General features: G+C 44.2%; 3 protein-coding genes across 8 annotated transcripts; 1 reads left to right on the top strand and 2 right to left on the bottom strand.

Annotated features, from left to right (window-relative positions):
• Positions 1–28,356: 28,356 nt before the first annotated feature.
• Positions 28,357–109,621, top strand: EYA3 (EYA transcriptional coactivator and phosphatase 3; the record flags this gene model as incomplete). 6 transcript variants are annotated; one of them, XM_080690611.1, is made up of 17 exons in its annotated part: positions 28,357–28,401; positions 37,800–37,843; positions 42,327–42,406; positions 48,588–48,654; positions 51,508–51,644; positions 60,185–60,322; positions 69,357–69,442; positions 70,168–70,351; positions 74,453–74,592; positions 76,572–76,655; positions 81,313–81,402; positions 84,974–85,032; positions 89,648–89,811; positions 94,502–94,616; positions 95,610–95,731; positions 105,162–105,262; positions 109,541–109,621. In XM_080690611.1, 17 exons carry the CDS (start codon positions 28,369–28,371, stop codon positions 109,619–109,621), a joined length of 1,725 nt encoding a protein of 574 aa, XP_080546737.1. The 6 variants fall into 6 exon arrangements, with proteins under 6 accessions (XP_080546737.1, XP_080546733.1, XP_080546732.1 ...); XM_080690607.1 differs by having other exon boundaries at positions 28,369–28,401; positions 74,456–74,592; positions 89,648–89,808; XM_080690606.1 differs by having other exon boundaries at positions 28,369–28,401; positions 74,456–74,592.
• Positions 109,622–114,839: 5,218 nt separating this feature from the next.
• XKR8 (XK related 8) lies at positions 114,840–122,967 on the bottom strand (the record flags this gene model as incomplete). Its single annotated transcript, XM_080693456.1, has 3 exons — positions 114,840–115,552; positions 119,955–120,151; positions 122,675–122,967. 3 exons carry the CDS (start codon positions 122,965–122,967, stop codon positions 114,840–114,842), a joined length of 1,203 nt encoding a protein of 400 aa, XP_080549582.1.
• A 1,051-nt stretch (positions 122,968–124,018) lies between these two features.
• SMPDL3B (sphingomyelin phosphodiesterase acid like 3B) lies at positions 124,019–127,155 on the bottom strand (the record flags this gene model as incomplete). Its single annotated transcript, XM_080692347.1, has 4 exons — positions 124,019–124,399; positions 125,311–125,444; positions 125,525–125,705; positions 127,084–127,155. 4 exons carry the CDS (start codon positions 127,153–127,155, stop codon positions 124,034–124,036), a joined length of 753 nt encoding a protein of 250 aa, XP_080548473.1. The 3' UTR covers positions 124,019–124,033.
• Positions 127,156–134,520: the final 7,365 nt, after the last annotated feature.

Below are 134,520 nucleotides of genomic sequence, written 5' to 3'. Positions count from 1 at the left end.
GTGTGTGTGTCTGGCTCAAAGGTAGAAATCCACTGAGTTCCACCCCCATAACACACAAACACAATACACACACACACACACACACACACACACACACACACACGACCTTCTTTGAATGAGTGCTGTAATATCTCCCCCCCCTCTCCCCCTTTGGTACTGGGGATGGATCCCAGGAGCATTCTACCTCCGAGCTGCACCCTCAGCCCCATTTTTTTATTCTTTTATTTTGAAACCGGGCCTCACTGAGTTGCAAAGGGCCTAAGTAGCTGAGGCTGTCCGCGAACCGCGACACGGCCTCCCGAATGCTGGGATTACAAGCGTGCGCCACCACGCTCGGCTGTAGGACTCTTTATTCAGGCTGTCGGGGCTCAGCCTCAAAGCGAGGAGCCCTTCACCTGTTCTCCGCACGACCCAGAAAGTCCAGCAGGACCAGGGGTCAGGGCACGGGGTGGGCGGGGCCTGGGCACTTCCCCGCCCCGAGCAGCTTGACGCATGCGCCCAGAGGCTTCGGGGGGGGGGACGAGGCGTGGTTGCGAGGTGACCCTGGTCGCTTACTTCCGGTTCCTAGGGATGCGCTTCCGGGTCACGCTAACGCCGCGGTTTCCTCCACTCTTGTTGGTTCTACTGTGGGTCTGGACCGGTCCCCATGTCTTGCTGTGGGGCTTTTGCAGCCTTTGAGTGAGTCTCTGCCGCCGACAGGGTCTGGGTTCGGCCTGGCGAGCGCAGCTGGTGGGAGGAGTAGTCAAAAGTCGTGCCTCGGTCCTTGTGGGTGCGGGTCTCTAGGTCTGTCCCTTGTCCCTGCAGTGCTTCCCTCACTCACCTCAGCCCTTTCTCTCACCTGGCCTCGCCTCTTTTACCCCAGCTAGGTTGTCTCTGCCCAGTCTCATCGGCCTCTTTCTAACTCGGGTTTCTCGCCACTACCCAGCGTTTCCTTCTGGTCGCGTGTTAGCACCTCTTTCCCCCGACCCCTGAGTCGGGATCGCACTGTTCTTCCACCCAGCCGGACGGCCCACCTCCTTATTGTGCTCACCCTCCTCCACTGCAAAACTGAGCTTTCTTAAGATCTTATATCCTCGTCCTCTGCTTTCCTCACCTCTGACCCTTCCCCCCTCCTGGGACTAGTAGATGACATTAGTTCTAAGCCTGAAGTTCTCTTGCCTTAGCCAGAGGAGGGTTTTGCCAAAGTCCCAATCTGGGAGGACTTCCCCAGCCTGGGGGAAGTTTTGCTTAAAACCGCGGGGTTAGACAGAACTCTGGTGGCTTCCGTAGTTAGAGAACAACAAAGGCGTTTCTAGTTCCTTACTGAAGCTCAGTTTTGGGGCTCTCTGAAGAGCAGCGAACAGGTGGCAAGGCAGTCGGTACTGCGAGCGGTTGGGCTTGTGCGATCTTGTTAATTGACAGGTCATGAGGACGTTCCGTCAGTTTTTTCTCTATCCCTTGAGAGTGGATGTGCACAGCTGAGGCCAAAATGCGGGTGTCCCGAGATGGTCTGCTCTGTTCTGCATGGTCTTTTCTTAGAAGACAGTTACGATGACAGGACGGAGTTTCTTGGGAGATTATTAGCTCCCAATTTATGAGCTTATTGTCAACAATTTTAGTGTGTTATTGAAATATTTTCTGCTAGTGTTCACTATCAGAATTTCAAAGTAATTTCCTTTAGTTGAATGCATTATACAGATATGTATTCCAGTCTTTGTCTTGCATATATTTCGTGTGTGTGTGTGTGTGTGTGTGTGTGTGTGTGTGTGTGTGAAGAATACTGGAAATTGAACACAGAGACATTCTTTTATTTATTTATGTATTAATTTATTCATTTATTGTCGTGGCACTAGGGATTGAACTCAAGGGCATTCTACCTCCAAGCTAAACTCTCAGCCCCATTTTATTCTTTATTTTGAAACAGGGTCTCACTAAGTTGCGGTGAGCTTTTTTAAGTAGCTGAGGCTGGCCATGAACCCACGATCCTCCTGTCTCAGCCTCCCAAGTACTGGGATTACAAGCTTGCACCACCACACCCAGCTAACACAGAGGCATTCTGTCTCCGAGGTACTCCCCAGCCCTATTTTCTTTCTTTCTTTCTTTCTTTCTTTCTTTCTTTCTTTCTTTCTTTCTTTCTTTCTTGTACTCCCCAGCCCTATTTTCTTTCTTTCTTTCTTTCGTTCGTTCGTTCGTTCTTTATTTTTGCGGTACTAGGAATGGAATATGGGGGCATTCTACCTCCGAGCTACAACCCCCAGCCATATTTTTTATTCTTTATTTGGAAGCAGGGTCTCATTAAATTGTGGAAGGCCTCACTAAGTAGCTGAGGCTGTCTTTGAACCTATGATCTTCCTGTGTCAGTCTTCTAAGTATAGGGATTACAAGGATGTGCCACCATACCCGACTTATTTTTTTTTCGGGTCTGGGGATGGAACCCAGGAGCATTCAACCTCCAAGCCCCACCCCCTGCCCTATTTTTTTATTCTTTGTTTTGAAACTGGGTCTCACTGAATTGCAGAGGGCCTCACTAAGTAGCTGAGGTTGTCCGCGAACTGCGATCTTCTGGTCTCAGCCTCCCCAGTGCTGGGATTACAAGCGCGCGCCACCACCCTGGTTCTGGCTTTATTTTTATTTTGAAGCATGGTCTCTCTAGGTTGATGAGCAGCATCTCAGTACTGCTGAGGCTCTCCTTGGACCTATGATCCTCTTGTCTCAGACTTCCTTGTCTTAATACTGGCTTTACCAGCCTGCGCCACCATACCTGGCTCCTTCACCTATTTTTAGCAAAGGACTTTGGAGCTTGGCCAAGTTAGTCCTAGATGCCACAGAGAAAGACCCTTCTGGTTGGCTTTTAGGAAATAACTGCCAAGAGAAGCCCCTCTGAAAATTTCTTAGCTGTACCTCCTGTCCAGCACCCACATGGGAAACTAGCCTCGTTTCAACCTGGTCTCAACATTTCCCATCCTTAAAAACTAACCCCAAGCTGGGCGTGGTAGTGCTATAATCTCAATACTTGGTAGGCTGAGACTGGAGGATCACAGATTCGAGGACAGCCTCAGCAAGTAGTAAGACTCATTAACCTAGTGAGACCCTGTTTCAAAATTAAATAGGAGATTCTGGAGGTGAGACAGGAGGATCACGATTCACGGGCTGCCTCAGCTACTTAGGCCCTCCACAACTCAGTGAGACCCTGTTTCAAAATAAAGAAAAAAATATAGGGCTGGGGGTGTAGCTCAGAGGTAGAATATCCCTGGGTTCCATCCTCAGTAAAGCAAAAAAATAAAATAAAATAAATAAATAAAATAGGCCGGGCGTGGTGGCGCACGCTTGTAATCCCCACGCTTGGGAGGCAGAGACAGGAGAATTGCGCAGGTTCGAAGCCAGCCGCGTGCGCTGGCTTAGGAGACCCTGTTTCCCGCCCACCCCCCCCCCAAAAAAAAAAACATGTAAAAATAGGTCTGGGAGTGTAGCCCGGAGGTAGAAGGGCTTCCAGGAACCCCAGTACCACCAAAAATACATACATACATACATACATAAAAATAAAATAGGGCTGGAGGTATAGCTCAGAGGTAGAATGCCTCTGGATTCCATCCCTGGTATCACACACACAGAAAAAATTTAAAATTAAAAAATATAATAAAAACTAGCCCCAATGCATATGGTTGACTTTAGTTGCTTCCTCTTCCCTAGGTTTGAGGAATATTTATAAAGCCATGGGAAATTCATACATTCATATTGTTGATGCTGGACCATCTTTCAACCTTTTTTATATCTGAACTTTGTATGTCTTAAGTATATCCAAATCTAAACCTATATAGATTTCTACAGAGTCCAGCTGAAAGGAAACAGTTTGAATAGACCCTTTCATTTTAAACATAAGTAAATCGGGCCCTAAAACAATGTCTTTTCCAGGGTCATTTATTTATTATTTATTTATTTATTTGCAGTACTGGGGATGGAACCAAGGGACATTCTACCTTTAAACTATACCCCAGCCCTATTTTTAACTCTTTATTTTGAAACAAGGTCTTACTAAATTGTGAAGGGCCTCACTAAGTAGCTGAGGTTGGATTCGAACTTGGATCCTCCTATCTCAGACTCCCAAATGCTGGGATTATAAGCGTGCGCCACCATGCCCAGCTCTAGGTCATTTTTTAAAATGAAGTTCCGCACACACACTTGTTAGAGTATTGAGGGTTTTTTTTTTGTTGTTGTTTTTTGTTTTTTGTGGTACTGGGGATAAAACCCAGGGACTTTTTACCTTTGAGCTACAATCCAGCCCTATTTTTTTATTCTTAGTTTGAAACAGAATGTCACTAAGTTGCAGAAGGCCTCACTAAGTAACTGAGGCTGGCCTTGAACCTGGGATCCTCCTGATCAGCCTCCTAAGTACTGGGAATACAAGCATGTGCCATCATGCCTGGTTAGTATTGAGTTTAATTCTATCAAAGCTATAAATTGAGCAGACAGCCTCAGCTACTTATTAGATCTTGTTTCAAAATAAAGAATAAAAAATAGATCTGGGGTTATAGTTCAGAGGTAGAATGCCCTTGGGTTCCATCCCCAGTAACATACACAGAGACACACACACACACACACAGGTACCGACTGAGCTGGGGGTAGAACACACTTGTAATCCCAGTACTTGGGATAGAAGGTTCAAGAACAGCCTCAGCTACTTAGTGAGGCCCTCTGCAATTTAGTGAGACCCTGTTTTGAAATAAAGAATAAAACAATAGGGTTGGGGGTGTAGCTCAGAGGTAAAATGTCCCTGGGTTCAGTCCCAACTCATGAGACAGATTTATTATTTATTTATTCTTGCGGTACTAGGATTGAACCCAGCGGCATTCTACCTCTGAGCTATACTCCCAGCCTTATTTTATTTAATTAATTAATTTATTTTTTTGGTGGTACTGGGGTTCCTGGAAACCCTTCTACCTCCGGGCTACACTCCCAGACCTATTTTTATATGTTTTTAAATTTGGAAACAAGGTCTCCTAAGCCAGCGAGGCTAACTTCGAACCTGCGTGATCCTCCTGTCTCCGCCTCCCAAGCACGGGGATTACGTGCGCCACCACGCCCGGCTAGCCTTATTTTATTTTGAAACAGGGTCTCACTAAGTTGCAGAGGACCTCACTAAGTAGCTGAGGCTGGCTGTGAACCTGTGATCCTTCTGTCTCAGCCTCACAAGAACTGGAATTACAAGTCTATGCCACTATGCCTGGCCGTAACACTTTTTTTTTTTATGGTATTGAGGATGGAACCCAGGGGCATTCTCCCTCTGAGCTACACCCCCAGCCCTATTTTTTATTCTTTATTTTTTGAAACAGGGTCTCACTGAGTTTCAAAGGGCCTCACTAAGTAGCTGAGGCTGTCCAGGAACCTCTCTCCTCCTGTCTCAGCCTCCCAAATGCTGGGATTACAAGCGTGCGCCACCACACCCGACTCATAACACATATTTTTAAATCCATGCTGAAATCCTTTTACCTTCAAAGACAGACCACAGGAAGAAACTGTTTTGCTTAGAAGAGGAAATGTTTTAGGAGCCTCTCTCTTTTTTCTTCTGAAATGATTTTGACATATTATAATTTCTGTGTAGAAACCTCTAAGTGAAATGAGCATCTTGTATTCTCATTTGAGTAGCAGTGTTCGTGCTGGTCTTCTACAGAACACTGAGACTTTCTGATTACTGAAAAGCCTGTTCTTTTTGCCTAGCTGCCAAACACCTCCACCCTACCTCACAAGGCAAAAGATTGACTAGACAGCTTAGTGTGTGTTTGTTCCTAAAAGCTCAGGAGAGGTTTCCTTCCCTCCCTCCCCTCCCCCCCTCCCCCTCTTCCCTCCCTCCCTCCTATCTTTCTTTTCTTCTTTCTTTCTTTCTTTCTTTCTTTCTTTCTTTCTTTCTTTCTTTCTTTCTTTCGTACTGGGATGGAACCCAGGGGCATTCTATCTTGGAATTACACCCCCAGCCCTATTTTTGATTCTTTATTTTCAAACAAGGTCTCACTGATTTGCAAAGGGCCTAAGTAGCTGAGGCTGCCTGCAAACTGTGATCTTCCTGTCTTAGCCTCCCAAATGCTGGGATTACAAGCATGTGCTACCATGTCTGGCTACACTGTTGATTTTCTATAAAAAATCTCTACCTTAATTTGGCAGTTTTAGTTTTGTAAAACCAAATACTAAATTTTTTAATTTTTTATGGTACTGGGGATGGAACCCAGGGGCTTTCTACCTCTGGGCTATGTTAACAGACCTAGTTTATATTTTATATAAAATATTTGGAAACAGGGTCTCACTAAGTTTCTGAGAGCCTCACTAAGTAACTGAGGCTGTCTTCGAACCTCTGTGATCCTCCTGTTTCAGCCTCCAAAGTACTGGGATTACAAGTGTGTGCCACTACATCCAGCTTTAAATTTATTTTTTAATTACTTAATTAATTTTTTGTGGGGATGGAACCCAGGGGCATTCTACCTTGAGCTACACCCCTAGCCCTATTTTATTCATTTTTTTAAAACAGGATCTCACTAAGTTATGGAGGGTCTCACTTGGCCATCCTCGATGGCCAAGAACCTGTGGTCCTTCTTTCTCAGCCTCCTGAGTACACTGGGATTACAAGTGTGCGCCACCATACCCAGCTTCCAAATGCTCAGTTTTAAACAGATTTCTGCATATTATTTTATGCCTAGCAGCTTTTCTTTTTTTCTCCTTCTTCTTCTTCTTCTTCTTCTTCTTCTTCTTCTTCTTCTTCTTCTTCTTCTTCTTCTTCTTCTTCTTCTTTTGGTGCTAGGGATTAAACTCAGGGGCATTCTACCTCTGAGCTATACCCCTAGCTCAGTTTTATTTTTTTACTTAGAAGCAGGGTCTCACTAAATTGCTGAGGGCCTCACTAGGTTGCTGAGGCTGGCTTCAAACCTGTGATCCTCCTGTCTCATACTTTCAATTAGTGGGATTACAAATGTTTACCCCATACCTAGTTGCCTAGCGAGTTTTCTTCTTTTGTTTTGGCTTGATTAATTTTTATTTTTTTGCTTTTTACTACTGTATTTTGTAATAGCTTTTTTTTCTTTTGGGTACTAGGGATAAAACCTAGGGCATTCTACCTCTGAGCTATACCACTAGTCCTATTTTTTCCTCTTTCTTTCTTTCTTTTTTTTTTTTTTTGGTGGTACTGGGGGTGGAACCTAGGGGCTTTTCTACCTCCGGGGCTATACTCCCAGACCTATTTTATACTTTATGTGGGAATAGGGTCTCACTTAGTTGCTGAGAGCCTCACTAAGCTGCTGAGGCTGGCTTTGATCCTGCGCAATTCTCCTGTCTCAGCCTCCCAAGCACTGGGATTACAAGCATGCACCACTATGCCTGGCTCTCTTCATTTTGAAACAGGGCCTCACTGAGTTGCAAAGGGCCTCACTAAGTAGTTGAGGTTGGCCGCAAACCGCGATCATCCTGTCTCAGCCTCCAAAATGCTGGGATTTCAAGTGTGTGCCATTACGCACAGCTGTCTTATATCTTTTAAAATTATTGTTCTTGGACCCTATTTAGGTTTTTTAAGGAATATATAGCGCTAAATATTTATTTATTTATTTATTTATTTATTTATTTATTTATTTATTGCGGTACCAGGGATGGCACCCAGGGGCATTCTACCTCCGAGCCCCATTTTTTAATTCTTTATTTTGATACTAGAGATTGTTTTGTTTTGTTTTTTGTTGTTTTTGGTGGTACTGGGGTTCCTGGAAGCCCTTCTACCTCTGGGCTATACTCCCAGACCTATTTTGTATACTTTTTTATTTGGAAACAGGGTCTCTTAAGCCAGTGTGGCTGGTTTCGAACCTGCGCGATCCTCCTGTCTCCACCTCCCAAGCACAGGGATTACAAGCGTGCACCACCACGCCCAGCTTATTCTTTATTTTGAAACAGGGTTTCACAGATTTGTATAGGGCCTCGCTAAGTAGTAGTTGAGGCTGTCCGGGAACCTCAATCTTCCTGTCTCAGCCTCCTGAATGCTGGGATTACAATCATGCGCTACCACGCCTGGCTCGAACTTTAAATATTTAAAAAACAAAATATACCTCCAACATGTCCTTGTCATTTGTACCTTGCCATATCATGGTTTTTGTTATCTGCCTAAGCTGCTTCATGACATCTTCCTCTTTTATAAACAGAAAACTGGTAGGGAGACTCCCATTAATCTAGTGAGACCCTGTTTCACATTTGTACATTTAGTTAGCACTGGATATGGCAAAAGCAAAGTTATAAAATTCCGGTAAAACACACACATGCACACACACACACACATACCCAGAGAGCCGATAAAGCACACACACACATACACAGAAAGCCGATAAAGCTGCTTTTTAGTAGTAATAGTTTTTGTTTTATTTTTTGTGGTATTGAGTTGAACTCAATTCTACCTCTGAGCTACATCCCCAGCCCTTTTGTTGTTGTTGTTCTGAAATAGGGTCTTGCTAGATTGCTAAATTGCTGAGGCTGGCCTCCAACCAACAATCTTCCTGTCTCTGCTTCTCAAATACTGCGATTACAGGTGTGTACCACTAAACCTGGCTTCATAATTGCTTGAAAGATTTTTGTGTGTTGCATATAACTAGAGGATATTTTTAACGCATGTATTATTTATTTATTTTTTATTTATTTTTTATTTATTTATTTATTTATGTATTTATTTATTTTTTGCAGGTCTGGGGATGGAACCCAGGGGCATTTGACCTCCAAACTATACCCCCTGCCCTATTTTTTATTCTTTATTTTTGAAACAGGGTCTCGCTAAGTTGCAGAGGGCCTCACTAAGTAGCTGAGACTGTCCCTGAACCGCAATCCTCTGGTCTCAGTCTCCCAAATACTGGGATTACAAGCGTGTGCCACCATGCCTGGTCTCCAGTCCTATTTGAAATAGGGTCTCACTAAGTTGCAGAGGGCTTTACTAAGTAACTGAGGCTGGCTATGAATCTTGGTCCTCCTGTCTCAGCTTCCCAAGTACTGGGATTATAAGCATGTGCCACCACATCTGGCTCCCCATTTTCCTTCCTTCCTTCCTTCCTTTCTTTCTTTCCTTCTTTCTTTCTTTCTTCTTTTCTTTCTTTTTTATTTTTGTGGTGGTACTAGGGATGGAATCCATGGACATTCTACCTTCGAGCTACGCTCCCAGTCCTATTTTTTATTCTTTTTTTTTTTTTTTTTTTTTGGTGGTACTTGGGGTGGAACCCAGGGGCTTTTTTACCTCCAGGCTATACTCCCAGACCTATTTTATACTTTATTTGGAAACAGGGTCTCACTAAGTTGCTGAGAGCCTCACTAAATTCCTGAGGCTGGCTTTGAACCCCTGCAATCCTGATGTCTCAGCCTCTCAAGCTCTGAGATTACAAGCATGCCTCACAACACCCGGCTTTTATTGTTTATTTTGTTATTATTTTTTTGCTTTTGTTTTTGGTTTTGTTTTTTGGTGGTACTGGGGTTCCTGGAAACCCTTCTACCTCCGGGCTACACTCCCAGACTTATTTTTATACTTTTTATTTGGAAACAGGGTCTCTTAAGCCAGCGCTGCTGGCTTCGAACCTGCGCGATCCTCCTGTCTCCGCCTCCCAAGTGCGTGGATTACAAGCGTGCGCCACCACGCCCGGCTTTTTATTGTTTATTTTGAAACAGGGTCTCACTGAGTTGCAGAAGGCATCACTAAGTAGGCTGTCATGGAACCGCGATCCTCCTATCTCAGCCTCCCAAATGCTAGGATTACAAATGTGCACCACCACTCCTGGCTCCCCATTTTATTTCTTATTTGGAAATAGTCTTGCTAGGTTGATGAGAGTCTAACTACTTGCTGAGGCTGTCCTTGAACCTGTGATCCTCCTTTCTCAGCCTTTCAAGTACTAGGATTACAAGCATGTGCCACCACGCCTGGCTCTGAAATATATATTTTAAAATATTAGGAGTAGTTTATTCTTATTTTTTCTTTTTTCTTTCTTTCTTTCTTTTTTTTTTTTTTTGGTGGTACTGGGGATGGAACCCAGGGGCCTTCTACCTCTGGGCTATACTCCCAGATCTATTTTTTTATTTTTTATTTTTATTTGGAAACAGGGTCTCAACCCAGTGGAGGAGGCTGGCTTCGAACCTGCATGATCCTCCTATCTCAGCCTCCCAAGCACAGGGATTAGAAGCGTGCACCACCACACCCGGCTTTATTTTTTATTTCTTATCTTTTTTATTTCTTATTTTTCCATCTGATTAAATTGGTTTATAGCTACTGTATTGCTAGTGGTATGCTTTACTGTCAGAGAATATAGGAAATACAGGAACACATCTTGGTTTGTTTAGCCCATGAACTAAGTCTTAGGGTAGCTAATTAAAGTAGATGTAGCCACTCATTGGTACGTGTCTAATCCCTGTTCTTAGGAGGCTGGGACAGAAGGATTGCAGGTTCACAGATAGCCTCAGCAACCTTGTGAGGTCCTCCTCAACTTAGACCCTGTTTCAAAAAAAAGTAAATTAGGGCTGAGGCTTCTAGCTCAAAGATAGAATGTCCCTGAGTTCAGTCCCCAGTACCATAAAATGAGTGAATGAATAAAATTAAAAGCAAACTTTATGTAGTACTTACTTGTCAGGAATATTTTAACGTGGTTTTCTGTATTAACTGAGTGTGTGTGTGTGTGTGTGTGTGTGTGTGTGTGTGTGTGTGTGTTGCTAGGGATGGACCCAGGGTCCAACTGTAGGAAGCAAGTGCTCTCCCACTGCGCTGCATCCCCAGCCCTGTGTATTGATTCTTTTGTTTTTAGAACCAGTGAAGTCAGTGCTACTCTAATTATTCTCATTTTATATATGAGGAAACTGAGGCACAGGAGTTATATAACCCGCTCAAAGCAACATAGTAAATTACCAGGAGATTCGAATTGGAATTTAGTCTCTTTAGCTCTGGACTTCCTGACTTTTTTTGTATAAGGGCTTAATATTTTATTTGTTTCTTTCTTTGGAGGTTAAGGATGAAAAAAATCGATTTCTTTGAAACAAATGTGTGTGTGTATGTGGTATGTGTGTATGTGGTGTGGGTGTGTGTGTTGTGTGTGTGTGTGTTTTTGTTTTTGGTTGAGAACCTTACTAAAAGGTTTTAGCTGGTTATTAATGTTGGTTTAAGGCAATTGCAAACCCTCTACTGCCTGTGTTTATTAGATTCCAAAAGCCATATATTAAAAAAACAGTGGATCAAATTATTCAAATTTTTGTATAATTACCTTATGGAAATTAATTACTTTGGAATCATTGGATAATAAAGTGCCCCCTTGATTTAAAATATACACATTTTTACTTCCTTTGGCTTGCAAAGTATTAAATAAATGTACATAGTTGTCCTTTTTTGGTGACGGGTACTGGTGGTTGATCCCAGGAATGTTCTATCTCTAAACTACACTCTGACCCTGTTTATTTATTTTTATTTTTGGTACTGGGATTTGAACCCAGGGGCATTCTACCTCCTGGCTAGACCCCTATCCCTTTTTTTTGTTTTTTATTTTGAAATAGGGTCTCACTAAGTTGCAGAGGGCAGAGGGCCTCACTAAGTAGCTGATACTGTCCTCAAACCTTCTATCCTTCTGTCTCAGCCTCCCTAGTATTGGGATTACAAGCGTGAGCCAACACGCCTGGCTACCCCCAGCCCATTTTGAAACAGACTCTCACTAAGTTGCTGAGGCTGGCCTCAATTTGTGATTTTCCTGTCTAAACCTCCGAAGTATTGAGATTTCAGGCTTGTGCTGCCATGCTGGGTTGCACTGTTTTTGTTTTTTGTTTTTTGTTTTTGTGCGGTACTGGGGACAGAACCTAGGGGCATTCTACTTCCGAGCTACACCTCCAGCCCTATTTTTTGTTCTTTATTTTGAAACAGGGTCTCATTGAGTTGCAAAGGGCCTCACTAAGTAGCTGAGGATGTCCGGGATCTGAGATCCTCCTGTCTCAGCCTCCTGAATGCTGGAATTACAAGTGTGTACCACCATGCCCAGATACCTGTGTTGCACTTTGTGTGTGTGTGTTGGGGGGGGGGGGTACTGGGGATAAAACCCAGGGACATTCTATTTCTGAGCTAAACCTCCAGCCCTATTTCTTCTTCTGTATTTTGAAACAAGGTCTCACTGAGTTGGAAAGGGCATCACTAAGTAGTAGCTGAGGCTGTTCGGGAACTGCAGTCCTCCTGTCTCAGCCTCCCAAATGCTGGGATTACGAGTGTGCGCCACCACACCTGGCTCCTTGCACTGTTTTTATTATTTATTTATTTATTTATTTATTTATTTATTTATTTATTTATTGCAGGTCTGGGGATAGAACCCAGAGGCACTGGACCTCCAAGCTATACCCCCTGCCCAATTTTTTTTTCTTTATTTTGAAACAGGGTCTCACTGAGTTGCGGAGGGCCTCACTAAGTAGCTGAGGCTGTCTGAAAACCGCGATCCTCCAGTCTCAGCCTCCCAAATGCTGGGATTACAAGCCTGAGCCACCACGCCGGCTTATTTTTTATTTTTTTATTTTTATTTTTGCGGGTGTGGGGATGGAACCCAAGAGCATTCAACCTCTGAGTTACATCCCCTGCCCTATTTTTTAATTTTATTTATTTATTTATTTATTTATTTATTTATTTATTGTGGTACTAGGGGTTCCTGGAAGCCCTTCTACCTCCGGGCTACACTCCCAGACCTATTTTATATTATTTTTATTTGGAAACAGGGTCTCTTAAGCCAACGTGGCTGGCTTCGAACCTGCACGATCATCCTGTCTCCGCCTCCCAAGCGCAGGGATTACAAGCGTGGGCCACCACGCCCGGCTATTTTTTTATTTTTCATTTTGAAATTTGCAGAGGGCCTCAAAGTAGTTGAGGCTGTCCACGAACTTTAATCCTCCACCACACCCGGCTGCATTGTTTTTTTTTTTTTTTTTTTTTTTTTTTTGGTGGTACTGGGGTTCCTGGAAGCCCTTCTACCTCCGGGCTACACTCCCAGACCTATTTTTACATTTTTATTTTGGAAACAGGGTCTCCTAAGCCAGCGCGCGCGACTGGCTTCGAACCTACGCGATCCTTCTGTCTCTGCCTCCCAAGCCCGGGGATTACAAGCGTGCGCCACCATGCCCGGTTTGCATTGTTTTTTAAATAGTAGCATTGGTCTTGATTTTTTTTTTTTTTTTTTACTTTTGTAATTGTTGGTTCAAAGCAGTTTCGTGTGTGTGTGTGTGTGTGTGTGTGTGTGTGTGTGTGTTTTACAGGGGATAGAGCCTATGAGCCATTCTACCTCTGAGCTACACCCAGCCTTTTTTTTTTTTTTTTTTGAGGATATTGAGGATGGAACACAAGGGCATTCTATCTCTGAGCTACACTCTAGCCCTATTTTTTATTCTTTGTTTTGAAACAAGGTCTCACTAAGTTGTGAAGGGCCTCACTGAAGAGCTGAGGCTGTCCTCGTACTTCAGTCCTCCTGTCTCAGCCTGCAAGTACCACCACTCCAGGCACCAGACATTTTTGCTTTTGTTTGGAAACAGGGACTCACGAGGTCGCTGAAAGCTTCACTGAGTTGCTAAGGTTGGTTGTACTAGAACTTGCAGTCCTTCTGTCTCAGCCACCCACATACTGGGATTATAGGCATGTGCCACCACGCTCGGCACAATTCTCATTTATATGTAGGTTTGGTGATCACTGTTTTTTTTTTCTGTTAAAATTTCAAAGCCAGAGATTCAGGCATGGTGGCGCACCATGTAATTCCGGTACTTGGGAGGCGAGACAGAAGCATCACAGGTTCACAGCCAGCCTCAGCTACTTAGGCCCTGTGCAACTTAGTGAGATCCTGTTTTGAAATAAAGAATAAAATGGTGCTAGAGGTGCAGCTCAGAGGTAGAATGCTTCTAGTTCTATCCCTAGTACTACAGTACCACACACACACTCCAAAAAATTCAGTGGTTTTTTTTCACTGAAATTAATAATGTAGAGCTGGGTGTGGTGGCACACACTTGTAATACCAGTACCTGGGAGGCTCACACAGGAGGATCATAGGTTCATTGCCAGCCTCATTACTTAGTGAGGCCCTCTGCAATTTGGTGAGACTCTGTTTCAAAATAAAGAATAAGGGGCTGGATGCTGGGCGTAGTGGAGCACGCTTGTAATCCCCGCGCTTGGGAGACGGAGGCAGGAGGATCGCGCAGTTTCGAAGCCAGCTGCGCTGGCTTAAAAGACCCTGTTTCCAAATAAAAATATAAAAAAATAGGTCTGGGAGTGTAGCTCGGAGGTAGAAGGGCTTCCAGGAACCCCAGTACAACCAAAAAAACAAAACAAAACAAAACAAAACAAAAAAAAAACAAAACAAAAACCCCAAAGAATAAAAAATAGGGCTGTGAGTATGGCTTGAAGGTAGAATGCCTCTATTTTCAGTCCCCAGTAACACACACACACACACACACACACACACTCTCTCTCTCTCTCTCTCTCTCTCTCTCTCTCTCTAATAATGATGATAATAATAATGTAACAATTACTGAATATAGGAAAATTGGTAGTATGTTGCTATCAGCACTGTTACCACAGCAATAATTTAGCTCAAAGATGGAATTGAACTTTATTCTTTAGTTTTCATAGTACCTGAAAAAGTTTTGGGTCAACTTCATCTTTTACTTATCTCTCTTTCAAAATAAAATTTTACTGAGCGTGGTGGTGCATGCTTGTAATCCTGCGCTTGGGAGGCTGAGACAGGAGGATGGCACAGGTTCGAAGCCAGCCTCAGCTGGCTTAAGAGACCCTGTTTCCAAAAAAATATAAAATAGGTCTGGGAGTGTAGCCCGGAGGTAGAGGGCCCCTGGGTTCCATCCCCAGTAACACACACACACACACACACACACACACACACACACACACAATGTAGCCACTTATGTCTATTTTTTCTGACTAAATTGATGATATGTAATAATCTCACTCTGTACTGACAGCATATTCTAAAATACGTGCTTATGAATTTTTTATTGGAAGATTTCTGACTTTAGAGAACATTTAGGCTAAAACAAGAATACACAAATGTCTTATAAAAATACACTAATGCCAGATGTGGTGGTGCATCTTGTAACATCAGTATTGGGAGTCTGAGTCAGGAGGATCACAGGATTGCAGCCAGCCTTAGCTACTTTATGAGGCCCTCCAAACTTAGTGAGATCCTGATTCAAAATAAACAAATAAACAAAAATAGGGCTGAATGCCGGGCGTGGTGGCGCACGCTTGTAATCCCTGCGCTTGGGAGGCTGAGACAGGAGGATTGCATAGGTTCGAAGCCAGCCTCAGCTACTTAGTGAGGCTCTCAGCAATTTAGTGAGACCCTGTTTCCAAATAAAATAGAAAATAGGTCTAGGAGTATAGCCCAGAGGTAGAAAGCCCCTGGGTTCCACTCCCAGTACTATTAAAAAAAAAATAGGGCTGGGGGTACAGCTCAGAGGTAGAATGCCCCTGGGTTTAATCCACAGCAACATACACACACACACACACACACACACACACTCACATGCACGCACGTGTGCACACAATCAGTGTGTTTTACTTCATTGAATTTTTTTTTCTTTCTTTTTTTTTTTGTGCTACTGGAGACTGAACCCAGGGGCATTCTACCTCTGAGCTACACCCCCCGGCCCTATTTTTTATTCTTTATTTTGAAACAGGGTCTCACTGAGTTGCAAAGGGCCTCACTAAGTAGCTGAGGTTGTCCGCAAATCACGATCCTCCTGTCTCAGCCTCCCAAATGCTGGGATTACAAGCATGCGCCACCACACCCGGCTTATTCTTTACTTTAAAACAGGGTCTCACTAAGTTGGGGAGAGCCTCACTACGTAGCTGAGGTTGGCTGCGAACCTGCGTTCCTCTTGTCTCAGCTTCCCAAGTACTGGATTACAAGTGTTCACTACCATGTCCAGCTTTATTTTTTATTTTGAACCAGGGTGTCACTAAGTTGCTGAGGTTCTGGCTAAGTTGCTGGACTTTGTCTCCAATCTGTGACCCTCCTCTCTTAGCCTCCCAAGTACTGGAATTATAGGAGTGTACCACCACGCCTTACTGATTGTGTTCTTGAGGGAACTAAAGCTTGGAAAGAGAAGAGCTATTTCTCAGATTTGGTGGACATTTTATAGTGAGATGGATTGAAATGAAAAGGTTTGGGTATGTACCTGGGAGCTAGAATGCCTGCAGATTCAATCCTAGTGCCATACAAAAAGAAGGAAAGGAACGGGAAGAAATGAATTTCTGTACAGCCTGTATTTGTAATCTTTTCAGTAAGTTCTGATGTATTCTGTTAAGTGTAAATTACTATAAATATTCCTACAGCTGACAATACCATGATATGTTAGTCAGTCATGCCTTCCAAATAAAGTAGCCAGAAGAATTCACCAACCTCACCACAGTCAGTTGGCTAAAGGCTGTTTATTTATAGAAGGAGCTGATCGGTATGGTGATAGCTGTCATCTGTTTGCAGAAAGTAAGTGCATCAGGGCATATGTAGTGTAGGTGGTTGCAGATATTTTGGCCATAGAAATGTGATTTGTGTAGTTGCCCAAGTTGTGAGAGCTGGAGGCCTCTCTTAGATGCTTCTAAAAGAAGCCTTAGGGGAGGCCCGCTGAATATTTGTGTCTACGTCTGCAGGATTCTGAGTAGAAAGGATTCCGAGTGGATATATTAGCAGGTATGTCAGATGTTTTTAAAAGATTGCCTTTAGCTGATGAGACTTTATTTGATTAAAAAAAACAACAGTGAAATTGGGTTGGTGGGGAAACTAGGCAAGGAAATCACAGCTGGAAGTATATAGAGAAGTTTTTGTTTGTTTTGTTTTGTTTTTAACAGTACTGGGGATGGAACCCAGGGGCATTCTACCTCCAAGCTACACCCCCAGGCCTATTTTTTTATTCTTTATTTTGAAACAGGGTCTCACTGAGTTGCAAAGAGCCTCACTAAGTAGCTGAGGCTGGCTGTGAACTGTGATCCTCCTGTTTCAGCCTCCCAAATGCTGGGATTATATGCATGAGCCATCACGCCCGGCTATGTAGAACTTTTGAAAATGCATCCGACTCCAAGCAGAAAATCTGAAGACTGGGAGGGTGTCTGGAGCATTCATTTTTTTGCTCTGTATTGGATATTGGTTAGTTAGTCCTCTGTTTAAAGCCCAGGGAAGTGCTTTTCAAACACTGGACAATCTGCCCAGGGACGGCATGCATTTTCTTAGTCTCTGTCACATAGCATTTAGTGTATGTAAATCAAATCATGTCATCCTCTTGCTTCATCCCCATTTACCTGACAAACTTCATGTCGTGTGTTACAAGCAGTGGGCCTGGCCCTTGTCCTTCGCAGGCCTCTGCCTACCACCCGTTCACTTGCTAACACAGACCCTTTGGCTGTTTCTCAAACCTGCTTGATCCCTCCCAGAAGCCCTTCTTCATATCTCATCTCTCTCTTTTTCATTATTTAGATTTATGCTGGTAAATTACCACCTTAGGGAAATTATCATTCCATCTGAAACAGCTTCTCTGATGTTCCTCTGTTGACTTTGTGTCTTTAGTACTCATCACTTTGTGAAATCATTTTATCTTATGTATTTCTTTTATCTTCCCATTAGAATAAAAGTTCCTCTAGGCTATCTACTCTGTGTTTATGACTAATTTTCCAATATCTAGACTCGTGCCAGACACATAGTAGACATTAAATATTTTAAAAATTAACAGATGAATTTTAAGGCTAGAGAAAGAAGCAAGCACAACGTGGAGTAATCATAGACCTGTACAGTAAAACGGAGGAAGCAAAAAGCAAAGTGAGTAAGTATTTTCCCTCAGGTTAGAACTATAATAGCTGGTCTCTAAAGTGAAGTTGGTGACCACAATATCCAACCTAACAGATGGTGACGTTTAGAAGAGACAGGGATTTATGTCCATAAATCAAACTACCTGTAGACACTGCCTAACTGTGTATTTCACCTTTCTTCTGCAGTCAGTAGATAACTGAAACCTGCAAATACCAATAGGTGAACAAAGGTCCTTACACACTCAAGGAAAACTGTTTAGATTTATCAGTCATTTGAGAAAAATTAATACTATGAGAGTTACCAAATGCAATCAACTCTAAAGTAAGTAGTGCCAGGCATGGTGGCGCACGCTTGTAATCCCAGCGCTTGGGAGGCTGAGACAGGAGGATTGCACAGGTTCAAAGCCCATCTCAGCTACTTAGTGAGGCTCTCAGCAACTTAGTGAGACCCTGTTTCCAAATAAAGTATAAAATAGGTCTGGGAGTATAGCCTGGAGGTAGAAAAGCCCCTGGATTCCACCCTTAGTACCAAAAAAAAAAAAAAAAAAAAAAAAACTATGTATGAGGATTCAGCTGAAGGACATTTTTAAAATTCACTTCAAGCCAGGCGTCGTGCTGTACGTTTGTAATCCCAGCATTTGGGAGGCTGAGACTGGAGGATCGCGGTTCACGGACAGCCTCAGTTACTTAGTTCGGCCCTCTGCAACTTAGACCCTGTTTCAAAATAAAGAATAAAAAACAGGGCAGGGGGTGTAGCTTGGAGGTCAAATGCCCCTGAGTTCCATCCCTGGACCTGCAAGCAAATAAATAAATAAATATAAAAATTCAGTGCAGAGGATATCAGCAAAAATGGTAGAATACAAACAACTGGAAATTCTGTACTTCATAAAAACAGTGACAACACTGGTGAGCCTTGTCAGAATCAACTTTTTCAGAACTCTGGAAATTAACCACAAGCATACAGCAATCTGGGCTGCATTTATTCAAGAAAAATGGCTGAATCTTGGTAAAACCAGCAAACTTTGTGATGTCTTAACTTGCCCTTTTCCCACCTCTCTCTCTCCAACTCCACAGTAGCCTTGAAAACCAAATCTTCATATTTGGTAAAAACTAGCCACTGGAAGGGCAGGATGAGTTTGGAGTTCCTTCAAACCCCTTTCCCAAGAATCGTCATTATTTTTCTATCTGGTGGTTCCTTGAAAGACCTCATTCATAAGACATCTGTGTTTGACCTAACTTGGAGTTCACCCAGTATAAACAGCAGCCTTTCTCCTCCGGAATGTTCCCTGAAAACAATTATAAGCAATTGTTGAATGTCTCCAGTGCCTGTGATGGTAACCCAGTTACAGTTGGGGCAAACAGCAGGCGAATTCACAAGCTTACTAGGAAAAGCTGGGGAATGGAATGACCATAAGTGAATTTGTAACACTGGTAGATTTGGGGAATCTAGAAGACTGCACATGTGTGGGTCTGTGTATATTTTTATGAAAGACCATGGGAAGTCCCAGGCGCTCTGTCTTGTGCAAGAAGGAAGCGAGGGCTAATACAGTTAGAAGCTCCTTGGCCGAGTTGTTCCGGGTGTGCCTAATGAGTGCACAGAGCCTTTCAGTACAGACTAGGACACTCATTTGTTCAGGCGTCTAAGGAAATCTGTCTAGTCATTACTGGCTACTAATAGTGGAGGCTCCGGTGGCCACAAATGACAAAGAATTCAATATTTATTTATTCATTCATTCATTTATTTATTTATTTTGAGATACTGGGGATGGAACCCAGGGGCATTCTACCTCTGAGCTACACCCCCAGCTCTATTTTACTCTTTTATTTTGAAACAGGGTCTCACTAAGTAGCTGAGGCTGGCTGAGAAGCTGCGATCTTCCTGTCTCAGCCTCCCAAGTACTGAGATTACAAATGGGCACCACCATGCCCAGTTTAAGAAGCTAAATTTTGCATAATTAGTTCAGACAAGTTACTAAAAGACACAAACAACAATTAAACTCTTAACAACAACAAATACTGGATAGAAGGAAAATTTGATTTACAGAATGGTTACAGTACATTACTTATAACATTTGGTTTTTAATAGAACTCTATAAGACCTGTAAAGAATTAATAAAATATGGCGTAGCCAGGCGTGTTGGCACACGCTTGTAATCCCAGCATTTGGGAGTCTGAGACGGGAGGATAGAGGTTCACGGACAGCTTCAGCTACTTAGTGAGGCCCTTTGCAACTCAGTGAGACCCTATTTGTGTGTGTGTGTGTGTGTGTGTGTGTGTGTGTGTGTGTGTGGCACTGGGGTTCCTGGAAGCCCTTCTATCTCTGGGCTACACTCCCAGACCTATTTTTTAAAATATTTTTATTTGGAAACAGGGTCTCTGAACCTGCGCGATCCTCCTGTCTCTGCCTCCCAAGCGCGGGGATTACAAGCGTGCGCCACCACGCCCGGCCTCAGTGAGACCCTAAAAAAATGAGTTAAAAATAGGGCTGGAGATACAGCTAGGAGATAGAATGCCCCTGGGTTTCATCCCCATTACCAAAATAAAATAAAATAAATAAAAGATGGCACATACACAAGAAGGAAAGCAGTGATATACAGATTGTCCCTGAGGAAGCCCAGAGATTGGATTTATATAAAGGCCTTAAATCAGCAATTTTAGTTATGTTCAATGAACTACAGAAAACCTGAAGAACTGAAGGAAGACATGAGAACTATATTAGTTTGCCATAATAGATTATCAGAGACTGGAGGGCTTAAATAACAAATTAATTTTCTCATAGTTCTGGACTTGGAAATCTAAGCTTTTTTTTTTTTTAAAAGAGTATCAACTTCCATTTTAGGTATAATTGCTTCTGGGGTTTTTTTTGTTGTTGTTTTGTTTTTGTGGTACAAGATTAAACCCAGGGGCATTCTACCTCTGAGCTATACCTACAGCCCTATTTTTTATTTTGAAACAGGGTTTCACTGAGTTGCAAAGCCTCACTAGTTAGCTGAGGCTGGTGGAGAACCCACGTGGTCCTCCTGTCTCAGCCTCCCAAATGCTGGGATTACAGGCGTCCCACCACGCCCAACTGTATAGTTGCTTCTGAGTAAGCATATTTTGTAGAGCTGTACCTTTAGTGTTTTAGTGGCTTAAGGTTTAAGTAGGAGTGACCTACCACTATAGGATAGGTGGGGGAAGGATATCTGCTGGAAGACAGTCGCATTTAAAATAAAAAATAAAATTTATAAAATTTGACCTTATTTAAGTCATCTATTTAATGGAACACTGTCCTGTTACGATGATATCAGGTAATATAGGCTACATTTCAAATCTCTGTACTCATAAATAACCTGTTGCTCTAACTATGTTTATAATTTTATTAGCCAACATTTCAAATCTCTCTACTTATAAATAAACTATTGGTCCAGCTGTGTTTATACTTTTACTTATATACCTGTTTGTAACAAACCACTATATATTTTTTTTCTTTTTTTTTTTTTTTTTTGTGGGTCAGGGGATGGAACCCAGGGACATTTGACCTCCAAGCTACATCCCCTACCCTATTTTTTATTCTCTATTTTGAAACAGGGTCTCACTAAGTTGCAGAGAGCCTCACTAAGTAGCTGAGGCTGTCCAGGAATCGCGATCCTCCTGTCTCAGCCTCCCAAATGCTGGGATTACAAGTGTGTGCCACCATGCCTGGCCACCCCATTACATTTTTTGAGGATATATATATATATATATATATATATATATATATATAGTAAATCCTCTTTTAATTTTTTATTTTTATTTTTATTTTTGTACAGGGGGATTGAACCCAGGGTCATTCTACCTCCAAGCTTACAACCCCAGCCCATTTTATTCTTTATTTTGAAACATAGTCTCACCTAAGTTGCTGAGGTTCTGGATAAACTTTTGGTACTGGTGATTGAACCCAGGAGTGTTCTACCTCTAGCTGTACCTTGAGTCTTTTTTTTTTTTTTTTTTTTTTTTTTGTAGTCCTGGGGATTGAACCTAAAGCAGATATTGATTATAAGTGTGTTCCACCATGCCCGGTTTATTTTCTAGATTTTTTTTTTTTTTTTTTTGGTGGTACTAGAGATGGAACGTAGGGACATTCCACCTCTGAGTGATACCCCCAGCGCGCGCGCGCGCGCGCGCTCTCTCTCTCTCTCTCTCTCTCTCTCTCTCTCTCTCTCTCTCTTTATTTTGAAATGGTCTCACTGAGTTGCATAGGGCCTCACTAAGTAGCTGAGGCTGTCTGTGAATCATGATCCTCCTGTTTCAGCCTCCCAAATGCTGGGATTACAAGCGTGTGCCATCACATCTGGCTCCCAGCTCTATTTTTTATTCTTTAATTTGAAACAGGATCTCACTGAGTTGCTAAGGGCCTCACTAAGTAGCTGTGGCTGTCTGCAAACCGCAATCCTCCTGTCTCAGCCTCCCGAATGCTGGAATTATCAGTATGTATTTGTTATTTTTGGTCTAATTTTCAGTAGGAAATCTGTAGGTATTGAAATAAACCTTTGTTTACTTTTTATTTGAAAACCAATGTATATTTTTATAGATTATTAAACCAAATTCCTACTATGATTGAACACTTAGGTAATAAGTACTATTCCACAGGTGACCACAAAAATACTGTTTTGAAATTTCTTGACATCTTTTCTGCCTTTGGCTTAGAAGACCGTGTACCTTAGAATTTAGAATTTATTTTGAACTCCCTTTAGGCTTTAGGTTTGGTATTTTCGGTATCAGGACACTTGTTTAATTAACCCATTCCCCTTAGAATAGATGAGTAATTGTTGAATTGTTACTCATCAATTTGAAGTTGCCATGGTAGTCATTTGCTAATCACCTGTTCTTTTAAGGCCTAAGATAATTTACATTTTTTGGTTTTATTTATTTATTTATTTTTAGTACTTGAATTTGTACTCAGGGGCCCTTCTGCACCCAGCAATAAACCCCCATTTCTTTTTATTTTGAAACGGTCTCACTAAGTTGCTAAGAGTCTTGGAGAGTGACTGTGGCTGGCCTTGAACGTGTGACCCTCCTCTCAGCCTCCCAAGTGCTGGGCTTATAGTCGTGTGCCACTACCTGGCTAATTGCAGTAGCATTTCAAATTGTGTTGCTTGAGTACAGTGGCATATGCCTGTAGTCCCGGCTAGAGTACAGGCTGAGGCAGGAGAACCAAGCAGACAGCCAGAGCAACACGGGGAGACCCCCTCTCAAAATAAACTCAAATCGCATGGCTTCTTTAAATCAAACCAAGCTTTCTTATTTTTTCATTGTCAACATTTGCAAGTAGGACAATGTGAAGTCTTAGGAAACACTATTTCTCTACTCAATTATATATTTTTCCTAAATTCTGTTTGTGAAAGCATATGGGTACTGACAAACTATCTCCAAAAAAGTTGATAATACAAGTGTATTTGGAACTGAAATTTAAATATTGTGCAAAGACTTTATTGACCAAATGCCCTAAAGGTACATAAACTAAAAAATTAATTCAGGACATGTTTTGTAATTTCATCAGCTTCCTGACTAAAGTTCTGATTACATTCATTTTAATTACATTAACAATCCACTTCTATCCAGGCATGGTGGTGCATACTTGTAATCCCAGTACTTGGGAGGCTGAGACAGGAGGATCGCAGATGTGAGACCAGCCTCAGCAATTTCGTGATATCCTCTTTCAACATGAAAAAATAAAATCAGTGTTGGGGGGATGGCTCAGAGATAGAATGCCCTTGAATTCAATCCCCAGTACAACAATATACTACACAAATGTGAATCCACTTTTGTCATAGCCACTCTATGTTTTGGCTCTGTATGTTTTGTGTTACTGGGGATTGAATTCAGGGACATTGTACCTCCAAGATACATCCTCAGTACTATTTTTTAATTTAATTTTATTTTTGTGACACTGAGGATTGAACTACACACCACACACAAGGATAAGTGTGTAGTTTTATTTCCGAGCTACACACCTGTCCTTTTTTATCCTTAAGTTTGAAGCAGGGTCTCACTAAGTTATGGAGGGCCTCACTAACTACCTGAAGCTTGCCTTGAACCAGTAATCCTCCTGTCTCCGCTTCCCAAGTACTGAGATTACAAGCGTGCACCCCCATACCTGGCTGTTATTTTGATACATGACGAGAGTCTCACTACTTGCTGAGTCTGTCCTTGAACCTGCTATCCTCCTGTCTCAGCCTCCTACATACTAGAATTAGAGCTAGTGCCACCGTGCCTGCTTTATTTGGTATTTTAACTGTGTGTGTGTGTTACTAGGGATGGAGCCCAGGGGCTTTCTATCTCTGGGCTATACTCCCAGACCCATTTTATATTTTATTTGGAAACAGGGTCTTACTAAGTTGCCGAGAGCCTCACTAAGTAGCTGAGCTGGCTTTGAACCTGGGCGATCCTCTTGTCTCAGCCTCCCAAGTACTGGGATTACAAGCGTGCGCCACCACAACCGGCAAATATTTGTTCTTTTAAAATACCAGATAGAGCCGGGCGTGGTGGCGCACGCTTGTAATCCCCGCGCTTGGGAGGCTGAGACAGGAGGATCGCGCAGGTTCGAAGCCAGCCTCAGCTACTTAGTGAGGCTCTCAGCAACTTAGTGAGACCCTGTTTCCAAAAATAGGTCTGAGAGTATAGCCCGGAGGTAGAAAGCCTCTGGGTTCCACCCCTCAGTACCACCAAAAACAAACAAAAAAAACCAAATAGAGCTAGGTTGGTGGCACATGCTTTTAATCCTAGTACTTGGGAGGCTGAAACAGGGGGATTGCAGGTTCCTATTCTGCCTCAGCTACTTAATGAGGCCCTCTGCAATCTAGTGAGACCATATTTCAAAATAAATAATAAAAATAGGGCTAGGAGTATAGCACGGAGGTAAAATGCCCTTGGGTTCCATCCGCAAGTACTGCAATTAAAAAAAACTAACCCACAAATCTCATTGAAAATGGAATGTCTGGTTTCACTAACGGTAAAAACTCTAGAACTAATGTATGTATGGAAATGAGAATACTAAGGTTTTTTTGTGTAACTCTACTTCTTTTATTATCTTTTTATTAAAAGAGGTAGCTCTACTTCTTTTACTCTCCAGTACTAGCATTTTGTGTATATATTGTACAGCACTTTCACCTCGTTGTTAGTGATGAGGCATTTGGTTGTGTGGTATGTGCTACTTGCAGATATTAGAATTTTAGGGCTGGGGATGTAGCTCTGCAGTCTAGTGAAGCTTAGCGTGTGTGAGGCCTGAGGTTCCGCCTCCAGAACCACAAAGTGAAATAGTTAAATTCTTTACTTTGAAATATAGTAATTATACTCTTTATCCCCCTAAATTGAAAATCTGAAAGTTATGATAATTTTAAGATGGAAACAACAAAAAGTGCTTTTATTTATTTATTTATTTATTTATTTATTTATTTATTGGTGGTACTTGGGGTTGCTGGAAACCCTTCTACCTCCGGGCTACACTCCCAGATCTGTTTTATATTTTTATTTGGAAACAGGGTCTCTCAAGCCAGCGCGGCTGGCTTCGAACCTGTGCGATCCTCCTGTCTCCGCCTCCCAAGCGCGGGGAATACAAGCCTGCGCCATCACGCCTGGCACACGAGTGCTTATTTTTAAATAAAAAATGTGAGAGATCGAAAAGAATGTTTTTTAATTTTTTAAAACAAGGTTGTTTTGCAACTTACCATAGACTTCATCTCAAGAAAAAGAACAAAGTCCTCTTTCTATAAAATCATTGTTATTTTCTTTCTAAAAAATAGGCTATACAGTTTGGCCATTTCCCCATAATTCGGGTAGCATTTCTTCCTTTGTAAAACCCATGACCCCTTTCCACCAATTAAAAAGTCTTATGTTCTCTTTAATGTTGTTCAGATTTATTAATTAGTTTTTGTGTTTAGATTAACATGAAAGCATGTTCTTGAGGAGCCTTATTTTTAATTCTCCTTACCTTTCTCTTACCCAGAGATGAATTTTACATCATTTCCTTTGCCAAAAAATATCTGAATTAGACATTGCAGCTTTTATATTCATGTCCCTCGATTGGGGAAAACATGGAGCATTATTTTTTGTGTAGTTTTTTTAGTGATTCTACTCTTATTATCTGGAACATTGTGTATATGTTATACTTTCCTTGTTGCTAGTGATGTGACTTTTGATTGTGTAGCACACGTGCCACTTGAAAAAATTGTTCTGGAGTCTTTTTTTTCTTCTCCCTTTCCTTTCCAAATAAACCGAAATCTCAATATTTGAATGTTAGGTCTGGGGGCTGTAGTTGGTCACACAAAAATTCAACAAAGGAGGCATTAAAAGCATTACATTTCACCAAGGATTTGGTCCTATTTTGCTCTTATGGGTTGAAATATATGTACATACTATATATCTGGATAGTACTATAATCTCATAAGATAAATACATTTCAGCTTAAAATTAAGATAGATATAAACTGGTAACACGAACATACATTTCACGTCTCAGAGTTGTGATTCTCCTTTGTGGTCACATTGATTTTGCTCTTCTGACTTAAGCAAAACAAGTACAGGAGAAATCCTCCTGCGTTTCAGTTCTCGCCCCTGTCACTCTGCAGCACTAGGGATCTGCGTCACTTCGCCTTTGAGCTCTGCGTATGAGCTACACGTGAGCGCACTGTGCAGCCAGGACTTCTGACCTTTAAACCTTTTTCTTTTGACATTCAAGACCTGGGCCGAGAGTAAAGCCGTGTCATGTTATTGTTGGTGCTTGCATCTAATTGTATTCTGTACACATGCTTTCTGCCCCTGTCCTGTTCTGGAGTGTGGCTGTAAAATAAAGTATACTGTGTTGCACTGAAACAGAGTGATGGAATGGTGTTACTGGTACAATGGAAGTTTTGTTTTTCTCTTCATGTTATTTTATCTAATTTTATTTTTTCCAGTTTGGGGGATTGAACCCTGGAACACTTTATCTGCTGAGCTATATTCCCAACCCTTCTTATTTTTTTTAAATTTTGAAGTAAGGTCTCACTAAGTGGTCAAGGCTGGCTTCAGACTTATGATCCTCCTTGTCTCAACCCCCCAAATTGGTGAGACTACGGGCATGCTACACCATACCTGACTCTTTTTTTTCTTTTTTTCTTTTTCCGGTACTGGGGATGGAACCCAGGGGCATTCTACCTCCAAGTTACACCTCCAGGCTTATTTTTTATTCTTTATTTTGAAACAGGGTCTCACTGAGATGCCAAGGGCCTCACTAAGTAGCTGAGGCTGTCCCCGAACCGAGATCCTCCTGTTTTAGCCTCCCAAATGCTGAGAATACATATGTGTGCCATCACACTTGGTTTTTCATTTTTTTTTATAAGATTCTATACATAACTTTTTAGTTTTCTCTGTTTAGGTTGGGTACAGTGGTTGGTAGAAGAAATGAAAACAGCTGTGACTTTAGGAGCATAAGTAGCCAGGCGTGGTGGCGCACACTTGTAATCCCAGCATTCGGGAGGCTGAGACCTGAGGATCGCAGTTCGCGGACAGCCTCAGCTACTTAGTGAGGCCCTCCGCAACTTAGTGAGACCCTGTTTCAAAATAAAAAGAATAAAAAAATAGAGCAGGGTGTATAGCTCAGCGGTCGAATGCTGCCCCTGGGTTCCATCTCCAGACCCTCAAAAAAAAAAAAAAAAAAAAGAGCATAAGTAATTATGTGTCTTGGGAGAAGAGTTAATAATGGAAATATTACCTAGAAATGGAATATTTCATTTTTATGATGTATATATAGTTTTTAAATTTTTGTCTCCTGTCAGTAAAGCACAGAGAAGTGCATTTAGCAGCAAATGTGAGGCTTAGAATCTTATTTTTCTTCCTCTCAATTTGAAAATTAGTCTGCGAAGGTAAAGATTTTACTCAAATTATTGAGTAGGCAGTATATTTAGTGGAAGCTTATTTTCCAGCATTAAATTGGGTCTTAGCTTTACATGATTATCCTTAATTCTAATATTTAAGGTTTCACTTACTTTCATTACTATGATCCAGAAGAATTAACTTTTCCTTTAAATTGATTACATATAGACAGACGGTTATGAATTTATTTGCTATTCCAGTTTGTCCTATTTAAAGTAATTCTGTGTCTATGTTAACAGTTATGTAAATGTTCCACATTAAAGCAGGTTAGATGCTATCATAACTTACTGACTTGCTAGGCCAGTCTCTATCATTTTAAATGTAATTCTAATCCTTAAAAAAAATTTTGTTTTATTATCTGCACATGGCTGTCATTGTAAAATGTTTAATGCATTAGGCACTATAGTAACCAGCAGAAGTGGCTCCACGTGTTGGCTTTTGCGAGGTATTATAAAAGTTATTGCGTACACCTCTTCTGACTTGGTGCAGCATGTCAATTTTGAAAAGCCACGTGCAAGTTTGAGATTTTGAGATTGGAACTAACGTAGAACACTTGGGATGGCAAAATATTAAAAAAATATTCTCTGATGGCCTCAATGATAATACTTTTAAGAGTATATAAAGCTTTGACTCCCCTTCTTTTGTAAAGCAGATTGTGAAGACTGCAGAAAGAGACCTGTAATCCAGCCACATAGGTATAGTAAAGAAACACTGGTCCTCATGGAAGAAGAGCAAGATTTGCCAGAGCAACCAGTAAGTCTTTCCTTTAACAATTTAAAGTTGATTACAGAAAATCTAATATCAAAAGATTTTAAGTGTTGTTTGTTATAGATTCCTAATTGGAAAAGGAAATAAGGAAGAGACTCCTTAATAATTAGTTTCCTTCTATGAAAACAGTGCTGTATGCTCTTACAATCATATGTGGCTAACTTAATGCCAAAAGCTGCTTAGAAAATTCAGCATTGTATTTGGAACATTACATTTGAACAAATGAACATTGTATTTGGAAATGTCATTTTTAAGAAACAGTGACTACAGTTAGTTTTTACAAAGTAAAAGGTGTCTGTTTACTACTTATACACTGTGTATCTATTTCTACCAGAAAACTTTCTTTTGTTTTTATCCAAATTTTCCTAATCAACTTAATTTTTAAAAAAGTAATAGGGAAGCCAGGCATGGTGGCACACACTTGTAATCCCAGTACTTGGGAAGCTTATACAGGAGGATCGAAGGTTTGTGGGCAGACTCAACTACTAAGTGAGGCCCTCTGCAACTTAGACCCTGTTTCAAAATAAAGAATAAAAAATAGGGCTGGGAGTGTAGCTCAGAGATAAAATGCCCCTGCGTTCAGTCTCTAGTAAAACACACAAAGTAATATAGGAAAGTATAATTTGATCACTATCCAATTCTTAAAAATAGATGAGATCCTAAAGACTAGACTGAATTCTTAAATTTTTAAATGTTTAAGATAAATTTCTGGGATGATGTAAAAGTTGTGAAGATAGACATAATGGTGTTCACACAATATGAATATATTTAATGCCACTAAACTGTACACTTAAAATGATTAAAATAGTAAATTTCATTTTATGTATATTTTTACTACAATTTAAAAAAGATGGCTATAGATTTCTTAAAAAAAAAAACTGATAAATTTCTGGGGGGAAGTTACTGGGGATCAAACCCAAGGGTGTAATACCGCTGAGCTATACCCTCAGCCCTTATTTATTTACAAATTTTTTGGTACTAGGGACTGAACTTAGGGATAATATGCCTCCATGGTATACCCCCATGCTCTTTTATTTTTAATTTGATATAGGGCCTTGCAACCTGGTATCGTGGTGCACACCTGTAATCCTAGTACTTGAGAGGCTGGGATAGGAGGATCATAGTTTCCCGGCCAGCCTCAGCATTAATGTGGTCCTCCGCGACTTAGACCCAGTTTCAAAATAAAAGAGCCCGGCGTGGTGGCACATGCTTGTAATCCCAGCATTTAGGAAGCTGAGTTGCGGAAAGCCTCAGCTACTTAATAAGGCCCTCTGCAACTACTGAGACCCTATTTCAAATTAAAGAATAAAAATTAGGGCAGTGGGGGTGTAGTTCAGAGGTCAAATGCCACTGGGTTCCATCCCCAGACCGGCAAAAAATAAATAAGATAAAAGATAAAATAGGGCTAGGGGTTTAGCTCAGAGATAGAATGTTTCTGGCTTCAATCCCTAGTGTCACCAAACAAACAAAAAAAAAAACAAAAAAAAATGGGTCTTGCTAAATTGCTTAGGACCTTGTTAAATTGCTGAGGCTGGCTTGGAACCTCCTCTCTCAGTCTCCCAATTATTGGGATTGCAGGCATACGCCACCACGCCCAGGCAATAGTGTCATTCTTTTAAGATAACTTTATGCTTACGGGGCTTTTCCTTTTGTCTTGAGGTTTTGTTTTTTTTTTTTTTTTTTTTTTTTTTATAAAGTTAGATAATACTGGTTCAATTTGCTAAGAGGGAAGTGTTGACGCGCTATTGAAGTGGGTGTTGTTGTTATTGTTATTATTTTGCGGTACTGGGGGTGGAACCCAGGGGCATTCTACCTTCGAAGCCCCAGACCTATATTTTATTCTTTGTTTTGCAACAGGGTCTCACTGAGTTGCAAAGGACCTCACTAAGTAGCTGAGGCTGTTCGCAAGCTGTGATCCTCCTTTCTTAGCCTCTCAAATGCTGGGATTACAAGCGTGTGCCACTATACCCGGCTGAAGTCAGTATTATTTTTAGTTACTCCTTTCCTATTCAAGGTAGTGAGAACTAGGAGGCTGAACTGCAAATCCTCTTTCCTTTTCTACTTCATTTCCTTGTCATTCTGTTCAGTGTCTACAACATGATAAACAGAACCTGATTGTTATTTCACAGGAAAGTAAGAAATTGAAGCACATTAAAACCAAATTTTCTAAAGCGTAGCATGGTGGCGCACACTTATAATCCCAGCATTTGGGAGGCTGAGACAGGAGGATTGCCATTTGAGGACAGCCTCAGCTACTTAGGCCCTTTGCAACTCAATGAGACCCTGTTTCAAAATAAAGAATAAAAAATAGGGCTGGAGAGTGTAGCTTGGAGGTAGAATGCCTCTGGGTTCCATCCCCATTACTGCAGAAACAAAACAAAAAACAAATTTTCTGCTAACTAAATGGTTTTTGTCATGGGGCATCGTTTCCTTATCAATTGGTGCCCAGATCTGAATTTACAAAGGTGACTGTGACGACATGAGAAGCTCACTCGGTGCCTTGAAAAGTTTAATATGACATAGTTCCCTTAGAAACGAGATGCACAGCACACTGTGCAGGGCCACAGGGGAAGCACCAGTGCCAGCCGGGGGCAGAAAGGAGCCAAGAAGGCAGGGTGACGGGCTGCACTGGGGTTCCCACAGGAGCAAGGTCGAACAAACTAGGATGGGCTAGTTTTAAATAATTTCAGCAGACTTTGTGGCCTGGGGGCAGTCCCTGGTTGTCCCTTAGCTGGCCCTGGGTTGATTTAGGAGAGGAGGAATATGCGTTTTTGTCTGAGAGTTAGGTAAAGGAAGTGGCTTAGAGTGTAGGCTCCAGGGAGCACAATTGGCCTGTAGTATGGTCCTGTATTTAATGGGTGCCAGATAAATATAAAACCCACAAAAATAGAGCACTTATTAACTGTTAAAAATATTTAGAATATGAAGAGTTAATGTCATACTGAGAAAAGAAAAAAAGCTTTTCCCAGGCTGTGGTAGAGATCCGGCTATGGTTTGAGTTTTTTAAATATCCGTGAGCCGGGCGTGGTGGCGCACATTTGTAATCCCCGCGCTTGGGAGGCTGAGACAGGAGGATTGCACAGGTTCAAAGCCAGAGACCCTGTTTTCTTTACTTTTTTTTTTTTTTTTTTTTTTTTTTTTTGCAGGTCTGGGGATGGAACCCAGAGGCATTGACCTCCAAGCTACACCCCCTGCCCAATTTTTTATTCTTTATTTTGAAACCGGGTCTCACTGAGTTGCAGAGGGCCTCACTAAGTAGCTGAGGCTGTCCGCGAACCGCGATCCTCCGATCTCAGCCTCCCGAATGCTGGGATTACAAGCGTGCGCCACCACGCCCGGCTCAGAGACCCTGTTTTCAAATAAAATATAAAATAGGTCTGGGAGTGTAGCCTGGAGGTAGAAGACCCCTGGGTTTCATCCCCAGTACCACCAAAAAAAAAAAAAAAAAAAAAAGCGTGCCTTTTGTATTTGTGTGTGTGTGTGTGTGTGTGTGGGTGTGTGTGGGTGGTACTGGGGATGGAACCCAGGAGGGTTCTACCTCCTAGCGACACCCCCAGCCCTACTTTTTATTCTTTATTTTCAAACAGGGTCTCTGAGTTGCAAAGGGCCTCACAAAGTAGCTGAGGCTAGCCATGAACCATGATCCTCCCATCTCAGCCTCCCAAATGCTGGGATTACAGGTGTGCGCCACCACGCCCGACTGTATTTAATTTTTTAAAAAAGAGAAATTAGTCATATTTACTGTAGACAAAATAAGAGGTATATAGTTATAGCCCAAGTGTAGTCTAAGCTAAAACACAAGTGAAATTTGGGGAACATTCTTGAAGACATAAAAGAGGACTTTAAGGCTAAGTGTGGGCCGGGTATGGTGGTACATGCTTATTATCCCAGTACTTGGGAGGCTGAGACAGGAGGATCACGGGTTTGAGGACAGCTTCAGCAAGTAGTGAGACTCATCAACCCAGTGAGACCCTGTTTCCAAATAAAAATAAAATAGAGCTGGAGGTGTAGCTTAGAAGTAGAATGCCTCTGAGTTCCATCCTGTGTAACACACACACACACACACCTGAGTGTGGGGCTTGGAGAGAGGGAATGAACACGTGGAACAGTGGCAAAGAGGACCAGCCTGACTCAACCCAAATTGCCTTGTCTTCTCTAGAAGGGGAAAAATGAGTGATCTGTAAAGGACAGCATACTTGAAAATTTAAAAAAAGATTTTAAATCGGGTGTGGTGGCACACGCTTTTAATCCCTGAACTTGGGAGGCTGAGGCAGGAGGCTCACACAGGTTCGAAGCCAGCCTCAGCTACTTAGTGAGGCTCTCAGCAACTTAGTGAGACCCTGTTTCCAAATAAAGTATAAAATAGGTCTGGGAGTATAGCCCAGAGGTAGAAAGCCCCTGGGTTCCACCCCCAGTACCACCAAAAAATATATATATATTTTTAATCTTACATTTATAAGCAAGCACTAAGTTATTTTAAATTAATTCTAACCCCCCAGACTAATGGAAGTTTTATCCCATAGATCTGAAACGTGATTGCCAAAGCAGTGTTAATCTCTCTGAAAAGTCACAGAGAATGAAAGAGGTACTTGAAACAGAATGTAAAGAAGTGTTGCACTGTTTAGTTGTTTGCTTTTTATTCAGAGGTGATAGCTAGGTGAATCAGGTACTGGAAACTGTAGACTAGTGCTAATTTAATGCTGACTAGTGACAGCTTTCAAAAATGCATTACTGAACAGACCTTTGCGAATACTTAGAAAATATTAAGACAGTCCCCAGGAGCTATTGATAGCTTAAAGTTTTAGTATATAAATAGATATCTATGTGATACTGGAAAGTTGGAAAACTGACATTTTAAAGTATCAAAGGGTAATAAGGTTACTTCTTCAAGGACTTTTCCTATGTAAATTGACATGTAAGGCTTTTTTCCCCCTTAGTGTTGGGGATTGGGCCCAGGGATTCACACATGCTAAGCAGGTGTTTTACCCCTGAGTGGTACCCCCAGCCTCCAGTTTTTTCTAAGAAATTCTGTTGTTTTGAGGGGGGGATACTGGGGATGCTCTCTCTATACTGTATCACTCAGTTTTATCACCAGCCCTCTTTATTTTTTATTTTGAGACAGTAGACAGGTTGGCTTTAAACTTGAGATCCTCCTGCCTCAACCTCTCAAATAGCTGGGATTTTAGGCTTGCACCACTGCACCTAGCCCCTTAGACTCTACTTTTCTTCCACACTCACTTTTCCCAGTTGTAGTGACTTTTTAGTAGATAATTTTATTTTCTTTCTTTGGTAAGTTTTTTTGTTCCCTTATCCATGTGTGCTAGGGAATGAACCCCTGAGCCTTCTACCTCCAGTGACACTCCCAGCCCCTCCCCCCTTTTTTTATTGTTTATTATTTACTGCTTTTGGGCACTGGGGATTGAACCCAGGGACATTCTACTTCCAAGCTACACCCTACACCCTATTTTATCCTTTATTTTGAAACAGGGTCTTACTAAGTTGCAGAGGGCCTCATAAGAGTCTGAGACTGGCTGTGAACCTGTGATCCTCCTGTCTCAGCCTCCCAAGTACTGGGATTGCAAGTGTGCACCACCACATCTGGCTTATTTATTTATTTATTTTTTCAGTATTGGGGATTGAACCCAGTAATAAAATAATTTTTTTTTGCGGTACTGGGATTGAACCCAGAGGCATTCTACTTCTGAGCTATACCCACAGTCCTATTTCATTCATCCATCCCTTCCTTCCTTCCTTCCTTCCTTCCTTCCTTCCTTCCTTCCTTCCTTCCTTCCTTCCTGTCTTTCTGTATTTTTTTAGTGGTACTGGGGGTGGAACCCAGGGGCTTTTCTACCTCCAGGCTATACTCCCAGACTATTTTATACTTTATTTGGAAACAGGATCTCACTAAGTTGCTGAGAGCCTCACTAAGTAAGTAGCTGAGGCTGGCTTCGAACCTGTGCAATCTTCCTGTCTCAGCCTCCCAAGTGCGGGGATTTCAAGCATGCACCACCTTGCCCAGCTTTTTCTTTATTTTGAAAGAGGCTCCAAGTTGTGGGGGGGGGGGCTCACTAAGTAGTTGAGGCTGGGCGGGAACCTGCAATCCTCCTGTCTCAGCCTCCTGAGTACTGGGATTATAAGTGTGGGCCACCTCACTAAATTTCTAAAGGCCTCACTAACTTGCTGAGGCTGTCCTCAAACCTGCTGTCCTGTTCCAGCCTCCTAAATCCTTGGATTTCAGGCATATGCTACCACACCCGGCCTTATTATTTATTTTGTTTTGTGGGTCTGGGGATGGAATCCAGGGTTATCGACCTCCGAACTACACCCCCTGTCCTATTTTTTTTTCTTTATTTTTGAAACAGGGTCTAAGTTGCAGAGGGCCTCACTAAGTAGCTGAGGCTGGCCATGAACCTGTGATCCTCCTGTCTTAGCCTCCCAAGTACTAGGATTACAAGTGCTTGCCACCATGCCTGGGTTTTTTTCTGCCTTTTCTAATAAAGCCAAGTGATCTTACCTAACAGTCTTTGCTAAGAAAGGAAAATAGACAGCTGAGGCTGTCCACAAACTGCAATCCTCGGATCTCAGCCTCCCCTTGTTTTGAAATAAGGTTCCTCTAGGTTGCTTAGAGGCTTGGCTGCTTTGTTGCTGAGGCTGTTTGAACCCGCAGTCCTCCAGTGCAGCTTCCCCAGAACCAGGATGCCAGGCATATGCCACTCACCTGACTCCCGTTTCAAATTTTCTAACAGTTTCTGCCTTCTTTTGTTAACTTGTTTTTTTTTTTTTTTGTACTGATGATTGAACTCAGGGACATTCTACATCCAAGCTACACCACCAAGCCTATTTCATTTTTATTTTGAAACAGGGTTTCAGTAGGTTGATGGGAGTCTGACCAATCGCTGAGGCTATCTTCAAACCTGCAATCCTCCTGTCTCAGGCTCCTAAATAATGGGATTACAAGCACGAGCCACCATGCCAGGCTGGAAATACTTTTAATTGTACCCAATTTGAATAAACATACTTTTTATAACCAGTTATTCTTATCAGAGAGCTCTGAAATCAGATTTTTTGTAGTATAAAAATATGGAAGCTGATTTTCCATTTGTGACTCTTTAACTGTACAGTGGAAATGCCTTTATCCCAGAAGGAAGTATAAATGTGGAATATGGGGGGGAAAACCCAAAATAATGTGAAAAACATTTTTAAATCAGTGGTAACTCAGTGGTGCAGGTTTATAAACCCAGTAGTTGAGAGGCTAGGACTAGAGGATTGATTGCAGATTCAGGGACAGCCTCGGCAAGTAATAAGTCTCTCATCCACCTAGTGAGACTCTGTTTCAAAATAAAAATTTAAAAATAAGGTGAGGGTCTTGAGCCGAGCGTGGTGGCGCAAGCTTGTAATCCCAGCATTTGGGAGGCTGAGACAGGAGGATCACGGTTCACAAACAGCCGCAGCTACTAAGTAGTGATGTCCTTTGCAACTCAGTGAGACCCCGTTTCAAAATAAAAAATAAAAAAATAGGTCTGGGGGTGTAGCTCGGAAGTAGAATGCCCCTATGTTCCATCCCCAGTACCCCCCCACACACACACAAAAGAGCTCAGGCCAGGCGTGGTAGGGCACACTTGTAATCTCAGTACTTGGGAGGCGAGACAGGAGGATCACGGGTTTGAGGCTAGCCTCAGCAATTTAGAGAGACCAAATAAAAAGGGGTTGGGAGTGTTGTTTAAAGGTAGAATGCAAGCCGGGTGTGGTGCCACACACTTGTAATTCCACACACACACACACACACACCCCGGGGGGGGGGGCGCGCTTGGGAGGCAGAGACAGGAGGATCGTGCAGTTTCGAAGCCAGCCTTGCTGGCTTAAGAGACTCTGTTTCCAAATTTAAAAAAATATGTAAAATAGGCCTGGGAGTGTAGCCCAGAGGTAGAAGGGTTTCCAGAAACCCCAGTACCTAATAATAATAATAATAATAATAATAATAATAATAATAATAATAATGGTATAATGCCCCTGAGTTCAATCCCAATACTAAGAGGGTGTAGGGTACTAGATGTAGGTTGGTAGTAGAGTGCTCCAGGGTCAATCCCTAGTGCTGCAAAACAGTCATTTCAGTATAAGAAAGAAGTCCATTTAAAATATAACAAAAATTAAGCCAGGTGTGGTGATGCACACTTGTAATACCCGCGCTTGGGAGGCTGAAACAGGAGGATTGCGCAGGTTCGAAGCCAGCCTCACTGGCTTAAGAGACCCTGTTTGCAATTAAAAAAAAAAAAAAAGAAATATATATATATATATATATATATATATATATAGAGAGAGAGAGAGAGAGAGAGAGAGAGAGAGTGTGTATGTATGTATATATATACATATATATAACAAAAATTAAATCTGAACAAGACAAAGTAAAACACTTACCCTGTAATAAGTTAATTAACATACGGTTAGCCCTCTATCTCTAGGCTCCATATCTGCAGATTCAACCCCATTATCAAAGTGTTGGAGAAGCCAGGCATGGCGGCGCACGCTTATAATCCCAGCATTTGGGAGGTTGATACAGGAAGATCACGGTTTGAGGACAGCCTCAGCTACTTAGTGAGGCTCTTTGCAACTCAGTGAGACCCTGTTTCAAAATAAAGAATAAAAAATAGGGCTGAGGGGTGTAGCACAGAGGTAGAATGCTCCTGGGTTCTATCCCTAGTACTGCAAAAAACAAAACAAAACAAATATAAGTAATCTAGCAATGATTTAAAGTATATGTGAAGTTGGGCGTGGTGGCTCAGGCTTGTAATCCCCGCACTTGGGAGGCTGAGACAGGACGATCGCGCAGGTTCGAAGGCAGCCTTAGCTGGCTTAAGAGACCCTGTTTCCAAATAAAATATAAAATAGGTCTGGGAGTGTAGCCCAGAAGTAGAAGGCCCCTAGGTTCCATCCCCAGTACCACCAAAAAAAAAAATAATAATAATAATAATAAAATACAGTATATGTGAGAGCCTGGTGTAGAGGCACATACCTGTAATACCAGTACTTGGGAGGATAAAATAGGATTATAGGTTTGAGGCCAGCTTTAGCATCTTAGTGAGATTCTTTTTCAAATTAAAAATTAAATGGATCTAGGTTATAGCTCGGAGATAGACTGCCCTGGGTTCAAGCCCAGTACCTCCCCACACACATATGGAAGGATGTTCATAGGCTATATGCAAATATTATACCATTTTATATAAGGGTCTTGAGCATATGTAAATTTTGGTATCTGTAAGGATTCCTAGAGCCAATTCATTGATGATACCAAGGAGAGATTTTATTTGGATAGCTAAACAATTCAGAAACAGATGACTGTATTGACTCCTTTTTATATCTTTTCTTTCTTTTTTTTTTTTTTTCAGGCGAAAAAAGCCAAGATGCAAGAATCAGGAGAGCAAACTTTAAGGTATATAAAGTTGAATTTCTTTTTAATGATGGTTAGAATATGGGCATACTTTGGGTTGACTGACCTATTTTAGGTTTTTACTAACATAGTTTTGTGTGTGTGTGCAGTACTGGGATGGAACCAGAGCCCTTCTACCTCTGAGCTACACACCCACCCCTATTTTTTACTGTTTATTTTGAAGCAGGGTCTCACTAAGTTGTGGAGGGCCTCACTAAGTAGCTGAGGCTGGCTTTGAACCTGCGATCCTCCATTGTCAGGCTCCCAGGTACTGGGATAACACGCATGCACCACCACACCTGACCAATGTTTTCAAATTATTTGGTTTAAGATTAAAATTTTTCTCCAAAATAGGATCACTTGAGCCCACACGTTTGGGACCAGTCTGGGGAACTCCATCTCAAAAGAATTTTCCCTTCAAAATAACTTTCCCCAAACATACATGGGCTGATTTTTTTTCTTCCACATTCATTATTTTTCAATAATAAGTCATGTTATATGTAGCTACTAAGACTTGATAGTGAAAATGCACAGTGCCATATTCTTCAGTTTGTTTATGTACAATATACATAATAGGAAGCATAAGCCAAAGGAAATTTGGCATTAATTATCAAATATGTGTGGAATCTTGGTCATTACCTCCACTCTCGCTATAGAAAAGATGCAGCTTCTTTGTGCCCCGCACTCTGGTTTCCTTGTCAGTATGGTTTTCAGTTTTCTACCATTCTTATCTCTTGTCATTTGTCCACCAACTATATAGGCCAGTAACTGCATCATTTCTAATACATTGATTTCAAAATCCTACTCTTTTACCACCACACACGGAGTCCAGATCATTTATGCTAGAACTTTCACCCTAGCTGTATGATGTCTCACACTTCCAATTAAATGATTCATCATACTTTTATGATCATCCATTAACCCTTTCCTCAAAAAGCTTAAGTTTTTTGTTTTTGTTTTTTGATGGTACTGGGGGTGGGACCCAGGGGCCTTTCTACCTCTGGGTTATACTTCCAGACATATCTTATACTTTATTTGGAACCAGGGTCTCGCTAAGTTGCTGAGAGCCTCACTAAGTAGCTGAGGCTGGCTTCAAACCTGTGCGATACTCCTGTCTCAGCCTCCCAAGCGCGGGGATTACAAGCGTGCGCCACCACGCCTGGCTAAATGTAAACCATTTTAAAGTGTATAATTGAGTAACATCCAGTACGTTCACTTTATTTTTACATCCATCACCACCATTCATCTCTAGTCCTTTTTTCTTTTTCTTTTTTTTTTTTTTTTTTTTTTTTGGTGGTACTGGGGATGGAACCCAGGGGCCTTCTACCTCCAGGCTACACTCCCAGACTTATTTTATATTTTTATTTTGGAAACAGGGTCTCTTAAGCCTGCTGAGGCTGACTTCGAACCTGTGTGATCCTCCTGTCTCCGCCTCCCAAGCGTGGGGATTACAAGCGTGCACCACCACGCCCGGCCTCATCACTAGTCCTTTTTACATCTTCCCAATGAACCTTCATGCCTATTAAGCATTACCTGCCCACTCTCTTCCTCCCTCCTGGCAATCCTCACTTTACTTTGTCTTTGCAGGAATCATATGGTATGTTTTTGTTCCTTAGCAGGATGTCTCGGGGTGCATCAGTAATTGTATGCGTACCATGTGTTGTATACTACATTTTGTGTTTCCATCAATTCATCCATCATTCATGTTGATAATGGACACAAGTTCTGTTAAATGAGAAGGAATCATTTGTGATGCTCACTTTATGGAATTTGAGTGGCTTTGGTCTTTTTTATTGTTTTATTTCATTTATTCTTTTTTTTTTTGGTTTCTGCGGTACTGGGTATCAAACCCCATGGCATTCTACCTCCAACCTACACCCCCTAGCTCTCTCTCTTTTTTTTTTTTTTTTTTTCTTTGAAACAGGGCCTCACTAGGCTGATGGGAGTTTCACCACTTGCTGAAGTTCTCCTGCTATACTCCTGTCTCAGCTTCCCAAGTATTGGAATTAAAGATGTGTACCATCAGGCCTGGCTTGTTGTTTTATTTTAGAGTAGACTTTTTCATGGTACACACATTGTTAAGTAAAATTATGTTTCTTTTGGGAGGGGGTGCTGGGGATTGAACCCAGGGGCATTCTACCTCCAAACTACTATCCCAGCCTGATTTTTTATTTTTTATTTTATTTTTTTTCAGTACTGGGGACAGAACCCAGGTTTTTTTTAGTCTTTTTATTTTTGAAACAGGGTTTCACTGAGTTGTGAAGGGCCTTCCTAAGTAGCTGAGGTTGTCCGCAAACCATAATCCTCCAGTCTCAGCCTCCTGAGTGCTGGGATTACAAGCATGGGCCACCACATTTGGCTATTCTTTATTTTTTAATCAGAGGCTCACTAAGTTGCAGAAAGCCTTACTAAATTGCTGAGTCTGGCCATGAACCAGCGACCTCCTGTCTCAGCCTCTCAAGTACTGGGATTATAAGTGTGCACCACCATGCTGGTAGAAAATTGTGTTTTTATAACTGAAAGTAATATTTTGAGACAGTATACAATTTCTCTGAAGATAGTAATTTTTAAGTTTTTTTTGGTGCATTGTATTTATACATCATGATGGGGTAAAAAACTTGTGTAGACATAAATGCACACATCACCCAGCCAGCCCTGGCGTTGTGTTTCTGTTTTATCTGTAGATTTCAGTTGAATGTGTTAAATACATAGAGGATTTTGCTATAACATAAGATTCTAGGATCCAAGGTTTTTAGGAACTGGCACAGTGTATACTAAGCCATACAGATATAACTTGAGGTATAGGATCTAGAAGTAGCCTTCAACAGTGGGTATGACAGTGAAGCCTAGATTTACCCAGGCACACACAGAGGGCAAATCAGTCATTGCAGGTGGGAATATGGAACTCGGTTCATTTTATGCCCTTCCCCAAGGTAATTCTACTTAAGCAGGTATGAGATGGAGTTCAGAAGTCATTCTATTCCACGCCTGGCTTCCATAGCCACATTTTAATTAGCACATTAACTGCTATTACAAAAATATTAGCATGTGAGTGAAGAAATAAAAATAAACTTCACCTGAGATTTAGCTTTATTTTTTTAATTTTTTTGGTGATACTGGGGTTCCTGGAAGCCCTTCTACCTCCGGGCTACACTCCCAGACCTATTTTTATTTTTGGAAACAGGGTCTCTTAAGCCAGTGCAGCTGACTTCGAACCTGCGCGATCCTCCTGTCTCCGCCTCCCAAGCATGGGGATTACAAGCGTGCGCCACCACGCCCGGCCATTGGGATTTAGCTTTAAAAATTAAATACATTTAAAGCTGGGTGTGGTGGTGGTGCACTCTTGTAATCCCAGTACTTGAGAGGCTGGGACTGGAGGAGCTCAGGTTCAGTGCCAGCCTCAGCTACTTACAGAGGCCCTCGGCAACTTTATTTATTTATTTATTTATTTATTTTTGGTGGTGGTACTGGGGGTGGAACCCAGGGGCTTTTCTACCTCCAGGCTGTACTCCCAGACCTATTTTATACTTTATTTGGAAACAGGGTCTCACTAAGTAGCTGAGAGCCTCACTAAGTAGCTGAGGCTGGCTTTGAACCTGTGTGATCCTCCTGTCCCAGCCTCCTAAGCACTGGCATTACAAGCGTGCATCACCACACCCAGCTATTTATTTATTTATTTATTTATTGCAGTACTGGGGATGGAACCCAGGGGTATTCTACCTCCGAGCTATTTTTTTTATTCTTTATTTTGAAACAGGGTCTCACTGAATTGCAAAGGGCCTCACTAAGTAGCTGAGGCTGTCCGTGAACTGCGATCCTCCTGTGTTGGCCTCCTGAATGCTGGGATTACAAGCGTGGGCCACCACACCCGGCTGTAGTACTCTTTATTCAGGCTTTTGGGGCTCAGCCTCAAAGCGAGACCCACAGCAGCTTAGCAAAACCCAGTTTTCAAATAGAATAGGGAGCTGGGTGTGGTGGTGCACACTTGTAATCCCTGCATTTGGGAGGCTGAGACAGGATCGCGGTTTGCACACAGCCTCAGCTACTTAGTGAGGCCCTCTGCAACCCAGTGAGACCCTGTTTCAAAATAAAGAATAAAAAATAGGGCTGAGAGTGTAGCTAGGAGGTAGAATGACCTGGGTTCCATCCCCAGTATCACCACCAAAAAAAAAAATAATAATAATAATAGGGCTTGGGGTATAGCTCAGAGGTAGACCTCCCCTAGGTTTAATTCCCAGTACAGAAAGAAAAGAAGGAAGGAAAGGAGGGAGGAAGGGACTTAGGCATATGAGAAAGGCCAGTAGTATGTTGAAGGTCTCGTTCCTCACTCTTTTCATGTAGTTGCTGAAACCCAAGAATAAGGATATCATCAGATTACCTCACCTCTACTGTACAGCCTAGAAAGAAATGAGGTTGATGTCATCAGTTTCAGCAATGCAGATAGATAATCAACCAGCAGCTAATATATTCATTTTGGTTCTTCCAGTCAAGTAAGCAGCCCGGATGTCAGTGACCAGAAACCTGAAACATCAAGTCTTGCTTCAAACCTTACCATGTCAGAGGAAAGTAAGTACCATATTTTGTTTGTAAGGAAGAGGCATTTCTATACCCAGGTATCTCTTCTTGTATAATTGGTGTCACTGATTGCCTGAATTGCCCCAGAATATCCAGAAGGTTCTCCTATCTTTGTGTGTGTTCATAATTGTGCTCTCCTGTACACTTTATTGATGTACTAGGTGAGAAAAAATGTCACATTGCATCTGTTCACCTAAGCAGTCACACACTCAGTGGTGTTAGTTTTTCTTTGAGGTCAGATATTCTAAAGATAATAGTGTCTCTTCTCTCTCAAATCAGAAGAGTTTGTGGGGCAACCCCTGACCTCTCCGGATAATTTTTTTTTTTTCCAGTACTGGGGATTGAACCCAGGGGCATTCTACCTCCAAGATACACCTCCAGTCCTATTTTTTTTTCTTTATTTTGAATCAGGATCTCACTAAGTTGCGGAGAGCCTAAGTAGCTGAGGCTTGCTGTGAACCTGTGATCCTTCTGTCTTAGCCTCCTAAGTACTAGGATTACAAGCGTGTGCCACCATGCCCAGCTTTTTTTTTTTTTTTTTTTTTTTGCCTTTTCTAATAAAGCCAAGTGATCCCACCTAACAGTCTTTTCTAAGAAAGGAAAATAGACCCCTATCCCCTGAGGAAAATATAGCTCAGTGAAATTAAATCCTCCATGTACTAATTTTGAATTCACCTATAGGACAGTTCAGTTATATTTAGACATTACACACAAAAAATTTAGTGTTCTGGTTTTTCTTATAATGACAGGCTTAATTCCTTTTACAGGGCAAGTAATTCTTTCTGAAATGAAATAGCTATGCCCTTCCAAATTTTATTATTCCATATTTTAACAAAATAAATTTGTACAAGACACTTTTTAAAAAGGTACTCGTGCCGGGCGTGGTGGCACAGGCTTGAAATCCCAGCATTCGAGGATTGCGGTTTGTGGACAGCCTCAGCTACTTAGTGAGGCCCTCTGCAACTTAGTGAGACCCTATTTAAAAAATAAAGAATGGAAAAAAAAAAATAGGGCAGAGGGTGTAGCTCGGAGGTCAAATGCCCCTGGGTTCCATCCCCAAACCCGCCAAAAAAAAAAGGTACTCGTAATTGGGCATGGTGGTGCACGCTTGTAATTCCAGTACTTGGGAGGCTGAGACAGGAGGATCATGGGTTCAAGGCCAGTCTCAGCAACTTGTGAGGCCCTCTGCTACTTAAAGAGACCCTGTTTCAAAATAAAGAAAAAAAATAGGGCTCAGACATACAATCTGCCTCTGGGTTCAATTCCAGTATCACAAAAAAATAAGAATAAAAAGACACTTGTCTGGGGAATTCTCTTTAGACAATTATTCATAAGCTTATTTTATTTAAAAAAAAAAGAAAAGGAGCCGGGCGTGGTGGCACACGCTTGTAATCCCAGCATTTGGGAGGCTGAGACCGGAGGATCACGGTTCGCAGACAGCCTCAGCTACTTAGTGAGGCCCTCTGCAACTCAGTGAGACCCGGTTTCAAAATAAAAAAAAAATTGGGCAGGGGGTGTAGCTCGGAGGTTGAATGCCCCTGGGTTCCATCCCCAGACCCACAAAATAAATAAATAAATAAAAGAAAAAAAAGAAAAGGTATGACCTTAAGCCAGTTTTATATGCCTGTTATCACAGTACTTAGGAAGGTGAGACAGGGGGATAGCAGAGTTGAGGCCAGCCTCAGCAACCTAGCAAGACCCATTTCAAAACACAAAAACAAAAAATTAAAAAGGGCTGAGGGTGTAGTTCAGAGGTTGAAAGACCCTGGATTCAATCCCAAGTACCACATACACACTAAAGGTATGACTTTTAAAAAGTACGTCTTGAGTTCTATATATTATTTCCATGAAGGACTGAAACGCCCATTTTTAATATAGAATTCTAGCCTACCTCCAGAGACCATTACTTAGTAGCTCTGATATGGACAAGGAATCTGCATTTTCAGAGTTACTAGGTGACTCAGATACAGATGGGAAAGTGCTCTAAGCAGTGAAACATCTCCTCTGACTTTTTGAGTGTGCCACTCACCCCAGGAAAGGCCTGTTCTCTAAAATCTCATACTTTAGGGCTAAAAAGTATGTTGAATGGTCTCACTCCTTCCAAAGAACTTCTCTTCTTTTTTCCTTAAAAAACTGTAGTTCCTTTGAAGTATATGTCTATACCTTTCCTACCTTTCCTTTACCTTAGACTGAACTTCCAGGCATTTCGTTCTTTTATGACTGTTTTCTTCTTCATCCAAACTATTATCATCCTCCAGGATCTTAACAGTCATGTAGATTGCTTACCCAGTAACCCATATCTCTTTTATCTCCATTTTTTCTTCTTAATCAGCATAGATTCTCTGGTCCTTTTTTTTTTTTTTTTTTTTTTTTTTTTTGTGCCAGTATGGGATTGAACCCGGGCGTATTCTGCCTCTGAACTACACCCCGACCCTAGCCCTGTTTTATTCTTTTTGTGGTACTGGCAGTAGAACCCAGGGGCTTTTCTACCTCCGGGCTATACTCCCAGACTTATTTTTTACTTTATTTGGAAACACGGTTTCACTAAGTTTCTGAGAGCCTAAGTAGCTGAGGTTGGCTTCGAAAAAGTGGATCCTCCTGTCTCAGTCTCCCAAGCACTGGGATTACAAGCATGCACCACCACGCCCCCCTTATTTTTTATTTTGAAACAGGGTTTCACTAAGTTGTGGAGGGCCTCACTAAGTAGCTGAAGTTGGCCATTAACCTGTGATCCTTCTGTCAGCCTTCCAAGCTGGAATTACAAGCTTGTGTCACCATACCCGGCGTGGTCCTTATAATAATACCCCTTACAGATTTATTCTTCTCTTCTCTTCCTGCTCTCTTCTCTTCTTCTTTTTTCTTTTTCTTTTTCTTTTTCTTTTTCTTTTTCTTTTTCTTTTTCTTTCTTTCTTTCTTTCTTTTTTTTTTTTTTTTTGCGATACTGGGTATGGAACCCAGGAGCATTCTACCTCGGAGCTACACTCCCAGCCCTGTTTTTTTTTTTTATTATTATTCTTTATTTTTTGAAACAGGGTTTCATTGAGTTGCAAAGGGCCTCACTGAGTAGCTGAGGCTGTCCGCAAACCGTGATCCTCCTGTCTCAGCCTCCCAAATGCTGGAATTACAAGTGTGCACCACCACGCCCGGTCCTTCCTTCTTTTCTTCCTTCCTTCCCTTTCCTTTTCCTTCTTTCCTTCCTTCTTTCTTTCGTGGTATTAGGAATGGAATCAGGGACTTTCTGTCTCTGAGCTGCTGCACACCCAACCCTATAATATTTTTCATGCGCACGCGTTTGTGTGTATGTGTGTGTTACTGGGGATGGAACCCAATGGCATTCTACCTCTGAGCCACACCCCCAGCTTTCTTGCTTGCTTGTTTGCTTTATTTTTATTTTGAAACAGGGTCTCACTAGGTTGATAAGAGTCTCACTACTTACTAGGGCTGTCTTCAAACCTGCAATCCTCCTGTCTCAGCCTCCCAAGTAACTAAACATTATTGGATAGAATTATATACCTAACTGACTAGTTACCCTCTAATCATAATAATAGGGCCTCAAGTGGGTCCTACGCTTGAAATTGGAAATTCTAAATTTTCTTGTTGAGTTTTGCCATTTCATATATTATATTTCACACCACCTCATCTCCTCTCAAAGCACCAATATTCACTCAGCTTCCGTCATCTTACCTGATGATGCCTTCGCTAATAAAAGCTGGAAACTCTCTTATCTTTCCACCCCCACCAGATCTTCAAACTGCCTGGTATTGTGCCCATGTTTCTTGCTTCCTTCTCATTAGAGTGGAAATGATATTCTGTTCCTGTCAAATAGCAGTCCTTTGATTCGCATGCTCTGTCCTATTCTCATTTCCCCAGGGACTTGGCACTGTTCTCCTGTCCTCACTTCCGGCAGCATCACATTCTTTTTTTTTTTTTTCCCCAGTACTGGGGATACAGCCCAGGGACATTTGACCTCCGAGCTACAGCCCCTGCTCTATTTTTTTATTCTTTTTATTTTTGAAACAGGGTCTCACTAAGTTGTAGAGGGCCTCACTAAGTAGCTGAGGCTGTCCATGAACTGCAATCCTCAGGTCTCAGCCTCCTAAATGCTGGGGATTACAAGTGTGCGTCACCACGCCCGGCTCCATTCTTCTTTTCTTAACCTTTCCTATTGTGAAAAGAATACTGTCCGCCATCTTCAGACACCTGCAGAAGCCCCCTTCAGCTGCACCTCTACTAGCAACCGATGTTCCCTCTGTCCCAGGACGCCACAGAGCCTCTGCAGAGCCCCTCACTTGCTCTCTCACCTACGTTCACTCTTCAGCCCCTCAGACCTCACCGTTTCACTCTCCCAAAGAGACTGAGCTCGCCAGGGTCGGCAGTGACTTGGAGATGGCCAGTTCTCTCCCATACTCTGCCTCTTTCCTTCAGTGGCCTTTCCTTTCTTAGCTTAACTCTGAGTGTTGATGGGCCTCAGGGCTTGGTTCTGAAGCTGCCATCTTTTCTTTCTTGGGTTTCTTTCACACATTACATTAAATTAAGTGTCTTATACCTGGTTAGTGAATCTCAAATTTATATTTCCAGTCTGACTTCTCCCTGATTTCATTTGCATATCCAACTGCCCCTTTGAGATCTCTGCTTAGAAAGTCAAACTTTCTAAACAAAGGCAAAAAGAACTTTGATTTATCTAGCTTCCAAACTTGCCCATCTTAGGAAGTGATGCCACCATCCACCTACTCCAATTAAAAATCTGGAAGTCATCCTGTGTTCCCCTGTTTTTATACAGATCCATTAGAATGTCATTAGCTGTGCCTTCTGAGTATATTTTGAAGTATTTTTTTTTCATCCCCACTGTTACTACTCTAGCCTAAGCCAATTTATTATTTGGTTGATTCTCCTACTTTATAACAGATTATTCCTTGATTCTTTCTTGGTTCCCAAGTAATGCCAAGTACAAGGCTTGATCATTCTCTAAAGGAATAAAAATTGACCTAACTCTTCCAGGGGCTCTTAGAATTAAATTAGAGGAGGTTACTTTTTCTTTCAAGTACCTATCAGCAAAGAAGGAACCATCATGCAGAATTCCATTGACCCTACCTTACAGTATGTGTGATGGATGGTAAGAATTCCACATGAGATTGAGATCACCTTTATTTTTCTCAAATGGTTACAGATGAATATGATCTTCAGGTTCCAATAATTATTTTTAAAGACCTCAAACAGTGGCATTGATAGGGTCTTCCGTGATAAACTCACAGGTGTTGATTTGTCTTACTTTGAGCATGAATTGGTTCCTCATCTGCACTTGACCAAGGTTTCTTTTTTGGGTCAGACACTATTTCAGGGAATCCAGTCCCTACTCACAGTAGACGAGCTGCTTTTGTCAAAGTTGAAGGAAGTTCTTGAACAGTTTGGTTCGTAGTCTGATGAAAGCACTTATGCGGTAGCACTGTCTATAGCATGGACTGAAGTGCTGTCTATGAATGGGATTTAGCTACCTGTCAAACTCGAGTCAATTATTTATGGTGTTTATCTCAGATGTAGTCATCATAGCGGCTCTTTTCAGATACAGTCATGGGTGTTAAGAGAACACCAGCTGGAAAATCACTTTACTTGATGGTTCATTAGAGCATTGCACCAGTTCCTCAAGTCTGTTTCTGTTTTGCCAAATTTAAAACCTACAATACTAGAAAAGAAAAAAAAGCACAGAAGCACATTTGTATCTGTTCTGCTGTTGATTATACAAAACAGTAGAAGCAGCTTTCTCATAAGATTAGGTATCACCTCAGTCTGCTTTGAAGAAGTATGCCACAGTTTTCTAGATGTAGTCTTGGTTTTTAAGTTTGCCAGTGAGCAGGGCTGAGAGGTGAGAGGGTTACCTGTGTAAGGTTTAAATCAGTGGTGGGTGGAGGTAGACATCAGTTGGTACTAACCTTTGGCTCTTTTCCACAAACCCCACATTCTCTCTTCTTTTATTGTCTCTGAAATTCAGTCTATTAAACAGATCTAAAAACACAAAAGTGAGATGTTTTCTGCTACATAGTCTTTCAAGCTTTCTGGTACCCGGACTATATTTTTTAATGTAGTTTGGAAGACTATACAGAAAGATACGTAGTTTTTCCATTTCATTTTTGAAATGTTCTAACTTTTTTACCTGGTGATATTATCTTTCTTTCAGTTATGACATGCACCGATTACATCCCTCGCTCATCCAATGATTATACCTCACAAATGTATTCTGCAAAGTAAGTTGAATGATTATTTCCAATATATACATATATACTTTTTCTCTGTTCTTACTCCAAGTTTTTATTTCCTCTAAATACAGACTACCTAGCATCCCTTTGAAAGTAGGTGGTTGCCTGGAGTAGATCACTGCTGCATGGGATCCCACTCTAGATGAGCAGGCACTGAAATGCAAAACAGTGTTACTGAGCACAGCATGCTACTGGTTAACCTGTGATCATTCTCTTTCCTCTGACTTGACCTCCAGATCAACAAAAGCAGCTCACGCTGGCCCCAGAATGGGAACTTCTTAGTCTAATCTGTGTTCAGCTTCTTATTTGGGGAATGCCATCAGTTTAGAATTGGGCTTAAAGTAGACAGGTCTGATGGGTTGCAGTCATTAAGAGGCCATTTGGTCCTTCCTAGGGAAAGGCCAGCATCTAAGACCAACCAAGTTCATCACTTCTGAGATGGGCAGGCGCAGAACAACGCATGTACCAAAGTACCAATTGTGTGCTAATGAAAAGTGGACCTATGCATTCACAGACACGTCCATACAAGTGTGCTTATTTATATTTGGCCAGGATATATTTCCTGAAGAAATTGACAATAAAGTGAGAGATGACAATGAGGCTATTGTGAAAAGGAGACTGGCATTTTTTCCCTTGTTGTGTCCATTTTAATTTCACATTAGTTAAAATATAAACTAATTAAAAACTCAACTCAATGAATTTTCCAAATTCTCATCTGGTATTAATACTAATGGTATCCTCAGGCCAATCATTTTCATGTTGTTTCCTTCTATAAAATGACTAAACCTATTCTCTGGGAACATTGTGAAGAAATCAGACACTAAATGTGAAAACACATTTTAGCTTTGAGCTATAAAACACATGAAAAAGCCAGGCATGGTGATGAATGCCTATAATCCCAGTACTTGGGAGGCTGAGACAGGAGGATTGCGGGTTTGAGAACAGCCTCAGCAAGTAGTGAGACTCTCATCAACCTAGTGAAACCCTGTTTCAAAATATAAATAAAGTAGGGCTTGGGGGTGTAGCTCAGAGGTAGAATGTCTGTGGGTTCAATCCCCAGCACCAAAAACAAACAAAAAACAAGGATACTGTGATCTTTATTGCATCTGGAGGTCTAATGATCCGAGGTCACTAATGTTTCAAATCATTCCCATATGGCTTGAATAACAACTATAACCTTAACTGTTACTGGAGTCAGATCTAGCAATAAATAGAGTCTTGTAGAATCTACTGAGATGTGAATACATTATATTCATGAGGTATTTGCATGTCTATTATATTCAAAAAACCTTATTTTTCTATGCCTTCTATTTCAATTCGAACTTCCTTACTACTTATCGGAGCCCTTGCAATATAATAATTTTCAACTGGACCTCTAGTTTCACCCCCTTCTAATTCATTTTAGAAAGAAATATAAAATTAATCTTTATTAAAGAAAAGCTCTGATCTTGTCACTCTTGCTCAACAATTTTAGTGCCTTCCTATCATTTCAGTATTTCTGAACTCTTAGCCTGGCATTCAGGGGCTTTGCTATCTTTTGCTCGCTATTTCCCTTCTTGATATACCTCCCTTAATACAATATGTGCTCGTTGGAGGCTGAAGCCCTTGCTTGCCCTCCTCTAGACCTTTGCCAGGGGTTTTCCTTGTTCTAGAACACCCTTTCTCTCCCATTTGTGTACATCCTATCTGCTTAGCTTACCTACCACTTCTTTATAGCCTTCCTTTATTGTCCTCTTCCCCCAGCACAAGGGAAAAAAACAAACCAAACGAAACTTTTCCCTGCTAAAACACCCCACATACTTTTAAAATGACATATATAGTACATATAGCACTCTTTTTTGCATTGTAAGTCCAGCATAATATACCAAGTAGAATAACTGGTATTTAAACATTCAGTGAAATAGCATGGATGAAATGATCAGGTCACTAGCCAGTGTGTGAAGTCCCAGGGGCTTTACTGCTAGATTCAGATCCCTAGCTATCCTTAAGGTAATTGGCACCAACTAATGCCAGTGTCCTCTTACTTGAATATTAGTGGGGGGATTGAGTCCTGTCTGGAACTTCCCAGATTTTATTAGTTAACCTGGCTCCTGTTTTGTAGGTTTGATAATGAGGATATTGAGATTTCCTGATAGAGTTGCTTGCCTTCTCTCTACCAGCCTCATCATCTTTTCCAAGTTCCATTTTCCCTCTCAGAATTTTACTTTGGCACGGGAGGCTGGGGGGAGAATGAGAGCCAATTGCTAGTCCCTTTCTACCCAGTTTTCAGATATTTTAGGGGTTTATTCTATATGTAGACACAGGGCATAAATAAACAAATGCAAGGCCCTAATATAGTGCCCTGCACGTAGCACATCACAAATGTTTGTAAGAAAATAACTAGAACTTGGGATGTTTGAAACTATTAAATTTTCTTCAGAGTTGTTTCTTAGGTGGAGTTAGGTGTGGTGATGCACACATGTACTCCTGGTACTTGAGAGGCTGAGACGGGAGGATAGAACATGCAGGGCCAGCTTCAACTAAGGAAGATCCTTAGCGGCTTAACAAGATCCTGTTTCAAAACAGAAAATAAGAAGGGCTAGGGGTGTAGCTTGGAAGTAGAATGCCCTTAAGTTCAATCCCCAGTACCAAAAAAATTAAAAAATATTGTTTCTTAGGAGGATGATAGTGGAACCTAGAAAAGAAAAAGGGGTTCTATTTTCTGGCCATAATAAGAGCCATTGTATGTGGAAGATAAATCTCATTCCTGCTTCTTTGGTTTTAGTGTTATATGGTTATTTTATCTATTTTTTTGTTACTAAAGTCAAACATGATAGTTTCTGGTTTCTTTAATTTTTCTAGATCTTATGCACACATCCTCTCTGTTCCTGTTTCGGAAACTGCTTACCCTGGGCAGACTCAGTATCAGTCACTGCAGCAGTCTCAGCCCTACGCTGTCTACCCTCAGGCAACACAAACTTATGGACTACCTCCTTTTGGTAAGGGGCCTACTGTGAACAGTGCCTAAGAATGTTGATTTACCCCAGAAACCCCTCTCTCTCCTCAGAAAGCCAGCCCAGTCCATCCAGAAGCTGGAAGGTGTGTCATCCCTAGTAGTCACACGTGTGCTGGAAGTTGGGTATGCAATGTGTTCAGCACATGTAATATAAAATCATAGTTTTTCAGTGGTCGTTTGTTTGCCCGCCAGAAATTAGCTATTTCCAAGGTCTTGACTCTGAAGTTTGGAATCTTTAAGTATTTGGAAAATTCTTAGAGAAATTACTATTGATTTGCCTTACTTTATATATAGCAGGGTACCATAGTTAGGTTAACATTATAAATACATTTTGAGGTGGCCAATTTCTGTTAAAACCAGGTAGTCGAAATATCCAGATAGGCTGTGCCACATAGTTTACTCTGTGTTTTTTTGTGGGGCATTTTGTTTTTGGTTTTGGCCAATTTTTCCCTCTCCCAACTCCTGCCCCCAAATTGATCGAACATTCTCCTAAACCAAAAAAACCATCAGAAAATGAAGAATTTCCCAATTCTCTATAACCGTAGCATGTGCATAGGAAATTGTTTTCATTGGTTTTAGGTATCTTGGACATGAACTATAACTTAAAGTGATTTACTAGAAGTTAGTTTGAGGTTCTTTGGGCGTAGGATGTGCTGACTTTTCTCTGTGCGTGTAAACTGATAGACATACACAGTGTGCTTTTTGACACTTCCCTGTTTTCCTAGCACTGGTGACAGAAAATTGAGAGAATACTGTATTATTTCAAAATATGTAATATATAATAAAATTATATCTTTGTAAAAATTATGAAAACAAGCTAGGAATTAGAAAATTTTTTCAAAGACTCCACCTCGTAGACTTTTGCTGTGTCAGTGTTGCCTGCTTTTGATGTTTACATTCTTGCCTTTGCTAGTACATTTGTCTAGTCTTTTATGGCAGCTTTCTTACTTATGGGCTTATTAGCAGTCTGTCTTCTGGTAAATGCTAGGAACAAAAATGAAAGATAATTTTTAATGATGTTAATAGTTCTGATTTTATGAGATGAGAGAAAGAGAAATTCTCATTTTCCTGTTTGCACATCCATGTCTCTGTACCTGTCAATACCAGCTAGCACACTAAAACCTAATCTGTGAGATAGGTATCACCAGCCACGACTAAATAGTCCTTTTGGAACCAGGAGAATAGTCCTTTTGGAACCCTCTGAGAATATGTCTGTGTTTAATTCTTTTTGTGTATATTAAAGATAAATTTTGAACAGCTAACTCATAATAAGATAGCAATTACAGTTCTTTTCATGTTTTGATTAGAATTTATTATTAGCACAAGCCCTTTATAACACTGATGAACAGTTGATCATTCCTTCTGCTGCATATAAAACAAAATTCCTGTTATTTCTGAACTCAGTAATACCATGTGTGGAGATATGCCCTTCAATATTATTATGTCTTTAAAAAAGAATGGTCAGCCAGGTGTGGTGGCGCATGCCTGTAATCCCAGTCCTTGGGAGGCTGAGACAGGAGGATCGCAAGTTCATGGCCAGCTTAGTGAAGCTCTCAGCAACTTAGTGAGACCCTGTTTCTAAATAAAAAATAAAATTAGTCTAGTGGTAAGCCAGGAGTGGTGGCACAGGCTTGTAATCCCAGCATTGAGAGGCTGAGACAGGAAGATCTTTCTGTCTCAGCTTCCCAGGTACTGGGATTATAAGCCTATGCCACCATGCCTGGCTTTAGTGGAATTCCTTTTCAAAAAATAAAAGGGATGGGGGGGCACATTAAAAGCATGTGCATGTATGTCATTGTCAACATGATATACATTGTGATGTAAGACTATAATGCACCAATAAAAGCACAAAAAAATAAAAGGGAGCGAGGCATGGTGGTGCACACAGGTAATACTAGTACATGGGAATTTGAGACAGGAGGATCACAGGTTTGCAACCAGCCTCCGGAACCTAATGAGGCCCTCTGCAAAATATTTGGGATCTTGAGAAAACAGTATGTAGACACATGTAGCGGCACATGCCTCTTACCCCAGTACTTGGGAGGTTGAGGCAGGAGGTTCACAGGTTCAGTAGCCTCAGCAACCTCGGGAGACCCTATTTCAAAAACAAAAAATAAAAGGCGTGGGTGTAGCTTAGAGGTAGAATGCCCCTAGTACACACACACACACACACACACACACACACACACACACACACACACACACACACTCTGTAAAGCTGACAGTGCAATAGAAATGATTTTTATAAATATGAGTGTATAAAATACTTTGTAAGAAAAATATGTAGATGTTAAGGCACTAAAGATTTAATCTCATTTATCATGGCACTGGAAAGCAAAGACGTAGTTCCCATGTGCACAGGTGTCAGTTATTATCATCCGTGCAAAACAGAACTGCCTATACTTTTTTTGTGTGTTGTGAGACTGTGTGATATTTTCTTTATGCTTTTGACATTTTAATAATTTTATGTAATATATCTACTTCTTTAATAATCGGGAAAAGTATTGTATCAACAAACCAAGCTTTTTTCCCCGTGTGTTTTTTTCTAGCATCTGTGTACATGTCATTTCCTAATCCAACTAGTCTCTGAAGATCCACTACTCTGATGGGTTACTATAAGCTGAATGATTGTGTTAGAGCGGTAGAGTCTGTGACAAGACCCGCCTTGGGGCAGCAGGAAGATTCCCATTGTGAGGCCATGTAACACTAAAACCAAAGAAGCAGGAAGGAGAGTTATCTTCCACATAAAATGGCTCTTATTTTGGCCAGAAAATAGAACCCCTTTTTCTTTTCTATATTTGATTACTTTTGTAAGGAAATTACAATTCTAATATCACAATTTATAGATTTATTGTAATCATTGTGATTTCTTTTCCCTCAAAAGCAGTCTCTTAGTGCTTAAAAATGCTAGAGAAACTTGGTAGTTGTGGGCATAGATAGTGTCTAGTCAGGAAACCAGAGTTTGGTCTTTTTATTGCCTGGGGCAATAGTGTGATAGAATCAGACTATTTGATCTTGCTATCTGTTATCTGGAATTCTGGCCAGGGTGCCTTTACTTTTTCTTGTGTGTGTGGTACTGAGGATTGAACCTAGGGACATTATACCTCTAAGCAACACCCCCAGCCCTACTTTTTAATTTTTATTTTGAAACAGGGTCTCACTAGATTGTTTAGAGCCTCACTACTTGCTGAAACTGTCCTCCAACTTGTGATCCTTCTGTGTCAGCCTCCCAAATACTGGGATTGCTTTACAGCCACCATACCAGGCACAGGGTGCCTTTTGAGGAAGATATGTACATGCCTAGAGAGCAGGACTATTGTGATACTGTTTTTCTATCTCTCTTGTCTTTTATATTGTCTTTTATATCTCTATTCCTCAAATAATGTAGTGAGTATCTGTTTGTGAGCTTAGCCTGGTGGTGCACACTAGTAGTCCCAGTACTTGGGAGACTGAGACAGGAGGATCATAGGTTTTCAGCCAGCCTCAGCTACTGAGTAAGGCTCTCTGCAACTTAGTGAGACCTTGTTTCAAAATAAAAGATAAAAAATAGGGCTGGAGTTGTAGCTCAGAGGTAGAATGCTCCTGGGTTCAATCCCTAGTACTGAAGAAAAAAAAAAAAGATCTATTTGTGTTTCTGACCAAAAATGTTCAATTCTATTTTCCTAGCCTTGGACATTTGTGCCCTTACAAGAGAGACCAGTTTATCGATATTTTACAGTTTGAAACTTAAAATACAATCCAGGCAATGCTTGTAATCCCATTACTTGAAAGTCTGAGACAGGAGTATTGCAAGTTCTTGGTCAGCCTCAGCAACTTAGTGAGGCCATCTGCAATTTAGTGAGACCTTGTTTCAAAATAAAGAATAAAAAATAGGGCTGGGGTTGCCGGGCATGGTGGCGCACGCTTGTAATCCCAGCGCTTGGGAGGCAGAGAGAGAAGGATTGTATAAGTTCGAAGCTAGCCTCAAGCTACTTAGTGAGGCTCTCAGCAACTTAGTGACACCCTGTTTCCAAATAAAATATAAAATAGGCCTGGGAGTATATCCTGGGGGTAGAAAAACCTCTGGATTCCACCCCCAGTACCACCACCAAAAAAAAAAACAAAAAAAAAAAAACATATATATATGGCTGGGGTTTGTAGCTCAGAGGTAGAATGCCCCCCCACCCCCCTTCAATCCCCAGTACTGGGGGAAAAAAAATTTACAATATATATACTAAATTATAAGGCTGAAAAAGAAAGTATTAACACTTGATATATTGTTATTAGTGAGATACTGCTTTGACATATATTAATAAACAAATATAATAGTTTAGGGTCAAAACTTTTTTTTCAAAACCTATTTGGAAAAAGAAATCATATTGATTACAATAAATCTGTAAATTGTGACATTAGAATTGTAATATGCTTACAAAGCCGGGCGTGGTGGTGCACGCTTGTAATCCCAGCATTTGGGAGGCCGAGACTGGAGGATCGCGGTTTGTGGACAGCCTCTGCTACTTATCGAGGCCCTCTGCAACTTAGTGAGACCCTGCTTGAGAATAAAGAATAAAAAATAGGGCAGGGGGTGTAGCTCGGTAGTCGAATGTCCCTGGGTTCCATCCCCAGACCTGGGAAAAAAAAAAAAAAAGAATTGTAATATGCTTACAAAAGTATAATATGTAACCATCAATAATCAAGGCACTGAGCTAGGTGTGGTGACACATGCATATAATCCCAGTACTTGGGAGGCGGAGACAGGAGGATTGAAGCCAGCTGCACTGGCTTAAGAGACCCTGTTTCAAATAAATAAATAAATAAATAAATAAATAAATAAATAGGGCTGTGGGTGTAGCTCGGAGATAGAATGCCCCTGGGTTCCATCCCCAGTATCGCAATAAACAAAGTAAAATAAAATTTGGCTGGGGGCATACCTGAAAGGTAGAACACCCCTGGGTTTGAGCCCCAATACCATATACACAAAAAGAAGCAAGATGCTACTATTAACACTTCATCATAAATGTTTCAAAAATAATATCCTCAAAAAAATTTGTTTTAGTTCAAAATCAAACTTAACAAATACTCCCTTGGCACTGGCTCACCCGGACGTCTAAATGATCATGAACTAAGTGGAAGTGAAGACCCCCTGTTTTGTGCTAGAATTTCATGTTACTATTCCTCCAGGAGGACTACTGGTTTAAGGACAGCCTCGACAACATAGCAAGACTCAGCAACCTAGTAAGATCCTGTTTCAAACTAAAAAATAAAATAAGGGCTGGGGTTGTGGCACAGAGGTAGAACTCCCCTGCATTCAATCCCCAGTTTTATATATATATATATACTTTTCTTTTCTTCTTCTTTTTTTTTGATGCATTAGGAGTTTGGGACAAAGCAATTACCATGTCCCATAGTTAAGCTAAAATTTTCAGATCTCCCTTTACTGTTCTTAGATTTCCTTGTTAAGAGATAAGACACATCTGAGGTGCACAGAAGTATCTTTGTGCCCTGGTGGAGCAGAGGTTCTTATTATCAAAGTATTAAATTTTTATTGCATGTATGAATTGAATATACACTTAGCAGATTAGGAATAAATGAAAAATGAAGCTGGGTGTGGTGGAGCATGCTTGGGAGACTGAAACAGGAGGGTCCCAGGTTGCCAGATAGCCTCAGCTACTTAGTGAGGCCCTCTGCAACTTATTGAGATGCTGTTTCAAAATAAAGAATAGCCAAGTGTTGTGGTGTATGCTTGTAATTCTAGTATTTGGGAGGCTGAGACAGGAAGATTGTAGGTTCAAGGCTTGCCTCAGCTACTTAGTGAGGCCCTCCTCAACTTAGTGAGATGCTGTTTCAAAATAAAGAATTAAAGATAGGGCTGGGGATGTAGTTCAGAGGTAGAATGCCCCTGGGATCCATCCCTAGTACCACCAAAAAATAAAAAATAAAAAAATAAGGCTGAGGGTATAGCTCAGAGGTAGAATGCCACTGGGTTCAATTCCCAGAACCACCAAAAAAAAAAAAAAAAAAAAAAATTAATATTGAATTTGAAGCAAGATTTGACCTTAGACTTGATTTTATACTTGGAATGTGTTTGATGATCCTTCTAGACTTTATTGTTAGCTTCACTATTATTCAGAACACAATGAGAAAACTAGGCAATAAGGTTTTGTTTGTTTTTGGCAATCAAGTTTTTAAAAAATAGACTTTGAAGCCAGGGTTGATGGTGCAGGCTTGTAATCCCGATAGTTGGGAGGCCGAGACAGGAGGATCACAGGCTCACAATCAGCCTTAGCTACTTAGTGAGGCCCTCCACAACTTATCAAGACTGTGTTTCAAAATAAAGAATAAAAAAGTACAACTGGAGGTGTAGCTCAGAGGTAGAATTCCCCTGGATTCAATTTCCAGTGTCACAGTAAATAAATAAGTAATAAAAAATAGGACTGGGCGTGTAGCTCAGTAGAATGCCCAGTACCACACAGACACACAAGGCTTTTAGCCAGGTGCACACTTGTAATCTTAGTACTTGGAGGCTGAGACAGGATTTCAGGTTCTAGGACAACTTCAACAAAAAAAACTCTTATTAACCTAGTGAGACAGACCCTGTTTCAAAATAAAAATATAGGCCTGGCTGGAGGTGTAACTCAGAAGTAGAATGTCCCTTGGTTCAGTAAAATAAAATAAAAAAAAACAGGTTTTGCATAGCCAAAATTATCACCCAAACTAATACACTTATATCACCCACAGAGGATATTCTTAGGCTCTCATGCACAAAAGTTTTGTTTATATGTGTCCTAGTTTATTGTAAAAAAAAAAGGGAAGGGCAAGCCGGGCGTGGTGGCACACGCCAACATTCGGGAGCCTGAGACAGGAAGATCACGGTTCGCAAACAGCCTCAGCTACTTAGGCCCTTTGCAACTCAGTGAGACCCTGTTTCAAAATAAAGACTGAAAAATAGGGCTAAGGTAGAATGGCCCTGGGTTCCATCCCCAGTACCACACACACAAAATAAAATAAAATAAAAATAAAAGAGAACAGCCAAAGCTTTATAGAAATGATTATACAGAAGATTTTATAGAGATTGTATGGAAGTGACACATCTTGGAGGATAAAACAAAGATTTAAGAACGTAAAAATCATAGAAATATAATTGAGTTCTATTTAGTACTGAGGACTTGTTTTCACACATCACGATAGCCACAATAGGTGTCTCTGTGATACATATATACATAGCACAGCACGGTATCGGTCCCTTTAACAGTAATTCTTAGAAAATCTAAAGGTATATTCACTATTTTCTCCCTGTAAGAAGGCTAGAAAGGATATATTTGGGGAAGATCATAGGAACATTATGATTAAAATAAAAGTAAGCAGCTCTAATGGCTATCAGTAAAGATTTATTATGTTTTGATACGGAAAGATGCTTCTCAGAAGTATTATATGGAAATGAAAATTATGAATAGTATGTATAACATGATCTCAATTTTATAAAGATAAGGAGAAAGAGCAGTAAACGTGTAGAAGAGATTTGGGTGACTCTTGCAAACTATTAACTGTAGTTAAATGTAGGTGATAGAATTATTTATATGTGACTTTTTCCAAGTTACATATTTCTGTAATATCTTTACCTTATAAAAACAAGTAGGCAGTTCTCTCCTAACCAGAAGAAACAAAGGTGACAGTCAGTCAGCTTAAGAAAGTAGAGAAATGGCCAGGCATGGTGGTGCACGCTTGTAATCCCAGTGCTTGGAGGCTGAGACAGGAGGATCAGGTTTGCAGCCAGCCTCAGCTACTTAGGTGAGGCCCTCTGCAATTTAGACCCTGTTTCAAAGTGAATGATAAAAAAAGGGGGCTGGGGATGTAGTATGAGGGAGAATGCCCCCTGGGTTCCATCCTCAGTACCAAAAAATAAAATAGAGTCAAGTGTGGTGGTGCATGCTCCTAATCCCAGTACTTGGGAGGCTGAGACAGTAGGATCATAGATTCAAGGATAGCTTCAGCAAGTAGTGAGAGTCTCATCATCTAGAGAGACCCTGTTTCAAAATTAAAAAAAAAAAAAAATAGGGCTGGAGATGTAGCTAAGAGGGAGAGAGAGAACTTTAATACATTTTAGAAATATTGGTGCTTATTTAATGGGTAAGTTATTTTTAAACTTATTTGGAATATCTTCCACCTTGATACGTTGGATAAATGACTTACCACTGCACATGAACATCGGACACACTTTGACAAACACTGTAGTTTGGTGTCAATAACCATTTTTCTGAGCCCTGGTCAGTTACCTTCAATCATTGAAACCAGTATTGGAGCTTTTAGCAGGATTTTTGTTGCTATGGCCCCTTCTTCTAATTATTAGAAAGTATATTTGCTTGTGGTGTATTGCAAGTGGGAGAAGTAATATTTTCTCTTACAAGCAAATTTAAGATTTAGATTTTAAACCTACTGACTTATAATTGAACCTACTTTTTAAATCTATTGCTTATAATTGAAAGCATAACCGTGCTCTTCAGTCCCCATGTATTGTTTGTAATTGGTCCAATTTATCTGATTCAGGTGCATTGTGGCCAGGTATGAAACCTGAAAGTGGTTTAATTCAGACTTCATCTCCAAGTCAACACAGTGTTCTTACCTGCACTACAGGGTTAACCACAAGCCAGCCAAGCCCAGCACATTATTCTTATCCCATTCAAGGTAAATAGGCATGGTTGTGTATGTGTTAATTAATTATTATTATTGTTTTTTAATTCTTAATCTGCCTGTATCTCCAAACAAATTGGATAATACAGAAGCCGTGTCTGTTAAAAGAGCAAGGACTGATCTGTGCATTTGTGCATGCTTTTTGCTTTAGGCAAACCAGAGCTGAAGAGCATGGTTTGTTTAGTAGTTTAGCCCTTGAATCTGAACCACCTAGTAGAACTGAAATCCTCCCTTCTGCATGTTGGTGTCCAGAAAACCTCTCTGATTTGTCCTGATCTGTCCCAGTGGCCTTGGGTCCTAGAAGGGAGCCGAGGGCCCCACGAGTCAGAATCTCGCTGACTTCTTGTGTGTGACTCGTCAGCGTGGTGTGTGAGGCATGTGCTGCTTTTCTGTTGTGGCTTTGTTATATCTCCTCTCATTCCCTGCTTCTTGATGAGAGCATTTCTCTTGCTCAAAAATTTTGTTATAGGCTGGGTGTGTTGGCGCACACTTGTGATCTCCGCGTTTGGAAGGCTGGGACAGGAGTATTGCACAGGTTTGAAACCAGCCTCAGCTACTGAGTGAGGCTCTCAGTAACTTAGTGAGACCTTGTTTCCAAATAAAGTATAAAATAGGTCTGGGAGTATAGCCTGGAGGTAGTAAAGCCTCTGGGTTCCACCCCCAAAACCACACACAAAAAAATTTTTTCATTATTTATATTTCAGGATGAAGAACACAGCTTTAAACTTAAATTCTAAGCAACTTTACTTTCCCAAGTTCTTCTTTTAAAAAGTTAGCATCGTGTTAGGACTAGGACAAAAATTTCAAACGGTACTATGGAATTAGTTACCTACCCTTACAAATTAGACAGTTTATTATTGCTCCACTCTGGGAATTAATGTTCATGTGCTCTTATAAGATGGGTACTAAAGTGATCGATATGTGACATATGATCACGGGTGAGATACTCTTAAGAATTTTGGTGAGCCCGGAGTGATGACGCACGCTTGTAATCCCAGTACTTGGGAGGCTGAGACAGGAGGATTGTGCAAGTTCAAAGACAGCCTCTGCTACTTAGTGAGGTTCTCAGCAACTTAGTGAGACCCTGTTTCCAAATAAAGTATAAAATAGGTCTGGGAGTGTAGCCCGGAGGTAGAAAGACCCTGGGTTCCATCCCCAGTACCACAAAAAAAAAAAAAAAAAAAAGAATTTTGGCAATGAAAAATAGTTTTGGTTCCAGGCGTGGTGGTACATGCTTGTAATCCCAGCATTTGGGAGGATGAGACAGGAGGATCGCGGTCCGTGGGGAGTCTCAGCTACTTAGCGAGGCCCTTTACAACTCAGTGAGACTCTGTTCAAAAATAAATTTAAAAAACATTAAAAAAAAGCTGGGTGTGGTGTCGCACACTTGTAATCCCAGCATTTGGAGGCTGAGACTGAAGGATCGCGGTTCGCAGACAGCCTCAGCTATTTAGTGGGGCCCTCTGCAACTCAGTGAGACCCTGTTTCAAAAATAAAGAATAAAAAGTTGGGCAGGGGGTATAGCTCAGAAGTCGAATGCCTCTGGGTTCCCTCCCCAGACCCACAAAAAAAAAACCCTAAAAAATAGAGCTGGGGGTATAGCTCGGATGTAGGATGCTCCTGGGTTCTATCCCCAGTACTGCATCATAATAATAATAATAATAATAATAATAATAATAATAATAAAAATTTGGAGATGTAAATTAAAATATTTTGATTCTCACCTTTACCTGTTTTTAGTTAAATGACAGGGAGCTACTATTTGGTGCAGTAGGAACAGAATTGGACACTGTGTTCTCAAGACTTTTTTCTCAGCTACCTTTACCTCCTGTTCACCAAGTCTCCCTTTTTCTGCATTTTCTTCTTTCTTTGTACTTTCTCTTTTCTTTCCTTCTAAAATGGGAACAGACCAAGAGGGAAAAACTCAAGGGCATGGTTTTTATCTTCTTATCTTCTCTACCTTCTTTTTTGTTGTTGTTGTTCTTGTGGGGACAGGGTCTCACTGTGTTCTTCCAGCTGCCTTGAACCCATGGGTTTAAGCAGTCCTCCTGCTTCCGCCTCCTGAGTCACTGGGACTCCAGGAGCATGCCGCCATACCTGCTTCCCCATCAGGCAGTGTACTATCGTGATGAGTAGACTTAGGCTATGAAAATAAGGACCATGTACCGCAGTGCAGAAGCACATTCTTCTAAGTTATATCTTGAATTTGAAGATCCTGATACTTATGTTTGCTCCTTCCTCCCTGTAAAACAACTGGAACCCTTTCTTTGAACTAGTTAAGGCTACTGCTTTTAAAGTGTCATGAAAAGATCCCCTAAACATCAACAACCACCATCCTTACTTGCTGTCTATTTCTTTGAATCAGTTAACCTGGTTTCCCTCACTTCGCTATTACTGATAATTGCCGTATCATTTAGCTTCATCCTCAGGCCCTTTCATTTTATTTTTAGAGAGAGTTTTGCTAAATTGCCCAGGCTGGCCTAGAACTTGAGATCCTCCTACCTTGGCCTCCCGAGTAGCTGGGATTACAAGTGTATACCACTGTGGTTGATATATTCATGCAATCTTAACAATAACCCAGTACAGAAATCTGTTAACCCATTTTGCAGATGGGGAACCTGAGGCTAAGTAGCCTATCCAAAGTCACAAGGTAAATACATAATTAAATCAGGATATAGGTTGGGCGTTTTGACACCAGAGCATCAGTATAATAGTTATTATTTTTAGTACTGAGATCACAGTATTACTGGGGCATGGTGGCACATGTTTATAATCCCAGTATTTGGGAGGCTGAGACAGGAGGGTTGTAGGTTTGTGGCCAGCCTCAGTAACTTAGTGAGGCCCTGTGCAACTTACTGATATCCTGTTTTTCCAAATAAAAAATAAAATAGGACTGGAGATGTAGCTCAGAGGTAGAATGTCCCTGGGTTCAATCACAAGTACCACACACAACAGAAAGGGAGGGAGGGAGGGAAGGAAAAGAAATCATGGTTTTATTATCAACTCTTCCACATTTGAGAACCTATTCTAACAATGTCTAAATTTATTTTTCCTCCTAGTTTCTAATTAACCTATTTGTCCATCTTATTGTTCATTAGCACTTTGGCACAAGGTAGAAAATAAAGCAGAGGTTAGCCATCAAGCTGTTGACTTTTGACATTTATTCTGAAGAAAAAGCAGAAAAATGAAAGGCTCCAAAGAAATATAGGAAGCCAGGCTGGGAGGCACAGTATCCCAGTACTTGGGAAGCTGAGACAAGGGGATCACAGGTTTGAGGCCAGCCTCATCAACTTAGTGAGGCCATCTGCAACTTAGTGAGACCCTCTTTCAAAATAAAAGAATAAAATAGAGCTGGGGGTGTAACTCAGAGGTAGAGTGCCCATGTCTTAAGTCCTAAAATCAGCCATTTTCCCAAAGAGCCCTTTTCCTCTTATTGGAGAGAATGGTATTAGAAACCAAGCTATGGGCACAAGGGCTGCTCATTGCTACTGGAGTGTCAGGTGTTATTTCTTTTTTTGTGTGTGTGGGTCTGGGGATGGAACCCAGGGGCATTCAACCTCCGAGCTACACCCCCTGCCCTAGTTTTTATTCTTTATTTTGAAACCGGGTCTCACTGAGTTGCAGAGGGCCTCACTGAGTAGCTGAGGCTGTCCGCGAACCCCAATCCTCTGGTCTCAGCCTCCCAAATGCTGGGATTACAAGCGTGCGCCACCATGCCCGGCTTAGGTGTTATTTCTTATAGACTCAGTTTACAGAGAAAAGAAATATGTGTATATACTAACCCATGTAAATACACATCTATAAATCGTTCTATATGTAATAATCTATATTACATTAAACATGAGTTCTTACTGATTTCTCCAGGTTTTTTGTTTTTTGTTTTTTTTTTGGTGGTACTGGGGGTGGAACCCAGAGGCTTTCTACCTCTGGGCTATACTCCCAGACCTATTTTCTATTTTATTTGGAAACAGGGTCTCACTAAGTTGCTGAGAGCCTCACTAAGTAGCTGAGGCTGGCTTCGAACCTGTGCGACCCTCCTGTCTCAGCCTCCCAAGCGCGGGGATTATAAGCGTGCGCCACCACGCCCGACTGATTTCTCCAGTTCTAGTCCATTATCAAATAGATCATTCCGGATTCTGTTGCTTGCTGATATATATCTCCATTCTATCCGTGAGAAACCTTGATCGAGAGGTTTTTCTTATTTGATTTACTAAAGTCCTTGAGTACCAGTTTCTTTGTTTTGTCCACTGATGCAATCCAAGCCTGAAACAGTACTTGCACTTGGTAGCACTCCATCGGTATTTGATGAGTGAACGAACGGCCCCCGTAGACACTCAGTTTTAACCAAGTATGCGCAGTTTCTACTAGCTCCCAAAGGACAGGAATTGGGTGCGTTTTTGTTTGGTATGTTGGTCACAAACTGAGAGTAAGTTTTAGTAATCCACCCAACTGTTGGCCTCTCATAGAAATAAAGGTCTTGCCCCTCACACCTCGCACATAAGACTGAATCCCACACGTGGTCATGGAGCGTTGACCACTGCGTGCCAGAAATGATCAGATAGCAAGACGTTGTCTATGTGGAGTGCACAGTAGAGTGGGGAGGGGGCAAGAAAACAATCAAGTAAATAAATAAAGTAATGAAAAGTGCTGTGGAAAAAATAGGCTGTAGCCAGATATGGTGGCACATGCTTTTAATCTTACTACTTGGGAAGCTGAGACAGGAGGATTGCTGGTTTGAGGGCAGTCTCGGCAACTTAGCAAGACTCCGGCAAACTAATGAGGCCTGTTTCAAAACAAAACATAGAAAGGATTGGTGGGGGGATGGGGGGAGTATAGCTCAGAGGTAGAATTCATCTGGGTTCATCTCCATTAACACACATAGAAAAACGGTTTGCTATGATTTTGCTATGATTTAGAAAAACAAGAAAGGACTTGTTTTAACAAATTTGATTCTCCAAATTTGGGCTTTTTGTTACATATTTCATTACTGCCACTTTTGGTTTTGTTTGTTTTTGTGGCTTTAGGGATTGAACCCAGGGGCAGGCTACATCTGAGCTCCACTCTCAGCCCTATTTTTATTTATTTATTTGTTTATTTACTTACTTATTTTGCAGTACAGAGGATGGAAACCAGGGGCATTCTACCTCCAAGTTACACCCCCAGTCCTATTTTTTATTCGTGTGTGTGTGTGTGTGTGTGTGTGTGTGTGTGTTACTGGGGCTGGAACCCAGGGGCTTTTTTACCTCCGGGCTATACTCCCAGACCTAATTTATACTTTATTTGGAAACAGGGTCTCACTAAGTTGCTGAGAGCCTCACTAAGTAGCAGAGGCTGGCTTCGAACCTGTGCGATCCTCCTGTCTCTGCCTCCCAGGCACTGGGATTACAAGCGTGTGCCATCATGCCCGGCTTATTCTTTATTTTGAAACAGGGCCTCACTAAGTAGCAGAGGCTGGCTCTGAACCTGTGCGATCCTCCTGTCTTTGCCTCCCAAGCGCTGGGATTACAAGCGTGCGCCACCATGCCTGGCTTATTCTTTATTTTGAAACAGGGTCTCACTGAGTTGCAGAGGGCCTCACTAAGTAACTGAGGCTTTCTGCGAACTGCGATCCTCCAATCTTAGCCTCCCAAATGTTGGGATTACAAGCATGTGCTATCACGCCCGGCCTCCTCTTTTATTTTATTTTGAAACAGGATTTTTCTGAATGTGGCCATGAGCCTGTGATCCTCCTGTCTCAGCCTCTCAAGTATTGGAATTACAATCGTGTACCTGACTCTGTGTATGTGTGTGTGTGTGTGTGTGTGTGTGTGTGTGTGTGTGTGTGTGTGTGTATTTATGTGGTGTACTGGGGATTGAACTCAGGGACATTCTACCCTTAAACTACATCCCAGTTCTATTTTTTATTTAGAATAGTGTTTCATTATTTGATGTCTCTCTAGTTGATGAGACTATCCAACCTGTGATCCTCCTGTCTCAACTTCCCAAGTACTGGGATTACAAGCATGTGTTACCATGCCTAGAATTTTTAAATTTTGAAACAGGATCTCACTAAGTCGCAGTGCCTCGATAAGTTGCTGAGGCTGGCTATGAACCTGAGATCCTCCTGTCTCCGCTTCCAAGTGTTTGGATTTACTATATGTGCCACTCCTTTCTTGTGCTGGGGGTGGAACCCAGGGGCTTTCCACCTCCGGGCTATACTCTCAGACATATTTTATATTTTATTTGGAAACAAGGTCTCACTTAAGTTGCTGAGAGCCACACTAAGTAGCTGACACTGGCTTCGAACTTGAGCGATCCTCCTGTCTCTGCCTCCCATGGGTTGGGATTACAAGCGTGCGCCACCACACCTGGCTAAACCTACAATTAAATACTGTTTTTGAGAGCTGGGTGTGCTGGCCCATGCTTGTAATCCCAGTACATGGGAGGCTAAGACAGGAAGATTGCAGTTTTGTGGCCAGCCTCAGCTACTTAGTGAGGCTCTAGCAACTTAGTGAGACCCTGTTTCTAAACATAAAATAAATAGGGCTGGGTTATATAACTCAGAGTTCATGCCTCAGCACTACACACACACACACACACACACACACACACACACACACACACACACACTTTTTTAAAAATATTAAATTATTTTATTCTGCTAAAGGCTTATTTATTTAGTTAGAAATTTTTTAATGTTCTTCATATTTTTTTAATTTTTTTATTGGTGCATTATATTCATACATCATATTGGGGTAAAAAACTTGTGTGTACATACTTGTACACATCACTGATTTAACCCCTACTCAATTCCCACCCCATTCCCTCCCCATCCCTCCTTCCCTTGCTTGGCTTAGTGGTTGACTTTGATATGTTTAAGTACATTGTGTGTTTTAGAGATTTTCCTCCTCTTCCTCCCTCCTTTCTCCTTCTTTAGGTTGTCTTGTTTGCTCCTCTATAGGATTTCCTTTTCATCTAGAGTTCCTCCTATGACCCGTTTCTCCCTAACTCTCACATATTAGGGAAAGCATCTGATTTCTTATTTTTTGTGACTGACTAATCTCACTTAGCATAATGTCCTCTAGTTCTATCCATTTCCCTGAAAATGATGTAATTGAGTTTTTTTTCATGGCTGAGTAAAACACACACTGCTTTTGATGAGATTTGCAAGGTAACAAGTAAACTTTTTGGAAAATCTTCTCTGAGGAGCTGTGACATGTTGAAGAAGAGCCATCATGCAGGGAAGGCTAGAGGGATCCAGGGAACAATCCAGACAGAGGACAGCATTGCAGAGCTACTGGAATAAGTGACCATGGTCTTTGGATCAATGCTATAGCTCCGTGTTCACTATATCAGGTTGACCTGGTGTGGTGCGGTTCTTAGAAGCTTTGTCTTTTGATGAGTTCACAGCTTGTCAATACAGAACAGCAGGAGGTACCAGTGAGTTTTACTTGATCCTATATAAGTTTGTACTATGTGTTACATATTTCTTTTTTTTTTTTTTTTTTTTTTGGTGGTGCTGGGGTTCCTGGAAGCCCTTCTACTTCCGGGCTACCCTCCCAGACCTATTTTTACATTTTTTTTTTATTTGGAAACAGGGTCTCCTAAGCCAGCACGCGCGGCTGGCTTCGAACCTGCGCGATCCTCCTGTCTCTGCCTCCCGAGCGCGGGGATTACAAGCGTGGGCCACCACACCCAGCATGTGTTACATATTTCAATACTGTTGCTTTTGGGTTTTTTTTTGTTTTGTTTTTGTCCTTTTTTTTTTTTTTTTTTTTTTTTTGGTTGTGTATGGTAGGATTAAATCCAGGTGCCTTCTACCTCTGAGCTATACCCCCAACCTCATATTATTTTTTATTTTGAAACAGGATCTTAGTAAATTGCCCAGACTGGCCTTAAACTTGCAATCCTCTTGTCTCACCCTCCCAAGTACTGTGATTACAGGCATGTGTCATCTGTATCACCACCCCCAGCTGCTTTTGGTGTGTGTCTTCAGACCACTTACCAAGTTGGGTTTGTTGTTTTTTTAAAAAAAAAAAAAAAGCAAATCAGGCGTGGTGGCACATGCTGTAATCCCAGCATTTGGGAGGCTGAGACAGGAGGATCGCAGTTCATGGACAGCCTCAGCTACTTAGGCCCTTTGCAACTCAGTGAGACCCTGTTTCAAAATAAAGGGCTGGGGGTATATCTTGGAGGTAGAATGCCCCTGGGTTCCATCCCCAATACCACAAAAAGAAAGAAAGAGAGAGGGAGAGAGAGAGAGAAGGAAGGAAGGAGGAAGGAAGGAAGGAAGGAAGGCAGGCAGGCAGGCAGGCAGGCAGGCAGGCAGGCAGGCAGGCATAATTTGGGGGCAGTGACCATAAACTGTAACGTCACAGTGTAGGTTTTACCAAAGCTCTACTGATTGTCTGTAGGTCCCACTGCAGGTGAGTCGTTTTTTAGGTTCTAGAGGAGTGGACCAATTTGCTGTAGCTCTGATTATATTGATATCGTCCGTATGAGTTGTGAATTGTATATGTATCCTTCCTACTCTGCTGTAGTAGGAAGAGTTGAAGACTCAGGTTGAAATAGAATGACACTTGAAATGTTTGGTTTCACCGGGGTGATGGTGCCCGCTGATCCAGTACTTGGAAGGCTGAGAGAGGAGGATCACAGGTTCACAGCCAGCCTCAGCAACTTGTGAGGCCCTCTGCAATTTAGTGAGACCCTGTTTCAAAATAAAAAATAAAATAGGGCTGGGAGGTGCTCAGAGGTAGAATGCCTCTGGGTTCAATCCCCAGTACTACAAATAAATAAATATAAGAGAGCTGGGGATGTAGATTGGAGGTGGAATGCCCCGAGTTCAATTCCCAGTACCACAAAAAAGAAAGAATGAAATATTTTGTTCTTAATCAAGTCTAAATTGAGTTATGTAAAAAGCAAAGCTAGTAATGTTTGTTTCCTTTTTAAATTAATGTTCCTTATCTCCTTGTAGGTAGGTTGGGTAAGACAATGTATTTCAGTGTCTTCTGGCCTTTTACATAGTATCTTTACACGCTCAATCCTACAGCTTCAAGCACAAACGCCAGCCTGATCTCCACATCACCCACAGTTGCCAGTGTCCCAGCAGCAGCGGTTGCCAGCATCTCCAGCCAGGTACCGTTCTGCCCTCACTGTCTCCATTGACACAGTTCATCTGTCTCACTCTTCCTCTCATAATCAGCTCCCCATCGAAGAAATGACCAGAAGATATATGGGCTGTGGAGCCCATGTTCTGAAGGCCCTAAGAGCTAGAACCCTCGATGGCTTCTCAGGCAGCCAGTCCATTTCCTTTTGTTCCCACTAAGCCCCTCTAGAATACAGTTGTCTACTGCTTTATCTAGTTTGTTTTTCTCTTCCTCTTACCCTACCCCACCCAGATAGAATGTCCATGAAGTCCATAGCCTAGAAGAATACCTGGCACCCTATTAACCTTAGTGAGCTGAGCATGGTGACACACACCTCTAATCCTAGTACTTTAGTAGCTGAGACAGGAGGATTGTATGTTTGAAGCCAGCCTCAGCAACTTGCTGAGATCCTGTTTCAAGTTAAAAATTTTAAAATACAGTACAAGGGCTAGGATTATAGCTCAGAGATAGAATACCCCAGGTTAAACCCAAGTCCGTGTGTGTGTGTGTGTGTGTGTGTGTGTGTGTGTGTGTGTGTGTTATGGGGGTGGAACTCAGGGGATTTCTACCTTTGGGCCAGACACACATTATTTTCATTGGGAGACTGCTGGATAGATAAATGAAAGTCAAATTAATGTTTTAGGAAAATAGTTACGAATAAGAGAAAGAAAGCCTCTAAGTCTTATTTCCTCCCTCCTTCCCTTTGTCTTACAGGACTATCCCACCTATACTATTCTTGGTCAGAATCAGTACCAGGCCTGCTACCCCAGCTCCAGCTTTGGAGCCACAGGCCAGAATAACAGTGATGCTGAGAATACCACATTATCAGCTCCTACATACCAGACAGAGAAGCCTAGCGTCATGGTACCTGTGCCAGCAGCACCGAGGCTTTCCTCTGGTAAGTACCGAAGCACTTTCTCCAGAGGTTTTCAGATGATGGTAAAGATGATTTTGTTCTGGAGTACGTCACAGTCACCATGCTGTTGCCTTTTCCTTCCAGGTAAGAAGTATTTAAATTTTTAATCAGGCTCTGATGAGTCACTGGTGCCTGAATTTTTACCCGATGATGAGAACAGAAAAAATATTAACAATGAAAGGGCTCCTCTCCTGCCCTCCCTGTGGCTTTAGTACACTTGTCACAGAAGATTTCATAACTGGAGTATGTTATATAAAAGTTGGAGGAACTCAGTTATAGTTTGGGCATATTCTGGACCCCTGGTCCTTTTCTTCCAAGAAATATATAAAATTTAGGCCATATGTGGTGGTATATGCTTGTAATCCCAGTACTTGGGAGGCTGAGACAGGAGGACCACAGGTTCAAAGCCAGCCTCAGCTACTTAGTGAGTCCCTGTGCAACTTAGTGAGACCCTGTTTTCAAATAAAGGATAAAATAGATCTGGGGGTTTAGCTCAGAGGTAGAATGCCCCTGGGTTCCATCCACAGTACCACAAAAAAAGAAAGGAAAGGAAAGAAATATATAATTTTGTGTGTGTGTGTGTGATACTGGGGGTGGAACCCAGAGGCTTTTCTACCTCTGGGCTATACTCCCAGACCTATTTTATACTTTATTTGGAAACAGGGTCTCACTAAGTTGCTGAGAGCCTCATTAAGTAGCTGAAGCTGGCTTTGAACCTGTGAGATCCTCCTATTTCTGCCTCCCAAGTGCTGGGATTACAGGCGTGTGCCACCACTCCCAGCCTGAAATATAGAAAAAAAAATTTTTTTTTTTTGGGTGGTACTGAGGTTCCTGGAAACCCTTCTACCTCCGGACTACACTCCCAGACCTATTTTTATATTTTTATTTGGAAACAAGGTCTCTTAAGCCAGCGAGGCTGGCTTCGAACCTGTGTGATCCTCCTGTCTCCACCTCCCAAGCGGGGACGGAGGGGGACTACAAGCATCCGCCACCACGCCCGGCCTTGAAATATATAAAATTTAACATAAAATTTCAAGAAGTTCACAGCTTTGAGATACATCGATGAATTATGATGTCCATGTTTAAAAAACTTTGACATGAAGGTTTTATTTTTTATTTATTTATTTATTTATTTATTTATTTATTTTGGTGGTACTGGGGTTCCTGGAAGCCCTTCTACCTCTGGGCTACACTCCCAGACCTATTTTTATATTTTTATTTAGAAACAGGGTCTCCTAAGCCAGCGCGCGCGGCTGGCTTCGAACCTGCGCAATCCTCCTGTCTCCGCCTCCCAAGCGCGGGGATTACAAGCGTGCGCCACCACGCCCGGCTGACATGAAGGTTTTATACACAAATTTAATAAGTATATACACATGTTTTTATAAGTCTCTATAGTAAATGAGAATTTGGTGGTTGTCACATCATGTAACTTAAGGGGAATACTGTTTATTCTAAACATACATGGATGCTGTATGTTTAAAACAGTATTGTATGTCAGTTGAACAGTTTTTATACATATTGCACTGAACAGTCTGGTAAGTAAATGAGCATGCAGGTAATTGCTGCTTCAAACTAACAATGTTGAAATAATTACAAATGTTAATACTTTCACTTTTTATTAGTTTTTCTAAATATCTTTGTTTTTCTTACCTTTTTTTTTGTGTGTGTAGAATTGGGGATTGAACCCAGGTGCATTCTACCTCCAAGTTACATCCCCCAGCTTTATTTTTATTCTTTGTTTTGAAACAGGGTCTCACTAGTATTCAGAGGACCTCACAAGTTGCTGAAGCTGGCCTTGAACCTGCAATCCTCCTGTCTCAACCTCCCAAGTACTGGGATTACACGTGCACTATCACGCTTGGCTCTCTTCATAACTTTTTTTTTTTTTTTTTTGCGGTATTGGGGATGGAACCCACGGGCATTCTACCTCTGGTCTACATCCCCAGCCTAATTTTTTTTTTTTTTCCTTTATTTTGAAACAGAATCTCACTGAGTTCCAAAGGGCCCCACTAAGTAGCTGGGGCTGACCATGAACCATGATCTTCCTGTTTTAGCCTCCCAAATGCTGGGATTACAAGTATGCACCACAATGCCTGGTTCATTTTTTAACTTTTGAATAATGAGGATTTTCAAACAAACAAAAGTTGTCAAGATAATACAGTGAGCATTATATATATAGCATCCACCTTCAACAGTTATTTTTTCTTTTAATGGTACTGGGAAATGAATCCATAGGCATTCTACCTTCAAGATATCCCCCCCCCCACACACACACACACACACACCTGATTCTTTTATTTCTTATTTGAACAACAGAGTCTCTCCAGGTTGATACAAGTCTCACTACTTGCTGAGGCTGTCCTTGAATTTAAGATCCTTCTCTCTAAGCTTCCTAAGTACAGGGCTTAAAGGCATGCACCACCACATACAGCCACTCTCAACAGTTAACCCCAAAGCAATCTAGCTACTTCCAAATTATTCAGGCATCCTTTGCTAAAAGATAAGTACTTGTAAAGATAATGACAGTGCCACTAGTCCAATCTTAAAAACTTCAACAATAATTTCTTAATATCCTAGTACCAAAAGGCATTCATATTAGTTTTTTTTTAATAAATGTTATAAGTGTCAGCTGGGTGTGGTGGCGCACATTTTTAATCTCAGTACTTGGAAGGCTGAAGAGTTTTATTTACCTTTGGCTATATTGGGATCCAAGCCATTCCACAAAGTATAAATATTTCAAAGAAACTAGATATACATAATTTTATTTGACAATTAAAATAAATGAATTAATAAATAGAAAATTGAGCCAGGCGTGGTGGTGCACGCTTGTAATCCCAACATTCTGGAGGCTGAGACTGGAGGATCGCGGTTCACGGACAGCCTCAGCTACTTAGTGAGGCCCTCTGCAACTCAGTGAGTCCTGGTTTCAAAATAAAAGAATAAAAAATAGGGCTGGGGGTACAGCTCAGAGGTCAAATGCCCCTGGGTTCCATTTCCAGACCTGCCATAAAAAGAAAAAAGAAAATTGGAGGCCGGGCATGGTGGTGCACGCTTGTAATCCCAGCATTTAGGAGGCTGAGACCGGAGGGTCTTGGTTCACGGACAGCCTTAGCTACTTAGCAAGAAACTACATTGTTTATTCAATACTGTTTCCCAGTCTGAATTTTGCTGATTATATCTTTATAGAATGTTTGACATATCCTACTGCCTTCTGTATTTTTTTGTAAATTATTAAATGGAAGTAGAGCACTGGCTTTCAGCTAGAAGTGATTCTGTCCCAAAGGACATTTAGCAGTGTGGAAATATTTTTGGTTGCCACACTGGATTAGGTATGCTACTGGCATCCAGAGTAGGGGTCAAAGATACTGATTAATTAAACATCCCACAATGTGCCAAACATTCCCCTCAACAAAAAATTACCTGACCTGAAATACCAGTTTTAACAAGTTGAGAAACCACGTTGGAGGAGCTGGGTGTGGTGGTGCACCCTTGTAATCCCAGGACCTGGGAGGCTGAGACAGGAGGATCACAGATTTGTGGCCGGCCTCAGCTATTTAGTGAGGCCCTCTGCAACTTAGTGAGGCCCTGTTTCAAAATAAAGAATAAAAATAGGGCTGGGGGTGTAGCTCAGAGTTAGAATGACCCTGGGTTTCATCCCCAGTTCGAAGAAGGGGGAGGGGGAGGGGGTAATTCAGGCTTTTTTTTTTTTTTTTTTTTTGGACAAAACAACATGATAAGCTGGCGCAGTGGCGGATGCCTATAGTCCCTACTACTTGGGAGTCTGAGGCAATTCAAGACCAGCCTCGGCAACATACTGAGGCCTCGTCTCACAAAAACAGCCTTTGTAGATGTTTCCTTCAGTAGGGACGCAAGCATGTGAAATCTGGTGGTAACTCTTCTTGTGGCATTAGCCACTATTGATTCTCTACTTTTAGATCTACTTTCCCAAATTGCTTACATAAAGTTTAGGGTTTTTTATCCCTGTGTTGTGATTCATAAGGTAGAGAAGAATCTACTGGTCTTTCTGCTCTGGTTCCTTAGGCTGTGGCTGCTGGCAATGTAAGTCTCACTTTTCCTTTCCAGGAGACCCTTCTACCAGCCCATCTTTGTCCCAGACAACCCCAAGTAAAGATGCTGATGATCAATCCAGAAAAAACATGACAGGCAAGAACCGTGGCAAGAGGAAAGCAGACGCCAGTTCTCCCCAGGACAGTGAACTGGAAGTACGGGGCGCAGTCACTTAAGTTGCCTGTTTTTGTTTTTCTAACTTCTGAAACTTACCAAACTACATGTCTGAAACTCAGAGATAATGTGGTTCTATGTTGTATGCCCTTTAATTCCTAAGCAAAAATAGCTGAATTGGCCAGGTAAAAAGATATAAGAAAAAGAAAACTTCTATGTCCATAACTTACCATATCCCTTTCAGATGCTTTTCATCAAAGCATTGAAAAAACTTTGCTGAATTTAGATAGCCTGGTAACTTTTTAATGGAAAAACAAACTATTCTCTATATTCCAAAGAACAGAACAGTGCATCTTATTCAGAAGGCAGAGGAAACACAAGTGACGCCCCAGATTCTCCATCTAGAAATCTCAAAGGGAAATGAGAAACTAGGCTGCTTCAAGCTCCAGTTCCTGGTTGACAGGAACAGCTCTAGTAATTCTTAATGAGATTGGCACTGCTTTATCCTGTGCTCTCAGCACAGTGGGAATATATCACAGACATACATTTGACATTTGGCTTTATTATTAAACAGAATAGAAAGACTTACAAAATTCCAAGCCAGGCGTGGTGGCGCACCCTTGTAATCCCAGGACTTGGGAGGTTGAGACAGAAGCATGGAAGGTTTGCAGCCAGCCTAGGCTACTTAGTGAGACCCTGTTTCAAAATAAAGAATAAAAATATAGGGCTGGAGGTGTAGCTCAGGGTAAGAATGCCCCTGGGTTCCATCCCCAGTGCCGGGGGAAAAAAAAAGAAAGTAGAGACATTTATACAGATTTTATAGAAATTCGACTTCTGAGCCACACCCCCAGCCCTATTTTTTATTCTTTATTTTGAAACAGGGTGTCACGTAGTTATAGAAGGCCTACTGGAATCACAAGGGTATGCTACCACACCTGCCTTCTTTGTTGTTTTCTGTTCTTTTTTTTTTTTTTTTTTTTTTTTTGGTGGTACTGGGGTTCCTGGAAGCCCTTCTACCTCCAGGATACAGTCCCAGACCTATTTGTATACTTCTTTATTTTTGAAAACAGGGTCTCTTAAGCCAGCAGGGCTGGCTTCAAACCTGCTTGATCCTCCTGTCTCCGCCTCCCAAGCGCAGGGATTACAAGCGTGCGCCACCACACCCGGCCTGTTCTTTGTTTTAATTATCTCTATTTTAACTTTATTTTTTTCCTGCTCCAGGCTTTAGGTTAATTTGTTCTTTTTGTCTAATTCTTTGCAGTATACAGTGTGTTTATAGAGTTGAGATTATTCACCTTGGTGCTAAAGATTGAATCCAAGGCCTCATGCATGAAAGGCATATACCCTGCCTTTGAGCTACACCATCAGTTCTCTTTTCTTTCTTTCTTTCTTTTTTTTTTTTTTTTCTTTTTTTTCTTTTTTTGTGGTACTAGGGATGAAACTCTTCTACCTCCGGGCTCGAACCCTTCTACCTCCGGGCTATACTCCCAGACCTATTTTTATATTTTTTTAAATTTAGAAACAGGGTCTCTTAAGCCAGCAAGGCTGGCTTCAAACCTGCACAATCCTCCTGTCTTCACCTCCCAAACGCGGGGATTGCAAGTGTGCGCCACCATGCCCGGCAGTTCTCTTTTTTTCTTCTTCTTCTTCTTCTTTTTTTTTTTTTTTTTGTAGTACTGTGGATGCAATCCAGTGGCCTTCTACCTCTGGGCTACACTCCCAGACCTATTTTATATTTTCATTTAGAAGCAGGGTCTCACTGAAGTTGCTGAAAGTGTCACTAAGTAGCTGAGGCTGGCTTCAAACCTGGGCGATCCTCCTGTCTCAGCCTCCCAAGTACTGGGATTACAAGTGTGCGCCACCATGCCCACTTTATAATTTAATTTGTGATTTCTTCTTTGATCCATTCATTGTTTAAGATCATTATTTAATTCCCCATATTTATGAACTCTCCAGCTTTCCATTACTGATTTCTCATTTCAATTGAAAGATACTAACTTTTTATATTTCCTTCCTTCAGCGGGTGTTTCTATGGGACTTGGATGAAACCATCATCATCTTCCACTCCCTTCTGACTGGATCCTACGCCCAGAAGTACGGAAAGGTAATTTGAGCCGCCTTCTTTTTTTGGGGGTGGTACTGGGGCAATCTACCTCCAGGCTACACTCCCAGACCTATTTTATATTTTTTTAATGTGGAAACAGGGTCTCTTACGCCAGCTCAGGCTGGCTTCGACCCTGTGCCATCCTCCTATCTCAACTTCCCAAGTGCAAGGATTACAAGTGTGCACCACCACGCCCGACAAGCCTTCTTTCTTTTATTGTAACTCCGTCTTCTATTGGAGCAGAAAAATTATTTTCTTTGCTTCCTTCATCTTACCCTGTTGGCTTTTACCATTCCGTGTAAAAGCTCGCCAGATGGCTTGCACCAGGCAGGCTACATGATCAAGTAGAGTTGATGGGAGAACAGACCAGACAAGGTGGGACAAGTGCTGAAGCTCTTTGAGAGTAGCATTTTATAAAGAATATAGAAGTGAGGCTCAAATCAGAGCAGTCTCAGGCTTATGCATTTCAAAGACTGATTTGTTAAACCATAACTTCTTTTAGGGGGGTACTAGGGATTGGACCCAGGAGCTTTCTTATCCAAGATACACCTGCAGCCTTTTCCTTCTTTTTTTTTTTCCTTCAGTCCTGGGGAGATGGAACCCAGAGTCATCTGCCTCCGAGCTACACCCCCAGTCCTATTTTTTATTCTTTATTTTGAAACAAGGTCTCATTGGGTTGCAAAGAGCCTCACTAAGTAGCTGAGACTGTCCTTGAACTGGGATCCTTCTGTCTCAGCCTCCCAAATGCTGGATTACAAGTGTGCACCACCATGCCTGGCTTATTTTTTGTTTTGAAACAGGATCTCATTAGGTTGTTGAGAGTTTCACTAAGTTAATGAGGCTGGCTGAGCATTTCATTTACTCAGATATATTCTAGATGTTAATAAATTTAAAATGTAAAAAATGTATTTCTAAAATATATTACATGCTTTTTAAAAAATAAATACACCAGCTGGGCATGGTGGTGCATGCCTATAATCCTAGTACTTGGGGGGCTGGGACAGGAGGATCTAGATTCAAGGATAGCCTTAGCAAGTATGAGACTCATTGACCTAGCAAGACCCGGTTTCAAAATAAACAAAACAGGGCTTTTGTAACTTGGAGATACAATCTCTAGGTTCAGTTTCCAGCACCTGAGTAAATAAATCGAAATTCAGTTTTTACCCAGGCATGGTACTGCACACCTATAATCCCAGTACGTGGGAGAGTGAGACAGTAGGATTGAAGGTTTCAGGACAGCCTCAGCAAGTAGTGAGACTCATCAACCTAGTGAGACCCATTTCAAAATAAAAAGAAAATAAGGCTGAGAGTGTAGCTCAGAGGGTTCTATCCCCAGTACCACAAAAAAGAAGAAGAAGAAGAAGAAAATAACAATTTTTGTTGTTTGTTTTCTTTTGGTGGTAGGGATTGAACCCAGGGACATTCTACCAGTGAACTGCACCTCAGCCTTTTTTATTTTTTATTTTTTATTTATTTATTTTTATTTATGTATTTATTTTTGTGGTACTGGGGGTGGAACTCAAGGACATTCTACCTCTGAACCACTCTTCCAGCCCTATTTTTTTTTTTTTTTATTCTTTATTTTGAAACAGGGTCTCACTGAGTTACAAGGGCCTCACTAAGTAGCTGAGGCAGACTGTGAACCCGATCCTCCTGTCTCAGCCTCCCGAATGCTGGGATTACAAGAGTCCGCCACCACACCCAGCTTAGTTACTATTTTAGAAATAAGGTCTTGCAAAATTGTTGAGGCTGGCCTTGACTCTATAATCCTTCTGTGTTAGCCTCCCAAATACTAAGATTGCAGTCATGCACCACCACACCTGGCTCTAGGAACAAATTTTCTAAAAAATATCCACTTCCGAGCCGAGCGTGGTGGCGCACGCTTGTAATCCCCGCGCTTAGGAGGCTGAGACAAGAGGATCGCATAGGTTCGAAGCCAGCCTCAGCTGCTTAGTGAGGCTCTAGCAACTTAGTGAGACCCTGTTTCCAAATAAAATAGAAAATAGGTCTGGGAGTATAGCCCGGAGGTAGAAAGCCTCTGGGTTCCACCCCCAGTACCACCAAAAAAAAAATATTCCACTTACTTTGCTGTCTCACTGTTCTCGGTTATTTTGTACTTTTCCTTTTTTTTAATGGCACTGGGGATTGAACCCAGAGGCATTCTACCTCTGAGCTAAACCTCCAGCCCAATTTTATTTCTTATTTGGAAACAGGGTCTCACTAACTTATGGAGGGCCTTCCTAAGTTGTGGAGGCTGGCTTTGAACCTATGATCCTACCTTAGCCTCCCAAGTATTGAGATTACAATCATGCGCCACCATACTTTGGCACTAACTATTTTTTTTTAGGAATGCTTTCCACAGGCTTTTACTGTCTAGGCTAGCCAGCAGACATAAACTCATAAGCTATATTATTAAAATGGTTATAAAAATCACAGCCTCAAAGTAAAGGACTGGCAATTCATTTTAAAGCAGCTTGCATTGATTTTCCTGCAAATATTTTGACTCTTTATATTTTATTTTATTTTATTTGTTTGTTTGTTTGTTTTGGTAGAACTGGGGGTGGAACCCAGGGCTACACTCCCAGGCCTATTTTATACTTTATTTGGAAACAGGGTCTAAGTTGCTGAGAGCCTAACTAAGTAGCTGAGGCTGGCTTTTAACTTGTGTGATCCTCCTGTCTCAGCTTCCCATGCACTAGCATTACAAGGGTGTACCACCACGCCTGGCATATTTTGACTCTTTAGCCTTTCTTTCTGTCTGAAATTGTCAGATGTCTGGCATTGTATATAATAAGAAGGCAATGTGGTTTGGAAGGATAATAATGCATATATAATTTTAGTAATAATGGCAATCTCTTCTGGAAACAGGAAATTTCCAAAAAATTAAGCAGATTGTTTTCAAGTGGGAAAACCAAAGGGGAAAGCTAGGCATGGTGGCACACACTTATAATCCCAGCATTTGGGAGGCTGAGATAGGAGGATCGCAGTTCATGGACAGCCTCAGGTACTTAGTGAGGCCCTTTGCCACTCAGTGAGACCCTGTTTCAAAATAAAGAATAAGAAATAGGACTTGGGGTATAGCTTGGAGGTAGAATACCCCTGAGTTCCATCCCCAGTACCGCCAAAAACAAGAAAGAAAAGGAAGGAAGGAAGGAAGGAAGGAAGGAAGGAAGGAAGGAAGGAAGGAAGGAAAGAAACCAAAGGGAAGCTGGGCGTGGTGGTGCACGCTTGTAATCCCAGCATTCGGGAGGCTGAGACCAAAGGATCGCCATTCGCGGACAGCCTCAGCTACTTAGTGAGGCCCTCTGCAGCTGAGACCAGGTTTCAAAATAAAGAATTAAAAATAGGGCAGGGGCTGTAGCTCAGAGGTCGAATGCCACTGGGTTCCATCCCCAGACCTGCAAAAAAAAAAAAAAAAAAAGAATACCAAAGGGGAATAATGAGTATGAATTTTTGCTGTAGGGCAGTAAGTTGATTTTTTTTTTTTTTTGTGTGTGTATATATATATATATATATATATATATATATATATATCCTTTACTTTTATGTGAATAAGTTGGGTTTTTTGCATTTATATATATATATTACCTTACTTTATGTGAATACTAGTTTCTAAGTGTCGAATTTCTCCATACCTTTTTTTCTTTTTTTCTTTTTTCTTTTTTTTTTTTGTGTGTGTGTGTGGTACTGGGGGTGGAACCCAGGGGCTTTTCTACCTCCGGGCTATACTCCCAGACCTATTTTTATGCTTTATTTGGAAACAGAGTCTCACTAAGTTCCTGAGAGTATCACTCAGTAGCTGAGGCTGGCTTTGAACCTGTGCAATCCTCTTGTCTCAGTTTCCTAAGCACTGGGATTACAAGTGTGCACCACCATGCCTGGCTCCATATCCTCTCTTGTTGCACAATCCCAGGTTCTCTTTTTCTTTTTTTTCTTTTTTTTTTTTTGCGGGTCTGGGGATGGAACCCAGGGGCATTTGACCTCTGAGCCACACCCCCTGCCCTATTTTTTATTCTTTATTTTTGAAACTGCGTCTCTCTGAGTTGCCGAGAGCTTCACTAAGTAGCTGAGGCTGTCTGTGAACCGCGATCCTCCGGTCTCAGCCTCCTGAAGGCTGAGATTACAAGCGTGCGCCACCACACCTGGCTCTTTTTTTTTCTTTCTTTCTTTCTTTCTTTCTTTCTTTCTTTCTTTCTTTCTTTTTCTTTCTTTCTTTCTCTTTCTTTCTTTCTTTCTTTCTTTCTTTCTTTCTTTCTTTCTTTCTTTCTTTCTTTCTTTCTTTTTTTGGTGTGTGTAGCATTACTGGGGATTGAACCCAGGAACACTCTTCCTCCGAGCTACACCCTCAGCCCTGTTTTTTAATTTTTTATTTTGAAACAGAGTCTCACTGAGTTGCAAAGGGCCTCACTAAGTTGCTGAGGCTGTCCATAAACTGATCCTCCTGTCTCAGCACCTCAAATGCAGGGATTACGAGTGTGGGCCACCACACCCGGCTTTCCCAGATTCTTATAAGTGCAAGTTCAGTAATATTAGAAACACCGTTGTGAGCCTGTGTTGTTTTATCCTTCATCCAAATAATTTTCAAGTATTTGAAAATCACAACCTGTGCTGTTACTACGAAGTGTGGTAATTTTTTCTTTCCTTTATTGTCTTCTAGGACCCAACAGTAGTGATTGGTTCAGGATTAACAATGGAAGAAATGATTTTTGAAGTGGCTGATACACATCTGTTTTTCAATGACTTAGAAGTAAGTATTTTAAATTGTCAGTAACTGTTTAAAGCCTATGCTTGTTATATTTGGAAGGTGTTTGCTTATGGAGTAAGGATGGAGATGTTAGGGTAAACAGGGTCGGGCTGGACGGGCAGCTGCCTCGGGCACATGGACTTGGAGGAGCAACGTCACGTTGGGTCACCACAGTCTTGCCTCTGGCCCTCAATTTTACTGGCTCAAGAATTTCATTTTTGCTTGCTTATTTGGAAGTAATATAGCATTAGGGGAAATGCCAACCCATCGGGAAAAAGACTGGTATATAAATTAATATTCTACTTTATTAGTCAATATTAAATAATAGGCTAGGCATGGTGGCACACACTTGTAATCCCAGTATTTGGGAGGCTGAGACAAGAGGATCACAGGTTTGAGCACAGCTTCAGCAACACAGCAAGACTTGGCAACCTAGCCTGACCCTGTTTCAAAACAAAAGTTTACAAAAAGGACTAGGGTTGTAACTTGGAGATAGAATGCCCCTGAGTTTAATCTCCAGTACCAAAAAAATTAAATAATACATATAAAATGGGTTTATTTGTACTCTCAGTTACTTTTTTTTTTTTTTTTGGTGGTACTGGGGTTCCTGGAAGCCCTTCTACCTCCGAGCTACACTCCCAGACTTATTTTTACATTTTTTTAAAATTTGGAAACAGGGTTTCCTAAGCCAGCGCGCGCAGCTGGCTTCGAACCTGCACGATCCTCCTGTCTCCGCCTCCCAAGCGTGGGGATGACAAGCATGCGCCACCATATCCGGCTCTCAGTTACATTTTGATTGTATTTTGTTCTTCAGTTTTATCTTCATAGAAGATAGTACCTTGATTTGTCCGATGTGTATATGATTGCTCTAATTCATTGTACATGTTTACTGTCCGTGTATAGGTTAAGCTTATATACAGAATCATTTTATAATTAGATGCCAGGAAAATCAGGTAACACTAAGAACTTCTTGGAAAATTCCTTTTCTTTCTGAGGGTCTGAGGATGGAACTCAGGGGCATTTGACCTCCGAGCTACAGTCCCTGCCCTATTTTGTATTCTTTAATTTGAAACAGGGTCTCACAGAGTTGTGAAGGGCCTCACTGAGTGCTGAGGCTGTCTGCAAACCGCAATCCTTCGGTCTCAGCCTCCCAAATGCTGGGATTACAAGTATGCGCCACCACATGCAGCTTGAATTTTCTTTAAGATTAAGTTCACCTTTGAGGTGAGCGTGGTGTAGTAGAAGGAGCCACAGAGCTTGTAGTCAGAAGACTAGAGTGTGAGTTGCAAGTTGGGAAAGTTTTATTCCATGCTGGGCCACAGTTAGACAGCTGTCCTGTGCAAGAAACTGATAGTCACTCTGCTAAGGGAGTGGATTGCTGAGAGACAGGAGGGAGGGAGCAGGCTTTGAATTCTGTATTGTTTTCTACTTATAGTACCAAGATTTTTAAAATCATGAAGTTTTTGTTTTGTTTTGGTTTTGGTTTTTTGTTTTGTTTTGTTTGTGGTAGTGGGGGTGGAACCCAGGGGCTTTTCTACCTCCAGGCTATACTCACAGACCTATTTTATACTTTATTTGGAAAAAGGGTCTCATTAAGTTGCTGAGAGCCTCACTAAGTAGCTGAGGCTGGATTCGAACCTGTGTGATCCTCCTGTCTCAGCTTCTCAGCCTCCCAAGTGCAGGGATTACAAGCATGCGCCACCAGGCCTGGCAAGTTTGTTTTTTTGTTTGTTTGTTTTGTTTGTTTGTTTCAGTACTGAGGATGGAACCCAGAGGCATTCTACCTCTGAGCTACATCCCCAGCCCTATTTTTTTATTTATTATTTTGAAACAGGGTCTCATTGAGTTGCAAAGGGCTTCACTAAGTAGCTGAGGATGGCTGCAAACTCAGATCCTCCCGTTTCAGCCTCCCAAATGCTGGGATTACAAGTGTATGCCACCACACTCAGCATGAAGATTTGAAAGTAAAATAAAATAACATTTCATAAACACAAAGTAATCCTATTACTTTAAATACTATTTAGTTATACTCAACAGTTCTCCAGCAAATTAAATTATAATATGGCTCAGCCGGGCCTGGTGGCACACACTTGTAATCCCTGCATTTGGGAGGCAGAGACAGGAGGATCGCACAGGTTCGAAGCCAGCAACGCTGGCTTAAGAGACCCTGTTTCCAAATAAAAAGTATAGAAATAGGTCTGGGAGTGTAACCCAGAGTTAGTAGGGCTTCTAGGAACCCCAGTACCACCACCAAAAAATAAAAATAAAAAATTGTAATATGACTCTAAACTCCACTGCTTGTATCTAAATTCCCTAATCAATAATTTTCCCTCAACTTCATGTATGAATAAGAGAGCATAGTTTTTATTCAGCAAACATTTATGAAAAACTATGTGCCAGTGATTATTGCCAAATTGTATTTGTAATGATTTGCTAGATGTAGTCCTCAATCAGCACTGAAAGTTCTATGAAGAATTTGACCTGAATGTGTCCCTGTCCCCAGATCAGTGGTTCTTAACTCAGAGGCAGAAGAATCACTTGGGGAGCTTCTTAAACTGGAGAGCTGGGCATGGTGGGACATGCTTGTAATCCCAGTATTCGGGAGGCTGAGACCAAAGGATCATGGTTCTGGTTCTCAGACAGCCTCAGCTACTTAGTGAGGCCTTCCACAACGTAGTGAGACACTGTTTCACAATAAAGAATTAAAAATAGCTGTGTGGTGGCGCATCCTTGTAATTCTAGCATTTGGGAGGCTAAGACTAGAAGATCGTGGTTCACAACAGCCTCAGTTACTTAGTGAGACCCTTTGCAACTCAGTGAGACCCTATTTCAAAAATAAAGAATAAAAGCTGGGCGTGGTGGCACATGCTTGTAATCCCAGCACTTGGGAGGCTGAGACAGGAGGATCACACAGGTTTGAAGCCAGCCTCAGCTACTTAGTGAGGCTCTCAGCAACTTAGCGAGACCCTGTTTCCAAATAAAGTATAAAATAGGTCTCGGAGTATAGCCCAGAGGTAGAAAAGCCCTTGGGTTCCACCCACAGTAACACACACACACACACACACACACACACACACACACACATAATTAGGTCTGGGGGGGATATAGCTTAGAGGTAGAATGCCCCTGGGTTCCATCCCCAGTACAAAAAAAAAAAAGGAGAGGGACCATAGGAAATGTATCAGGCTTCAAAGGAAGTCATCCAGCAAAGGAGGGCAGGAGTGAATGGTACTCTCTCTATAAGAAAAACCATTGGGCCGGGCGTGGTGGCGCACGCTTGTAATCCCCGCGCTTGGGAGGCAGAGACAGGATGATCGCACAGATTCGAAGCCAGCCGTGCGCGCTGGCTTAGGAGACCCTGTTTCCAAATATTAAAAAAATGTAAAAATAGGTCTGGGAGTGTAGCCCGGAGGTAGAAGGGCTTCCAGGAACCCCAGTACCACCAAAAAAGAAAAAAAGAAAAGCCATTGGTATTTCCCCTTCCTGCTGTTATACGTGGTCATTTTAGAATATGTCATTGTAGCGATAGCACTTCTACCCCCCTGTGCCAAAATAGTGTTTTATCTTTTAACAGGAATGTGACCAGGTGCATGTGGAAGATGTGGCTTCTGATGACAACGGCCAAGACTTGAGGTGATGAACACAATGAACTCTTGAATATCATAGACTTGTTATGTGCAAGATACTGTCTGGGTTCAGAGGAAAACAAAGATTAAAAGCACACAAGCGCCGGGCGTGGTGGCGCACGCTTGTAATCCCCACACTTGGGAAGCGGAGACAGGAGGATCAGAGCCAGCCTTGCTGGCTTAAGAGATCCTGTTTCCAAATAAAAAAAAATATAAAAATAGGTCTGGAAGTGTAGCCCAGAGATAGTAGGACTTCCAGGAACCCCAGTACCACCAAAAAAAAAAAAAAAACCAAAAACAAAACAAAAACAAAAAACCACACAAGCCAGGCATGGTGGTGCAAGCCTGTGATCCCAGCACTTGGGAGGCTGAGGCAGGAGGATGGCAGGTTCAAAGCCAGCCGCAGCTACTTAGACAGTCTGCAATCTAGTGAGATCTTGTTTTAAAATAAAAAATGCTAGGATTGTAGCTTGGTGAATTCCTCTGGGCTCGGTCTCTGTTAACCACCCTCCCCCAAATGCAATGGAGAACAGAGAAGAGAGTGATTCTGGTGGGGTCAGGGAACAGGTACTGCCAGCGCTGGAGAGGTGCCAACACCTTCGCAGTGGGGCAGCCTTTAGCAGCAGCACGTCAAGAACAGGTAGCAGTGATGGGATGTGGAGGCAGCATTCCCAGGTAAAGCACATACCAGTTTTTCTCTGGACAGATTCTCAGTCAGGAGAAAAGGTGATTCCAGACAGCATAGTTTGTGGATACTAGGAAGCCTCAGTTTCTTCAGTGAGATGACCCGTGGGAGCCTAATGGCGTCAGGAATAACTACGGAAGACAAACCTACCTTGTATTACAGTGAAGTCTCAACCGCAGACACAGAGCTGAGTCTCCTCCTTCCTCTCTTGGATACTGTGTTCTGGCCTGGTGCTTTTAGCCAGAAATTATCCAAAAATGTGTCCACTTTATATTTAAAGACTTTTAAGGAAAAGGACTGTTGGCATCTACTCTTTTTTATTAATGTTTTATTCCTTTTCTAGATAAAATGCTCTTTCCTGTGACTACTCTAAAACTAAGTATTCCACCCACATGTTCTAAAATGCAAAGTAGCAGAACTGGACATATCCTCTTAGTAAGGCTCTAATAAACTGTTGAAAAGACTGGCAGATTTCAGTTTCCAGAGCAGCAGAAGGTGGTGCGTGGTGTATGTTGCCATGGTGAGCACCATTCTTATGGACTTTCTTGGCCATTTTACAAAAAAGCCTGGTATGAAGCACTTTATAATCCACTCTGGCTGGGCATGGTGGTGCAGGCCTGTAATCCCAGTACTTGGGGGGCTGAGACATGAGGATCACGGGTTCCCAGCCAACCTCAGCAACATGAGGCCACCGCAGCTTAGTGAGACCTTGCTTCAAAATAAATAATAAAATAGGACGGGGGGTGTAGCTCAGAGGTAGAATGCCTTTGGATTCAATCCCCAGTACCATGCACAAAATAATAATAATAATAATTCCACTCTGAAACCCAGTTTTGGTTTGATTTTTCTTATACTTGTAGCTAACCAGTAATTACCCTTGGAGGAATGGTTACTGGGATAAACCTAGGGACATTCTATATCTGAGCTACACCCTCAGTCCTTTTTTTGAGGGGGGGTCCTTGGGAGGATATTCGGGATGGAACCCAGGGCCATTCTACTTCTGAGCTACATCCCAGCCCTATTTTTATTTATTTATTTGTTTGTTTGTTTATTTCCTGTGGTGCTGGGGATGGCACCCAGGGGCATTCTACCTCTGAGCTACATTCCCAGTTCTAATTCTTTTTTTATTCTTTATTTTGAAACAGGGTCTCACTGAGTTGCAAAGTGCCTCACTAAGTAGCTGAGGGTGACTGCAAACTGCAATCCTCCTGTCTCAGCCTCTAAATGCTGGGATTACAAGTGTGTGCCACCACACCTGGCTTACTCTATTATTTTGAAACAGGGTCTCACTAAGTTGCAGAGGGCCTCACTAAGTTTCTGAGGCTGTCCACGAACTGCAATCCTCCAGTTTCAGCCTCCTAAATGCTGAAATTACAAGCGTGCACCACCACACCTGGCTCGTGATCCTGCAATCCTCCTCTCTCAGCCTCCCAAATACTGGTATTGCAAGCATGTGCCAGCACGCCAGGCTCCTATTTGACTTTTGATTGAACCACATAGTCTTTTTGGGGGGGGGCAGTACTGGGGGTGGAACCCAGGGGCATTCTACCTCCAAGCTATACCTCCAGCCCTAATTTTCATTCTTTACTTTGAAACAGGGTCTCACTGAGTTGCAAAGGGCCTCACTAAGTAGTAGCTGAGGCTGTCCTCAAACCCTGATCCTCCTGTCTCAGCCTTCCAAATGCTGGGATTACAAGTGTGCACCACCATGCCTGGCTCAAACCACATTGTCATTTTAAAATATTAACATAGCCGAGCCAGGCGTGGTGGCGCACGCTTGTAATACCCGCGCTTGGGAGGCTTAGATAGGATGATCGCGCAGGTTTTCGAAGCCAGCCTCAGCTACTTAGTGAAGCTCTCAGCAACTTAGTGAAACCCTGTTTCCAAATAAAATATAAAATGGGTCTGGGAGTATAGCCCGGAGGTAAAAAGCCTCTGGGTTCCACTCCTAGTACCACCAAAAAATAAAAAAATAAAATACTAATTTAGCCAAGCATAGTGGCACATGCTTGTAATCCCAGTACTTGGAAGGCTAAGATAAGATCACAGGTTCGTGGCCAGCCTCAGCAACTTAGTGAGGCCATCTGAAACTTAGTGAGACCCTGTTTCAAAGTAAGAAGTAAAATAGTACCAGGGGTGTGGGTTGGAGGTAAAATGTCCTTGGGTTCAACCTCCAGCACCAAAAACAAGTAAAATCTTACTTATTCCAGCTATTCCACTCCTGGGTATCTTTACAAAGGAACTAAAATCAGAAAACTATAGAAATACATGCATAGTTACGTTTATAGCAGCACAATTCACAATAGCCAAATCACAGAACCAACCTAGGTGTCCATCAACAGATGAATGGATTACAAAATTATGGAATATTCACACAATAGAGTTCTTCTCAGCAGTAAAGAACAATATTATGTCATTTACAGAAAAATGGGTGGACCTGGAGAACATTATGTTGAGTGAGATTAGCCAGTCACAGGGAAGAATCAAATGCTTTCTTTAACATGCTGAAAGCTAGGGAGTAATCAGGATACAAGAGGGGTTTCAGGTTATGGAGGAGAAAGCTCAGTGGAGCCAGGGAGGTGATGTAGGGAAAAAGGAGGGGGAAGTGAGGGTAGATGAAGGAACTACTTCCATCAACGTTATACTTATATGTGAGAATATCAGTGTCAGTCTCAGTACCCTGTGTGAGGAGGAGGGGGAATGGGGAGGGCCCGGGGAAAGCCCACCAAAGTGCTGTGTGCATGCATGCCACTATCACTGTGATTCACATTGTGATGTGAGATTGTAGTGCACCACTACATGTACGTAAAAAAGCTTTGCTTATGAACGCTTACTCTTTCCCAGTTTATATAACAACACTCTCTGCTATATAACAGATTGCTTCCCAAAGTAGTAACGCTGAAGTAAGCATTTATCATCTCATGGTCTCTGTAGGCCAGGAACTTGAAAGCAGCTGAGCAGGTAGTTCTTCTTCAGGGTCAGTGGTTGAAACCCAGGTGCTGGTGGAGCTGCAGCCATGGAAGGCGTGCCTGGGCTGGGAGCCTGCTTCGGCTCTCTCCTTCGACTGGCGACAGGAGGCCTTGGCTCCTCACTGTATGGTCCCCTCTGTCGGGAGCCTGAGTGTCCTCACATCTCAGCTGGCTTCTTCCACAGCAGAGGAGAAAAGGAGCCTAGTCTCTGAAGTTAACATGTTGCTTGCATCACATTTTATTTACATTCTAATTATAGCCCATACCCAAAGGGGAACAGAATTACAAGAGAGGAGTATCAGAGAATTTGTGGACATATTTTGAAACCACTAATCAATCACCCATAAATAAACTACCCAATAATCACTGAAGTAAAACATCTGCCATATCCTACTATGATTTATAATTTTGAATTCCATTATTTTTCACATTTCTCCTTTTTTCCATTAATTTTAAAAAGATGCTATATCCCAACCCAATCTCTAGGGGATGCTAGTGCTTGAATTATTTCAACCTCTCTTTTTGCTGGGGATTGAAACCAAGGCCTCATGGGCTTCGCAGGCATTTCTTTACTAGAATAAGAGTGAGATAAAGGAAGAAATAAGGGTAGACTGACATGCGAAGATTAGGAAGAATATTCTTTGTGTATGTGTATGGTATTGGAAATGGAACCCAAAGGCATTCTACCTCTGAGGTATACCCCTAGCCCAATTTTTTATTTTGAAACAGGTCTCACTAAGTTGTGGAAGGCCTCACTAAGTAGCTGAGGCTGGCCATGAACCTCCTGTCTCAGCCTCCCAAGAACTGGGATTACAAGCGGGCACCACCATGCCCAATTTAGAGAAGATTCTTAAAATCATTGGCTTTGTTTATCAGATGCCAGGAACAATACAGAGAATCCCAAGTAGCACTCAACCAAAAACCCTATGCCATAAGGTTTTAATGTTCATTATTCTCTTTCTTTGCAGCAACTATAGTTTCTCAACAGATGGTTTCAGTGGCTCAGGAGGCAGCAGCAGCAGCCATGGATCCTCGGTGGGCGTCCAGGGAGGTGTGGACTGGATGAGGAAGCTGGCTTTCCGCTATCGAAAAGTGAGGGAAATCTACGATAAGCATAAAAGCAATGTGGGTGGTAAGTGTGGCATGCCTCGGTCCAGTTCTGCCTCTTCCTGATTCCCGGGCTTTCCTTCCCCAGGGTCCTGAGATCCCCTGCAAGTGCTTATGAATTTATGTGATAGCAACATAATATTCTGTATCAAAAAGCCAGTGGTCTAATTGAAACCCTTTGGGGAAAGAGCACTATACTTTTAATGAACATTCAAATAACAGAAGAAGCTCTACACTTCTCATTTGTCTTAGCATAACTTTGGAAAGTTCTCTTGTTTTTAGACAAATTTTTTTTTTTTTCCCCCTGGGAATGGAGATGGAACCCAGGGGCATTCAACCTCCAAGCTACACCCCCTGCCATATTTTTTATTATTTTTAATTTGAAACAGGGTCTCACTAAGTTGCAGAGGGCATCACTAAGTAGCTGAGGCTGACTACAAACCACAGTCCTCTGGTCTCAGCCTCCCAAATGCTGGGATTACAAGCGTGCACCACCAACTCCCGGTGACAAATGGTTTTTTAAAAGAAATGTTAGCCAGGCATAGTGGTACATACCTATAATCTAGTACTTGGGAGGCTGAAACAGGGAGATCACAGGCCAGCCTCAGCAATTTTTTTTTTTTTTTTTTTTTTTTTGGTGGTACTGGGATTCCTGGAAGCCCTTCTACCTCTGGGCTACACCCCCAGACCTATTTTTTATATTTTTTTTAATTTGGAAACAGGGTCTCTTAAACCAGCGTAGCTGGCTTCGAACCTGCTCGATCCACCTGTCTCTGCTTCCCAAGCGTGGGGATTACAAGCGTGTGCCACCACGCCCGGCTCAGCCTCAGCAATTTAGTGGGACCTTGTTTCAAAATAAAAAATAAGCCGAGCGTGGTGGTGCATGCCTGTAATCCCAGTACTTGGGAAGCTGAGACAGGAGGATCGCACAGGTTCGAAGCCAGCCTTAGCTCTCAGTAACCTAGTGAGACCCTGTTTCCAAATAAAGTATAAAATAGGTCTAGCGGTATAGCCCAGAGGTAGAAAGCCCCTGGATTCCATCCCCAGCACCACCAAAAAAAAAAAAAAAAAATAGGGCTCGGGGTATATCCAGAGGTAAAATGCTCCTGGGTTCAATCCCCAGTACCACACACACAAAAGAAATGTGTTAGCCGGGCATGGTGGCACATACCTGTAATCCCAGTACTTAGAAGGCTGAGATAAGAGAATTGGAGGTTCAAGGCCAGCCTCAGCAACTTAACTAGACCTCATTTTAAGTAAAATAAATAAGCTGGCGTGGTGGTACATGCTTGTAATCCCAGTATTTGGGAGGCTGAGACAAAAGGATCTGGGTTTGCAGCCAGCCTCAGCTACTTAGGCCCTTTGCAACTCAGTAAGAATAAAAAATAGGGCTATGGGTGTCACTCAGAGGTAGAATGCCTCCGTGTTCAATCCCCAGTACTGCAAATAAATAAATAAAGCTAAAGGCTATGAGTGTAGCTCAGAGGTAGAATGCCTCTGGGTTCAGTCCTCAGCACAACAAAGAAAAAAGAAATGTGTTTAGGCTAGATGTGGTAGCACAGGCCTGTCATCTCAGAACTCGGGAGACTAAGACAAGAAAATCACTATTTAAGATGTCATCTTAAATTTAAGATTGAAGGCCAGCCTCAGCAACTTGGTGAGCCCTTGTTTCAAAATTTAAAAAGGGCAGCCAGGTGTGGTGGTTGCACACTTGTAATCTCAGTACTCTGAGGGCTAAGAGGGAGTGTGAGACAGGAGGGATTGCAGGTTCACAGCCATCCTCAACTACCTAGGCCCTCCACAACACTGTGAGACCCTGTTTCAAAAAACAAGAATAAAAAGCCAGGTGTGGTGGTGCACGCTTGTAATCCCAGCATTTGGGAGACTGAGACAGGAAGATTGTGGTTTGCAGACAGCCTCAGCTACTTAGTGAGGCCCTTTGCAACTCAATGAGACCCTGCTTCAAAATAAAGAATAAAATATAGGACTGGGGGTGTAGCTTGGAGGTAGACTATCCCTAGGCTTAATCCCTAGTACCACAAAAATCAAAATAAATGTTTTTGGTAGAGTAGTGTGTTTTTGTTATACCTGTTTGTTTTGTTTGGGTTTCTGTTGTTGTTTTGATAGTAGGGATTAAACCCAGGGCACTCTACTTCTGAGCTAAAACCACAGCCCTATTTTATTTTGTTTTGTTTTATTTTTTTGTGTGTGTGTGTGGGTCTGGGGATGGAACCCAGAGGTATTTGACCTCTGAGCTACACCTCCTGCCCACTTTTTTATTCTTTATTTTGAAACAGGGTTTCACTGAGTTGCAGAGGGCCTCACTAAGTAGCTGAGGCTGTCCGTGAACCATGATCCTCCAGTCTCAGCCTCCCAAATGCTGGGATTACAAGCATGCACCACCACGCCCGGCTTCCTATTTTATTTTGAAACATAGTCTTACTGAGTTACTGAGACTGGCCTCGAACCTGTGATCCTCCTGTCTCAGCCTCCAAAGTACCCAGATTGCAAGTGTGTGCCATCACTTTTTGCAGCATGTCTTTGAGTCACAACCACTGTCAGTACTAGTTGATAAGATACCACATTTGGGAGGTTCATTTTTATAACCATCAGGACAAGTCAAGTAGAACTTGTTACTAAGTTTATAGTAGATGGAAAACTAGGTTTAGGTGTGTGCCATCACTTTAGGTTTAGGATTATATGTTGGCAGTGTCCATGTGTTGTGATTTTAAAGAACATTCACATGGACATTCTTTCACCCAAAAACATTTTAGATATTACTTTACTTGCCACTATGCCTAAAAGTCTTTGTGTGTGTTTGGGTGGGGTACTGGGGGTTGAACCCAAGGGAATTCTACCTCCAAACTACACCCCAGTGAAACAGGGTCTCACTAAGTTGCATAGGACCTCACAAAATGCTGAGGCTGGTCGCGAACCTGTGATCCTCCTGTCTCAGTCTCCCCAGTACTGGGATTACAAGCCTGCACCACCATGCCTGGCTTAAAATCTATTATTTGCAATTAATTATAGATTGTTAAAATTAGAAGAGACATTAGAGATCTAATTTGAGCGCTTCATTTGGCAGTTGAGAAATTAACATCCTGATCATAGGGCTAGCAGGGGCAGCCATCCCCTGTCACATAATAATTTAGTAGCCATACTTCATCCCCTGACTTTGGTTTTAGTGCACTTCACATTCATGCCATTCCTATTTGAGTGAGGTCCCATTTATGAGAAAATATTGAAAACTGTGACCCATGTCCTCAAAGGCACACATAACACAGGATCGGTTGTATAAGAGAGGGCATCCAGTACTTGGGAGGCTGAGACAGGAGGATCACAGATTTGATGAGAGCCTCAGCAAGTAGTGAGACTTGTCAACCTAGCAAGACCCTGTTTCAAAATAAAAATAAGCCAGTAGTGGTGGCGCACGCTTGTAATTCCAGCATTTGGGAGGCTGAGACCAAAGGATTGCAGTTCGCGGACAGCCTCAGCTACTTAGTGAGGCCCTTCTCAACTCAGTGAGACCCTGTTTCAAAATAAAGAATAAAAAACAGGACAGGAGGTGTGGCCTGGAGGTCAAATGCTCCTGGGTTCCATCCCCTGACCCGCAAAAAAATAAATAAATAAAATAGGGTTGGGGTGTAGCTCAGAGGTAGAATGCCCCTAGGTTCCTCCCCAGCACCACACACACAAAAAAAAAAGGTTGTATGAAATTTCAGGGATTACATGGACTGCCAGAGGCTTTGTGTAGTCAGGTTTTCATCACTGAGATAGAATACATAAGAAAATTGAGACTGTGCTTTGGAGGTTTCGGTCTGTGGCCAGCTGGCTCTACTGTTCCTGGACTTGTGGTAAGGCAGAGCATCATAGCAGAAGGACATGGAGGAGCAAACCCACAAGCCCCACAGCAGTGGGAGCAGAGAGAGGGGAAGGTGCCAGACAAGGTACAGTCCCTGGGCACACCCTTGAGGACCCACAGTTCCCAACCAAGTCCCATCCCACAGTTGTTACTATCTCCCAATAAGCATTCAGTTCTGAACCCATCAATGCACTCGGCCAATGTTGAGCCTAGAGCCTTCAGGATCTAACCACTTCCCCCAAAGCCTCACTCTATGCCAGAGTCTCGTTTCTTTTTTCTTTTTTCTTTTTTTAGGTTTAAGTCTTCTTTATTTACAGCATAAGTTGCTAAAAGGTTTTGTTTTTTTTTTTTTCCAGTTTAAGTCTTCTTTATTTACAGCATAAGTTGCTCAAAGGTTGTTTTGTTTTGTTTTGTTTTTTTCAGAGTCTCATTTCTAATGACAGAGTTCCTACCAGTTGATCTTAGTGTTGCCATTGTGCCCCCCTAGCAAAACCTTTTTTTTCTTTTGTGGTACTTGGGATTGAATCCATGGGTGCTACAACTGAGCTACATTCCCAGGCCTATTTTATTTTGAAACAGGGTCTAGTTGCTGAGGTTTGCCTTAAACCTGAAGTCTTCCTAGTTCAGCCTCCCAAGTACTAGGATTACATGTATGTGCCATTATGCCTAGCCAAAATATTTTTATAAAGTCAAAATGGCATTTTGAGTAGTGCTACTCCAAGGTTTCTCCAAGAAGAGAAATGTATTAGCTCAGGGAATCACGCTATTTTTAAATTGAATTTGTAAGTTGCTTTCTCAGTATCAGCTGGTATATGTTATCAGGTAATAAGCATGTCTGCTTTTATTCCTAAAGGCCTCCTCAGTCCCCAGAGAAAAGAAGCACTGCAGAGATTAAGAGCAGAAATTGAAGTTCTAACAGATTCCTGGTTAGGAACTGCACTGAAATCCTTACTTCTCATCCAGTCCAGGTATGGAAATGATTCTAAGTCTCAACCTGTCAGAGACACTCTTTCCTACCTAGTCCAAGAGAATCCATTCCCTAAAATAAGGTTTGGGATGGAGCGAGAGATGTCTCAGTGACTCAGGGAAGTATTTAAGTTAGGTAGAGTCAAGGACACCATATGTTCACTGCAGCCCTAGAGTTTTAAGAGAATATTTATATGTGGAAGCCCTTTCCCTCCTCTTAGTTTTTGCTCACAAGCTAAAACATGGTAACCCATAATCTCTACCCCAGGAAACAGGAGAATCAAGGAATACAAGTAGGAACACAACACAGTGGACAGGAAGTTCCAAGAAATGTATCCAGATTGTCTCAGGAAGGCAGGATTCAAAGGGAAGAGCTGCATTGAGCAAACTAGGAGGTGTCCTCTTGGAGTAGACTGGGGAGGACCTGCAGCTGTATCTGTACCAAAGCGCTATTGTCCCCTCCACGGAAGAGCTCTGGACCCACAGCCCACTGAGCTGACACTGAGTATTGGCCCTGCAATTAGGGGAAAGACTGTGGAATCTGAGTTGCAGCTGAGTGATGAGCAAAGAGAACTTATCTCATTTATAGGCTGAATTATATTCAGATTAAATAGAACTAATGTTAAATAGAACTCTGCTGTGTACTTTTTTCCTAAAGCATGGTATCAATGATGTGAGTTAGTGGTATTTGCTAACAAGTTGCTGGGAGCTAGGATGGTCAGAGGAGAATAAGGATGAGTCATGTTGCTGCTCTGTGTCTACTGAAAAACGAAAAAAAGAGAGAGAGAGAGCGAACAGGATCACTGCCCTTTGATACAGAAAATAAAATCTTCAGTAATAAGAGTAATAACTGGACATTCGCACTCAATAATAACCAGGCCCTTTGAGGTTAATTTTAATAGTTATATCCTAAAGAGTTGGCTCATTAGAATTCTTGCTCCCAGATTGGCTTAATTTCACATTTTTCTTTTCCTTTCTTTCTTATTCCATTCTAGAAAGAATTGTGTGAATGTTCTGATCACTACCACACAGCTGGTTCCAGCCCTGGCCAAGGTTCTCCTCTATGGACTTGGAGAAATATTTCCTATTGAAAACATCTATAGTGCTACCAAAATTGGTATGGCTTATGTTCTATTTCTTGTCACTAGCCTTACAAAAGAACTTTTCCTCATGTGTCTCTTATTTGCCAACTCATCTATAGACACTTTATATGTGTTATCTATACAACAGTTGACCTGATACTTTTTTTTTTCCTTTTTTTTGTGGGTCTGGGGATGGAACTCAGGGGCATTCTACCTCCAAGCTATACCCCCAGCCCTATTTTTTTTCTCTTTCTTTTTTTTTTTTCCTGGTGGTACTGGAGGTGGAACCCAGAAGCTTTCTACCTCCGGGCTGTACTCCCAGACCTATTTTATACTTTATTTGTAAACAGGGTCTCACTAAGTTGCTGAAAGCCTCACTAAGTAGCTGAGGCTGGCTTTGAACCTGTGCAATCCTCCTGTCTCAGCCTCCCAAGTGCAGGGATTACAAGCGTGCGCCACCATGCCCAGCTTTTTTTTTCCTCCTTATTGTGAAACAGGGTCTCACTGACTTGCAGAGGGCCTCACTAAATACCAAAGGTTGGCCACAAACTGGGATCCTCCAGTCTCAGCCTCCCAAATGCTGGGATTACAAACTGTGCCACCATGCCCGGCTTGCCTGATACTTCCGATGAGACAAATTGCCTGCTCAAAGATTCAGCCAGTAATTTACATAAATACACTCCTTTTGTAATATTTGGAAGAATATAATTTTTAACTTGAAATCTGTTTTTGCACAAGGTGTGGTGACGCACACTTGAAATCCTAGTACATGGGAAGCTGAGACTGGAGAATCACAGGTTCTCCAGGAAGCTGTCTCCATTCGCAGGACAGCCTCAGCAATTTATGAGGTTCACAGCAACCTAGTGAAACCTTGTTCCAAATAAAAAATGAAAAATTGGTCTGGAAGCCGGGTGTGGTGGTGCACACTTGTAATCTCAGCATTTGAGAGGCTGAGACAGAAGGGTCATGATTTGCAGGCAGCTTTAGCTACTTAGTGAGGCCCTTTGCAGCTCAGTGAGACCCTCTTTCCAAATAAAGAATATAAAATAGGGCTGGGGGTATAGCTTGGAGATAGAATGCCTCTGGGTTCAATTCTCAATACCACAAAAAAAAAAAAAAAAAAAGAAATCTGTTTTTGCCTCATTTTAAGTTTCTGGGGTTTTTTGTTTGTTTTTATTGGTTTTTTATTTTGTTTTGGTTTTGTTTTGCGGTATTGGGGATGGAACCCAGGGGCATTGTTCCTCCATGCTACACCCCCAGCCCTAATTTTTAGTCTTTAATTTTTGAAACAGGGTCTCACTGAGTTGTGAAAGGCCTCACTAAGTAGCTGAGGCTGTTCGTGGACCCGATCCTCCCATCTCTGCCTCCCGAATGCTGGGATTACAAGTGTGCACCACCATGCCCAGCCTTAAAGTTTCTGTTTTTCACAGAGTATGTAGTATTATAGAAAAATCACTGGGTTAAAAATCAAGGACTAGCTAGCCGGGCGTGGTAGTACACGCTTGTAATTCCAGCATTCAGGAGGCTGAGACTGGAGGATGGGAGTTCTCAGAAAGCCTCAGATACATAGCGAAGCCCTTCACAACTCAGTGAGACCCTGTTTCAAAAATAAAAAAGAAGCCAGGCGTGGTGATGCACATGCTTGTAATCCCCGCACTTGGGAGGCAGACAGGAGGATCGCACTGGTTTGAAGCTAGCCTCGCTGGCTTAAGAGACCCTGTTTCAAAATAAAATATAAAATAGATCTAGGAGTGTAGCCCAGGGGTAGAAAGTCCCTGGGTTCCATCCCCAGTACCACAAAAAATAAAAAAAATATAATTACAAAATAAAAAAGAATGTCGGGCATGGTGGCGTGTGCTTGTAATCCCATGCTTGGGAGGCTGAGACAGGAGGATTGCACAGGTTCGAAGCCAGACTCCTCTGGCTTAAGAGACCCTGTTTCCAAATAAAAATACAATAGGTCTAGGAGTGTAGCTCGGAGGTAGAAGGCCCCTGGGTTCCATCCCCAGTACCACCAATAAATAAATATAATAAAATAATAAAAAAGAATAAAAAATAGGGCTGATGATATAGCCCAGTACCGCAAAAAATAAAAAATAGGGCTGGGGGTGTGGCTTGGAGGTAGAATGCCCCAGGGTTCCATCCCCTGTACCCCCCCCCAAAAAAAAAAATCAAGGGGTAACCAAGCGTGGTAGTGCACACTTATAATCTCACTACTAAATGAAAATGTAGGCCAGATGGTGCTAGCCTGTAATCCCAGTACTTGAGAGACTGAGACAGGAGTATCACAGGCTCAAGGCCAACACACAATAACTTAGCAAAACACTGTTTCAAAATAAAAAAGAAGAAAGCTGGTCCTGGTGGCATAGCTCTATAATCCCTAAGACAGGAAGATTTCAGAAAATAAAAAGGGCTAGAGCTGGGCGTGGTGGCACACACTTGTAATCTCAGCATTTGGGAGGCTGAAACAGGAGGATCAAGGTTTGTGGACAGCCCCAGCTACTTAGTGAGGCCCTTTGCAACTCAATGAGACCGTATTTCAAAATAAAGCATAAACCAGGAGTGGTGGTTCATGCTTGTAATCCCAGCATTTGGGAGTTTGAGACAGGAGGATTGCAGTTTGAGGACAGTCTCAGCTACTACTTAGTGAGGTCCTTTGCAAGTCAGTGAGACCCTGTTTCAAAATAAAGAATAAAAAATAGGGCTGGGAGTGTAGCTCGGAGGTAGAATGCTCCTGGGTTCCATCCCCAGTACAGCAAAAAAAAAAAAAAAAAAAAAAGGATAAAAAATTGGGAGTGTAGCTCAGAGATAGAATGCCTCTGGGTCCCATCCCTAGTACTGCAAAAATAAATAAATAAGATATAAAGGGCTGGGATATAGCTTACAGGTAGAACATTCCTGGGTCCAATCCCTGGTACTACCGAGAGAGGGGGAGGGAGAGAGAGAGACAGAGAGAGGAAGAGACACAGAGTTAGTTTCTGGGTAAATAGCCAAAAGAATCTGGTGTCACATTCTTGAATTACTTCCACATCTAGACGCTAGAGATAGTTACACACCCATGTCCACAGCAGCATTATCCACGATAGCCCAGAGGCAGAAGCATCCCAGGCGTCCATCAGCGGGTGAAGGAATAAGCCAGATGCGGTCTCCATGCGGGGAGCGGTTGTTAAGCCTACAATGTAGATAACCTTTGAAGAGATTGTGCTAAGTGAAATAAGACCAGCACGATAAGACAAATGTTGTATGATTCCACTTAACATAAGCTGCCTAGGACAATGAAATTTATAGAAAAAGTAGTGTTGCTTACTAGCAACTGGTGGGAGGGAAGAAATGGGGAAGAGTTATCTGGTGGGTATAGAATTTGTTTTGCAAAATAAAATGTTTTGGGGGTCTGTTGCACAACAGAGTGAGAATACATCATACTGATGACCTCTATATTTAAAAGTGATTAGGATAGTGGGCATGGTGGCGCACCCTTGTAATCTAAGTATTTGGGAGGCTGAATTAGGAAGGTCATAAGTTTCCCACCAGCCTCAGCTACTTAGTGAAGCCCTCCGTAACTTAGTGAGACCCAGCTTCAAGGTAAAAAATAAAATAGGACTGAAGGTGTAGCTCGGAAGTAGAATGCCCCTCGGTTAAACCCTCAGTACCACAAAAAATAAATAAATAAAAATGATTAGAATGACAGATACTACATGTTTTTGTACCAACTTTTTGTCGGGGGGGGGGGTTCTAGAGGTAGAACCCAGAGGCTTTCTATCTCCAGGCTATACTCCCAGACCTATTTTATATTTTATTTAGAAACAGTCTCACTAAGTTGCTGAGAGCTTCACTAAGTAGCTGGGGCTGGCTTCAAACCTGTGCGATCCTCCTGTCAGCCTCCCAAGTGCAGGGATTACAAGCGAGCGCCACCACGCCTGGCCTGTACCACCATTTTAAATTTTCTTAAAGATTAGATTTAAAAATTTTATGTTTATGCATTTGGGTGATTTTTTTTTTTTGCTTTTGTTTTTGTTTTTTGTTTTGTTTTGTTTTTTAGTACTAGGGATGGAACTCAGGAGCATTCTACCTCCGAGCTACACCCCCAGCCCTATTTTTATTCTTTATTTTGAAACAGGGTCTCACTCAGTTGCAGAGGGCTTCACTAAGTAGCTGAGGCTGGCTGCGAACCTGTGCAATCCTCCTCTGTCAGCCACCCAGCACTGGGATTACAAGCGTGTGCCACCATGCCTGGCTAACCCTTTTTATTTTTTATTTTGAAATAGAGTCTCAGTAAGTTCCTGAGGGCCTGAGCCAAGTTGTTGTGGTTGGCCTCAAATCTGCCGTCATCCTGTCTCAGCCTCCAAATACTAGGATTACAAGCACAGTACCTGAATTATAAATTATTTTCTATAAACAGAATATATTCAGCTCTGAGTCTGGAAGATTGGCTTAGTTTATAAAACTCTAATGGTTGGAATAGAATTAGACAGTCTTGCCGGGCGTGGTGGCTCACGCTTGTCATCCCCGCGCTTGGGAGGCAGAGACAGGAGGATCGTGCAGGTTCGAAGCCAGCCGCGCGCTGGCTTAGGAGACCCTGTTTCCAAATAAAAACGTAAAAATAGGTCTGGGAGTGTAGCCCGGAGGTAGAAGGGCTTCCAGGAACCCCAGTACCACCAAAAAAAAAAAAAAGAATTAGTCTTAAGAATTCTTCAACACCTTGAATATAATAAGAATTTATTATTAGTTGAATTATTTAATGTCTGAACTAAATTAGTCCTCGGTACATAGACTATATACAGTCTTCCACTGTAGTCACAAGTGAGATCAGTAACGCATTTAGTCAGCAAACTTCAGTTGAATCCTTTATAGGAACATTAGACATGACTGTGGTATTCCCACTGTTAGCATGGAAAGCACCTAAGTTCCAGCCGGGCTTGTTGACGCAGGTTCAAGGACAGCCTCAGCAAGTAAAGAGACTCTCATCAACCTAGCAAGATCCTGTTTCAAGATAAAAATTAAAGCCAGGTGTGGTGATACACAATTGTAATACCAGTACTTGGGAGGCTGAGACAGAAGTATCACAGGTTCACAGCCAGCCTCAGCTACAAAGTGAGTCCCTCTGTAACTTGGTGAGACCCTCTTTCAATATAAAGAATAAAAAAAGTAGGGCTGGGGTTCTATCTCAGAGGTAGAATGCTCCTGGGTTCAATCCCCCATACTGCAAAAATAAATAAGATAAATAGGGTTGCGAGTGTAACTTGGAAGTAGACTGCCCCTGGGTTCAATCCCCAGTTCTGCCAAATTAATTAATTAGGTAATCAATTTTTAAAAATTAGCCAGGCATGGTGGCACACGCCTATAATCCCATTTGAGAGGCTGAGACTGGAGGATTGTGGTTCATGCACATCCTCAGTTATTTAGTGAGGCCCTTTGCAATTAAGTGAGACCCTGTTTCAAAATAAAGAATAAAAAATGGGGCGGGGGTGTAGCTTGGAAGTAGAATGCGCCTGAATTCCATGCCACAGAGGAAAAAAAAAATTAAGCCAGGCATGGTGGCACACACTTGTAACCCAAGTACTTAAGAGGCTGAGATAAGAGGCTCACACCGACGTGGTGGGGCACGCTTTTAATCCCAGCCTTCAGGAGGCTGAGACTGGAGGATCATGGTTCGCGGACAGCCTCAGCTACTTAGTGAGGCCCTCTGCAACTTAGTGAGACCCTGTTTCAAAAATAAAGAATTAAAAACATGGCAGAGGGTGTAGCTCGGAGGTCAAATGCCCCTGGGTTCCATCCCCAGACCCGCAAAAAAAAAAAAAAAAAAGGAGGCTCACAGATTGGAAGCCAGCCTCATCAACTTAGGTGCTCAGCAACCTAGTTAGACGCTGTTTCCAATTACATAAAATCATGTTGGGGGTGTAGCTCAGAGATAGAATCCTCAAGGTTCAATCCCCAGTACGAAAATTTATATTTAAATTAATAAAAAAAAAAGGGGGGCTGGAAGTATTAGTGGCCAATATCCCTGGGTTCTGTCCTGTGACACCAAAAATAAAGGTACACAAGCGCACTTAAATCATGCCTTGTTTTAGAAAGGGTGAGACCCAAGAGTGGGCCAGTGTTTAGTCAGAAGACTGGTCCATCTGTTTGAGGTGCCAAAGACTTGCAGTTGCTCACATGTGCAGAACAGGACTTATGAGCATGGGGATGTGCAGCTTTCTTGTCAGTTCCATTGGTCTTAGATCAGTCTCTGTCTGTGTATTACAATCTTCTGCCAGCAGATGGCAGTCGAGTGTCTTGAGAAGGCATCTTTATTTGTACTTCAGTCCTGATGCTCAGTCACTGAATCTGACAAGAAGGACACAACTAAACCAGGCATAGTAGCACAGGCTTGTAATCCCAGTACTTCAGAGGCAGGAGGATCCCAGGTTCCAGGACAGCCTCAGCAGTAGTGAGACTGATCAACCTAGTGAAACCCTATCTCGAAATAAAAATAAAATAGGACCTGGGGTATAACTTGGGGGTAGAATGGTCCTGGGTTCCATCCTCCAAAAAAAAAAAAAAAATTAAAAGAATGAGACAGCTGGAAGAGCAGATGAAGAATTAAGTAAAATAAGGACCTTGGCCAGGCGTGGTGGCGCACGCTTGTAATCCCTGAGACAGGAGGATCACACAGGTTCAAAGCCAGCCTCAGCTACTTAGTGAGGGTCTCAGCAACTTAGTGAGACCCTGGTTCCAAATAAAATATAAAATAGGTATGAGAGTGTAGCCTGGAGGTAGAAAAGCTCCCGGGTTCTATTCCTTGTACCACCACAAAAAAAAACAAAAAAAAAAAAGGACCTTGCCTAACTGAAGAAGCAGTCAGAGCAGGGAAATAAAGTGCTAGAGAAGCCAGGCGGGTGGCACACGCTTGTCATCCCAGGACTTGGGAGGCGGAGACAGGAGGATCGCAGGTCTGCAGCCAGCCTCAGCTAAGTGAGGCACTCCGCAACTTAGTAAGACCCTGTTTCCAAATAGAGAATAAAAAAATAGGGCTGTGGGTATTGCTCAGAGGTAGAATGCCCCTGGGTTGAATCCCCAGTTCTTCAACAACAAAAAAAAAAAATCATAAAGAGAACAAGAAATAGAACTTCCTCTTGCTTATGCAGATTGCAAGCCTTTCCCATAGCAGTATCATCTGTGCATATTTTAGGTGTTGGCTCCAGGTGGAATTTGGATTTTGGTACACCACATTTCTCAGAGCTATTATAGATTTAAAAAGCTGTTTCCCAAGGTCAATTTGAGTGATGCAACATCTTGGTTGCAGCTGAGTTTGGTAAGTGAGGAAATTCCGGATGTGACAAACATTGCTGCCATCTAATTGGTCACTTTCCTTGGTTCTGCTTTGCGCTCCTCCCACTGAAAGACACCAGACCCGTGCCCAGGACCATTTCTAGAAAATGATGAATTGGAAGGAAATGACTTTTTGTCTACAGCTTAGTTTAATAAGAGGTCAGGGCCTTCTGCGGCTGCTTCTTTTTCTCACCTTGAAACAGGGCTTGAAGCTGAGTTCCAAGTCATATTCTAGCTGCCATCTTGTCTGTGCTTGGGCAAGTCACTAAGCCTGTGAAATCCCATGACTGAAGTGGGGAGTGGTGCCCATCACACCGGGTATATGTGTGTGTGTTACTGGGGATTGAACTCAGAGGCATTCTACCTTTGAGCTACACCCCAGCCCCCACCTTTTTTCAAATGCAATACTGGGAATGGAACCCTGGGGCATTCTACCTCAGAGCTATACCCCCAGCCCTATTTTTTATTCTTTATTTTGAAACAGGGTCTCACTGGGTTTTAAAGGACCTCACTAAGTAGCTGAGGCTGTCCACAAACCACTATCTTCCTGTCTCAGCCTCCCAAATGCTCGTATTACAAGCATGTGCCACCATGCCTGGTTGCCTATTTTATTTTATTTTATTTTATTTTGTGGTACTGGGGATGGCACTCAGGGGCCAAACCCCCAGCTCTATTTTTGTATTCTTTATTTTGAAACAGGGTTTCACTAAGTAGCTGAGGCTGTCCAGGAACCTGGGATCCTCCTGTATCAGCCTCCCAAATGCTGGGATTACAAGTGTGTGCCACCACACCCGGCTCTTGATTTATTTCTTACTTGGAAACAGGGTCTCACTAGGTTAATGAGAGTCTCACTACTTGCTAAGGTTGTCTGGTTGTCCTTAAAACTGCAATCCTCCTATCTCAGCCTCTCACGTTCTGGTATTACAAGTGTGCACAACCACACCCAGCTTGGATTATTTTGAAAATTAATAAAGAGATGCTATAAGCCAGGGATGGTGGTATATACCTATAATCTCAGTACTTGGGAGGCTGAGACAGGAGGATTACAGGTTCAAGACCAACCTCAGCAACATAACAAATTCTGTTTCTAAACAAAAAAACTAAAAAGGGCTAGGAGTATAGCTCGGAGGTAGAAAGCCTCTGGGTTCAATCCCTAGTACCACACACACACACACACACACACACACACACACACACACAAGTGCTATAAATAGAAAGGTAGAACTGGGCATGGTGGTTAATGCTTGTAATCCCAGCATTTCGGAGGCTGAGACAGGAGGATCATGGTTCACAGCCAGCCTCAGTTACTTAGGTCCTTTGCAACTCAATGAGACCTGGTTTCAAAATAAATAAAACAGGGATGGGACTGTAGCTCGGAGGTAGAATACTCCTGGGTTCCATCCACATTACTGCTTAAAAAAAAAAAAAAAAAAAAGAATAAAAAAATATGGCTGGGAAGCCGGGCGTGGTGGCGCACGCTTGTAATCCCAGCACTTGGAAGGCTGAGACCGGAGGATAGCACAGGTTCGAAGCCAGCCTCAGCTACTTAGTGAGGTTCTCAACAACTCAGTGAGACCCTGTTTCCAAATAAAGTATAAAATAGGTCTGGGAGGTCTGGGAATATAGCCCAGAAGTAGAAAAGGCCCTGGGTTCCACGCCCAGTAACACACACACACACACACACACACACAGATAGATAGATAGATAGATAGATAGATAGATAGATAGATAGCTGGGGGTGTCGCTTGGAGGTCGAATGCCCCTGGGCTCTATCCCCAGTACTGATAGATAATGGATGGATGTGCACTATAAGTATAGACAGACATACTGGAAGAGGGCCATTGTGTTCCCAGCTCTGACAGCCCAGCCCATTGCCTCCCACGTTTAGCAGTCCCTCATGCTGAGATTGCAGGGACTTTACCTTCACTGTGAAGGTTAAAATGTATTGCAGTTGTTATGGCACAGTTTCACATTCTTTGGGCAGAGGGCCTACTGGGTCTCTAGCTCCCACAACTAGGTTCCACCAAGCAAACTCCACCGAGTGCCACTTAGTCTCTCTAAAGACAAGCAGGTGAACCTAGCAGCAACTCTGTTCTTTGATACTGAAACAAAGATAAGAGAAAAATATACTGATAGGAATTTTTTTTCTCTCATCAGGTAAAGAGAGCTGCTTTGAGAGAATTGTGTCAAGGTTTGGAAAGAAAGTCACATATGTAGTGATTGGAGATGGACGAGATGAAGAAATTGCAGCCAAACAGGTAACTGAACAAAGACTGTGTGGCTGTCTATCAAGACTGCTGTACATGCAGTCTACCATGCATCAGTAGTGTTTCCTTTCCTCTCGTGTGTGTGTGTGTGTGTGTGTGTGTGTGTGTGTGTGTGTGTGTGTGTGGTGCTGGGGATGGAACTCAGAGGCTTTCTACCTTTGGGCTACACTTCCAGACCTATTTTGTATTTTATTTGGAAACAGGGTCTCACTAAGTTGCTGAGAGCCTCACTAAGTAGCTAAGGCTGGCTTCGAACCTGCGCGATCCTCCTGTCTCAGCCTCCCAAGCGCGGGGATTACAAGCGTGCGTCACCATGCCCAGTTCTCAAAGAAAAAAGAAAGGTCATTTTTTTCCCTAAAAGTTTTCCCTATAAAATGTTAGATCTTGCCAGGCATGGTGGTGTATACTTGTAATCCCACTATTTGGGAGGCTGAGACTGGAGGATTGGGGTTCATGTACAGTCTCAACTACTTAGTGAGGCTCTTTGCAACTCAGTGGGACCCTGTTTCAAAATAAAGAATAAAAATAGGGCTGAGGCGTAGCTCAGAGGTAGAATGCCCCCAGCTTCCATCCCCAATATCGCAAAAGAAAAAAAGAAAAGCTAGATCTTCCTCTACCTGTCACTCATGCCACTCAGGAGTCACAGAGGCCTCCACGCCTGTCACAGGGACCAGGTCATTAAACCTCAAACAGTCCCACCTCCTGAGAGCAGTGCCTTCTCAGCAGGCAGACAACTTAACTGCAAAAGAGCAGGTTGTTCTGGGTTTCCCAGCTTCCGGTTCTCCAAACAAATAATGAACAGAAACAACAAAGAGTACTCAGTAGAATCGCCTTTGCAGAGGAAGCACTTTCTGCTTTTGAGCCCTCAGAAGTGTGTTCTGATGGTAGCCCTGTTACTCTGTAGTTCCCAACTCCAGGCCATCCATTTTTTTTTCTTTTGGTACTGGGGATTGAACCCAGAAGCATTTACCTCCAAGTTATACCCCCGGCCCAATTTTTCTTTTTTATTTGAAAATGGGGTCTCACTAGATTGCCAAGAGTCTCCCGAAGTTTACAAGGTTGGTTCGAACCTGTGATCTTCCTGTCTCAGCCTCCCAAGTACTGGGACTGCAAGCATGTGCCAGCACCCCAGGACTTTTTGTGTTTTAATTTTGAGATCGTCTGAGTTGCCTAGTCTAGCCTTGAACTTGCAGTCTTCTTGGCTCGGCCTACCGGCCTACCAAGGTGCTGGGTTATAGGCCTGCTCACCTCGTCCAGTTTCATTATGCTTTTATTTGCCACTTTTTGTAGCATTTCAGGAACCCTTGCGTTTTCTATTCTCACTGAAGCTCTGACTCTATAAAATACTTGTCTGCTTTAGGGAAAATACTAGTAGATAAGCGGGGCCTGGTGGCGCATGCTTGTAATCCCAGCATTTGGGAGGCTGACACAGGAGGATTGTGGTTCGAAGACAGCCTCAGCTGCTTAGGCCCTTTGCAACTCAGTAAGATCCTGTTTCAAAATAAAGAATAAAAAATAGGGCAGGGGGTGTAGCTCGGAGGTCGGAATGCCCCTGGGTTTTATCCCCAGTACCTCAAAAAAAATAAATAAATAAAATAAAATAGGGTTAGGGGTATAGCTCAGAAGTAGAATACTCCTGGGTTCAATCTCCAGCACCAGACATGGTGCACATACTTATAATCCCAGGACTTAGAGGTTGAAACAGTAGGATCGCAGGTTCAAGAACAGGCCCAGCAAGTAGAAAGACTCTCATCAACCTAGCAATACCCTGTTTCTTTTTTTTTTTTTTTTTTTTTTCCCCCATGGCACTGGGGATGGAACCCAGGGGCATTCTACCTCCAACTACACTCCCATCCCTAGTTTTTATTCTATATTTTGAAACAGGGTCTCACTGAGTTGCAGGGGCCTCACTTAGTAGCTGAGGCTGGTTGCAAACCAGGATCCTCCTATCTCAGCCTCCCAAAAGCTGAGATTACAAGCATGCGCCACCACACCCAGCCTTTCCTCTTCTTTTGAAACAGGGTAGTGGCGCACGTGCTTGTAATCCCAGCATTTGGGAGGCTGAGACAGGAGGATCATGGTTCAAGGCCAGCCTCAGCTAATACTTAGTGAGGCCCTTTGCAACTCAGTGAGCCCCTGTTTCAAAAAAAAGAAAAAAAAAAATAGGGCTGAGGATATAGCTCAGAGGTAGAATGCCCCTGGGTTCCATCCCCAGACACACACACACACACACACACACACACACACACACACACACACACACACACACACGCTCGCTCACTCTCTCCCTCCCTACTTTGAATTTGTTGCTTTTAGAACAGCACCATTCCTTTTTTTTTTTTTTTTTTTTTTTTTTTTTGGTGGTACTGGGGATCCTGTAAACCCTTCTACCTCCGGGCTACACTCCCAGACCTATTTTTTATATTTTTATTTGGAAACAGGGTCTCTTAAGCCAGCGCAGCTGACTTCGAACCTGTGCAATTCTCCTGTCTCTGCTTCCCAAGTGTGGGGATTACAAGTGTGCGCCACCACGCCTGGCCAGCACCATTCTTGATATCTTGATATGGTTCTGACCACATTGTCTAATGACTTTATTATTTTCTCTATCTATATATTCTGTATCTTTTTTTTTTTTTTTCTTTTTGGTGGTACTGGGGGTGGAACCCAGAGGCTTTCTAACTCCAGGCTATACTCCCAGACCTATTTTCTATTTTACTTGGAAACAGGTAAGTTGCTGAGAGCCTCACTAAGTAACTGAGGCAGGCTTTGAACCTGTGCGAGCCTCCTGTCTCAACCTCCCAGGTGCGGGGATTACAAGCATGTGCCACCACGCCCGGCTATATAAGCTGTATCTTTGACATGGGCATGAGTTGGTCTTTGTAGTTCTGCAATTTATAAGAAATTGATTATCTAAGCCAGGCATGATGGCACATGCTTGTAATCCCAGCATTTGGGAGGCTGAGACAGGAAGATCGTGGTTCGTGGACCGCCTCAGCTACTGAGTGAGGCCCTACACAACTCAGTGAGACCTTGTTTCAAAATAAAGAATAAAAATATAGGGCAGGGGTATATCTCGGAGGTAGAATGCCCCTGGATTCTACCTCTAGTACCGAAAAAAAAAAAATTTTTTTTAAATACAACAGGAACAGGACTGGGAGTCTAGCTTGAAAGAAGAAAAATTGACCATCTGTAAAACAGTACAATCTTATATTAATACTAATTTATTATTCAAACGGTGTGTGTATGTGTGTGTGTGTTACTAGACATTGAGCCCAGAGGTATTCTACCTCTGAGGTACACTTCCAGCCCGATTTTTTACTTTTACTTGGAAACAGGGTCTTGCTAGGTTGATGACTCTCACTAGTTGTGAGGCTGTCCTCCAACTTGCGGTCTTCCCATCTCAATCTCCCAGGTACTAGGATTACAAGTGTGCGCCGTCAAGCCTGACTTCCGACTGTTTTATTTGATACTAAAGATCTTATAGCTGGAGCAGGTATATATCGTAAAAAGCAGAGTTACCACTGAAACCTAAATTTTTTTATTTTTTATTTTTTGCAATGTTGGGGATATAACCCAGGGGCATTCTACCTCCAAGCTACACCCTCTTCCCTATTTTTTATTCTTTGTTTTGAAACAGGGTCTAAGTTGCGGAGACCTCACTATGTAACTGAGGCTGTTTTTAAACCTTGATCCTCCAGTCTCAGCCTCCCAAATGCTGGAATTACAAGCGTGTGCCACCATGCCTGTCTTATTATTTATTTTAAAACAGGGTCTCGCTGGGCATTGTGGCGCATACTTGTAATCCCTGCGCTTTGGAGGTAGAGACAGGAGGATAGTGCAGGTTCAAAGTCAGCCTTGAAGCCAGTCTCCCAGGCTTAAGAGACCCTGTTTCCAATTAAAATATAAAATAGGTCTGGGAGTATAGCCCGGAGGTAGAAGGGTTCCATCCCCAGTACACCAAAAAAAAAAAAAAAAAAAAAAAAAACAGGGTCTCACTGAGTTGCAGAGGGCCTCACTAAGTAGCTGAGGCTGTCCAGGAACTGCAATCCTCCTCTGTCAGCCTCCCGAATGCTGGGATTACAAGCATCAGCCATCATGCTCAGCTCTAAAAAAAAATTTTGTAAAGTGCTGTATAACACACAAAGTCCTTGTATATGTGACTTATTTCACCTTTTGACAGCCATATGAGGTGGGCAGGGGTACAGTTAGTTACCAAGCACTTTGGAGGAAAAGAAGTTGGATTAAGCAGCTGTCTTCCCTTTCTTCCAGCACAACATGCCTTTCTGGAGGATCACAAACCACGGAGACCTAGTGTCCCTTCATCAAGCTTTGGAGCTTGATTTTCTCTAAGAACTGGAATGAGGCGTCTTCCTCATGAGCTCCTGTTCATGTCCTAAGGGAGCCAGAGGCCAGAACCAACTGGGAGCTCTCTCTCCCCATCCCTCCCTCCGCTCCTCCCTCTGTCCTCCCTTCTTCCCTGTCCGTGGAATGCTGGCGAGAACACAATCAGAACCAACACCTGCAGCTTTTGCTAAGAGTGAGCTGTGGCCCCTGCACATCCTTGTACAGACGCGGAGACAGCTGAATAGAGAGCAGTCAGCCTTCTGCAGCTACAGTACTTTTATTTCCTCTGTTTTATTTTGAAGAATGAGGAAAAAGCAAAGGAAATTGGGACCGAGCAGCATCCTTAGTTCACGAGCAGACTGCGCCTGCTCTTGGCCCTGGGGACAGGACACTTACAGCAGCTTCACAGGAGCGTCTGCAGCCTCTCATCTCAGCCGCAGAACTGCTTTCCAGTGAATGCATATGTTATTTTTATAGGTAAGGGTCTGGTCTCTGAAACGGATTTTATTTTCCCTTTTCCTTTCCTATCAAGAAAGGGGCATATAAAGTTTTCACAAAAATAGTCATTGAAATATATGAAATACCTCTGCGTGCCAGCTGCACCCCCTAGCTGCGCCAGCGGTCTGCTGTCCAGCACAGTTCCTTTCCATCTGCGGGGCACTGGACACTGCCTCCAGCCTTTGGCATTTCCCCCAGGAAGCTTCAGTCCCTTTTCCCTTTTAACCAGATGGCACAACCCTGGAATCAGTCCTAAGCCTTCAGCTTGACTCTAGTTCAGAGACTGCATCCCAGGAGGTTTAACCTCCGCACTGGACGGGGGGCTTGGGCTTCTGAGGAATTTCAGCTTCTCTGGCCCGAGACAGGAAGATCCCACCTATTCCCCCAGCACAGAAGCGCCCTTCCCTCCAGATGCTCGCCCTGCAGCCTCTTCCTTCTGTGCATCAGGTGCTGGGCGCTGGCCCCTCCTGCCCTCTGCACCTCACCTCCACCTCCCTGCGGCTCAGCCCGTCCCTGCCCATTGGACTCATGGCACCAGAGCTCTCTAAGAACAGGCGGGTCACTGGGCCCTCTGAGGAAGCCCTTCACCTCGTGCAGGGCTTCTCAGGATACATCTCCCCAGACCCTCTGACAGAACTGGAGAGAAGATTGCTTTAATCAACCCCAGTTTCTCATGAAATGGCCCACTTCTCAAATCCCATTCTGAAATGGGAAACCAGGATATCAGAGACTTTACTGATTTAAATGGTTAAACTTAATCCTGGGCTAAATACAGAAACATCTCTTAACTTGACCCCTGGGAAGTTTGATGGGGGCCCAGGCCCTAATCCCAGCCTTCCAGACGTCTCATCTGTATTCTTTTGGATGCCCTGTCCATCCCTCTAGGACCCACCTGGGCACCTCCCCGGAGCTGAGGAAGTGCCTTGGTCCTCGGGAGATCCTTGACCAACCCCAGCTGTAACTATCTGCCCCTAGAGAGGCTGTGTCCCCATTTCCAGAAGTGTTGTAGCGCAAAGAGGCAAGACTCCTTCCGATGCCAGGTCACCCAGACATCCGCAGAGAAAGGCCGGCACACACATTTCATCAGAACCGCTGAGCAGATGCTTCGCAGTTCTGTCTAGAAAGGATGCTGGTCAGGGTCCGTTGCTTGGACACCTCTCTGGCCTTGGTGGCGGTGGGAGGAGGGAGGTCTGCCCTCATCACAGCTGCCCAGATGCTGCACCACCTTGCTTGATGGGCCACCTTAGAAGTGCTAGGAAGGGATCTACTTTCATGCCTCGGACCCTCCCCCATTGCCAGCAGAGCTCGTGGCTTCTCGCCCTGGACAGAGGCGCCCGCTTCGCCTGTGCTGAGCTTGCGGCTCTGAGGCTGCAGAGTGGAAGCCCCCCGCGTGCGGTGTGCGCCAGCACTGCCCTCTTCCCACCACGCAGGCTCTTTATTCTTGGAACGTGACTTGCACTCCCTTTTTCAATGGCCTTTTTCCTCCTGCCCTGATTACCCAGCTTAACTTTCCAAAAGGAACTGGAACTTGGCCGGGAGCGGTGAGGAGGTGCGCAGAGCACGCAGACCCTGCTGGAGTCGTGGGACGCTGCCCTTCTTGCCACCGTCTTCACCCTGGCACAGAGACCTAAGGGGGAGATAGGTGGTAGCATCTAGAGCCGTTGGAAAGCGAGCCAGAGGCCCTGTGGGTCCTTCCTTCAAGGGGACGAACACCTTCTTGACTAGGAAGGGTGTCTGGCTCTGTGGTCTGGACGGGCGCAGTGAGGACGCTCCAGTAGTGGCTCTGGAGGTGTCGGGTATGTCCTGGGGTAAGAGGTGGCATGACTCTCTCGAATGTAAAACTGACTGTGCCTTAGCATCACCTTGTCCCCTGTACCCACCTGTCCCTGGGCCAGCTGGTGGTGTCCCCAAGAATCAGCACCTGTTCCAGACTTAGATGCCTGTTCAGGCTTTTGTTTGATTTGGGGGTGTTCCTGTCTTCTCCGCAAGTTGGGCGAAGCTAGTGTCCCGGGAGAGTTGCCACAGCCTGTTCACAGCAGACACGAGCTCAGCTTCGCAGCCCCACGAGGATCTGGTTGGCAGACACCAGCCACAGCACACAGCGCTCCAGATACTCGCTGCCCAGGGGGTGGCAGAGCCACTGGCTGGCAGCGCAGGGCGGGGGCGAGCCTGGGGCCTTCCTCGCCTCTCCACAGGGGACCAACCAGTCAGCCCTCTTGAGCAGCTTCTATTTCTAACCGCTAAATTGGTTTCCTTTTTCACCCAAAACTTCTAACTCCCCAAATATACACACTGTAAAAGCCAAATCAGAATTCCGAGGTTCTAAAGTATCGTAATCACAGAGTGCAAATCTAGAGTCCCGGCCCCATCGGAGGCCCTCTGCCCTCCCCTGCGGAGGCAGCTCCAGCGAGCAAGGCTTCTTCGCTAGCCCGATGCACTGCCGAGAGCCAGCCCATTGCAGACGACTTCTCCAAACGCCACTCTCCCTCGACTCCACATGCCTCTCTCGAGCAGAAAAAGGCATTGATTGGGTTGGATATATTTATGTGACTGCGGGCATTCTTGGCTGTAGAATCCTTGACCATAATGTTATATGTAATGGGAACTATCTTATAAACTTGAAAAAAATAAAGTTTTTATTTTCTATAGTTTTCTCCTGTGTCTTTGCTGAATAGGTTAAGTTCAGCTCAGCTATAAAGATATCACCCTTTCAATAACTGGGTCATTAATTTTGCCAAAAGTAAAACTAAATAACCATTTGGCTGGGCGTGGTGGCCCACGCTTGTGAGGCTGAGACAAGAGGATTGGGCTGGTTTGAAGCCAGCCACGCTGGCTTAAGAGACCCTGTTTCCAAAAATAATAAATAGCCGGGCGTGATGGCGCACTCTTAATCCCCGCGCTTGGGAGGCGGAGACAGGAGGATGGCGCAGGAAGCCAGCCTCAGCTACTTAGTGAGGCTCTTAGCAACTTAGTGAGACCCTGCTTCCAAATAAAATAAAAAAAGGTCTGGGAGTATAGCCTGGAGGTAGAAAGCCTCTGGGCTCCATCCCTAGTACCACCCAAAAAAAAAAAAAAAAAAACCATTTGGCATATAGATAAGGCAGGTAGGCTTGGTGGCATGCACCTATAATCCCAATATTTGGGAAGCTGAGACAGGAGGATCACAGAACAAGGTCAGCCTCAGCAATTTAGGGATACCCCCGGCAACTATTTTTAAATAAATATAGGAGGGAAAAATAAAAGGTATTTTTAAATAATTTGCAAGGGAACGTTTATTTCAAATGCCCCTGGGTTCCATTCCCAGACCTGCAAATAAATAAATAAATAATAAATGATAGGGCTGGAAGTGTAGCTCAGAGGTAGAATGCCCCTGGATTCCATCCCCAGTACCGCAAAAATAAATAAATAAATAAATAAATAAATAAATATTGGGCTGGCAGTTTGGCTCAGAGGTAGAATACCCCTGTTCAATCCTCAGTGCCACAAAAAAAAAGACAAAGCTAGGCATGGTGGTTGGCAGATTTGAAGCCAGCCTCAGCAATTTAGTGAGACTGTGCTTCAAAATAAAGTATAAAATGGCATTGAGCATGTAGCCCAGGGCAGAAGGCCCCTGGGTTCCATCCCTAGTACCACAAATAAGTAAATATGCTTATGGCCACGCCATCCAGGCCCAGCTGGTGACACACACTGGAGTCCACCCAGGCTTGGGTTCTGATGCCCACTGAGTGACAGCCCAGCCAGCTCACCAGCTTCTGACACAGGAAACACAGTGGACGCTGCGGCTCAGCCAGCTCTCTTCTGGTTCCGATTTGAATGGAGTTCATGTCTTTGACCCCTTCTTCCCAGGTGGGGTAGTAGACTCTGATGACACAGACTAGTTTGGGAAATTTCATAAGGCTTTAATAATAACCTGACAAATACTGTTAAGCAAAAATAACATATGCAGCAACACACACACATTCTCTCCCTCACACATCGACTCTTGAGGTAGGAGGTGCACTGGCTGTGCATGGACCAGACCACGGGTCCAGGAGGCACTGGGCAGAAAGGCAGCCCCTGGAGGGCAGCAGCAGAGCCAGGCCAGTGGTGCCAAGAGCCTGGAGGGGCTGGCGGGGCCGCCGGAGTGGGCTTCCCTGCCCTGCAGCCTTTAAGATCCTACCCACGTCTGCAGTGGGCAGAGGATGAGGCTAGGTGGGCAGCTGGTTCCAAGCCTAGGATGAGGGAGGCTGCTACCACGCAAAGTGTTCTCGGTAGGCACTTGTGCTTTTTGCTTTGTTTTATGGTACTGGGGATTGAACTCAGGGGCATTCTACCTCTGAGCTTCCCCCGGCCCTTTTTATTTCGAGAGTCTAAGTTGCTAAGGCTGTCCTCAAACCTGTGATCCTCTTGTGTCAGGCCCCTCCCTGTGCTGGGATCATAGCTGTGTGCCACCACGTCCAGCTGGTCAGCTCCTGCAGACTGAAAGAATGGAGCGGGGCAGGAAAGAACTGTACAGCACATGCCCCGAGCAGAGAGTAAGGGAGGGGCAGCACCTCCACCAAGTACTTTAGAGGTGGCCAGAGACGGGAAACAGCCAAGCCAGGAAGCTCTGGGCACCAGCTCTACTGGTGGTGGTGGTGGTGGTGGTGGTGGTGGGGATTCTCTTCTCCTAAAGTGTCTTGACCATGATTAGCACCTCTGCCCCTCCAGGGCCCTGCTCATCTTGTTCACACAGTGAACCCCTGCTTCAAAGAACCCCATTCACCTCTCCCTTCCCTGAAAAAGCCGTCTCATCCTTTGCCTTGGGAAAGAAGCTGCGAGCCAACTGTATCATGCGCCTGTTCTGAGGCAGCTGACCAGGCGCAGAAGGGAAGAGACCCCGGACCCCGTCGACGCGGTCAGGCTCCCAGCGGCAGCTTGGGTGCAGCCAGCGGTAGTAGGCAAGGCGCAAAGCCAGACCTGACAGTAGGCAGGCACCTCCCGCCAGCAGCAGCCAGGGCTGCAGCAGGGCCCCGCCTGGCAGCCAGGCGGTATGAGTCACCCAGGGGGCTGCCAGCAGAGCACTGTCACCCAGAAGGAATGCCAGGTGGATGGCCGCCCGGCCTCGGGTACGGCCCTCAGATACGTTGAACCAGGAGAAGTAGAGGATGGTGGCCACCGTCGCTCGGTACAGCCACTCGGAGCGGGGGTCTGGCATGAAGTCTGTGCCCTGAAGCCACACCCAGAGCAGCAGCACCAGCCACAGGCCCAGGAAGTGCAGGGCCACGTACCGGGGGAAGAGGGCTGAGAAGAGGGCCACGGCCAGGACTCGGGGGCACAGCAGCAGCAGGTTCCACACGAAATAGACGAGAGAGGAGCGACAGCCCAGGCCCGGCTTGGAGGGAAGGCAGGTGCGCAAGGCCCGGTGGTAGTCCAGCAGCGCCCAGGAGATGCCCAGGAAAGACAGGCTGACGCTGATCACTACGAAGAACAAGAGGAAACAGGTGAGCCCTGTGGGCAGTCTGCCTGGTGTCCCCTCGGGCTCCCAGGGGTCTCGGGGACCCTCCCGGCAACCGTGAGGTAGGTGCTGAAGTCTCCCCGTTTGTGAATGGGAGAATGCTCAGTGAGTTCACACAGCCAAACACAGAGCGCGGATGTAAACACGGAGCCTGTGCTTCACTGCCACGCGTCACTCTAAGGAGCTACTCTGGGGACAGGAGAGCAGGGTATGAGGGTGTGCCTGACTTAGTCACCCCAGGCTGAGACAGGAGGATCTCAGGTTCAAGGCCAGCCTCAGCAACTTAGCAAGGCCCTCAGCAACCTGATTCAAAACAAAAAGTATGCCGGGCGTGGTGGCGCACGCTTGTAATCCCCGCGCTTGGGAGGCAGAGACAGGAGGATCGCGCAGGTTCGAAGCCAGCCGCGCGCTGGCTTAGGAGACCCTGTTTCTAAATAAAAATATAAAAATAGGTCTGGGAGTGTAGCCCAGAGGTAGAAGGGCTTCCAGGAACCCCAGTACCACCAAAAACAAAAAAAAAACCAAAAAAAAACACAAAAAGTATGGGTGTATGAATCATAGCCCCCCCAAAAAGAAATGGGGGCAGGAGAGCCCCTGGGTGGAAACAGGCCACAGGCTACAGCTGTCCTCAGGGCAGGAGGGATGTCTACGGCACAGGGCTCCTCGCTCCCCTTTAATCTCCTCCATGCACAGCCTGGCCTTGGTCTTGACTCTCCGGATCCAGGAACTGACCCAGGGGGACCTCCTGCTCACCCTGGAAGCAGCAGGACCTCCGAGGAAGGGTGGCAGCCGCACTGGAGTGGAATGCGTCCTCCCTCCCCCTTCCCCAGGCCACTCAACAGGGGGATTCCCAGTAAACACTGGGAACCCATGGGACCCAGAACCCATCCCCAGCCTGGAATCAGATTTGCAGCCATCGTCCTTTCTTGTATTTATTTATTTTTGGTACTGAGGATGGAACCCAGAGGCATTCTAACTCCAAGCTATATACCAGTCCTTTTTTATTTTTATTTTTTGTGGTACTGGGGATAGAACCCAGGGGGATCCTACCTCCAAGCTACACCCTCACCCCTATTTTATTTTTATTTGAAACAGGATCCTAGCCAGGTGTGGTAGCTCAAGCTTGTAATCCCAGCATTTGGGAAGCCGAGACAGGGATCCCGGTTCATGGACAACCTCGGCTACTTAGTCAGGCCCTTTGTAACTCAGTGAGACCCTGTTTCAAAATAAAGAATAAAAAATAGGGATGGGGGGTGTGACTCATAGGGAGACTCATAGGGTGTAACTCATGCCCCTGGGTTCCATGGGGGGGGGGGGATAGGGCTGGGGTGTAGCTGGAAGGTAGAATGCCCCTGGGTTCCATTCCCAGTACCAAAAAAAGAAGAAAGAAAAAAAGGAAAAGAAAAAGAAAGAAACAGGGTCTCAATAATTTGCAGAGGCTGTCCCCATGTAGCTTGGAGATAAAATACCTTTGGGTTCAATTCCCAGTACCAAAAAAAAAAAAAAAAAAAAAGGCTTGGCCCAGGCTGCTGGGTTGGCTAGGAGCACCTGCCCCGCCCTGCAAGCTCCACCTTGAATATCCCCTGGAGTCACCATCCAGACCCCACCCACACAATGCTTTGTACCGGATGTTCCAGTAACAATCCACCCACTTCTGCCTGTGTCTAATCACACAGTATTTCTCTATCTCCTTCTCCGAGCTCCAGTGACTAGAGGAATTACAAATTCAAGGCCAGCTACAGCAATTTAGCAAGACCCAGTTCAAAATAAAATTAGAAGGCCGGGTGTGGTGGCGCACACTTGTAATCCCCACTGCTTGGGGGGCGGAGACAGGAGGATCACGCTGGTTTGGAGCCAGCCTTGCTGGCTTAAGAGACCCTGTTTCCACATAAAAAAAAAAAAAAGGTAAAAAATAGGTCTGGGAGTGTAGCCCGTGGGAGTGTATCCTTCCAGGAACCCCAGTACCACCAAAAATAAAATTAGAAAGGCTGGTGATAAAAAAAAAGCTGGAGAAAGCTCAGTGGTAGAGCACTTGCCAGCATGTACAAAGCCACTGGATCCAATCCCCAGTACTGCTTGAACCCCAGATTCTGCTCACTGGGGGTCCCCAGGCAACCCAGTACCTTGCAGGCAAGAAATGTTTGCTAAAAAAAAAAAAAAAAGTTGAGCCGGAGCCAGAAGTGGTGGCGTGCGCTTATAATTAATCCTAGTACTTGGGAGGCTGAGACAAGAAGATTGCAGGTTCAAAGCCAGCTTCAGTAAATTAGTGAGACCCTGTTTCGAAATAAGAAATAAAACCAGGCTGGGGTATAGCTTGGAGGTAGAATGCTTCAGGGTTCAATTCCCAGGACCTAAACAAATAAACAAATAAAATCTGTGACCCCAGCCCAACATATACTGCACTTGGCCCTGCTCCTCGGCACTCAGTACATTCAAACAAACCAAAATATGTGCCGAGTGGCTGCTGAGTGACCCAGGGCAAGTCAAGTCGCTTTACCTTCCTGCACCTCCTTCCTCTTATGTAAAATGTTGGAAGAGTCTCCTGGGCCATAGGGAGCGACGGCAGGGTGGGACTGGTTTCCCTGGGAGGCTGTGGGTGTCCCTAGCGGGAACGTCAAACTAAAAAGGGGGACACAGGCTAAAAGGAGGCCCTGGATTCTGAATCAGATGAGGTGGAGGCCTAGCCTGCCAATGGCTGAGTCTGTGACCTTGAGCTAGTCACCCCCCTTTTACAAGAAACCTTCCCAAGGCTCCTCCCTGACAAGCCTTTTCCTTGTCTGGCAGGGTTAGCGAGGCCCGCCAGCCTCTGCCCCTGCCTCTCCCCATCCTCACTCAGCACCTATTCTGTGTGTGCACACTTATTTCTGGGGATGGAACCCAGGGGCATTCTACCTCTGAGCTAAAACCCCAGCCCTATTTTTTTTTTACTTTTTTTTTTTTTTTTTTTTTTTTTGCAGTATTGAGGATAGAACCCAGGAGCATTCTACCTCTGGGCTATAACCCCTGCCCTATTTTTTATTCTTTATTTCAAAACAGGGTCTCACTGAGTTGCAGAGGGCCTAAGTAGCTGAGGCTGGCTGCGAACTGAGATCCTCCTGTTTTAGCCTCCCAACTAATGGGAGTATAAGCATGCACCACCACGCCCAGCTTTTCTTTACTTTGAAACAGGGTCTCACAAGCTGCTAAGGCTGCCTTCCACCTCGATCCTCCCGTCTCAGCCTCCCAAGGTACTAGGCTTTATGTGCATCCCCCATTTAATCCTTGTACTGAGGATTGAACTCGGGCATTCTACCTCTGAGCTACACGCCCAGGCCTGTTTAATTTTTTTTTACTTTGAAACAGGGTTGTAGAGGGCCTCACTATGTGGCTGAGGCTGGCCGTGAACCTGTGATCCTCCTGTCTCGGCCTCCCAAGGACTGGGATCACAAGCCTGTGATGTGTCACCATGCTCAGCTCCCATTTAGTCATCAACCCTAAGATGTAGGGGCATTTATTATCTCCAATATTCAGATGAGAACAAACTGATACTAAGAGCAGTTGTGATTTTTCTAAACTCCTGTAACCAGAGAGTGAGTTTAGCTTTGAACTCTCATCTACTCCTCAAGTTTGGTCCCATTTTTTTTTTCCTCTGTAGCCCTTATTTATTTATTTTGCAGGACTAGGGATGGAGCCCAGGGGCATTCTACCTTCGAGCTACACCCCCAGTCCTATTGTTTACTCTTTATTTTGAAACGGAGTCTCACTAAATTGCAAAGGACCTCATGAAGTGGCTGAGGCTGGCTGTGAACCCGGATCCTGTCTCAGCCTCCTGAATGCTGGGATTGCAAGCATGCACCACCACACCCAGCTCCTGGCTCTTTTTTTTTTAAAAAAAAAAAAAAAGCTCCAGAAAGCCCAGTGTGGTAGCGCATGCTTGTAATCCTTGTAATCCCAGCATTTGGGAGGCTGAGGCAAGAGGATCCCGGTTCACAAATAGCCTCAGCTACTTATTAAGGTAAGGCCCTTTGCAACTCAGTGAGACCCCGTTTCAAAATAATTAAAAATAGCTCGGAGATAGAATGCCCCTGGGTTCCGTCCTCAGTACTGCAGAAAAAAGAAGAAGAAAAAAAGGGCCAGGCATGGTGGCACAGGCTTGTAATCCCAGTGCTTGGGAGGCCAAGACAGGAGGATCGCAGACAGCCTCAGCTACTGAGACCCTCGGCAATTTAGTAAGGCCCTGTTTCAAAATAAATAAAAAAATGGGGCTGGAGGTGTAGCTCAGAGGTAGAATGGCCCTGGGTTCAATCTCCAGTACCGCCAAAAAAAAAATAGTGAAAACACAGCTGACTTTGAAGGGGGGCTCTCCAAGCCGTCAGGGGCACTCACGCTGGTAGTATTCAGCCCGTCCACTCTGTAGCATGATGACCAGTGCCAGCGTGAGCTGCGGCGTCGTCTCCAGGAAGGTCTCAAAGAGCCGCAGCATGCTGATGTCCATGGAGAGGAAGTCTGCGTAGGCCAGGTCATACTGCGAGGGCGCCTCCTGCCGCCACACCCACAGCCCCTGGCGCAGCCCCTGCAGGCACCTGGGCAGCACACAGGGGAGGCCACAGGGCCGGGTCAGTGTCCTGTGGACGCCTGTCTCCCACCCCCCTGGCGACGCAGACAGGCTCCCATCCCGGCTCGTCACCCTCGTGCTGGGGGGCCTGGGGCACCTGCCTCCCTGAACCTGTTCTCTCCTCCGTATCAGGATAATAAATACAACTTTTCCTGCTGGTTAGGCACTGTGCCAAGCGCACAAACCCTGTTTATTCCTCAGGAAATCCTCATTTTCCCCATGGAGAAATGGCGTCAAGAAGCTAACAAGAGGGAGGATCTTCCGAGGACCTGCACTTCGGAATGAAGAGCTGACCCGGGCAGTAGTTTTCTCCCGGGAGCCTGGGGACAGACAGGGCCGGGGACTGCTGCTGAGCTGGCCCGGCCGGCGGAACCCGGCTGAGCTTTAGGAAGAGCGGGCTGGCCAGGGAGAGGAAGGGCTGGAGGGGTTAGAGTGGAGGTGGGGGTCCCATCCAAGAAACTGCTGGAACAGGCCAGGAAGAATAGGGGTGAGCCTGGCCCAGAAGGGTGGGGACGGAGACTGGAGTAGAGTTAAGAGTCAGAGGGGCTGGGGTGTAGCTCAGTGGTAGAGCGCATGCTCACCAAGCAAGAGGACCCGAGTTCAATCCCCAGTATATGCACACACGCAGTTACATTTTTGTCAGGCTTGGTGGCGCACGCTTGTAATCCCCGCGCTTGGGAGGCAGAGACAGGAGGATCGTGCAGGTTTGAAGCCAGCCGTGCACGCTGGCTTAGGAGACCCTGTTTCCAAATAAAAATGTAAAAATAGGTCTGGGAGTGTAGCCCAGAGGTAGAAGGGCTTCCAGGAACCCCAGTACCACCAAAAAAAAAAAAAAGTCAGAGGCTGGACAGACAGGCTGGAGCCCCCAGCAGGCGGTGGGAGGGGACGAGGCACCAAGGTCTCCCCCGCCCAGAACTGAACCCGGGTCAGGGGGCAGAGCCCATTCACCGCAGCAAATCCACTCATCAGAGCTTGGCTGTCACTGCGCCTTAGGAACCTGACCTGAGCTCACCAAGGAACAGGCAGGGAGGGCTCTGGGGGCTTCAGATGCCCTGACAAGGGCCCCGCCTCGGCCCTGTCACAGGCAGGAACAGAGACCCCGTTCAAGCCAAAGCTCAGCAGATACAGAAGGGAAGGTGTATGAGGTCATCACAAACACAAAGCCCACGGAGGATTGCGATCGCTGTGCCCCTCTGCACTGGCCTGGGTTGTACTGGTGTCTGGACAGTCCCTCAGGCAAAGCAGCAACATTCAGAGCTCCTCTCTCTCTCTGCTGGAGTTTTATTAAGACCAGCCACCTGGGCTGGCGCACCCTTGTAATCCCAGCATTCAGGAGGTGAAGACCGGAGGATCGCAGTTCACTGACAACCTCAACTACTTAGCGAGGCCCTTTGCAACTCAGTGAGACCCTGTTTCAAAAATAAAAACAGACTAAAAAATAAGGATGGGGAGTAGCTCGGAGGTACAATGCCCCTGGGTTTCATCCCCAGCACTGGAAAAAAAAAAAAAAGACTGGCCTCCCATCCCAAACCACACAATGATGCCCTGGCTTCATCGCATGACTCTTGACTCCTTGGTTTCAGTGTCTGCTCTCTTCCAAGTCGTGCCAAAAAGAAGCCCAGTCCACATGTATTTTCAGAGACCCGGCTGGTGCCCAGCCCTGGCTGGCTCCAGGGGCATGGAGGAGTCAAACTACATCTCTGCCCTTTCATTCTATCTGGGAGTGGGAAGAAAGTGTTCAGGGAGGGGCAGTCAGCTGAGAAAGAAAGGAAGAAGTCGGGCACGACGCTTTCTGGCTTTCTGTCTGCCTGTAATCCCAGTACCTGAGAGGCTGAGGCAGGAGGATGGCAGGCTCATTGCCAACCTCAGCAACTTAGTGAGACCCTGTTTCAAAGTAAAATAAAAAGGGCTAAAGGTGTAGCTTGGAGGTCAAATATCCCTGAGTTCAATACCAGAAAAAAAAATAACAGAAAGGGAGGGCGGGAACACCAGTGTCTGGGGGTCAGGGTGGTGGAGGTGATCACAAAGCTGACATTTGTTGAATGCTTGCGCTGCACCAGGGCAATTTACAGGTGTAGTTCATTTGATCCTCACAAAACAGAAGCAGGCACTATTCCCAGTCCCACGGGAAGGAACAATGAATAAACTGAGACGCGGAGAGGTCAGGACCAGGCTAAAAGAAACAGCTCGGGCGCACAGCCCTCCCGCCAGCAGTGCCCGGAACACTCCCTCTCTCCTGCTCGCTCCTCACAACTGGCCCGCCTGCCAGACCCCTCGGTCCAGGACTGCCTCTTTCCTACAGAGGAGGGAGCTGAGGCTCAGAGAAAGCCAGAAAGGAGGCCACAGGTGTCACAGCCAGACTGGGACCCCCAGAAAAGCCTGACGGGGTGAGCCCGCCGCCTCCTCCTCGGGGCCTCGGTTTCCAGCGCGGGGAGGGAGGTAGATCTGGAGGTCAGCTCGGCGCCCGCTCCTCCCGCCCGCGGGTGCTCACCTGTACAGGTAGCCCAGCTGCAGGAGGTGCAGCAGCGCCAGGCAGCGGCGCGGGGGCTGCGGCTCGTGCAGGCCGGCGGGGTCGGCGCGCAGCCAGACCCAGCTGAAGAGCTGCAGCGCGGCCGAGGCGAGCAGGAGCAGCGCCAGCACCAGCGCGGCCCACAGGCGGCGGCCGCCCAGCGCGTACTGCGCGGCCACCCACACGTCGGCGCCCAGGTCCAGCAGGAAGGCGGCGGTGCCCCCCACGCCCCAGACCAGGTCCCAGGGCAGCGCGGCGCGGGGCGCGCAGGGCATGGCCCGCCGACCGCCCTCCGGACCCGCCGACCGCCCTCCGGACCCGCCGACCGCCCTCCGGACCCGCCGACCGCCCTCCGACCCGCCGACCGCCCTCCGGACCCGCCGCGGGAAGGAGGCGGGAGCGGCCCTCGGGGCGCCCCGGCCCGCCCCGTCCGGGGAGGAGCGAGGCCCGGGCGCCGGGGCGGAGGTCGCTCGGGACCCCGCCCCAGCCAGCCCAGCTGCGCCCCCGGGCCCGGAAGACCCCCGCCCTCCGCTTGGCGGGCCTCTACGGGCCCCGCGGCACAAAGTTTTGCATCTCCAAGGCGCCTGGGAAGCCCAGAAAGCAAGAATGGCCCGAAGACCCGAGCCCAGAGCCCGCCTGCCTCGGTGACCTCTGACGTCTGCGCGGCCGCCAAACCCCACCAGGAAAGGGACGGGCTCGTGCCGCTCCCCAGACGCCGGGCCGCGAGCTCCGGAGCCCGCGCCGCAGAGCTCGGGCTGGGGGGGCGGGGGGGCGGGCCGCCCCGGGAAAGGCCCACCGAGCCTGTCTCCTAGTGGCTTCTAGTACCTGCTGGGGAGTCACTTTGCATGTCATTTACATATTAAAAGAATGATGCACAGAACTAGCGCACCCTGAGCATTGTTTTATTTTTTTGTTGTTTGTTTTTTGGTACTTGAGATCGAACCCAGGGGCATTCTACCGCCCACCTTTTTTTTTTTTTTTTAATGGTTTCCCCAAGTATCTGAGAGCCTCCCTAGGTTGCTGAGCCTGGCCTCGAACCTGCGATCTTCCTGTCTCAGCCCCCCCCCCCCAAGTACTGCAATTAGGGACATGTGCCCAGCTGTGGACATTGTTTTTGTGGATAAAGCGTGAAACTTGGGGAGGGTGGGGAGAATGTGCATCTGGAGGGATCTCTGGGCTTCGTTTCCTGATCGGCTGGCCCATCCCAGATTATTCTCCTTCTACGGGGCGGGAATGTGGGTTGGAGGGGGAAGATGGCGGAGTCCAGCTCTGGACAGGATCATGGCGCCCCATTTTACCTGGAGGAAGGCGAGCCCAGCCTGGAGCAGGCAGCGCCCAAGGTCACTCCGTGAGCAGCGCGAGCAGGCCCAACAGCGCCCCCAGCAGGAGCGCAATGGCCGGCGCGGGCGCGGAGCCCGGGGCGCGCAGGCAGGCGGCGTAGGCGTCGAAGTCCACCTGTTGCATGGCACACACGTGCTCGGCGCGGCAGGTCTCCCCGCAGGCGGCGGCGTCGTAGCTGACCGAGTTGTAGGCATAGTAGCGCTGCAGCGCGGCCTGGTCGCCGGCGATGCGGGTCAGCGCCTCCTGCAGGGAGCGGGCGCTGGCGTCTGGCACCGAGTAGGCCTCCGTCAGCCGGTACTCCAGCTCCCAGCGCGGGGTCTCCTGCAGGTTGGCCTGGCTCAGGTTCATGAAGTAGGTCACCATGTCCTGGAGCGAGGCACGGGCCAGGCCAGTGGTGAGTAGTCTTGTACCACCAATCCTGCACCAGGCATTTGCCCCCGACTTGATAGCCGTAATAATGGCTATTAGTGAGCATTGAGCTACCGACCAGCTATGCCTGGCCGGCATGGCGCTGGGTCTGGTGAGATAGGCGCGCTTTTTACCTCCATTTCGCTGATAAAGAAAGGGATGCCTATGGAAGTTAATTCACCTGGCCAGGGCCGTAAAGGTGGGCGTACAGTGGCACAGGTGTGCTTGAGACCCAAGGTGTTTACTCCACTGCCTGTGTTTTCGGTCCCACCCGGCTCCCATTCACAAGCTCGTTAACAGTTTTCAGAATGAATGGGGTTAACCTCGAGGGAGCGCCTAGCCTTCTAGAACTGTGGTTGATGGGGGTTTAGGATCCACCCAGGACCCGCTAGGGCGGGCCCAGGGCTATCTTCAGAGCTGAAATCTGAAGGGTTTATCCATCCACCGCTGTCCAGTTAAATTTGTGATCACTAGAGCAGGGCCTGCTGGCGCACGCTTGTAATCCCAGCATTTGGGAGGCTGAGACCGGACAATCGCGGTTCGCCGACAGCCTCAGCTACTTAGTGAGGCCCTCTGCAACTCAGTGAGAGCCTGTTTCAAAATAAAGAATAAAAAATAGGGCAGGGGTGTAGCTCGGAGGTCAAATGCCCCTGGGTTCCATCCCCAGAACCGGAAAAGAAAAAAAAAAAAAAAAAAAGTCATCACCAGGGTTTGGAGCCCCAGCTTGAGCAGAGGGAAATCACTTGACCTTCCCGAGGCCCAATGGTCAGTAGTGGGGGAGCTGATTGGCTGAGAGGTAGGGAAGGCGGGGATACGCTTAGGCCCCGCCCACCCTCTGATTCTGGCCCCGCAGACTCGGGGCCCCTGACCTGCAGGCTCAGCGTGGCCCGGTCGTACTCGAACACCCGGATGCCTGGGTTGTTGGCTCCGTTGACCACTCCGGGCAACGTGGTTTTCCATGGGGTGACGCCGGGTGTCAGGAACATGACGCTCACCGGGGCGCCTTTGAGAGAGAGACAGTGGGATAAGAGAGGCCGGAGAGAGAGGGAGGCGGCGGGCTGGCGTCGCCCCCAGGCCCAGCACCTGCGTCATCATAGAACATCCGAAAGCTGTCGGTGTGGTGGTGCCCAAAGAACTGCCCTGCGATGACGCGGTGGTGCCTCCGGACCACCTGCAGGTACCGCTGGTTGAAGTCTTCCCGGAACCACGCTTTGTTCTGTGTCTTCTCAAAGAATCCGGGGGGCACGTGGCCAATAATGTACACCTGGAAGGGGTGCCAGGGCTCAGAGACGTCTCCTCCCACCTTTATTCTGCCCCTGGACTACATTCCCAGCCTGGTTTTGCTTTTTATTTTAAAACTAAGTTGTTAAGAGTCTCACTAAATTGCTGAGGGCCTTGCTACATTCCTGAGGCTGGCCTCGAACCTGCTGGCATTACTGGAATTACAGACACGCATCGCCGTGCCTGGCTCTCTTTTGTTTTTAGCTCAAAAATCTTACCCTACTTCTGAACCTGGCTCCAAGATCACCGCCTCCAGGAAGCCTCCCTGATTCTTCAGAGATTAGCTTGCTCCAGAGTGCAGGCTGCTCTTGTGCTGGTGTACCCTGTACTGTACAGGCTCCTGTTTCACACTCCTCCAGGATTCAGTTAACAATACCTGGGCACTTGGCCCCAACTGCAGGAGGTAGAATGGGGGTAGGAAGAGGAGTAAGAGCTTAAATTTGGGGGATCTGGATGTGGTGACCCAGCGCCTATAATCCCAGTACTCTGGAGGCTCAGACGGGAGAATTGCAGGTTTGAGGCCAGCTCCAGCAACCTAGCGAGACCCTGCTTCAGAATAAAAAATAAAATACAGCTGGGCGAGCCGGGCGTGGTGGTGCCCAGTACTTGTAATCCAGGTAGGTGGGAGGCTGAGACGGGAGGATCACAGGTTTGTGGCCAGCCTCAGCTACTTAGGCCCTCTGCAACTCAGTGAGAGCCTGTTTCAAAATAAAGAATGAAAAATAGGGCTGGGGTGTAGCTAGGAGGTAGAACAGCCCTGGGTTCAACACACACACACACACACACACACACACACACACACGTGCGCACACACAGCATGAGCTTTAGAGTCAAAGTGCAGCTTGGCCACGGCTGTTTCACCCCTCTGGAAGAGCAGCCACCAAGCGGAACACCCAGAGTTAAATGACTTAATCCAGATCAGGAACTGCACCGCGTGGCTGATGCTGGTGGTGCGTCCTCACGGGCGCCAGCCATGGGATCCTCTCGGGCCATGCCGGACGGTGCAGGGACTCCGGCAGAGGAGACACAGGGCCAGTCCTTGAGGGGCCCACAGCCCTGCAGACCAGATGGTCTGTACACACCCCTCAAGGCGGGTCCCCTGAGATCAGGACACAGTGCTGGAGGCTGCCGGGTGTGTCCCAGCCCCAGAGAGAGCTCCGCCCCCTTTTTTCCCTTAGCCCCCACCCCCGTGTGGCTTGGGACTCCTGTCTGCAGTGGGCTCAGGGACACCGCCCACGGGGCGTCAGGAGGGTGGGAGAAGCCTGCGATGGAGGTCCTGGGGCCCGGGGTGAGCGGCGCCCAGCTGGAGGCCTGCTCAGGAAGTGACCCAGAGAGTCAGGAGGAGGAAACAGGCCCCCTACCATCTCCCCAGCGCGGGACGCGTTGGTGAGCACGGCTTCCAGCCACTGGAACTGCAGGCCAGGGTCCGCCATGCCAGCCGTCTGCTCGTTGCTGCTGTAGTAGAGGTTGGTGTTCAGCACCACGATCCGCCCCGCCGGGCCGGGCCCAGGCAGCTTCTCAGAATAGAAAGCACCTAGGGCGTCAGGCCAGGGAGAACCTGAAGGGGTGTGTGCCGGTCTCCACCTCCTCTCCCACCTTCCCCTGCATCCTCCCTTCCCATCGCTCCCATAGAAGGGGTATCTCAGGATAAAAACAAAGACTCTGTAGCCCGGCTGCCTGGGCTCAAATCCTGGCTCTCTCTCAATGAGCTGCGCAACTTGGGAAAGTTACTCCGCCTCTCTGTGCCTCAGTTCCCCCATCTGCATCATGGGACTAATAACGGCTAATGTGCGCGTGCCCGTCCAGGTCCGCCGTGCCGTCTTCCCCTCGGCTCTCCGCCCCAGGCGCTGACCTAGGCAGCCCAGTCATGCTCCTGGTTGGGTTTGACGGATGAGGAGTCCCAGCAGCAGGAGCCGAGGAGCAAGGAAAGAGGCGAGCGGGCCCAGGTGCAGGCCCAGGTGCAACCGGGCTGGGGGTGGCTCTGGGCCTGTGAGTCTCATCCGGGAGACTTCGCCCCAGGGAAGATTTGGCAATTTCCAGGGACACTTTTAGTAGTCATAGCGAGGGGTGTTCGTGGCCTCTAGTGGGTAGAGGCCAGAAATGCTGCTAAACATCCTCCGACACACAGGACGGTCCTCCGTAAGAAAGAACTGTCCAGCCCACCACATCAGTAATGGCAAGGTTCCTACCAGCCTGAGCTGAAGGTTTCTGCGCCCTCCTGGGGTTGCTTCAAAGAGCGTAGCTCGGTGCTGAGGACAGTGCCGGCATGTTGTACACGATGAATAAATACTGGCCGAGGCCACCGGACCTCAGCAAGGGAGCGTGGGAACGCGAACACGGACTTGGCAGTCGTCCCTGGATCTTCTCTCAAGCCTGCCCTCGCTAAGCTGGGTGATCAGCCCCTACTTCAAGGGGTTTTTATAAAGATGAAATTAGATCCTACCCTGGCAGGGGGTAAGTGCTCCTTATAGCACGACTGGTGTCAGTACCTTTTTTTTTTTTTTTCGGTGCTGAGGATGGAACTATTTTATATTTTCTTTGGAAACAGGGTCTCACTAAGTTGCTAAGTAGCCTTAGTAGCTGAGGCTGGCTTCGAACCTGCCGAATCTTCCTGTCCCAACCTCCCAAGCGCTGGGATTACAAGCGTGTGCCACCACGCCCGGCGTCAGTACCTTCTTTTTTTTTTTTTTGTGGTACTGGGGTTCCTGGAAGCCCTTCTACCTCCGGGCTCCACTCCCAGACCTATTTCATATTTTTGAAACAGGGTCTCTTACACCAGCGCGGCTGGCTTCGAACCTGCGCGATCCTCCTGTCTCCGCCTCCCAAGCGCGGGGATTACAAGCATGTGCCACCACGCCCAGCTTCAGTACCTTCTTTGAAGAGAGCGATGGATTCGGTACTGAGCCAGGGTCTCCAGAGTCCTGCTACCTGAGTGTAGATATTGTTGCTTCCTGCTGGGAACTGGTTTTTAGGATGAAAGTCATGATTTCCCAGAGCCGCATAGACTTTAGTATCTGAAAGGAAGAGAAGAAATATTTTATTATTTTTTATTTTTTAATTTTTTTGGGGTGGTTCTGGGGGTGGAACCCAGAGGCTTCCTCTGGGCTATACTCCCAGACCTGTTTTATATTTTACTTGGAAATAGGGTCTCAGTTGCTGAGAGCCTCACTAAGTAGCTGAGGCCGGCTTTGAACCTGTGCGATCCTCCCGTCTCAGCCTCCCAAGTGCAGGTATTACAAGCATACGCCACCACGCCCAGCTGAGAAGAAATATTTTAAAAATATGCAAAAGTGGCTGGGAGTGGTGGGGCATGCCTGTAATCCTAGTACTTGGGAGGCTGGAATGTGAGGATCACAGGTTTGAGGCCAGCCTGAGCAACCTACTGAGACCCTTAGCAACTCAGCAAGCCCTTGTTTCCAAATAAAAAATAAAAAGATCCAGGCGTGGTGACACATGCTTGTAATCCCAGTACTTGGGAGGCTGAGACAGGAGGATCACAGGTTTGCAGACAGCCTCATTTACTTAGTGAGGCTCTCAGCAATTTAATGAGACCCTGTTTCAAAATAAATAATTAAAAAAATAGGGCTGGGGGTGTAGCTTGGAGGTAGAATGCTCATGGGCTCCACCCCCAGTCCTGCAAAAAAAAAAAAAAAAAAAAAAAAAAATCTGAGGTGTAGTTCGAAGGTAAAATGGCCCTGGTTCAGACCCCAGTACCAAAAGAAAAAAGAGAAAAGAAGCCAGGCGTGGTGGCGCACACTTGTAATCCCCGCGCTTGGGAGGCTGAGACAGGAGGATCGCACAGGTTCGAAGCCAGCCTCAGCTACTCAGTGAGGCTCTCAGTAACTTAGTGAGACCCTGTTTCCATATGAAATATAAAAATAGGTCTGGGAGTATAGCCCAGAGGTAGAAAAGCCCCTGGGTTCCACCCCCAGTACCACCAAAAAAAGAAAAAAAGAGAGAGAAAAGAGAAGAGCATGTCAGAGTGCTTGGAGAGTTAGCTGTGGTGAGCGCTAATGGGAAGAGCGATCACTCAGATAGGGCAGCTCTGAAGATAAGAGAGGATGAAAAGCAAAGCTTTCTGATAGAATCTGCTTGAACTTTGCCCAGGCTGGGAAGGAAGTGCAGTGAGTTGCCTGATCCTGGTTCCCTAACACCATACACAGCAGAAAATTTTCTGGTCAGAAAGAAGGCCTCAGAGCTGGGCGTGGTGGCGCACACTTGTAATCCCAGCATTGGGAGGCTGAGACAGGAGGATCGTGGTTCGCTGACAGCTTCAGCTACTTAGGCCCTTTGCAACTCAGTGAGACCCTGTTTTAAAATAAAGAATAAAAAATTGGGCAGGGGATGTAGATCGGAGGTCAAATACCTCTGGGTTCCATTCCCAGACCCACAGGAAAGAAAGAAAGAAAGAAAGAAAGAAAGAAAGAAAGAAAGAAAGAAAGAAAGAAAGAAAGAAAGAAAATAGGACAGGGGTGTAGCTTAGAGGTAAAATGCCCCTCAGTTCCATCCCCAGACCTACAATAAATAAATAAATAAATAAATAAATAAATAAATAAGACAGGGGTGTAGCTCGGAGGTCAAATGCCCTGGGTTCCATCCCCAGATCAGCAAAACAAAACAAATAATTTTTAAAATAGGGCTGGAACCGTAGCTTGGAGGTAGAGTACCCCTGGGTTCAATCCCCACTAGTGAAGAAAAAAAAAAAAAAGGCCTCAGTAAGACTTGGTGCCTCGTGCCCGTAATCCAATGCTTTGGAGGCTGAGACGGGAGGATCGCAGGTTCAAGGACTGCCTCAGCTACTTAGAGATGCTCCCTGCAACTTAGTAAGACCCTGTTTCAAAATAGAGTAAAAAAATAGGGCTGGGCCTGTAGCTCAGAGGTAGAATGCCCCTGGGTGCCATCCCCAGTACTGCACAGGCAGGCAGGCAGGCAGGCACGGAGGCGCACACCTGCTCGGGGAACCGGGCAGGACGGCGGTGTCTTACCTGGGAAGACCTCCCTGATGAGGCCGCTCAGGCGCTGCACGATTTCCAGCACTGCCGCCTCGCCCAGCCTCTCGTCCGGCACGTGAGGGGTGTCGTCACTGAAAAACAGCGCCAAGCCCGTGGGGTCGGGCAGCTCAGGGAGGGGCATGAGGAGAGGAAGGGACGCTCTGAAGTGAGAGGACAGCTGGGGGCTGGCCTCCAGTGTCCACCCGCGGGGAAGCGGCCGGTGGGAGTGCAGCCTGAAAAGCATTCACATCTGGCTCTCGCGTTGCCTGCTGTGGGTCCCTGGGCGGCCTCCTTTTGTTGTACGTATTGAACCCAGGGGTATTCTACCTCGGAAAAACACTCCCGGCCCTTTTTATTTATTTATTTTTTGAAACAGAGTCTCCCTAGGTTGCTGAAGCTGGTCTTGAACTTGTGATCTTCCTGTCTCAGTCTCTCAAGTACTGGGATTACAAACGTACGCCACCCTGCCTGGCTTCTGGACTGGTGGCTAATCCCTCTGAGCCTCTACTGGCTCATCTATAAAATAGGGAATAAGCCAGGTGTGGAGGTGCACGTCTGTGCACATCCTAAGTATACACAAGTAGAAAGTGATGGCCAGGATTGATGCAGCCAGCCGGCCCCAGGGCCTGGTCACACCCGACATCCTACCACGCCTCTCATATAGGGCAGCAAGGGAGCCCGTTAGCTCTGACAGTCCCTGGAGACAGGCCAGGAACCCAAAGACAAGGAACCAACATTTTTTTCCTTTTTTCTTTTTCTTTTTTGTGGCACTGGGGATAAAACCCAGGGGCACTCTACCTCTGAACTGCACCCCCAGCCCTATTTATTATTATTAATTTTATTTATTTATTTATTTTGGTGGTACTGGGGTTCCTAGAAAACTTCTACCTCCGGGCTACACTCCCAGACCTATTTTTATATTTTTTTTTATTTGGAAACAGGGTCTCTCTTTTTTTTTTTTTTTTGAAGATTTAAAGAAGTTTATTAAAAGATAGAAATACAACCCCATGCCCAAATGGCATGAGGGGGTGACTCGAAATGAATACACCCTGGAAACAGGGTTTCTTAAGCCAGCGAGGCTGGCTTCAAACCTGCGCGATCCTCCTGTCTCCACCTCCCAAGCACAGGGATTACAAGCGTGCGCCGCCACGCCTGGCTTCTTTATTATTTTTTTTTAAACAGGGTCTCACTGATTTGCAAAGGGCCTCACTAAGTAGCTGAGGCTGTCCACGGACTGCAATCCTCCTGTCTCAACCTCCCAAATGCTGGGATTACAAGTGTGCGCCACCATGCCCGGCTGTTTTTCTTTTTTTCTTTCTTTTTTTTTTTTTTTTTTTTGGCATGGGATTGAACCTAGAAACATTCTACAGTTAAGATATGCCCCAGCCCAATTTTTTTTTATTTCTTTATTTGGAAACAGGGTCTCACTAGGTTTCTGAGAGCCTTGCTACATTGCTGAGGCTGGCTTTGAACCTGTGATCCTCCTGTCTCAGGCTCCCAAGTACCGGGATTACAAGTGTGTGTCACCACGCCTGGCTCCATTTTTCTTTTTTTTTTTTTTTTTCTAATTTGTAGAATCTAATTCTTGTCTGACACAAAACAGCTTCCGATTTTCACGGCTTCAAAGGAACTGTGGCTCTCCCAGAGAAGTCCAACTTTGTCATAAATGAAGAATTATAAAGGACCCTAGAGGTGACCTCATTCAATGCCATTCATCCCTGTGTGGTCCCCGGGGGTTTCCCAGAAAATTGTGAAAAGCTCACAAATTTGCCAAAGCCTTTCTTTCTATCCCAGAGGAATCAAGTCTTTCAGAATGTCGCATGTTTCTCTAAGGGCCCCCTTTTTGGAGAAATCAGAGGGCTCCCATGCAAGACCCCCCCAAAGAGGCTCCCAGGTCCCACTCTTAGACTGATTGAGGAGGGCAAGGAACCAGGTTCTCCAGGACCCTCCTGAGACAGCCACAGTTTATTTTATTTTCTTATTTATTTTCTTATTTATTTATTTATTTATTTATTTTGGCAGTTGGGGATCGAATCCAGGGGCGCTCTACACCAAGCTACATCCCCAGCCTTTTTTTTTTTTTGGTGGTACTGGGGATGAAACCCAGGGGGTCTTCTACCTCCGGGCTATACTCCCAGGCCTATTTTATATTTTATTTGGAAACAGGGTCTCTTAAACCAGCTGAGGCTGGCTTCAAACCTGCACAATCCTCCTGCCTCAGCCTCCCAAGTGTGGGGATTACAAATGTGTGCCACCACGCCCGGCTATCCCCAGCCCTTTTAATTTTATTCGGAGACAAGAGTACCCTAAGTTGCCCAGGCTAGCCTTGAACTTGAGATCTTCCTGCCTCAGCCTCCTGAGTCACTAAAAGCACTGGCCTGCACCACACAACCTGGCACTGTCCCATTTATTAAATGTCTACTCTTTTTCTTCTCCCTGCCAGCTATAGGGTCCACCTGAGGGTCATTCCTGGTCACTCCCATGTCAAAGTGAGGGATGGCTAGGGGCGTTGTGGGTTTAACCTTGCCTTCTAGAAGTGACCACAGGAGCCGGCAGCCTTCCTCACCAGCTCCCCAGGCTCACCATCTGTAGGAAATCCTCTCCAATCCTGTGATTGGTCAGGTGCCCCGAGAAGCCCCACATTCCCCCGCAGCCTCTCCTCGCTGGGATGTGATGGTCAACGGACTTCTCTACCTAGCTCCCAAGGCCGCCAGCTCCTTGAAGGTGAGTCAGTCGCTGACCTCTCAGCTCCCCAGTGGCCCCGCAGGCTGAGCACAGACCGAGCCACTGAGCGAGGCAGCGGGCAGAGCGTGGGATGGGAATGAGGAAGCCCCGGCAAGGTGGAGGCCTTGCAGCAGAGCCTCCCTCCGAGGAGCAGAAATCAAGTCTCTGTGGCTGGGGCAGGGGGTCACCGCTCAAATCTTCCTGCACCAAGCTTTCTCCAAGCTGTGAGTCCTCCACAGGGCCACTGGGAATCCTGGCTGGCTGGCTGGCCAGGACACTTGGCTCCAAGCTGGACCACTTTTCCCATCCCTTCTTCCCTCCCTGCATTTTGATCTCTCAGGACTGTAGTCCCTAAAACCTGGGGACAGTGGCTTCTGTGTCCAGCCAGTGACCAGAGAGGCCACTGAGCATGGTGGCACACACCTGTAATCCCAGAACTTGGGGAGCTGAGACCGGAGGATCTAGGTTCTCAGCTAGCCTCAGCTACTTAGGCCCTCTGCAACTTAGTGAGACCCTGTTTCCAAATAAAGAATAAGATGGGCGTGGTGGGGAGGCTGAGACAGGAGGATTGCAGTTGCGGACAGCCTCAGCCTCAGCTACTTAAGCCCTTTGCAACTCAGTGAGACCCTGTTTCAAAATAAAGGATAAAAGCCGGGCATGGTGGTGCATGCTTGTAATCCCCGCGCTTGGGAGGCTGAGACAGGAGGATCGCATGGGTTCAAAGCCAGCCTCAGCTACTTAGTGAGGCTTTCAGCAACTTAGTGAGACCCTGTTTCCAAATAAAATATATATTTTTAAAAAAAAGGTCTGGGAGTATAGCCCGGAGGTAGAAAGCCTCTGGGTTCCACCCCCAGTACCACCAAAATAAATAAATAAATAAAGGATAAAAAATAGGGCAGGAGGTGTAGCTCGGAGGTCAAATGCCCCTGGGTTCCATCTCCATACCCACGGGGGGGAAAATAGGGCTGGGGGTGTAGCTCAGAGGTAGAATGCCTCTGGGTTCCATACCCAGTACCACAAAAAAATAAAATAAAATAAAGAATAAGTCGGCCATGGTGGCACATGCTTATAATCCCAGCATTC

The sequence above is a fragment of the Muscardinus avellanarius genome (genome assembly GCF_963383645.1).
Source record: "Muscardinus avellanarius genome assembly, chromosome: 3".
Taxonomy (NCBI): domain Eukaryota; kingdom Metazoa; phylum Chordata; class Mammalia; order Rodentia; family Gliridae; genus Muscardinus; species Muscardinus avellanarius.
The sequence above is the reverse complement of the archived record's forward strand: the minus strand, read 5'-3'. Positions and strand labels throughout refer to the sequence as shown.